The sequence below is a fragment of the Epinephelus lanceolatus genome, chromosome 14 (genome assembly GCF_041903045.1).
Source record: "Epinephelus lanceolatus isolate andai-2023 chromosome 14, ASM4190304v1, whole genome shotgun sequence".
Lineage (NCBI taxonomy): Eukaryota > Metazoa > Chordata > Actinopteri > Perciformes > Serranidae > Epinephelus > Epinephelus lanceolatus.
In genome coordinates, this window is record NC_135747.1 from 43533834 (window position 1) to 43640763 (window position 106930).

At 41.2% G+C, this 106930-nt stretch overlaps 10 protein-coding genes and 1 pseudogene across 10 annotated transcripts; all 11 read left to right on the plus strand.

Annotated features, from left to right (window-relative positions):
- The first annotated feature begins 1049 nt into the window (after positions 1 to 1049).
- On the plus strand, positions 1050 to 2241 carry LOC117247883 (trace amine-associated receptor 4-like). The gene is made up of 2 exons (XM_033612493.2): positions 1050 to 1222; positions 1431 to 2241. The coding sequence occupies exons 1-2, from the start codon at positions 1050 to 1052 to the stop codon at positions 2239 to 2241; spliced, it is 984 nt and encodes a 327-aa protein (XP_033468384.2).
- Positions 2242 to 9282: 7041 nt separating this feature from the next.
- LOC117251757 (trace amine-associated receptor 8a-like) lies at positions 9283 to 10242 on the plus strand. Its single transcript, XM_033618284.2, has one exon. The coding sequence runs from the start codon at positions 9430 to 9432 to the stop codon at positions 10189 to 10191; it is 762 nt and encodes a 253-aa protein (XP_033474175.2). The 5' UTR covers positions 9283 to 9429; the 3' UTR covers positions 10192 to 10242.
- Positions 10243 to 18744: 8502 nt separating this feature from the next.
- On the plus strand, positions 18745 to 20142 carry LOC117249605 (trace amine-associated receptor 9-like). Its single transcript, XM_033615349.2, has 2 exons — positions 18745 to 18905; positions 19323 to 20142. The coding sequence occupies exons 1-2, from the start codon at positions 18745 to 18747 to the stop codon at positions 20140 to 20142; spliced, it is 981 nt and encodes a 326-aa protein (XP_033471240.2).
- A 7129-nt stretch (positions 20143 to 27271) lies between these two features.
- LOC117249588 (trace amine-associated receptor 9-like) lies at positions 27272 to 28669 on the plus strand. Its single transcript, XM_033615328.2, has 2 exons — positions 27272 to 27432; positions 27850 to 28669. Exons 1-2 carry the CDS (start codon positions 27272 to 27274, stop codon positions 28667 to 28669), a joined length of 981 nt encoding a protein of 326 aa, XP_033471219.2.
- Positions 28670 to 39243: 10574 nt separating this feature from the next.
- On the plus strand, positions 39244 to 40649 carry LOC144466831 (trace amine-associated receptor 8a-like). Its single transcript, XM_078174240.1, has 2 exons — positions 39244 to 39404; positions 39830 to 40649. The coding sequence occupies exons 1-2, from the start codon at positions 39244 to 39246 to the stop codon at positions 40647 to 40649; spliced, it is 981 nt and encodes a 326-aa protein (XP_078030366.1).
- Positions 40650 to 50789: 10140 nt separating this feature from the next.
- On the plus strand, positions 50790 to 51973 carry LOC144466832 (trace amine-associated receptor 8a-like; annotated as a pseudogene).
- An 8905-nt stretch (positions 51974 to 60878) lies between these two features.
- Positions 60879 to 62283, plus strand: LOC144466833 (trace amine-associated receptor 8a-like). The gene is made up of 2 exons (XM_078174241.1): positions 60879 to 61039; positions 61464 to 62283. Exons 1-2 carry the CDS (start codon positions 60879 to 60881, stop codon positions 62281 to 62283), a joined length of 981 nt encoding a protein of 326 aa, XP_078030367.1.
- Positions 62284 to 70329: 8046 nt separating this feature from the next.
- LOC144466834 (trace amine-associated receptor 8a-like) lies at positions 70330 to 71735 on the plus strand. The gene is made up of 2 exons (XM_078174242.1): positions 70330 to 70490; positions 70916 to 71735. The coding sequence occupies exons 1-2, from the start codon at positions 70330 to 70332 to the stop codon at positions 71733 to 71735; spliced, it is 981 nt and encodes a 326-aa protein (XP_078030368.1).
- A 6596-nt stretch (positions 71736 to 78331) lies between these two features.
- On the plus strand, positions 78332 to 79410 carry LOC117249577 (trace amine-associated receptor 8a-like). The gene is made up of 2 exons (XM_033615317.2): positions 78332 to 78532; positions 78601 to 79410. Exons 1-2 carry the CDS (start codon positions 78332 to 78334, stop codon positions 79408 to 79410), a joined length of 1011 nt encoding a protein of 336 aa, XP_033471208.2.
- A 6614-nt stretch (positions 79411 to 86024) lies between these two features.
- Positions 86025 to 87430, plus strand: LOC117249561 (trace amine-associated receptor 13c-like). The gene is made up of 2 exons (XM_033615293.2): positions 86025 to 86185; positions 86611 to 87430. Exons 1-2 carry the CDS (start codon positions 86025 to 86027, stop codon positions 87428 to 87430), a joined length of 981 nt encoding a protein of 326 aa, XP_033471184.2.
- Positions 87431 to 99852: 12422 nt separating this feature from the next.
- LOC117249554 (trace amine-associated receptor 9-like) lies at positions 99853 to 101257 on the plus strand. The gene is made up of 2 exons (XM_033615282.2): positions 99853 to 100013; positions 100438 to 101257. The coding sequence occupies exons 1-2, from the start codon at positions 99853 to 99855 to the stop codon at positions 101255 to 101257; spliced, it is 981 nt and encodes a 326-aa protein (XP_033471173.2).
- Positions 101258 to 106930: the final 5673 nt, after the last annotated feature.

The following is a 106930-nucleotide window of genomic DNA, read 5'->3' on the forward strand; positions in this document are numbered from 1 at the left end:
CAAAATGGCAGATTGACAGGAGGAAAAGAGGACGCTAGTTAAAGTTTGCACCCTTGGTGAGCAGAGCGAGGTGCGTTCATGATTTTAACTCTTGATAAATGTATTATTAAAATCATTAAATAATGTTTGTAAAGTGACCAATTTGTTTAGCTGCTATGTGGAGCATGTGTTTTATATTGTGTATTGATGCATGATGAACAGGATTTAATTGACTGTATTCGTCTTTTTAGTTTCACGGTGTAAATGGTGAGGATGGAGAATAAAAATCCACTGTTGCACCCGTAAAGGAGACTCTCTGCGTGTTTCATAAAGCCAAGGGCAGCTACATAGGATAACAGTGACCCTCTGCACTCATATCTGCCTGACTAAGGCATCTGAAACGGCAGCAGTGTACACTGGATTTGTCCAACTGTTCACATCATCGTTTCACAGACTAAAGTTCATCAGATTATCTAATAATTGAAGAATAAACCTGAGGAGTTCTTTTAAAATAAAGCTATCTGCTTGTATTTAATCTCCTAACTCGTGTTTTTTTATGTGTGCACACCAGGGACTATCAGTCAAAGACATGTTTGTTCCTTTATTCATGTTTATCCATTTTTGCAAGTGCACTCTTCATATATGAAACGTGAGCGGTCATGTCTGTCTTCATTTTACACACTGATGTCAAATTCACAACATTTCTTCCTTTTCATCTTTCTACCATGGGGGTCGCAGTTTCTCATGTCTACAGTTTTTGTGCAGACCGCACATTTTCCTGTCAAGTTTGTTTTTTAAAAATCCCAAAGTTTGTGTAGAAAGTGGCGTGCACCGCCTTCTGTGCGTATGCCACGTTAATTGATTAGGCCCCAGATCAAGATCAGGGCGAGTTGTTCAAGGAGAAAGTGATGAAATGCAGATGAAGAGTATGATGCAAGATTACCTCAATTCATCATCATCATCATCATCATCATCATCATCATCCATCAGGAGTAGAGATAAGTAAGCTATCTGACATTTGGTCAGAGCGCTGCCCAAGCTAAGCAGCTTCTGTCCTTTTCCTCTCTTTGATGATGCAGTTGGAAAGAGTTGAGCTCTGCTTTCCACAACTCCTCAACTCCTCCTGCAGGAAGCCAGAGCCTCCTAACTCTGACGTTGTGCTTTTTTACAGTCTACTGTCCTCCATCTCTCTGCTTGGAGCAGCTCTCAACCTGCTGGTCGTCTTCTCCATCTCACACTTCAGGCACATAACCCTTTACAGCATACGCTAAAATGTTGTTGCACTGTCTTTACATTTACATGAAGAAGTGGCTTCAGCTTTGCACATGACTTTTTGTACTACAACTAATGTACTATTTTGATGTATTGTGCGTTTTTCCATCTCTGCTTTTTTAACAAGTGCTATTGATAATATTGCTGACAATGCTCACAATGATAATATTCCACTGCAGGAAGCTCCACACCCCCACCAACATCCTCCTTCTCTCTCTGGCTGTCTCAGATTTCCTTGTGGGCTTTGTGGTTATGCCAGTTGAAATCCTCCTGACAGAGACCTGCTGGATCCTGGGCGATCTCATGTGTGCACTGTATTATCTGTTACCCATCATTACAACCGTTGCCTCTGTAGGAAACATGGTTCTCATATCTATTGACCGCTATGTGGCTATTTGTGACCCTCTGCATTACTCCACCAGAGTCACTCAGAAAGTTGTTACGATATGTGTTTTCCTCTGTTGGATTTGTTCTGTTTTTTACAGCATTATACTTTTATATGATAACCTGAAGCAACCAGGCAGGTATAATTCATGCTATGGAGAATGTGTGGTCAACATTACAGGAGTTGTTGATCTTGCTGTTGGTTTTATCATACCCATTACTATCATCATAGTTCTATATGTGAGAGTATTTGTGGTGGCTGTGTCTCAGGCTCGAGCCATGAGGTCTCACATTGCAACTGTATCTCACAAGCATTCAAAGATTGTGCAAGTTAAGAAATCAGAGATAAAAGCAGCCAGGACACTTGGTGTTCTTGTGGTTGTGTTTCTGATGTGTTACTCTCCATATTACTGCGTCTCTCTCATAGGCCACGATATCTTGATCGGTTCTTCAACTGAGGTCTTTATGATTTTTCTGATGTATTTTAACTCCTGTCTAAATCCTGTCATCTATGCCCTTTTCTACCCATGGTTTAGAAAAACTATTAGACTTGTTGTCACATGTCAGATACTGCAGTCTGACTCCCACTTGGCTGTGATACTGTAAAGAGACACTGTGGAATGAGTGAAAACATCACTGTTGTTATGCTGTGTGTACATTTTAATGCATACATGTGTCTACATGAATGTATATTATAGACTAAAGGTTTTATGCTGTAACTCATTTCCTGAGAAAGTGTATGAACAACACACAGAGAACATAATCCTTCAAAAGATTAGAGTTAGTTTGAAGATAATTTTTTCCTTCCAATGTTTTAAAACAATTCTTAAATAAAATCCATCGTACTTGGTTGATGATCAGAGGAACCTTTCCTCATATTCAGTACTTTAACAAGTGTATGATTTTTTCATATTTGTGTGATGATGATGATGATGATAAATATGAATGCATCAGGTATTGATTTAATTGCACTGTAAATGCAAACAATGTCCTGACTAAAGATGAAATAGTGCATTTAACTTAATTTATACTAGTTTTTTTTTTCTGTACTTCTTAACCGATTACTTGTTTCATTTAATTATGTGTACTTGTTTTTTCTGAGTGTGTAGCATGGTTTGTATTGTGGGACTCAAGTTACCGACCTGTGCGCCCCTGTGCGCATGTCCATTTCCGGTTTGCAGCGTAGCGCCAGAGCTCCATCCATGCATGCTCCACTGGAACCAAACGCGAGGCAGCTCATGTAAGCGGTGCGCCAGTGCTTTGAAGAAGAGTGGCTCTAACGTTGATATCAGTAAGTGTAAAGCTTCTGTTCGTAATCTTGTCAGTATACGTAATTTAATTTTTGGTCCGACATGTTAGCCTGTGTGCGCGCGTGCGTGTTCAGAGAGCAGACGTTAAAAAGTTAGCAGCAGCTCAACATGAGTGAACCGGAATAAAAGTTCTTTGGCTCAGTCTAAGCGGTCTGGAGCTAACCCCAGTGTAGTTGTTAATCTGTAACATGTCTCCCCCTGTTCCTGCACCAGCCCCGCCGTCATAGATAGCCGTTAGCTGTTAGCTGCCAGAGTAGCGCGCTGCTAACTTACATTAGCTGTTTTGAAGTTAGCAGTAACTTAACAGACTGTGGAGGGAGGCAGCACCTGCTGTCTCCGTGCTTCATTTCAAGCCAGCAGAAAGTTACAGTGCATTCACACCAGGGCCGGCAGCCATTCATTTTCAATGTACGCTTGCTACGAAGGGCGTCTGGAGCATCGGTGACAACGAGCAGCGCAATGCCAGCGACCGGAGCGTCAAGTAAAAGTTGAGAGAAGCTCAACTTTATGCAAATGAGCAGCGACGCCGCCGGAGCAGCAGCGAGCAGCAGCCAATTGCAGACCGTTAATATTCTAGGCGGGACAGTGAAAGAAAAAGAAAGAGAAGACGAAAATGGAGGAGAAGTTGATTGTGGCGGTCTCCGGTTTCTCGGAGCTATATGATGTGTCTCTGTTTATTTACAGAGACATCCAGAAGAAGTCAGATGCCTGGAAAATGTTATCTTAAATTGTGGTTTGTCTGGTAAGTAATATAGGCTCGTGTTGAAATGCAAAGCATATAAAATGTAAGCTGGGTGAACAGGTGGGTTAACTAGAATGCACACAACACATCTGCAGTGCAGCTTGAAAGCCCCGCCCCTTGGCAGCTTTCTGCAAGCCCTGCCAGAGCTGCCAGGCACTGCGATGCCAGCGACCTGAGCGACCGCTGGCGCTCATGACGCTTTTGGTGTGAATGCACAGTTACAGTGAATGAAACGTTTTTCTTCCTCTAAGCGAACCTTATTGCAAGCTTAAAACTGTTAGTCCAACACTGTAAGATATGATTGCCATGGTAACTTCCTTGTAATTGAATTATGTACAAAAAATATGTTTTATTTTATCTTAAATTGGTGTAAGGACAGGTTGTACTGAGTTCCATTATTATGTTAAAGCACTACTTGAAAAAATGAGTATAACACAAAGATAATTCATTTCATACTTGTGAGGCAAGTATGTGCGGATAATTGGTATGTAAGCGAGTTAGACTTAAAAACTCAAGCAGGTTAATAACGAACATTGCCGTGATTATAAAAGCAACCGATCTTCTACAGCTGATGTGAAGAAAATGATGGACACACAACGCAACACAAAGAAATTGTGGAAAAACAGCCTCCAGTCAAAAGGACGATGGAACGCTGGCCTGCACTGTTCACAGAAAGTCACGTATGGCCCACTTATGCTGCAGCATACTGAACCACACAACAAGTAATCATTATTTTCATTTTAGAATACTCTGTTGTTTTATTAGATTAATTTAATGATTAATTGATTAATCATTTAGTCTGTAGAGTGTCCAAAGTTATGGCAAATGATCATGGGAAGTTAGCATAGCCTGAAGTACATTTAAAACATTACTAAATAGACCAGTCTTTGAATTCATGACGTTGTGAGGTGGTTTAAATTATCTGATTTATAAGTTCCATTCACATTCGTGAACATTTTAAACCTAATATCTTCACCATGTTACACCATATGCACCTACCTACAAGAGGATTTGATCAAAACTCAATCTTAACTTTTGGAGAAAATAGTGTTACAATATGAGGCTTCCACATACTGCCATTCTCCACGTCTGCAGTTTTGTCGTTGCAGTTTGGTTGTAGACCTAACACATCATCAATTTCAGCAATCTGGTCATTACTTTTTGAGAAATGTAGGCTACTGTATAACAGTCAAATAGTGCTGCACGATTAATGTAATCGCAATCGTGATGTCAGGCTGTGCGATTACATAACCGCATAAAAGGCTGCGATTTGCGATTTAATGTAAACAAATGTTAAGGTGCGTGCCTGTGAACGTGACTGCCTCTCCTGTAGTGTGTGAAGTTTGTTGACATCACGTCCACAAGCTATCCTGGTGTGTGCAGCACGTATGGTCATGTGACTATCTGGCGTGCAGCAGTGACCAATACAGACGCTGAAGAAGAGCATGAACACGACAATGAACAGGCTGAGTTGGTGGCAAATAAACACGTCTGTTACATGGCGATACTTTGGATTCAGGTACAGCGACGTTGAACAGAAAGACGAGCTGTCTAAAACTTTAAAAGTTAAAGTCACCCGTCCCGCGGCAACACGACCAATCTATGTCAACACTTGAGATAGCACAGAGGAAAGTAGGAAGAGAAAGCCGAGCCGTGTGATGTTAAAGACAAAGAGACAACTGAAAGACGCCAGAGCCTCATAATCATGGACTCCATAACAAACTATATAATAACAAATTAAAAATTGAGCAACTTTGCTCGGGTTCGGCCCACTTGACACGCTGCTGTGTTGTGCTATGGCGTGCTGGAATTTGTCATTTACGTGACAACGCCTAAACGCAACACAGGTTGTGTGCTATATATATATATACAGTACAGGCCAAAAGTTTGGACACACCTTCTCATTCAATGCGTTTTCTTTATTTTCATGACTATTTACATTGTAGATTCTCACTGAAGGCATCAAAACTATGAATGAACACATGTGGAGTTATGTACTTAACAAAAAAAGGTGAAATAACTGAAAACATGTTTTATATTCTAGTTTCTTCAAAATAGCCACCCTTTGCTCTGATTACTGCTTTGCACACTCTTGGCATTCTCTCCATGAGCTTCAAGAGGTAGTCACCTGAAATGGTTTCCACTTCACAGGTGTGCCTTATCAGGGTTAATTAGTGGAATTTCTTGCTTTATCAATGGGGTTGGGACCATCAGTTGTGTTGTGCAGAAGTCAGGTTAATACACAGCCGACAGCCCTATTGGACAACTGTTAAAATTCATATTATGGCAAGAACCAATCAGCTAACTAAAGAAAAACCAGTGGCCATCATTACTTTAAGAAATGAAGGTCAGTCAGTCCGGAAAATTGCAAAAACTTTAAATGTGTCCCCAAGTGGAGTCGCAAAAACCATCAAGCGCTACAACCAAACTGGCACACATGAGGACCGACCCAGGAAAGGAAGACCAAGAGTCACCTCTGCTTCTGAGGATAAGTTCATCCGAGTCACCAGCCTCAGAAATGGCAAGTTAACAGCAGCTCAGATCAGAGACCAGATGAATGCCACACAGAGTTCTAGCAGCAGACCCATCTCTAGAACAACTGTTAAGAGGAGACTGCGCCAATCAGGCCTTCATGGTCAAATAGCTGCTAGGAAACCACTGCTAAGGAGAGGCAACAAGCAGAAGAGATTTGTTTGGGCCAAGAAACACAAGGAATGGACATTAGACCAGTGGAAATCTGTGCTTTGGTCTGATGAGTCCAAATTTGAGATCTTTGGTTCCAACCGCCGTGTCTTTGTGAGACGCAGAAAAGGTGAACGGATGGATTCCACATGCCTGGTTCCCACTGTGAAGCATGGAGGAGGAGGTGTGATGGTGTGGGGGTGTTTTGCTGGTGACACTGTTGGGGATTTATTCAAAATTGAAGGCACACTGAACCAGCATGGCTACCACAGCATCCTGCAGCGACATGCCATCCCATCCGGTTTGCGTTTAGTTGGACGATCATTTATTTTTCAACAGGACAATGACCCCAAACACACCTCCAGGCTGTGTAAGGGCTATTTGACCAAGAAGGAGAGTGATGGAGTGCTGCGGCAGATGACCTGGCCTCCACAGTCACCGGACCTGAACCCAATCCAGATGGTTTGGGGTGAGCTGGACCGCAGAGTGAAGGCAAAGGGGCCAACAAGTGCTAAACACCTCTGGGAACTCCTTCAAGACTGTTGGAAAACCATTTCAGGTGACTACCTCTTGAAGCTCATGGAGAGAATGCCAAGAGTGTGCAAAGCAGTAATCAGAGCAAAGGGTGGCTATTTTGAAGAAACTAGAATATAAAACATGTTTTCAGTTATTTCACCTTTTTTTGTTAAGTACATAACTCCACATGTGTTCATTCATAGTTTTGATGCCTTCAGAGAGAATCTACAATGTAAATAGTCATGAAAATAAAGAAAACGCATTGAATGAGAAGGTGTGTCCAAACTTTTGGCCTGTACTGTATATATACACATACATATATACATACATACACATATATATATATATATATATATATATATACACACACACACAAGGGTGAAGCAGCGGCTGCACGAACGCGAATCTCTGAGGACTGGTAGTGCTCCTGTGGTTGCTGTGACTCCATGCCCACAGAGGAAGAATGTCTGTGTTGCAACGAGTGGGACCTGCTGCCCAGTATTCATGGTCTCGATGTGTCCTGGGATGATACAGAAACTACCAAACGCTGTGTAACTATGCTCCCCCCTCTGATCAACAGGGCAGTGCTGGATACCTTTTTTCATGTGCCCAAAATAAATTGGAGGAGGCGGCCAAAACCACAGGGATCAAATGGTCAACTATCCATCGAGTAAGTATAACTAATATGTCTTTATGCATGTAATACTGATACCTAGAATTGTCGGGAACTGCCCATTGGTTCGACAGCCCTTTGGTTCGACATCCCATTGTTCTGACCATATTAAACTCATTGTTCCGAAATCCGTTCCGAAATCATCATGATGCCCTGTGGTTAAGGTCTGGTTAGGTTTAGGCACAAAAACCACTTGGTTAGGGTCAGGAGAAGATCATGGTGTGGGTTAAAATGAAAAAGAAAGTGACAAACACATAAGCCGTGAGCCTGCTCCGCCTCAAGCTGGTTGCGGCGCACCATACGCCCGCCGCGAGCCGTTCAGCACCGCGGACAGTCGGACTAATGGGATGTCGAACCAATGGGCTGTCGGACCAATGACATGGACCCGAATTGTCTCCGAGACGCACATTTACTGTTGCATACTTTGCCCTCGTATATATCGTACCCTGTTTTCTTCCGGCAACAAGCAAAGCTCTCGCGAGATGACGTCACGGCCGGCAGGAGGTGAAGGGTCAGGGAAACGCTTAGTATGCTATTTACAGAGATAGCACTGCCAATCTGAACCGGTCAGTGGCGAAAAAAAGCACTTTTAATGCGCAAACTTATACGGGACGCATTTGCCCCCATATCTACCTCGCGGCTGCTGGCTCCCTCAATACTGAACCAATTTTAGAACGAGTTGTACCTATGAATCATACGCACACATACAGATGGGGAAATAGGGCCCAGGTTGAAAAATACCAAAGTTGTCTTTTAACTTTCGTCCTTGTCCCAACACGTTTCCCCCTGATGCCCCCAGGTGCCTTTAAACTATGACGGCAACCAACTGCATATCACGCTGACGTTAAAGGACACCTTTTTTCGTTGGTTTCTGACGCTGCAAGTCACTGCCCAATCACCAGATTTTGATGACATCAGAGTGAGACCGGGCTTTTCAGAGGCATTTCATACATTATGACCTGACGCTACCCTTCTGTGTATCATACTGCCGCAACAGGTGCCGTATGGCTGACCAGCAGATATCATAACACCGCTAAAGGTTACAACCGGCTGCGTTACACACTGACGCTGCCCAGCCGGGTATCATACCCCTGCAAAAGTTGGATTTTGGTGCTAAAATCAGTGACAAAGTGGCAGTTTTTGATGACTTTAAGAATTAACTGCTGACGATGTTGAGATAGAGACAAAGAGAAGACAAAAAAGGAGAATAGGCATACAATATGAAAAAAAAAGGTTTGGTGTAAAGGTTGAGGGAGGAGGGAGAGAAACCATAAGAAGTAGTGTAGAGGAGGCAAGGGGAGGAGAGTTATAAAAGAGCTGCGCGACAGAGTTCTGTCCAGAAAGCTGCTGCAGTCCAGCAGCTCCTCCTCTCTGATGATGGAGACGCTGGAGGGAGCTGAACTCTGCTTTCCTCTGCTGAACTCCTCCTGCAAGAAGCCTACAAAACCACACATGGAGGCCATGCTGATTTATGTTCTGCTTTCATCCATTTCTGTGATCACTGTGGCTCTTAACCTGCTGGTCATCATCTCCATCTCCCACTTCAGGCAGATATAATAATCTAAAATGTTATAATGTGTATAAATAACTGAGACGACATTGTTTTGATCTGCTTTCTAAAAGTTATCACAAACACAAGTTATATTGTAGCTGTTGGACAGTGATTTACAGTTCTTGATAACATTTCCTGCTTGCATTTAGACACATTGTTGCATTACTCAATTTAAAGTTGCTGTAGTGAAGAAACCCTTATGTCATTTTTTGATATGAATTTATGACTACCATGTGAAGTGATAATATTCTCCCTTTCCAGGCAGCTCCACACTCCCACCAACCTCCTCCTCCTCTCTCTGGCTGTCTCAGACCTCCTCATGGGTCTCCTGCTGATGCCGGTTGAAATCATCTACATAGAGGCCTGCTGGTTTCTTGGTGACATCCTGTGCACTCTCTATTATGTGGTAGACTACATTATTGCCTCTGCTTCTGTAGCCAATATGGTGCTCATATCAGTTGACCGCTATATAGCTATTTGTGACCCTCTGCATTACCCCACCAAAGTCACCAAGAGAAGAGCAGAAGTTTGTGTCTGTTTGTGTTGGTTTTGTTCAGTTTTATATGGGTTTTTCCTTCTACATGACCACCTGGTGCAGCCAGGCAGGTCTAATTCCTGCCTTGGAGAGTGTGTGGTTGTCATCAGTAACATGGCGGGTGTTGTTGACCTTGTTCTGACTTTTATTTTACCAATTTTAGTCATCGTAGTTCTGTACACCAGAGTGTTCGTGGTGGCGGTGTCACAGGCTCGAGCCATGCGCTCTCATATTGCAGCTGTAGCAGCTCAGCGATCAGGGACTGTAACTGCAAAGAAAACAGAGATGAAAGCAGCCAGAACTCTTGGCATTGTTGTTGTTGTGTTTCTGTTCTGTTTCTGTCCCTACTATTACCCGACTCTGGCAGGTGAAGACACCTCAGTTGATGCTTCCTCTGCAGCCTTTGAGATCTGGCTGGCCCATTTTAACTCCTGTTTGAACCCTGTCATTTATGCCTTTTTCTACACCTGGTTCAGAAAATCTATTAAACTAATCCTGACACTTCAGATACTGAAGCCTGGCTCCTGCGATGCTAAAATCTTGTAGAGACATGCAGGGGTGTTTGGACTTTGTCTTTTAACTGAGATGTTCCTTATGACTGGGGAAATTTGATAGTTTGTTTTGTCCTTGAGCAGAAACATACACCATACAACAGAACACCTGTTCTTTTCCTCATAATGTAATCGTGAATAACCTTGTTATCTATTAAACATTCTGCTCTCAGTTTTCATCCCTGACGTATGAATGTATATACACACTGACACTGATGTGAAACCTTGTGACTTGTGGTTCATATGTTTTGGTAATAATCACTGAAACATTAACATAATCACAGATTCATTGAAACAGATCTTCAATGTAAAATCAAAAAGGATAATATTTGTATATCAGATGTATGACTAAGTGTAACAGCTGAAGATACTGTAAGAGTGTTCATAAAATATAAAATCAATTTTAAATACAAGAACTAAGACTGGGCGAGTGATTACACTGTCTCCAGATTACCTGTTTTTCAGTAAATGTCATTGCATGTGTGTTTTTTTTCTCACAGTTCCAGTTGATGCCTTTCTTTGAAAATCTGGACTAGTACAGCAAAAAAAAGAGGCCATGCATGCAACAGCATGTGTTTTTCATGTTCAGTGTATATGGTATTTCCATGATTAGCTCAAGGCAGACAGACATCAACTAAAACTTTTTCAATATCTGATTACTTTTATATGTTCGGTGTACAAATAGTACATTTTCATATGTATTTTCTGTTCAAAAACCAAAGCTTTTGTTTCATATTCTTCTGTCCAAATCATATTATTCAACAGAGCAGGAGCATATTTTTCAAATAATAAAAATATGTATAAAATGATATATGGTCAGGCCTGGAATTTTGTCATTTTAGGGGCAAGGCCACTTGGCCTTTCGTGTTGTCAATTTTTTGAGGGCACAAAGGCCAAAAGCTGCCCTGCAGCAAGGCCATAAAATAAAACAATGATTTTAAGTCCACATCCATAATGAATTTAAGGACTAACGATGTATAACTATCTGTGAAATGAATAAATAAAACAAGCTCAAGTAATAATAATGAGTATAATGAGTAATAATGTGATTATCATGTGATCACTAATAAACCCAATGTGTTTTAAATATAGAACAACCAGGTTAATGTATTTATAAGCAAACAATCTTAAATATAAGGCCTAAATATTTTTTGAGTGTACATGATAAACTGATTCACTGAACAAGACTGGCTTACAATTATTTTTGATGTTTTGTTAGATAGCTAACAAACAAACTGCAAACTGCTGTTCAATTACCATTTCAACTGGGCCACATTTCAAAACCAGATCATGTTGACAGGCCACATTGTTAGCAGCGAGCAACTGATCCACTTTTTTTTTTTGCATACATACAGTACAGGCCAAAAGTTTGGACACACCTTCTCATTCAATGCGTTTTCTTTATTTTCATGACTATTTACATTGTAGATTCTCACTGAAGGCATCAAAACTATGAATGAACACATGTGGAGTTATGTACTTAACAAAAAAAGGTGAAATAACTGAAAACATGTTTTATATTCTAGTTTCTTCAAAATAGCCACCCTTTGCTCTGATTACTGCTTTGCACACTCTTGGCATTCTCTCCATGAGCTTCAAGAGGTAGTCACCTGAAATGGTTTTCCAACAGTCTTGAAGGAGTTCCCAGAGGTGTTTAGCACTTGTTGGCCCCTTTGCCTTCACTCTGCGGTCCAGCTCACCCCAAACCATCTGGATTGGGTTCAGGTCCGGTGACTGTGGAGGCCAGGTCATCTGCCGCAGCACTCCATCACTCTCCTTCTTGGTCAAATAGCCCTTACACAGCCTGGAGGTGTGTTTGGGGTCATTGTCCTGTTGAAAAATAAATGATCGTCCAACTAAACGCAAACCGGATGGGATGGCATGTCGCTGCAGGATGCTGTGGTAGCCATGCTGGTTCAGTGTGCCTTCAATTTTGAATAAATCCCCAACAGTGTCACCAGCAAAACACCCCCACACCATCACACCTCCTCCTCCATGCTTCACAGTGGGAACCAGGCATGTGGAATCCATCCGTTCACCTTTTCTGCGTCTCACAAAGACACGGCGGTTGGAACCAAAGATCTCAAATTTGGACTCATCAGACCAAAGCACAGATTTCCACTGGTCTAATGTCCATTCCTTGTGTTTCTTGGCCCAAACAAATCTCTTCTGCTTGTTGCCTCTCCTTAGCAGTGGTTTCCTAGCAGCTATTTGACCATGAAGGCCTGATTGGCGCAGTCTCCTCTTAACAGTTGTTCTAGAGATGGGTCTGCTGCTAGAACTCTGTGTGGCATTCATCTGGTCTCTGATCTGAGCTGCTGTTAACTTGCCATTTCTGAGGCTGGTGACTCGGATGAACTTATCCTCAGAAGCAGAGGTGACTCTTGGTCTTCCTTTCCTGGGTCGGTCCTCATGTGTGCCCGTTTCGTTGTAGCGCTTGATGGTTTTTGCGACTCCACTTGGGGACACATTTAAAGTTTTTGCAATTTTCCAGACTGACTGACCTTCATTTCTTAAAGTAATGATGGCCACTGGTTTTTCTTTAGTTAGCTGATTGGTTCTTGCCATAATATGAATTTTAACAGTTGTCCAATAGGGCTGTCGGCTGTGTATTAACCTGACTTCTGCACAACACAACTGATGGTCCCAACCCCATTGATAAAGCAAGAAATTCCACTAATTAACCCTGATAAGGCACACCTGTGAAGTGGAAACCATTTCAGGTGACTACCTCTTGAAGCTCATGGAGAGAATGCCAAGAGTGTGCAAAGCAGTAATCAGAGCAAAGGGTGGCTATTTTGAAGAAACTAGAATATAAAACATGTTTTCAGTTATTTCACCTTTTTTTGTTAAGTACAGTACAGGCCAAAAGTTTGGACACACCTTCTCATTCAATGCGTTTTCTTTATTTTCATGACTATTTACATTGTAGATTCTCACTGAAGGCATCAAAACTATGAATGAACACATGTGGAGTTATGTACTTAACAAAAAAAGGTGAAATAACTGAAAACATGTTTTATATTCTAGTTTCTTCAAAATAGCCACCCTTTGCTCTGATTACTGCTTTGCACACTCTTGGCATTCTCTCCATGAGCTTCAAGAGGTAGTCACCTGAAATGGTTTTCCAACAGTCTTGAAGGAGTTCCCAGAGGTGTTTAGCACTTGTTGGCCCCTTTGCCTTCACTCTGCGGTCCAGCTCACCCCAAACCATCTCGATTGGGTTCAGGTCCGGTGACTGTGGAGGCCAGGTCATCTGCCGCAGCACTCCATCACTCTCCTTCTTGGTCAAATAGCCCTTACACAGCCTGGAGGTGTGTTTGGGGTCATTGTCCTGTTGAAAAATAAATGATCGTCCAACTAAACGCAAACCGGATGGGATGGCATGTCGCTGCAGGATGCTGTGGTAGCCATGCTGGTTCAGTGTTCCTTCAATTTTGAATAAATCCCCAACAGTGTCACCAGCAAAACACCCCCACACCATCACACCTCCTCCTCCATGCTTCACAGTGGAAACCAGGCATGTGGAATCCATCCGTTCACCTTTTCTGCGTCTCACAAAGACACAGCGGTTGGAACCAAAGAGCTCAAATTTGGACTCATCAGACCAAAGCACAGATTTCCACTGGTCTAATGTCCATTCCTTGTGTTTCTTGGCCCAAACAAATCTCTTCTGCTTGTTGCCTCTCCTTAGCAGTGGTTTCCTAGCAGCTATTTGACCATGAAGGCCTGATTGGCGCAGTCTCCTCTTAACAGTTGTTCTAGAGATGGGTCTGCTGCTAGAACTCTGTGTGGCATTCATCTGGTCTCTGATCTGAGCTGCTGTTAACTTGCCATTTCTGAGGCTGGTGACTCGGATGAACTTATCCTCAGAAGCAGAGGTGACTCTTGGTCTTCCTTTCCTGGGTCGGTCCTCATGTGTGCCCGTTTCGTTGTAGCGCTTGATGGTTTTTGCGACTCCACTTGGGGACACATTTAAAGTTTTTGCAATTTTCCAGACTGACTGACCTTCATTTCTTAAAGTAATGATGGCCACTGGTTTTTCTTTAGTTAGCTGATTGGTTCTTGCCATAATATGAATTTTAACAGTTGTCCAATAGGGCTGTCGGCTGTGTATTAACCTGACTTCTGCACAACACAACTGATGGTCCCAACCCCATTGATAAAGCAAGAAATTCCACTAATTAACCCTGATAAGGCACACCTGTGAAGTGGAAACCATTTCAGGTGACTACCTCTTGAAGCTCATGGAGAGAATGCCAAGAGTGTGCAAAGCAGTAATCAGAGCAAAGGGTGGCTATTTTGAAGAAACTAGAATATAAAACATGTTTTCAGTTATTTCACCTTTTTTGTTAAGTACATAACTCCACATGTGTTCATTCATAGTTTTGATGCCTTCAGTGAGAATCTACAATGTAAATAGTCATGAAAATAAAGAAAACGCATTGAATGAGAAGGTGTGTCCAAACTTTTGGCCTGTACTGTACATAACTCCACATGTGTTCATTCATAGTTTTGATGCCTTCAGTGAGAATCTACAATGTAAATAGTCATGAAAATAAAGAAAACGCATTGAATGAGAAGGTGTGTCCAAACTTTTGGCCTGTACTGTATATATATTTCTATATACAGGCATGGCCCTCCTCAACATGATGCATAAACAGAATAAAAAGAGCTATCACAAGCATAATAAGTGACATTAACAGTATCTAACAACACACACTATCTCTCTACCAGCATCTCCCTCTCTCCTCTCCTCCACACACACACACACACACACACACACACACACACACCTCACCTCCTGATGCTTTCCTTATAGGTCAGTTACACAGGATATGGTTTTATACAGGCCATGGCAGCAACAGTCATGTTTACAAGAACAGAGTCACTATTTAAAACCCAATAATATCTCACTGGAATATAAATATTCCTCCTGACATTACAATACTGAGTGAAGAAAATCACGTTATCTCAGCATGTCCTCTACTGAGGACACTCACTGTCTGCAGGTCGGCTGCCTCAGTTACATGTTCAGATAAAGTGTTAGCCTACACACAGACAGCTTTCATTTTAGTTTGTCTTTAACACGTTGCTGTTAGCACCGCAAGCGCGATGTGCTTATGTCGACTACGATCATAAATCATAATAGCGGTGAATGAGAGACTGTGGACAGAGCCGAATGAAATATGGCTGTCTGCATGCTGATCACATGTATTGATAAAGTATTGGCTTGGCTGGCAGAGGTTTTATCGCACTTACTCACAGTAACAAGTGTAGCTGTCGTCAACTAGAGTCATGTTGAAGTTATATTCCCTTCATCTGCACCGCGGCCCCACCGCTGCAGAATGATGATACATGAAAGTGAAACTTTCATAAAAAGGTAACGCTGGTAATGGTCGGAGCTTACTGTTATTACGGTGTTGATTAAACTTGCCTTGGGTTGTACCGGGTCTCAGTACCGATCCCTGCCCAGGCATTTGACACCAGTCTATCACCGGCCAACCAGGAGACTTCATCAAACTGTCGTTACAGCCCGTCCAAGCGGTTCATGCCAGGCTCGAACAAACCCCCCACTGGTGATGTACGCATCGTCTCATTTGATGTTTCTCAATAAGACTCCAGAATGTCATCGCATTTTTTTTCTCAATAGACACAGGTGTCAAAGCCGTGTTGACAGGAAAGAGGCAGAGGAGAAAACCACAAAATCACCTGGGGCAGTGCGGGTGGGGCATCAAGGCCACTGTGGCCTTAGGGCAGATATTTTTTTCAAGGGCACAGGGCCAAATGAGGAGGGCACGAGAGCCATGGCCCTCGTGGCCCTTGTGAAATTCCTGCCCTGTATATGGTTATGTTTTATTCACTATATTGACACACGTGTTTCGCCTACTTAATAATCAGAACACAGTAAGTGAAGAAGCAAGTTGCCAGTAGTCTGTTGTTTGGAATTTGTTTTTAATTTGGTTCGATCCCAGGAGGGAGCCATTCTGTGAGGAGTCTACATGTTCTCCCTGTGTCAGCGTGGGTTTCCTCCAGGTGCTCCAGCTTCCTCCCACAGTCCAAAGACATGCAGGTTAATTGGTGACTCTAAATTGTCTGTAGGTGTGAATGTGAGTGTGAATGGTTGTCTGTCTCTATGTGTCAGCCCTGTGATAGTTATTAATTAATTATTTATGAATTGAGGATGGATTTTCTGGGAAATTGCACAAGTAGAGAAGGACAAAAGGTACAAACATTAACCAAACAATGTCTGGTTAGAAATGAAGGACAGACACAAACACTGAAAGCAAATTCACAAATGGATTGTGCAGCTTTTGCTGCCGCTAAATTTGAATAAATGAGACTAATACTGTGCAATCTGAAAGCAAGCGTTGAACTGTTAACCCATTCTCCTTCCCGTTTCGTCAGATACCAGCCGCATGTGACGCCCGTCAGCGTGCAATATCAATGTGAAAGGGCACCTTAGCATCTTAATTGAGGTTTTAAATTATTCAAGAACAAATCCACAGCAATAGTTGACGCTGAAAGCAGCTGACAGGTTAGAGTTCCCAACTGGTGGGTCATGGTCCAAAAGTGGGTCATGGGTCCATTCTGAATGGACTGCAAGTGACTCGCAAATGTGTTGTTTGGAAAAAAAATACAATAAAAACACTTAATTTTTAAGTGAAGTGAATTTCTGACACAAAGCATTTATTTTGAAGTACTATTTTCTGCTGTAGAGTGAGTGACAAATGGACAGCTTCTTAACAGAGACAGCAAACTAGCCCAAAGATGTAGCCAAATGCAAGTATGATGCTGAATGTATTAAAGCAACACATTCTGACTCTGACCTCGTCACATGTCCACGTACCATCATGGACTTTCAGCGTCCACGTATGACGTCCAAGGTACCCTGGGTGTGTTGGTTGTTGACATTCTGGGACGCCGTGTCAACTTCAGCCTGTTACATGCATTGTCTGTTTTCAAAATACACTTCTGTTTTCACAGGAAATGTACAGTTTGCATACAGTCTCTTTCAAAATAAAAGCACTACGTCGGTACAAAACTGCAAATTGACCATTTTCTTTTCTTTAACAACAAAAATATGTGGCTGGGTTTAGGAAAAATGAACAGGATTAGGCTTTAGAATCTTACTGGACACGAAAGCCGCTTTCTCAGGTGAAAGTGGGTGCTTGTTGGACCCAAGCACCACCCCTCACTGCCCACCCTCGTCAGACTTTCCCTACCTTAACTTTTGTCCCGCCGCGTTTCCCCCTGATGCCGTCGGGTGCAGTTAAACTATAATGGCAACCAGCCGCGTATCATGCCAACATTAAGGATGCCTTTTTTTATTAGTTTCTGACACCACAAGTCACTGCCAAAGCGCTGGATATGAACAACTTCGGCATGAGACCTGGCTCCTTTAATGTACCCTCACTTGTAGCCATGCTGTAGAGGCTTCCTGCTACCACAGTGAAAAATAAGACACCATTGCACTTCTGAATACCTCATTTCACTTTTAAAAAAAAGTCCCAGGCGGTTCAGTTGACAAGTCAAAAATAATCTGCACCTTGTGTCAAATGGAATTAAAATATCACTGAAGAATGTTAAGTTTGAGCTACCACCTACGAGCTTATCACACAGGTGCAGCTGATCAAACTCATGTCACCATATTGCCGAAGCCAGCAAAGCACCATTTTGGATTGAGTGCATTGCCACAGACCTATGGATGAAACTACTTCAAAGGCGTTAACTACAACGCTGCTAAATGGGTGGCAACTGAATGCAGAACTGCATTTCAAGTCCTGTGTGTGATTTATCCTGGCTCCATGTGAGTACAGAAAAAGTCTGCTAGCAGCTAGGTTAATATATGCAATGTAAATTGTCATAGGCTTATGCTAATAATGTTAGCATGTTGTATTTGTGGATAAAATGTGTCTGTTACAAGACAATTAATTTTCAGAATGTTCTATTTTACTCTTCCTGACTGCTGGCTTGTGGTACCTTAGCACTGGATATCTTTTTATCGCGTATGTGCAGGTAAAGTTGTCGTGCCAACAAAGTCACCTTTGACCATGAAGTGAAGTAGGGTGCATGCCCAAGTACAAAACCCCAATGTCATCACCCAATCTGCTCCTCCAATGTTATCGCAGTTGAAGACACTGAAAGTAAGAGAATTTGGTTTGTTGACAGCGCCGTGCTTCGCACTTTCGGCACCCTAGGCAGGCTTACTTTGTTGAAAGCTAACCATGTGTTATCTTTAGTCTATTTTTGCTTTTTTATTGTTAAGTTGAAAACTTGAGTGTGAGTTGCCACACAACATTGCATCCAAAATTTGGTGTAAAAACATACCAAATCATTGCATCATGCGACCCACAAAGCAGCATGTGGTCACTCTGCTTGACTTCTACTGGGAACCATGAGTATTAGGTAATTACCTTTGGCGTACTGAATAGATAGAATTTGCATATGGGAGGAGTGGACAGCGACGAATCAGCTGCACATCAGAGAGACAGGAGGACCTGCTGAGCTCTGGCAGCTTTCTGATCAAAGCCATTTGTCAGTGGCCATGGAGGAGGCTGAACTCTGCTTTCCACAAGTCAACACCTCCTGCAGGAAGACAAGTCGCCCTCACTTGGAGGCCACAGTCACTCTCAGTGTGCTGTCCTGCATCACTATGCTCACTATGGTTCTTAACCTGCTGGTCATCACCTCTATCTCCCACTTCAGGCAGAGATACACTTTTCTGCATGGCTTACAAAGTGTTTATTCTTTGGTTACAGTTACATAAAGAAATGGCTTTGAGCTCTGCAGCATGATGTCACATTTAAGCTGATGATAACTTTGATTATGGTGCTGTTGAGATGTGTCACTGAAACAATTAGTGATGATTTCACACATTTCAGGCTGCTGCACATCCACTAACCTTCTCCTCATGTTCATAAGTAGTGCATAAGAGTAATGTTCTCTTGTTTCATTACTGCATACTGGTTATTTGCAAATGCTTTTACATCTGCAATACTGTGTTATATTTAGGCCTCATTGTTATATGACAATTCATAGTCCTCGTATCATAACTGCTAATAACTCTTATTTCTACACATACATATAACAAGTGTATTCAGTGTTGTTGTTTTCCCGTTCCAGGCAGCTTCACACCACCACCAACTTCATCCTCCTGTCTCTGGCTGTTGCAGACTTCATTGTGGGTTTCTTGCAGATGCCAGCTGAAATCCTCCTCTATCGAGGTTGTTGGACTCTGGGTGACTTAATATGTGCTGCAAATTACTTTTTAGGTGTCCTTACTGTGAGTGTTTCAGTAGGAAACATGGTTCTCATATCAGCTGACCGCTACATTGCTATTTGTGACCCCATGTTTTACTCCACCAAAGTCACTGTGAAAAGAGTTCGACTCTGCATTTGTCTGTGTTGGATATTTTCTGCTGTTCACAGCAGTTGGATGCTGAGGGATTTATTGAAACAGCCAGGCAGGTATAACTCCTGTTATGGAGAGTGTGTAATTGTAGTTAATTATATTGAAGGAGCTATTGACCTTGTTGTGACCTTTTTTGCTCCCATTCTTGTCATCATAGTTTTGTATATGAGAGTGTTTGTAGTAGCTGTGAGTCAGGCTCGTGCCATGCGCTCCCACATTACAGCTGTCAAAGCACAACGTTCAAAGAAAATAACTGCCAAGAAATCTGAGATGAAAGCAGTCAGAACTCTTGGTATTGTTGTAGTTGTGTTTCTTGTGTGCTTCTCTCCTTATTATTGTTTAAGTGTTGCAGCTGAGAACAACTTGGTAGGGGTGTCAACTGCAGTAATTCAAATTTGGCTGATGTATTTTAACTCCTGTCTAAACCCTGTGATCTATGCCTTTTTCTACCCCTGGTTCAGGAAAGCTATTAAACACATTGTAACACTTCAGATACTAAAGCCTGGCTCCTCTGAGGCTAACATAGTGTAGAGACAGACTGTGACAGAGACTAAAACTATTCAAAAGGACTGAATATCAAAGGAGAAAAAGACCTGGGTCTATAAGCAGAATCAATTAAATCATTGTTATCAATCCCTAATCTTCACACATTATAGAATTACAGCACTAGTCTTCTCTCATAAATTGACAAGTATTAGTTTATGGGGGATACTTTTGAAACAGCATTTGTACCACAACATATTTGTGCATGTTTTAAATACAATTTTGTTTTCACAAACACACAAATACAAAGGTCATTGTGACCATAAAAATGACACAGCAGTGTTTGATGTAAGAGTGTGACACAAAATCACTTGCTAAGTAACATATTATGTTGGACATCATGTGAAAGTTAGTCTTAATAAAAACAAACTGAAATAAAAACAATAGCAAACAATGCTTTAGTTGGAGATTTCTCTACGTTAATGATAGGATTGAAGCTTGTGGTGTTTTGTACAAATTACTCACTCAAATAATCAGTCAAATTTATTGATCATGTTTAACAACCAGGCAGGTAACTTCAACAGCATGAAGAGAAAACAGTTCATTTTTCATGTGGGTTGGTTCACATACTCAGAATAAATGAGCCATGATAATGCTCATACATGTTCAGATTATTTTAGCTAATAAAAGATTGTTGAATTCAGTAACCCAAATTCATGAACAATATTTCCACTGTCATAGAAAACTGTCTCTTGTGTAAAACAACTTGGTGATGATGTGTTTAAAACATCTGCTCTTAAAACCCTGACAAATGCTCTGGTAAAACCACAATTTAATAAAGAGACTATTTAGACTGTTATATTTCATTCTTCCTGACCTCATGATGGTGGTGCCTTAGGACAGGATATTTATGTTGCATATGTGCAAGTCAAGTTGTTTTTCTAACAAAGTCATCTGCTTCAGTACAAAACCCCAGTGTCACCACCCAATCAGCTACTTCTATGTTTTTGCAATGAAAGAATCTGAGAGTAGGTCAACTTGGCTGGATTAAAGAGAGTTCCTCCCTCACAAATTAAACCAAGCGACTGAGTTGGCATCATTCAGGTTCATCTAAGGAGGCCATCAGAGCTGCTGTGCCCTGTTTGGGCGCTCAAAGCATTTCAGTCAGGAGAGACTCGTTTTTATGGTAAAAGAATATTTATTAACATGTGAACGAATGAATAAGAATGTGAAAAGTCTTGGGCGATTAGACCCCGTAGAGATAGTTTGATTTAAGGAGGGTGATGAATCCATATCCAACTGTAAAACTGACTAAAACAGACTGTCCTACAAAAACTATGTTTCTCAGGTTTTTGATTTATCAAAAATTGAGCGTACAGTGCATCAAAATGTTTGACTATAAATGGTATTATATACATGCAAATTCTTCCTAAATACTTTTTCAATGTTCATGAAAAAATGACAAAATTCTAGAGTCATGGTAGATGATGTGTGGCAAATTTCAGAATTTTATCTCAAAAACTGAATTTTTGACAGCATTTTGAATTTTGCTCTAATGTGAACAATTGGAGTCAATGTAAAAATGGCAATTTTAAACATCAGTTTTTCACTTATGGAGCCAATAAATCATTGTTAAAAACAAATTACCAACATCTCCATGCTGTCTAGACGCAATATGTGTATTTTAGGATTTTTGTCTTAATAACTGAATTTTTGACAGCCGTTTGAAATCTGCCTTTACACACTAACAGCTGCTGTCTTGCACACAAGTGAATGGCTTAGTCAATTTGTGAAGCTACATGTGACATTTCTGTTTGCCAATTAGCTCAGTGAGATAGAGGATGGTTCTTGGTGTTGAAGATTGTGAGTTCAAGCCTCAGCTCGTCCAACATTTCCATATGAGAAGTCTACCCAAACTTTTCATGAAGGTCCAGTCCCATGCCAGATGTCCTCAACTGGAAACACAAGACAATAGTCCTGATGGTGGCGCTACAGCAAGCCTCTAGATTTCAAACCTTTGAAAATTCATAACAAATCAACCATATGTGCTACAGCTTTGGAACTTTCACTTTGAAATTTGCTTTTTCATGGCATGGATGGCTACTGTCTGGCACCCTGATGCTTGGCTTAGTCAATCTGTAAAGCCACACATGAACTGTCATTTGCCAGTTAGCTCAGTGAGATAGAAGACAGACCTCAGTGTCAGAAGTTGTGAGTTCAAGCCTCAGCTAAGGCAGAACGGACATTCTAATGTGAAAGTCCTATGTTCAGGCATCATGCTATGTGGATTAGAGACTACAAAGGTTAAAATAATTATGATCCAGGCAGTTTCGCGGAGAGACAAATACTCTATATCAACACTTTTCCCTGTTATCCCTTGTCTCTTTTCCCTGTTTTTTCTGCTTAGTCTAATTTTATTTTATTTGTGCAGTTTTGCTGCTGAAAGGTAATGTTGATTTCCTTTTAAAATGAAGCTGTAATGGTGCATTTACAATTTTACAAATAGGCCCATCTCTGCTATGAATCATTTCATTATTGACTAGCATTCCAGTTATTTTCTATATCAAATGTTTGTCTATAAAATTATGTAAAATTCATATTACCTTTCCCCCAATTCCAATCTGGCATCCACAAACATCTCACTTTGTCTGACTAAAGGTCCAACACCATGATAAAGCAAGATTTGAGGAGGATATCCTCATATCTGCGAAGGTAACTCCAACACTGATGCCTGAAACAATCAATCCATCATGAAATAGTTGTGGATTAATTATGTGTTTGACTTAATGATTTATTGACTAATCGTTGCAGCTGTAGAATTCCTATAATGAGCTAGAAGAAGTTTTAAACATATATACCGCAGAGTTGTCTCTTGCTAATTAGCTCAGTGAGATAGAGCATAGTCTCTTATGCTTAGAATGCCACCTTTTTCTCATCTTCCTACACTCTGCTTGTTGCTCAGAATTGCCTAATTTTGCCTAAAATTGCCCGGCTCTGACCATTGCTGCGCAGCAGCTATAATTTACATTTATTTCTTTGTGCAACAAAAGCATATGATGAGGTTTAGAAAAATACTTCATAGTTGTGCTCAACATTTACATGCAGAGCAAACAGCAGGCCCCTTGGTGAAAGTCCGGCATCTGTTGGATCCGTCCAACTCCCCTCCAATCCATCCTAGAGGGACATTCTGCTTCCTTATATTATGCTTTTACTGACAGCGTTACAAACAGCCACTGGGAAGTGTGTTTCATAGCTCCGTAAAAGGTGCCTTTGTGCAGCCTATCTTACTATATAATGACGAAAACTCTATCTGTGGGTGTGTCTGTCTGTGTATCTGTTCCACATTTTTCTCTTCACTGACTTGGTCAATCCATGTGAAATTTGGCACAGTGGTAGAGGGTCATGGGAGGATGCCAATGAAGCAATATTACATCAATTGGCCAAAGGGGGGCGCTATAGCAACCCATTGAAATGTCAAACTTTGAATGGGCATATCTCATGCCCCGTATGTCGTAGAGACATGAAACTTTGCACAGAGATGCCTCTCCTCATGAGGAACACATTTGCCTCAAGAACCCATAACTTCCGCTTATGTAGATTTTCCACCATTTTGAATTTTTTGAAAACCACTTCAAATGGATCTCTTCCTAGGAAGTTTGAACGATCTGCATGGAACTGGGTGAACATAATCTAGGGACCAATATCTAAAGTTCGCTCTTGGCAAAAGTTGGAAAACTTACTAAAACTGAGCTTCTATAAGGCAATGAATATTGCGGAGGGCGTGGCTCATCACATAAAGGTGTATAACATCTCAAGGGTTTCACCCATCACCACGCAACTTTGTAGGCATATGACCACACATAATCTGAGGGGACCCCTCCATTATTGACCCCATCAAACAAAATGGGGGCGCTAGAGAGCTCATTTCTTATCTAGGCCTAACCGCCATATGGATTTTTACTAAACTTGGTAGATATGTAGAACAGGATGTCTCAAGCTTATATTTGACAGGACAGTGAAGCATGACAGGAAGGATGGGAGAGAGAGAGAGCAAGAAAGACATGCAGCAAAGAACAAAGGCTGGATTCCAACCCCCACCGCTGCAACAAGGGCTAGCCGCCCCTTTCAGATTCAGATTCAGAATACTTTATTAATCCCCGGGGGGAAATAGTTTTTGTTCCAATACTCCGTGCAAAGTAGAAATAGAAATACAGCATGAATGGAAACAAGAGATAAAGATGAAGATATTAATAAAATGCTCAAATATACAATGAAATAAATAAATAAAATATTATAGTAGACAATAAAATAAAATAAAAATTAAAGTATACAATAAAATAAAAATAGATAATAAAATAGTAAAGTAGACAATCTGAAATATATACAATATACAATCAAATGGTTGTAGCGTTTTAAATGAAATGAGAATGAATAGTTATATTGTTTGTTTTGTTTTATAAATAGCCAAATGAGTCCGATCATCAGAGGGAGGAGTTGTACAGTTTAATGGCCACAGGTAAGAATGACTTCCTGTGGCGCTCAGTGGTGCATTTAGGAGCAATCAGTCTCTGGCTGAAGGTGCTCCTCTGTTCGACCAGAGCGTTGTGGAGAGGGTGAGAGCCATGCTCAAGTATCGCCCGCACCTTCGACAGCATCCTCCTGTCTGACACTGCTGTGAAAGAGTCCAGCTCCACCCCCACAACGTCACTGGCCTTTCTGATCAGCTTATTGAGTCTGGTGGCATTGGCTTCTCTCAGTCTGCTGCCCCAGCACACCACAGCAAACAGAATAGCACTGGCCACCACAGACTCATGAAACCTCCTCAGCATAGTCCGGCAGATGTTAAAGGAGCGGAGCCTCCTCAGAAAATAGAGGCGGCTCTGTCCCTTCTTGTAAAGGACTTCAGTGTTCTTAGTCCAGTCCAGTTTATTGTCGATGAACACACCCAGATACTTGTAGTGTTCTACAATGTCCAAGTTATGCCCCAGGATGGAAACTGGGGTCACTGGTGTCCTCGTTCTCCTCAGATCCACCACCAGCTCTTTGGTCTTTGTTGTGTTGAGCTGCAGGTGGTTCAGCTCACACCATGAGACAAAGTTATTCACCACAGCCGTGTATTCAGTCTCCTCACCCTTGCTGATACATCCAATGACAGCAGAGTCATCAGAAAACTTGAAGATGGCAAGACTCTGTCTGGTAGCTGAAGTCCGTGGTGTAAAGGGTGAAGAGGAAAGGAGAGAAGACAGTCCCTTGTGGGGCCCCGGTGTTGCTGACCACTGTATCTGACACACAGTGCCGCAAGCGCACATACTGTGGTCGGCCAGTGAGGTAATCCACAATCCCGGACACAAGGGGGGGATCCACCAGCATCGCCGTCAGCTTGTCACCCAGTAGAGCAGGCCTGATGGTATTGAAAGCACTGGAGAAGTCAAAGAACATGACCCTCACAGTGCTTCCTGGCTTGTCCAGGTGGGCGTAGACGTGGTTCAGCAGGTAAATGAGGGCATCCTCAACTCCAATCCGGGGCTGGTAGGCGAACTGGAGGGGATCCAGGTGCAGCCTGACCATAGGCCTGAGCTGCTCCAGGACGAGTCTCTCCAGGGTCTTCATGATATGTGACGTCAGTGCCACCGGTCGGTAGTCCGAGAGACCGCTGGGCTGCGGCGTTTTTGGCACTGGAACGAGGCAGGACGTCTTCCATATCACAGGGACTCTCTGGAGGCTCAGGCTCATGTTGAAGACACGATGAAGCACTCCACAGAGCTGTTCGGCACAGGCTCTGAGAACCCGTGGGCTGACACCATCAGGGCCTGCAGCCTTACCGACGGGGAGTTTGCTCAGCTGTCTTCTAACATGTAGAGGTGTAAAGAGTGCAGGTTGAGGAGGGGGAGAGTTGAAGTCCAAATTGAGAGGAGGGCAGGTAGCATGGGAGCTGGAGGAGGTGTGAGGAGTGGGGGATGGGTGTGAGGGGCTCATCAAGTTGGATGAGGTGCTATCAGGAGGAGGGGGGGGGGGTCAGAAGTGGTGGTGGCTGGAGACAGTCAGCAGGAGAGCCAACAGGGGTCGGGGCTGCAGGGTTAAAATCTATTGAAAAACAGATTTAACTCATTGGACCTAGCCACACCACCATCAGCTCCACTGCTAGTTGGTCTGTAACCGGTGATGGTCCTCATACCACTCCAGACCTCCCTCATGTTATTCTGCTGGAGTTTCCTCTCCAGCTTCCTTCTGTAGGCGTCCTTAGCCTCTTTGATCTTTGCACTCAGCTCCCTCTGAATGTCCGTCAGCTCCTCCCTGTTGCCACCTCTGCAAGCCCTCTTCTTCTGATTGAGTACGGCTTTGATGTCCTTTGTCCTTTCCCATGTGAACTACCAGTGCGCCCCACTTTAAGTCAATACAACATATAAACACTTTAACTATCTGCCTTTCATCGTGCTACCTCAACTACTAATGTACAGTTTTAGCCCACTAACTATCCCACTATTGGCAATGGTACTACTGTATTTTCAATAAAGCAGTCGTACTATCAAATTCACAAACACTCTGTCGGAATACATTGCTCTTCTTAATGGGTTCAGTTGACTATTTAATCTGCAATTTCCTATGACCTGTATCCCAAACACACACCATGTGAAACTGCACGTGGGCAGCTGTGCACTCAGTGGGTATGGACTAGTCAAATCACTGACAAAGCAGAGGCAACATGACGAGCTCGATTGAGAACAAGCTGAAAAAAAATGAATTGTATCACTAAATAAAACTATTTGAAAGAAATTACAAAAACTCTGAGCACACTGGTGTGTGTTGTCTGCTTTATTCTATGTGTTTTAAACAATCGACTGATGACTCACTATGCGTATTAACAGCTCTAGTTGTGCTGGGGTGCATTCATGTACTGTGGGGACATCTGAAGATAAGATAGCTAGACAAACATTGGCTGTTGGGACATAAAAAGCTGGTAATTTCACTTAATTGTTTGAAACCTGACCATGTGTTATGTGTGGTTTGTTTCACTGTTTTTATTTTTTGATAACATAGTTTTGAATGCAAGGTTGTGTGGCAACTCAAACTCAGGTTTTTGACACATCAGCAAAAATAGATGGAATTAGCATATGGGATGTGAGACAAGAGATAAATCAGCTGCACATCAGAGAGACAGGAGAACCTGTCAGTGGCCATGGAGGAGGCTGAACTCTGCTTTCCCCAAGTCAACACCTCCTGCAGGAAGACAAGTCGCCCTCACTTGGAGGCCACAGTCACTCTCAGTGTGCTGTCCTGCATCACTATGCTCACTATGGTTCTTAACCTGCTGGTCATCACCTCTATCTCCCACTTCAGGCAGAGATACACTTTTCTGCTTGGCTTACAAAGTGTTTATTCTTTGGTTACAGTTACATAAAGAAATGGCTTTGAGCTCTGCAGCATGATGTCACATTTAAGCTCATGATAACATTGATTATGGTGCTGTTGAGATGTGTTACTGAAACAATTAATGATGATTTCACACATTTCAGGCTGCTGCACATCCACTAACCTCCTCCTCTTGTTCATAAGTAGTGCATAAGAGTAATGTTCTCTTGTTTCATTACTGCATACTGGTTATTTGCAAATGTGTTTACATCTACACTACTGTGTTATATTTAGGCCTTATTGTTATAGGACAATTCATAGTCCTCGTATCATAACTGCTAATAACTGTTATTTCTACACATACATATAACAAGTGTATTCAGTGTTGTTGTTTTCCCGTTTCAGGCAGCTTCACACCACCACCAACTTCGTCCTCCTGTCTCTGGCTGTTGCAGACTTCATTGTCGGTTTGGTGCCAATGCCAGCTGAAATCATCGTCTACAGAGGTTGTTGGATTCTAGGTGACATAATGTGTGTTGTGTATGACTTTTCATCTTTCTTAGCTGTCAGTGCATCAGTAGGAAACATGGTTCTCATATCGGTTGACCGCTACATTGCTATTTGCGACCCCATGTTTTACTCCACCAAAGTCACTGTGAAAAGAGTTCAACTCTGCATTTGTCTGTGTTGGATATTTTCTGCTGTTCATAGCAGTTGGATGCTGAGGGATTCGTTGAAACAGCCAGGCAGGTATATCTCCTGTTATGGAGAGTGTGCAAGTGTAGTTAATTATATTGATGGAGCTGTTGACCTTGTTGTGACCTTTTTGGGCCCCTTTCTTGTCATCATAGTTTTGTATATGAGAGTGTTTGTGGTAGCTGTGACTCAGGCTCGTGCCATGCGCTCCCAAACTGCAGCTGATACACTTCAGCGTTCAAAGCCAATAACTGCTAAGAAATCTGAGATGAAAGCAGCCAGAACTCTTGGTATTGTTGTAGTTGCGTTTATTGTGTGCTCCTGTCCATATTATTGTTTCACTGTTGCAGCTGAGAACAACTTGGTTGGGGCGTCATCTGGAACGATCGAACTTTGGCTGATGTATTTTAATTCCTGTCTAAACCCTGTGATATATGTCTTTTTCTATCCCTGGTTCAGGAAAGCTATTAAACACATTGTAACACTTCAGATACTGAAGCCTGGCTCCTCTGAGGCTAACATAGTGTAGAGACAGACTGTGACAGAGAGACTAAAACTATTCTCTCCCTCTGATGTGGAAATTATTTAAGTTGTCACTACACTGAATGTACACAACCTAAAGTCAGAGAAAACAACTGAATATTAAAAAAGTAATGGATGGAAAAGCAGTATCTTCAAATCTGCATTAACAATCACTAATCTGTACAAATTACAGAATTGCAGTATTAATCTTCCTTCATTAATTCACAAATACAAATTTAAAGGGTAAACCTGTGAAACCACATTTGCACTAGTTCTTCCACGATACATTTGTGCATAGATTTTACATTTTGTCTTGTTTTGTTTATACAAATGCACAATTACATAAATACACTGTGACCATAATAAGAACACAACAGGGTTTGATATATGTTTGACACAAAATCAGTTCTTTACTATGAAACACCCTCAGCATTAATTCTTTCACAAGCCAAAGTAGTAACTAAAATAATCAGTCAAATTTATTGATCATGTTCAACAACCAGGCAGGCAACTTCAACAGCATGAAGGGAAAACAATTCATTTTTCATGTGGGTTGATCCACATACTCAGAATAAATGAGTCATGATAATGCTCATACATGTTCAGATTATTTTAGCTAATATAAGATTGTTGAATTCAGTAACCCAAATTCATGAACAACATTTCCACTGTCATAAAATAACTGTCTGTTGTATAAAATAACTTGGTGACAATATGCCATACAAATCTGCTCTAAAAGCCCTGACAGAGGCTGTGTACTAAAACAGTTTAATAAAGAGACTATACAGAATATATTATTACATTCTTCCTGACCTCCTGACAGTGATGCTTTAGCACTGGGTGTTTCTATGTCACATATATGCAGGTCAAGTTGTCATACCTACAAAGTCACCTGCCTCAGTACAAAACCCCAACGCCATCACCCAAATTTGCTACCTCTATGTTTTTGCAATAAAGAAGCTGAGAGTAAGTCAATTTAGTTTGTCAACAGTGCCGTACCTAGCACTTTTGGGGCCGTGGGCAAGAGAGGACTGCTACTGCAAGATAGCCTTTTTTTGTGTATTTGTGTGAGTGTTTGAGGCACCTAGCCTCAGCCTAGGTTGTGTGTAGGACATTAGCACAGTGTTTCCATGGATTCTGACTTGCAATGTATATAGCACATGCATGCTTTTAACTCCTGTATGGCCCCCCTCCACACGGAGGATGGCCATGACCAGTGCCTTGCCTGTCTGGGGCCTGAACGCCTGAGGACAGGTGACTTTGACAACCCTTGTATGAACAGTAGGTTTATGCCACTGACAGTAGGAATGGGATTTGCAGAAACTGAAGATAATATTAATAATAATAGCTTTATTTATGTAGCACTTTTCATACAGAGATACAGCCCAAAGAGTTTAGCAAGAAATTTCAGATGGAAATGAACAGTAACAATAAAAGAAGAATAAGTGGAAAATATAACCATAGCAATACATAAGAAAAAACAAAAACAATTTGGTTTCCAAAAAAACAAAACTTTTACAATGATAATGGTAAAATTAGCCCGAATTGAGGGCCAAATTCAAAAGGTAGGTCTTTTATTTATTTTTTAAAATTTCAAGGGAGTTTGCCTTTTTAAGATCGAAGGAGAGCGAGAAAGCAACCTTACCAGATTTCTTGTAGGAAACTTTAGGGAGTTATAAAACAAGGGTTCTTGTTGGGACATAAAATGAAAGGCAGTTGCTGATGCATGAAAGTGCTAGATTATGCAAGGTTTCTTAGATAAGTAAAAAGGAATCAGAAATCACTTCTAAAAGATACAGGTAGCCAGTGCATTGATGCGAGGAGAGCTGTTGTGTGATCGAGTTTTGTTATATATATTGGTAAAAATTCTGGCTGCAGCATTCTGAATTAACTGTAATCTTGTCAAAGACTTTTTAGGGAGATCAGTAAAAAGAGAGTTGCAATAATCTAAACGGCTTGTGATGAAAGCATGTATCTGCATTTCAGCATCGTTGTGAATTAAAAATGGCTGAAATGTGGCAGTGTTCTTCAGATGATGGTGACAAATTATGTTGCCAAGAGGGTGCATTAAATAAGAAAAAGAATAGGACCTAAAATGCTTCCTTGAGGAACACTGTATTCAATAGCAAATTTCTGAGACACATAATCACCAAAACTAACAAAAAAATAAATAAAATGTCTGACTGGTATTAACAAAACTAGTCCAGCAGTGTGCCTCCTGAGAGACCAACCTATTTCTCAAGTCGATTGATTAGAATGCTATGATCAATACTATCAAAAGCAGAATTTAAATCTAACAAAAAGAGGACAGCTCCATTGTTTGAATCATTTGAAAATCTCAGGTTATTTTCTGCCTTTAATAAAGTGGTTTCAGTGCTATGGTTGGGCCAATAGCCAGACTGAAATTTATCTTATTCAGTATTAATATTCAGATGATTACGTAGTTGGTCAAATATAATATGACAAAGCCATACAATTGTGACAAAGCTTTCTGGCCGACAAACAAAACTCTGACACATGCGCATCATAGACTGTAATGACTCAATGTACAACCAAAGGGGTGGATCAGATTCAAGATGATTCTGCACTGCTGCCTGCAAGGATGGCTATGGACCCAACAGTATGGAAGAGATGCAACACACTCTTACACGGTCCACCTAAAAAAGTAAGAAGGTGGACACTTTGGCTCTCTGGGTTGGTAGTCGTTCTTCTGAGTTTGCCCAGGTTAAGAAGTTCCTGCTCAGTCTCCAGCCTGATAATAAGGTGCCAGCTCCTGGAGGTGACGCTGGCACAATGAACTCATTGTGCCAAACAGATGCTTTGCTATTAACTGCAGCCTTCAGCAGTGTGTTTATAGAAAAAGATGGAAGTATGTAGAGACATGGATGGGGACACAGCTTCATGTACCTCATGCTTTTTCTCAGGGTTACTTTAGTGGGTCATGACATGGATCAGAAGCTGTCCATACCACAATCAAGGGAAGAATTTGGATGGCTTTAGCATGCCTGGGGTTGGATGACACTGCTGTTGCAGCAGCTCCATCAAATGCTTTATTCACGCTACAGCTGGTTGCCCTTTCGATCCTTCCTTTTAAGCCCTACACTGAATGTGTCAGAGGTGTTGATCAGGCACTAAATTGTTCTGCCATTACAACAATGCCATGCAGGAGGCAGGTAGCTATGGCTTAGACCCTATGGCCCCAGATGAACCTGCAATTGCCTCTTTGTTATTGTCACTAATTTAGACTCTCAGACCTGATGCCTGCTGCCCCCATCCTCTGTCTGGGCTGACTGATGATCCCCTTGTTGAGAGTTATAACATACTGGAAATTCCTTTTTCACCTTATCCTGGCTCGGTCTCAGACCCTGCAGAAATCGGTTGCAGACTCCTCCGCCCAGACCCTCAGTGATGCATCCCTTCAGGCTTTCATCTTCGGGAAGTTTGGAAGGTTGCTATCAATAATGACACTGGCACACCACCAGGTCTGGCTAGTGCAGTCCTCTCTGTTAGAGGGATGTCCACACACCCTCTGTCCCCTTTCAGTCATTCCAGGTCAAATGTTAGGGACAGGTGTTTAGTAGGCATCCATGTTATGGATGGCATATGTTTTCCAGTCAGTGGTGCAGGGGGACTGGTTTGTGTCAGTAGAACTCAAGGATGCCTGTTTTCATATGCCTATTACACCAAACTACAGATGCTTAATAAGGTTTACCTTTCAAGGATTCAAAGTGATGTCATTCAGTCTCTCACTGGCCCCTCACATATTTATGAGGTTCATGGCAGTCGTCTGACAGTCCTACCACACCTGGAATTTGGCCTATTATTTCTCTAACCACAGGGCAGTCAGAGACACAGCTACATCACAGTTACTCTCGTTTGCACAGGAAATGTACAGTTTCTACCAGTCCACCACCATCCACCTCTCCTCCAATCCACCCTATAGGGACATTCCACTTCCTTACATTACGTTTATATTGACAATGTTACAACTGCCACCGGGCAGTGCATTTCATACCTTTGCAAAAGGTGCCTTTGCGCAGCAGTATCTTGCCAACATCCACTGATATAGCACTGGTCTTGACACTTCTGGTTGGTGGCCACTGCATCAATAACTGCCACCACCTGCTGAGAAAGGTGCCTTTGTGCGTCAGTATTTAACACCCAAATCACTGACAAAGCAGCAGCACCTGATGAGCTCGATTGAGAACGAGTTGAAAAAATGAACTGTATCACTTAATAAAACTCTTTGAAATAAATTACAAGAAATCCATGCACACTGCTGTGTGTTATCTGCTGTATTCTATGCATTTTAAACAGTCAACTGATGACTCACTATGTGTACTAACAGCTCTAGTTGTGCTGTGGTGAATTCATGTACTGTTGGGACATTTGAAGATCAGGTAGCTAGACAAACATTAGCTGCTGAGAAGTAAAAAGCTGGCAATTTCACTTTATTGTTTGAAACCTGTCTATGTGTTATGTGTGGTTTGTTTCACTGTTTTTATTTATTGATAACATAGTTTTGAAAGGTTGTTGCAAGGTTGTGTGGCAACTCACACTCAGGTTTTTGACACAATAGCAAATCAGATGGATCTAAGATGGCGCAGCGGATGGCCACCTCGGAACTTCGGTCTCTCGTACTTCTCCTATTTTTGATGGGTTTTTTTAGCTTCCTGCTCCCCCTCTCTGGTCACCTTCATCACAGAGGAACTCTTACACACTGGTCAGTCCTCCACTGGAATTTTTTGCCAGTTTTCAATGACCCAGCAAGTTTTACAGATATTTTGGTTTGGAGGCGCAGCGGCTGTCCTTGGGATTCACCGGAGACGGAGATGGGGCAAGCATGGGGGAGCGCTGGTGAGGCTATAGCAGCAGGGATTATGTGCTCCACTCACGTCTTTACACCTGGAAAATGTCCGCTCTCTGGCAAATGACATGGACGAGTTGCTGCTCCTAACTCATAAAAACTCTGACTTAAACAGATCTGCCGCCCTGTGTTTCACTGAAACCTGGCTCAGTGAACACATCCCGGACAGTGTATTACGACTTGTTGATTCCAACTTTTCCAAGCAGACCGACGGAGCTCAAAAAGAAAACAAAGGGAGGCGGACCGTGCTTCAACATAAACTAAGGTTGATGTACAGATGTCAGTGTTGAAGTAGTCATGCAGCCCTGACTTTGAGACTCTCGTCATTAACTGTAAACCGTTTGATTCACTGTTGGAGTTTTCCTCATTTCGTCTGGTCGATGTTTACATTCCACCTCACTGGCTCTGAGATCCTGAAAAAAGACTTTTCCTTGCTCCAGGAGAAACTGAGTGACCATCAATCACAAAATGTGTTCATTTCTGGCCCCATTCCAACCCTGGGGAAAGGAATCGAGTCTTTTACCAGACTCCTTGCCCTGAATATATGGCTGACATCGGCATGCTTCACTCACAGGATAAGGTTTATTGACAATTTCAACATCTTTTGGAACTGTAAGGATCGCTTTCAGTGTGATGGGATTCATCCGAACATCACTGGATGCAGACTACTCGGGGCCAACCTACGTCATGTTCTTGGAATGCCATACCAAAACAATAATGGACAGATAAGAGCCAAGGACAAATGCGGGGCACAGAGACAGCCTGCAGCTCTCCCCCTTCACCTGACCCTTTGCTCCACATCACCCAAGGCATTCAGAGGATGTCTCTGTCCCAGTCAGGGATCCAACAACCCCCCTCCTGCCCTTCACCCCCCCCCCCCAAATCAAGGAGTTAGTTAAAGCTGCCACACTAAAGCTCAGTCAAATTGATGAACTCTTAAATAGTAGCCGTACACGTCATCACTCAGGTGCCTGTCAGAGATGAGACAGACCCCATGCCACTTCCTTAAACATACCGGCGATCTTAAATAGCTGGTGGCATGGTCAAACACATCTTGAAATTGAAAAGCATCAGCCAGAGTCATCTCCAAGGTCTGTCATTCCTGTTTTGACTAGCATCAGGAAAAACAATGTGTACTCGAAGCGCACAGCTACTCTATCTAATCTGACTCCAGTTATGTGTCAGCCACAGACTGTGTCAGACAATGTTAGTACACTAAATTTGGCTTTATTAAATATCAGATCTCTGGCTGGCAAGTCACTATTAATTAATGATTTTATTATCAAGAGAAACCTTGATTTTATGTTTTTAACTGAAACTTGGTTAAATGAAAACAACAATGCAGCAGTACTTATTGAATCAGCCCCCCCAAACTTCCATTTTATCAGCTCAGTTAGAGAACTTAGGAAAGGAGGTGGAGTAGCCACTTTATTTAAGGATGTTTACCAGTGCAAACAGTTGTCATATGGGAAGTTTGAGTCTTTTGAATATGTTGCACTGCAGTTGAGATCCTCCTGTCAAGCAGTATTAGTAACCATTTACAGGCCTCCAAAATATAGTGCACACTTTGTTGATGACTTTTCTAAACTATTGTCTGTTGTTTGCATTGATTTTGACTGTGTTGTTATAGTGGGTGATTTTAATATTCATATTGATAATCCCAAAGATGGCAGTGCGAAAGAACTTTTCTACATCCTGGACAACTTTGAACTTTCCCAGCATGTAACAGAGCCAACACACAATGAGGGACATATCTTAGATCTAATTATCTCCAAAGGGCTCAACATTTCTGAGGTTGTGGTGACTGATGTTGCCTTTTCTGATCATTACTGTTTTCTTTAAAACGGCCATCTCCGCTGACAGCACTAAAATTACAACAGAGGTAATCAGAAAACGCTATATCAACGAAAACACCTGTACACTATTCACCCAGGATTTTATACTCACACCAGCTGTGCCCTCAGTCTCTGACAATGATCTGGTTCTTAGCTTCAGCTCTAAAGCTATGAATATTATGGACAATATTGCCCCCATGAAGGTCAAAGTTGTCTCTGGTAAGAAAAAAACACCATGGAGGAACGCCACACGGGTAAAAGCTCAAAAAAGAGAATGCAGAAAAGCAGAACGCAGGTGGCGAAAAACCAAACTCCAGGTTCATTATGACATCTATAAGGAAAGTCTGCACATCTATAACTTGGAGCTAAAAAGGGCGCGGCAGTCCTTTTTCTCTGAGATTATCAACAAAAATAACAACAATGCATGGACTTTATTTAGTGTTGTTGACAGACTGAAACCTATCAGCATCAGTCCCTCCTGAACTGCTATCCACCAAGGCATGCAATGGCTTTGCTTGTTTTTTCACATACAAGATTTTAAAGATAAGACAGACAGTCTGTAACTCCAACACAGTGGCTATTTCACCTGTGCCTCATAAGACTACTCCAGTTAATTTGACACTTTTTCACCCATTAAATTATGCTACTTTGACAGACATAGTTAGAAACCTTAAGCCCACTACCTGCTGCCTTGACACTCTGCCTACAAGCTTTTTTAAAGATGTTTTTAACTGCATAGCATCAGATATACTACAAATAGTCAACTGTTCTCTTCAGTCAGGCCTTTTTCCAACGGCCCTGAAGACTGCAGTCATTAAACCTCTTAAAAAAGCCTAATCTGGATGCCTCAGTAATAAATAACTACAGGTCCATATCAAACCTACCATTTTTAGGAAAGATCATTGAAAAGGTTGTTTTTCAGCAACTTAACACCTTCTTGGAGCAAAACAATTCCTTTGATGCCTTTCAGTCTGGATTTCGAGCACATCACAGCACTGAGACTGCACTTGTAAAAGTTTAAAATGACATTCATCTGAGCAGTCATGCATCAAAGATTTCGGTTCTGGTATTACTGGACCTCAGTGCTGCATTCGACACAGTTGACCATAACATACTGCTCGACAGACTAGAAAAGTTTGTGGGACTTTCTGGCACTGTGCTAAATTGGTTTAAATCTCATTTACAAGACAGGGATTTCTTTGTGTCACTTGGCAATTATGAATCTGTGCGAGCAAAAATTACATGTGGAGTTCCTCAAGGGTCCATTCTTGGGCCTCTTCTGTTCAACATCTATATGCTCCCTCTTGCTCAGATTATGGAATATCATAACATCTCCTACCATACTTATGCAGATGACACAACTTTACATAACAGTGTCACCAGATGACTACAGTCCCCTACATCTGCTAAATAAGTGCATTGACGAAATCAATATGTGGATGTGCCAGAATTACAACTAAACACAGACAAAACTGAGATAGTTGTTTTTGGCCCCAAAGAACAAAGATCAGTAGTCAGTGCTCACCTTGACGCCATGACACTTAAACCTACAAATCAAGCCAGAAATCTTGGTGTAGTTCTGGACTCAGACCTAAATTTCAATAGTCACATTAAGACAATTACTAAATCAGCCTACTACCACCTTAAAAACATAGCAAGAATAAAAGAATTTCTGTCTAAACCAGATACAGAAAAAACTTGTTCATGCTTTCATTTTCAGCAGGCTGGACTATTGTAACGGTGTCTTCACAGGCCTGAGTAAAAAATCAATCAGACAACTGCAGCTCGTCCAGAACACTGCTGCCAGAGTCCTCACCAACACCAAGAGAGTGGAGCACATTACACCAGTGCTTAAATCACTGCACTGGCTTCCTGTGTGTCAAAGGATAGACTTTAAAATCTTGTTACTTGTCTATAAAGCACTAAATGGTCTCAGGCCTAAATACATCTCTGATATACTTGTACGTTATGAAGCATCCAGACCCCTCAGATCATCTGGAACAGGTTTACTCAGTGTTCCTAGGATCAAAACCAAACAAGGTGAAGCAGCCTTTAGTTTCTATGCTCCCCACCTGTGGAACAAACTTACAGAATATCTGCGGTCGGCTGAAACTGTCAGCTCATTTAAATCAGGGCTTAAAACATTATTATTTACTGCAGCTTACCAGTGAACTAGATATGTAACTTGCTAGGATAATCTGTAGCTATTGTTTTTATATCTGTCTGCTGTTGCTTTTGCTTTATGTTTGCTTTTTAAATGCATTTTCTGCACTGTTTTTAACTCTTTATTGTCTTGCTTTTAGCTTTTCTTTTTAATGATCTATTGTTCCTTTAATGTTTTATTTTAATGTATTTCTCTTGTAAAGCACATTGAATTGCCTTGTATATGAATGGTGCTATATAAATAAAATTGCCTTGCCTTGCCTTGCCTTGCCTCGCCTCAGACATGTGTAACGGAGACGTCACAACAGCTGGCTGACCAGGTGACAGATGTGGAGAAAAAACATCCAGACTCCCTGCTCATCATCCTAGGAGATTTTAACAGAGCAAATCTTTCTCACAAACTTCCCAGATACAAACAGCATAAAAAATTCCCCACCAAGGACTTTAACACACTGGACCACTGCTACACAGTTTTAAAGGACGCTTATCGCTCTGTCCCCCGTGCAGCTTTGGGGCTCTCTGATCGCCGTCTGTTCCATCTCATCCTGACCTACAGGCAGAAATTAAAAACTTCTAAGCCTGTAGTAAGGATTGTAATGAAGTGGACTGTGGAGTCAAAGCTGGAGCTACAGGCCTGCTTTGAATGCACAGATTGGAGTGTTTTTGAAGCTGCAGCCACAGACCTCAACAAACTCACTGACACTGACATCTTACATCAGTTTTTGTGAGGATATGTGTGTGCAGACCAAGACCTTCTGCACATATAACAACAAACCCTGGTTCACACCCAAACTCAGGCAGCTGCGCCAGGTCAAGGAGGAGGCCTACAGGAGCAAGGATCAGGCCCTGTACAAGCAGGCCAGAAACAAACTGACAAAAGAGATCAGGGTAGCCAAGAGGCGTTACACTGAGAAGCTAAAAAACAACTTCTCTGCCAACGACCCTGTGTCAGTTTGGAGAGGCCTGCAGGACATTACCAACTACAGGAGGCCATCTCCCCACCCTGTGGAAAACCTCCAACGAGCAGACAACCTGAACAGGTCCACACAAAGGGATTATCTGCACCCCCAGCTTCTCCCTCCCTCCCTCACCTCTCCCTCAGTGGACTTCAGGAGAAGCCCCTTGACCCCTCACACCCCGGACACATTCTGTTTAAACTCATCCCCTCCGGCAGCATCATCATCATCTGGTGCTACAGAGCACTGTTCGCCAAAACTACCCATCACAAAGACAGTTTCGTTCCCCAGGCTGATGAACTCCTAACAGCCAGAGTGGCAGGAAAAACAACACTTGCATTCTTGTATATTGTATATTTTTTTTATATTTGATGTATATTTGTATACTTTTTGTATATTGTATATTACTGTGTACTCCACCTCTTGGCTAAATTTTGAGTATTTATGTCAATTCTGGTACATTGAGAGCAAGTCTACCGGAGTTAAAATCCTTGTATGTACACACGTACTTGGCAAATAAAAAAGCTGATTCTGAAATCATTGCATCACGTGGCTCACAATGCAGAATGGTCACTGTGCTTGACAACATTCAGGTGTACTGGGAGCCAGACTCAGAGTATGACGTACTCACCTTTGGCCTACTGAATAGATGGAATTAGCATATGGGAGGTGAGAAAAGAGATAAATCAGCTGCACATCAGAGAGACAGGAGGACCTGCTGAGCTCTGGCAGCTTTCTGATCAAAGCCCTGTCAGTGGCCATGGAGGAGGCTGAACTCTGCTTTCCCCAAGTCAACACCTCCTGCAGGAAGACAAGTCGCCCTCACTTGGAGGCCACAGTCACTCTCAGTGTGCTGTCCTGCATCACTATGCTCACTATGGTTCTTAACCTGCTGGTCATCACCTCTATCTCCCACTTCAGGCAGAGATACACTTTTCTGCATGGCTTACAAAGTGTTTATTCTTTGGTTACAGTTACATAAAGAAATGGCTTTGAGCTCTGCAGCATGATGTCACATTTAAGCTGATGATAACTTTGATTATGGTGCTGTTGAGATGTGTTACTGAAACAATTAGTGATGATTTCACACATTTCAGGCTGCTGCACATCCACTAACCTTCTCCTCATGTTCATAAGTAGTGCATAAGAGTAATGTTCTCTTGTTTAGGCCTTTCATTACTGCATACTGTTTATTTGCAAATGCTTTTACATCTGCAATACTGTGTTGTATTTAGGCCTCATTGTTATAGGACAATTCATACTCCTAGTATCATATATGCTAATAACTCTTATTTCTACACATACATATAACAAGTGTATTCAGTGTTGTTGTTTTCCCATTTCAGGCAGCTTCACACCACCACCAACTTCATCCTCCTCTCTCTGGCTGTTGCTGACTTCCTTGTCGGTTTGGTGCTAATACCAGCTGAAATCATCATCTATAGAGGTTGTTGGATTCTGGGTGACATAATGTGTGTTGTGTATTACTTTTCAGCTTTCTTTGCTGTCAGTGCATCAGTAGGAAACATGGTTCTCATATCAGCTGACCGCTACATTGCTATTTGTGACCCCATGTTTTACTCCACCAAAGTCACTGTGAAAAAAGTTCAACTCTGCATTTGTCTATGTTGGATATTTTCTGCTGTTCACAGTAGTTGGATGCTGAGGGATTTCTTGAAACAGCCAGGCAGGTATAACTCCTGTTATGGAGAGTGTGTAATTGTAGTTAATTATATTGAAGGAGCTGTTGACCTTGTTGTGACCTTTTTGGGCCCCTTTCTTGTCATCATAATTTTGTATATGAGAGTGTTTGTAGTGGCTGTGTCTCAGGCTCGTGTCATGCGCTCTCGCATTACAGCTGATACACTTCAGCGTTCAAATACAGTAACTGCTAAGAAATCTGAGATGAAAGCAGCCAGGACTCTTGGTATTGTTGTAGTTGTGTTTATTGTGTGCAACTGTCCATATTATTGTTTCACTGTTGCAGCTGAGAACAACTTGGCTGGGGCGTCATCTGGAAACATTGAACTTTGGCTGGTGTATTTTAATTCCTGTCTCAACCCTGTGATATATGTATTTTTCTATACCTGGTTCAGGAAAGCTATTAAACACATTGTAACACTTCAGATACTGAAGCCTGGCTCCTCTGAGGCTAATATAGTGTAGAGACAGACTGTGACAGAGACGAAAACTATTCTCTCCCTCTGAAGTGGAAATTATTTGTTGTCACTACACTGAATGTACACAACCTAAAGTCAGAGAAAACAACTGAATATCAAAAAGTACTGGATGCAGAAGAAATATCTTCAAATCTTCATTAACAATCATTAATCTGTACAAATTACAGACTTATAGTATTTCCCCCATGAATTGACAAATACAAGTTTAAACTGTAAACCTGTGAAACAACATTTGTACTAGTTGTTCCACAATGCATTTGTGCATTGTTTGTTTTGTTTTGTTTACACAAATGCACAATTACATAAAGACAGTAGAGTGTATGGTTGACACAGAATCAGTTCTTTGGCTTGTGAATGGATTAAAGCTGGTGGTGTTAAGCAAATTCACTCAAATAATCAGTCAAATTTATTGATTATGTTTAAAAACCAGGCAAGCAACTTCAACAGCATGAAGGGAAAACAACAAATTCTTCATGGAGGTTAGTTCCCAGAGGGAAATTCGTTTCCACTAACTGTACATTTACAGAAATCAAACACGGATATCACAGGCACAGACATATCACAGACATCACAAAACATCACAAAACATTACATCTTCATGTACAGGGGTGGACACTTTGAGTCAACGGGATCTCTTGTTCAGTGCAGCTATGGCTGCTGGGATCAGGCTCTTCCCGAGTCGAGCTTTCCTAAATTTGAGTGTAACAATATGCTGAAACAATATGTTCCTTATTCACCAGATAAAATCAATCCTAAAACACACAGGTTGTTTTGTTTGTCTTTGCTTGTTTCTTTTTTTAATTTTTTTTTAGGTTTTAAATGGTCAAGCACCACGTTATCTAACAAAACTCTTGTATCTTAAGACTCCAGTTAGAGCATTGAATCCAGATGCTGCTTGATGTTCCAAGAAGTCCAAACATGAACAATGCTGACCGAGCCTTCGCAATGGTTGCCCCCTTTAAAACAGCCCCAACTATAGAAAACTTAAAGTCACTACTGAAGACCCATCTCTTTTCATTGGCTTATGATTGATTTGACCTCAACACCTTGACTTTATTTTCTGTTGTGCTGCAATGTGTTCTTTATTATGTTTACTGTTCTCTTCTGTTTTTACTGCTGTTTGCTTCTGTGTTGATCTGTTTTGGTCTTTTATGCCTGTTAAGTATTTTGGTTGACCGCAATTCTTTTTAAATGTCCTCCACAAATAAAGTATGACTTGACTTGACAAAGGTTCTGTGCTGAAACCCAATTTAATAGACTATTCAGAATGTTCTGTTTCATTCTTCCTGACCTGATGGTGGTGCCTTCATGTTGGTATACCAACAAATTCACTTGTGACCATGCAATGACAAAGGGCACACATCCCAGTACAAAATCCCAATGCCTTCTGCAAATCAGCTTCCTCTATGTTCTTGCAATGGAAGAAGCTAAAAGAAGATCAATTTTGTTCGCTGACATTGCTGGATCAGCACATTTGGTGGCCAGGCTTCCTCTGGTCCAGCCTCTCACTCCCACCCCAATAAAAAATAGTTATTATTATTATTATTATTATTATTATTATTAGCATTAGCATTAGCATTAGTTTTAGCACTATTAGCATTAGCAATATGGTTCTCATATCAATTGACCGCTACATGGCCATTTGTGACCTCATGTTTTCCTCCACCAGAGTCACTCTGAAAAGAGCTCAACTCTGCATTTGTCTATCTTGGATATCTTCTCTCATTAACAGCATTTGGATGCAGAAGGATTTCTTGAAACAGCCAAGTAACTCCTGTTATGGAGAGTGTGTACTTGTAGTTAATTATATTGAAGGAGCTGTTGACCTTGTTGTGACCTTTGTGAGCCCTGTTCTTGTCATCGTAGTTTTGTATATGAGTGTTTGTGGTAGTCCTGTCTGAGGCTCGTACCATGCGCTCCAAAACTGCAGCTGATACACTTCAGCGTTCAAAACCAATAACTGCTAAGAAATCTGAGATGAAAACAGCCAGGACTCTTGGTATTGTTGTTGTTGCGTTTATTGTGTGCAACTGTCCATATTATTGTTTCACTGTTGCAGCTGAAAACAACTTTTTAGGGGTGTCATCTGAAAACATTGAACTTGATCTATGTCTTTTTCTATCCCTGGTTCAGGAAAGCTATTAAACACATTGTAACACTTCAGATACTGAAGCCTGGCTCCTCTGAGGCTAACATAGTGTAGAGACAGACAGTGACAGAGAGACTAAAATCATTCTCTTCCTCTGAATTATTTATATTTAAGTTGTTACTATACTGAATGTACAAAACATAAAGTCAGGACAAATATATTATATCTAGAGAAAAAACAAGTGAATATCAAAAGAGTCTTGGATGGATAAGCAGTGTTAATAAAATCTTCATTACCAATCGCTAATCTGTACACATTACAGAGTTATTGTATTAATGTTTTCTCAGTAATGACAGAAACAAGCTTTAAAGGGAACCTGTGAAACAACATTTGCACTAGTTGTACCACAATACATTTTTGCATTGTTTGTTTTGTTTACACAATTTTGCAATTACATAAATACACCATGACCATTTAAACACACACACACACACACACACACACACACACAACAGGGTTTGACATTAGAGTGAATGGTGGACATAAAATCAATTCTTTGGCTTATGGCAGGATTAAAGCTGGTGGTGTTCGAAGCAAATTAGTCACTCAAATAATGAGTAAAAATGATTGATCATGTTTCAGAACCAGGCAGGCAACTTCAACAGCATAAAGGGAAAACAACTTATTTTCAGCAAATTTTCAGCTAATATAAGATGACTGATTTCAGTGACCGAAAGACAATAATATTTCCACTGTCATAAAAAACTGCTCTTCTGTAAAACAACTTAATGACAATATGCTGAAAAAATCTGTTCTTCATTTGCCAGATAAAAAAACAACATGTCCATCTTAGAATTGATTTTAAGATTTTATTGCTTGTTTTTAAGGTTTAAAATATTCTGGTACCACCTTATGTAGCAGAAGGCTTGTAGCTTCACACTCCAGTTAGTGCACTGAGGTCAACCGATAAGATGCTCCTGGATGTTCCCAGAAGTACACACATTCACAGTGGTTGCCCCTAAACTCTGCAATAGTCTACCTATTGAATTAAAAACTGCCCCAACTGTAGAAACCTCAAGTCACTACTGAAGACTCATCTCTTCTCATTGGCTTATGATTGATTTGTGCTTGACACTTTGACTTTATTTTCTGTTGTGCTGCACAGTGTTCTCTATTATCTTTATTGTTCTCTTCTGTTATTACTGCTGTTTGCTCTGATCTGTTTTGGTCTTTTATGCATGTTAAGCACTTTGGTCAACTGCAGTTGTTTTTAAATGTGCTGTACAAATAAAGTTTGACTTGACAAAAGTTCTGTGATAAAACACCGTTTAGTAAAGAGACTTTTAAGAATTTTCCATTTCATTCCTCCTGACAGTTTTTGCCTTAGCACTAGATATTTTTATGTCGCATATGTGCAGGTCAAGTGATTATGTGACAAATCTGAAATAATACTCATCGGCCCAAAATCCTTCTCTACAGCAACACAAAACTTCACCTTCAGCATTGACAACACCACCCTCTCTCCCTCCCCATTCATCCGCAACCTTGGTATCATCTTCAACAATAACCTCTCATTTGAACATCACATTAGCTGCCTCGCCCAAACTGCCTTCTTTCACCTTAGAAACATTGCCGTCTCCGCCCATTGCTCTCCTTCTCTGCCGCTGAAACTCTCATCCATGCTTTCATCATCTCAAGACTGGACTACTGCAACAGCATCCTCTACGGCTCATCATCAAAAGTCCTCAAAAAACTTCAGTACATCCAAAACTCTGCCACCCACCTCCTCACCCACACCACCTCCCGTGAACATATAACCCCTGTCCTGCAAAACCTTCACTGGCTCCCTGTCCTGTACAGAATCAATTTCAAGATCCTCCTCCTCACCTACAAAGCCCTCCACAGCCAGGCCCCCTCCTACCTCACAGACATGCTCCACCACCACACTCCCTCCCGCAACCTTCGATCATCCGACAAAAACCTCCTCTCACCCCCACACAGGACCAAGCACAGAACCTGGGGCAACAGAGCCTTCTCCATAGCCGCCCCCTCCCTCTGGAACACCCTCCCTATACAAATCCGTGACTGTCCAAATCCATCCACCTTCAAATCACTCCTCAAAACCCACCTTTTCAAATCCGCCTTTAACCTTTAACATTAGCTTTTCGTTCTCGGTTCCTCATGTGCCCCCCTTTTCTTTGTTTTGCACTATGCTTTTGCACCTTGTTGTTTTATATTGTCCTTGTCTTCTGTTTATGTCTTTGCACTTACATGTATATACTTCTTTTCTTTGGTTTTAAATGTAAAGCATCTTTGAGAGCTGTAAAAGCGCTGTATAAATAAAATGTATTATTATTATTATTATTATTATTATTATTATTATTATACCAAAAAAGTCACTTCTGACTATGCAATGACATGGGGCACATGCCCCACCACATCCCTAATGTGATCTGGTTTTTCTATGCTCTTGCAATTGAAGAAGTTGGAAGTAGCTCAATTTGATTCATTGACACTGCTGGACATAGCTCATTTGGTGCCCTAAGCAGGCTTCCCCTGGCCCAGTCCCACATCCCAACATCCCCACAAAGACTATGCCATTAGGGCCCGAGCACCACGCAGTGCTCAGGTAGTTTGATTCCTTACCCCAGTCCCACAATTTGACAAAAACTAAGCTTTGAGTAACTTTTGATGTCAAGGGTGTTGGATGGTGCAGACATCACCCTTGGAAGTGGCCACACACAAAAAAATGACACATTCAAGTAAAAATAACTGACTTCTATTAAGTTTAGGATATGGTTTCAAAAGACTTTTTTTGCACATTTTGGGATGTTACATGTGCCTACCAAGTTTCATACAAGTAGGTGAAACCAGCTTTTGGGGCTGCTTTGTAAAAAAAAAAAATGTGGGGAGTGCTACTGAGCCATTTTTTTGCACCTGAGCATGAGACTCCTAAAATATCAAATTATTTAAGAGTGATGGCGTGTGTGCAAATTTTTATGACTTTTCAAGCACCTTTAGCCCCTTGAAAATGAGATTCATTTGGAAGAAGAAGAAGAACAACAAGATGACGTGAAGCTTAAAGCAGTGATAAATGGGCCGTTGCACACATTGGGGTCCTGTGTGTAAATCTGAAGCTTAAGCTAACTTATAAAGCGTATTATATTTTTAAGTTTGTTGACACTATGCACGTAAGACAAGCATTGCAATATTTAAAGTAGACAAATAAGTATTATAAAGATGCAGAGTTTAATGAAGCTTGGCTAAATTAATTTTGGAGTGAACAAGATGAGGTTTTAGGAAAACAGGATGATACTAACGTAGAAAGTGGTGAAGCATCTATACATGTAGCTGAAGATGAGTTTTTGCATGATAGACAGCAATATTGTATGTTCCAGGATATGTGTATCATAGCTGCTGAGATTGGTCAGGAATCACTGGATTATTATTTTGATAATGTATAGAATGTGGCACCAGCTGAAGGGAATAATCCTGTTAAATTGCTTTCTGATCATACAAACAAAGCCAAATGCTCTCCAGTGTTGTTTCCACAGGGGTGTTATACATACCATGATAGTAGACCATACTGATTGATATTGTTGCATTATTTCAATAGGATTCTGCATGCTGGTGGCAGGTTTGCATAAAATGTAGAGTATATCCCTTTTGCTCAGTACATGTCTGAGATTGAACAGGTTGTGTGGAATGTATCCATAGCACTATGAAAATGAAAAGGGCGTTGTACATGCAAAAAGGGAAGTGATGATCTGCTGAAGAATGAGGGATCTTTCCTAAACCCATTAGAAGAACACCCTCTTTTTGGCAGGGTGCAAAGCAGGACCTGTTAGCTTGTCTTCGTCAGCTTGGTGTCCCTACATGATTTTGTTTGTTTTCTTCCACTACTATTTGTTGGAAAAAGGTTCTTTATTGTATTTTAAAACAGGAAGATAGAGCACAGACAATTGAAGACTTAGAGTGGGCAGACAGATGTGACCTGCTGCATCAAAATCCTGTCACTGTGGTGAGTGAGTGATTTTCAGTGACATTGGTTTTGCGCTGATGTCCCCATTGTATCCAATTGGTAAAATAAAAGACTACTTTCATGGAGAGGAATTTCAGCAACGCGGTTCACCTCAAGTCTGTTACTGTTTTGGATCAAGAATGCCCCACTTATTGATAAAAAGATGAAGATGAAGAGATAGTTCAATTTATTGATAAATATGTCATGCGGATTACCATCAGATGAGGACATTGTCATTTGTGCAGAAGCATTCAAAGTAACATTTAAAAACATGTAAAAAGAAAAAGCTGTTTGTCATTTTCATTTTCCCAGGCCAGCTTTGACATTAATACGTTGTGGTAGATAAGACAGATAATTCATCACAATGTGCATGTGCAAATCAGGGTCAGAAAGATTATACAAGGGCAGCAGAGATTATTATTGAGGTGGTAGTGGGTGTTGTTGTGAGGAGCATCAAATTGAGGTGAAATTTTGTCAACCCCACTCACATACATCAGACGGTCAACATATTCTGAACACCTCTCAATATACTGCTCTCCACAACAACAGCAACATCCACTATCATCTCGGTAAACATAAATAAGTATCTCTGACAGTGTCAACATTTAGGAAATAATACATTCATTGCAGTAGAATTCATGATCGGGCTGTTATTGGTGTGCATTACATTGCAAGTGTCTAATGAAGTCATCAGTGAATGTATTTAACGAATTATTATTATCTGTAGGTAATAGGTAGGTGGATTAACAGCGTCATAAAAGTCTCTGGTAAAACATGATTTGAAATGTGCCTCGCTGATGTACTCTATGTGCGTTCACATTTTCTTTCCTCTGTGAAATTATAATTTTGATCAGAAACGCCTTTTCCTGTTCAGCGTCATAAGTTAAAAACAGAGTCGGTGCGCTGCTGTAAATAAATACAGCCGCAACCGGAGTGACAACATTTTTTGCAGGTGACAATGTGTTATCCTAATTTGCTCCAGTCTTATCTGGTAGCTGCAGCTGCCTGAGTGAGCATAATATTACTCTGAGGTACTTACCGTTACGTTCATCGTGCCTTTACTGACTCGGTTAAAGTGTTGAAGTTACTGTTAAAGCAAGCTAATATTTAAGCTAGGTTATCCTAACGTTAGCTGGCTAACATATCAGCAAAGAGGATGGAGAAAGTAGCAACGTTAATTCAGTATGTATGATATCAGTTAAGCGTGACCGACACAACGAGGCACGTCATGACTCATGGACAAGTGGTTTGAAATGGGAAACTTATTGAGATATTGTTTATTTCACAAACTAGTTATAAACTTACCACTGTGGCAAACCGCTTGATTCAGTAAATGTGCTGTCGGCTCTTCAGTCTTTACTACTTCACTCTGCTGTTGGGTCACTGGGGTGACTGTATAGCGTGACATGAAAAGCGTTGGAGCACACTCTACTGGATTAGTAACACAAGGACATCACTTCTAAGTAAAACACCTTATTCCCTGCATTTTATTAGTGATGAAGTGTTAACATCGGCGCCAATCGGCCAACTTTTGGATTATTCTCTAATGGCTATAATCAGCAGATTAAAATCAGTCGGCCAATAAATCGGTCAGGCCCTATATTGTAGGAATGACATCAAGGATGCAACTCAGACAATGGCCCCCATGCTTGAGATGACAACAATAAGATACAACAGGGCACAAATTTAATACACACACTTTTACTGTGTTTGATAACTGCAAAATTTGACACGATACGTATCTGATTTGGCATTGTGTACGCTGCATTTGCAGCTTGACTGTATTGCTGTCACAGAAACCTGATTACGTGCTGCTTCCTCATTTAAGAACAGTAAACACTGATGTTTATAGTATTCATAGTTCTCTATACAGATCATCATAGAGCAGCAACTACCCCACATTTGTTGTTTTGCAAGCCCAACAACATTGTGGTGTTGGTATATACAGCGCAGACAGTCTGATGTACAACATTTTTAGGGTACAAGACGTCAATTTAGAATGTTTAGTCTACAACTGTGTAGCCTACAAAATAGTGATAGCAGTGATTTACAGACCTCCATCTTATCTCATCTCTTCCTATAAAGAACATTTAGGCAAGTTACTTGATTGGCTAGATCCACTAAGTAACACAATTGCTGTCATGGGAGATTTCAATAATGACATTATAAAAAGGGTATAGTCTGGTTGTGAAACAACCCACTACAGAAATGAAGGTAAAATAATTGATTACGCGTACGTTAAATCAGTACATTATGATGTAGAATGGGTGGTGTTGCCGACATATTTCAGTGATCATAAGGGGATTGTTTGCTCTTTTTCTTGCAGATCTATTAATAGTGATGAGGGAGATTAACTTTAGGCTTGTAACAGCTATAATGTAACTCATGTTTAGCTTTGGTTGGCAACAGAGGCAAAAAGATGTTTTACATGCCAAAGCATGAAATTTTTGGCCATTACAAGGTGTCATACTTTAACCATTCTCGAAACCCATCGGCTGTATTCGGCACCTGACGATACAGCCTCTGGGGGCAGACCCCCAATTTTTTGGCATTCCGGTTTGATTTGGGCAGAAGAGGTGAATTTCCGTTTCTGACATCCATTTATATACAAGTAAATATACTGAACCATTACGATGGATTCAGAGTTTGCGGTAATGCCAATTATGTTCCGCCTCGTTAGTTCACCGCACGGACCGTTTATCCTGGCAACAACTGCAGCCGGCTCAAACGTGATTGGTCAGTATCACAAGGACTACAAACAGCCTACAACCGGAAACCAGGGCTCTTCCACTCTTCTGCCGGAGGCAAGATCTCCAGGGTTTGCCTACAGACTCTACATTCACTGAATGTAGAGTCTGTCTATAGAAACTATACTTTAACAAAATCCTCCAAGAGATTTGATCTGTGTAATGGGTGAGTGTTGGACCCAAAAGCAGCACTGAAGACAGGCAGAATAGTTTATAATGAGCTTTAATACATGGCTTTGATAAGTACAAAGAGAGCAAACTGGAGAGTCAACATCCAGGTTCAGATCTTTCTGAGAAGCTGTTTCAGTCCGAGGCTCTTGGTGCAGAACGCCAAAGCAAAAGCAACACCAGAGCTACTGTGTGTGGTTTTGGAACTCAAAGCATATGTGGCCACATGTGAGGCCACAGCCAGTTTACATCAGTCTGACAAATTTAATTTGCTATGAGGGTTCTATGAATCAACCTCAACCAAAACAGACTTACTAATTAGATTGTGGATGTAATTCTTCATGCTTCTGGGTCTCAAGGCCTAGTGGTGTGAGATGTAACAATGCAGGAAAAAAAGAGTGTTTAACGCATAATACTTCCTGGGGAAGGACCTTAAACTCCATGTTTAATATGTTGTCCCCCAGTGTTGAAATAAAACCAACACCCTTGCCTCATGACTTTGCTAAGGCAGCGCTGCATGACTTTTGCCTGGTACTGTACATCTGTTAATTGATAGTTACTGCAAATATTTATAGAGTTAGAAAAAAAAAATAACTGACTAAACAAAACTCTTAAAAAGAAATCCCAAGAAATATAAATATATGGTGTGTGTTGTATGCTGTATTCTATGTGTTTTAAACAGTCAACTGATGACTCACTGTACGTACTGACACCTCTACTGCTGTGGTGTATTTATGTGCTGTGGGAAATTCCAACCACAAAGATGCTGTGAGATAAACAGTAGCCTTTGGGAGGTAAAAAGCTGGCAATTTTACTTTATTATTTTAAAGCTAACTATGTGTTGTGTTTAGTCTGTTTTACTTTGTTTTTTTAACACCATAGTTTGGAATTCAGTGTTGTGTGGCACCTCACACTAAAGTTTTTGAAAGGGGCCTACAAAGCAGCATGTGATCACTTGACTACTTTCAGATGTACTAAGATACAGAGTATGACGTAGTCACCTATGGCCGACTGAATAGATGGAATTAGCATATGGGAGGAGAGAAGAGAGATAAATCAGCTGCACATCAGAGAGACAGGAGAACCTGCTGAGGTCTGGCCATGGAGGAGGCTGAACTCTGCTTTCCACAAGTCAACACCTCCTGCAGGAAGACAAATCGTCCTCACTGGGAGGCCACACTCAGTTACAGTGTGCTGTCTTTCATCACTCTGCTCACCGTGGTTCTTAACCTGCTGGTCATCATCTCTATCTCCCACTTCAGGCAGAGATACACTTTTCTGCATGGCTTACAAAGTGTTTATTCTTTGGTTACAATTACATGAAGAAATGGCTTTGAGCTCTGCAGCATGATGTCACATTTAAGCTGATGATAACTTTGATTATGGTGCTGTTGAGATGTGTTACTGAAACAATTAGTGATGATTTCACACATTTCAGGCTGCTGCACATCCACTAACCTTCTCCTCATGTTCATAAGTAGTGCATAAGAGTAATGTTCTCTTGTTTCATTACTGCATACTGTTTATTTGCAAATGCTCTTACATTTGCAATACTGTGCTGTATTTAGGCCTCATTGTTATAGGACAATTCATACTCCTAGTATCATAACTGCTAATAACTCCTATTGACTGTATTTAGTGTTCTTATCTTCTCGTTTCAGGCAGCTCTACACCACCACCAACCTTCTCCTACTCTCTCTGGCTGTCGCAGACTTCCTTGTGGGTTTCTTGCAGATGCCAGCTGAAATCCTCCTCTATAGAGGTTGTTGGGATCTGGGTGACTCATTATGTGCTGTAAATTACTTTTTAGGTTATATCTCTGTCAGTGTTTCAGTAGGAAACATGGTTCTCATTTCAGTTGACCGCTACATTGCTATTTGTGACCCCATGTTTTACTCCACCAAAGTCACTGTGAAAAGAGTTCAACTCTGCATTTGTCTGTGTTGGATATTTTCTGCTGTTCACAGCAGTTGGATGCTGAGGGATTTCTTGAAACAGCCAGGCAGGTATAACTCCTGTTATGGAGAGTGTGTAATTGTAGTTAATTATATTGAAGGAGCTGTTGACCTTGTTGTGACCTTTTTTGCTCCCATTCTTGTCATCATAGTTCTGTATATGAGAGTGTTTGTAGTGGCTGTGACTCAGGCTCGTGCCATGCGCTCCCATATTACAGCTGTCAAAGCACAACGTTCAAAGAAATAACTGCCAGGAAATCTAAGATGAAAGCAGCCAGAACTCTTGGTATTGTTGTAGTTGTGTTTCTTGTGTGCTTCTCTCCTTATTAGGGGCCAGGCAGCCTAAGCTACCAGGATCTCTTCTTCCTCTTCTTCTCCTCCTCCTCCTTCTTCTCCTTCTGAGAGGAGTGAGAAGGAAGAGCAGAGCGCATTTATTAGCGTTTTTTTCCATATCATTATACCTTTTTGACTTAGTTTTTGTGTATGAATTGTTTAATAAAGTTATTTAGTGTTTGTAGGGTTAAATAGTTCTTTTTTGTTGTTGTTGTTGTTTGTGGCCGGTCGGCGTCTCAGGTGCCATGGCGAGCCGTGATGGCTTCACCAGGAGCAGAGCTCCGCCGCTGCGGAGTCCGGGACCAAAAAGCGGTGGTGGGACCATGGAAAAATACAAATCAGACAGTTATGTCAGCAGCACACGCTCAATGTCCCACGAGACATCACCAGATCTATTAGTGATCTGGAGACTGATATCATGGAACTGCAACATTTGAGTGAGTCCACGGGAAATCGAGGATATATTGAAATCCTCAAAACCAAAAAGATGGCGTTAGCCAACCTGCTGGACAAAAAGGTACAAGGTGCGCTGGTCCAGTCCCGTATCCAGACCATCACAGAGATGGACGCTCCCTCTGGCTTCTTCTTCGGCTTAGAGAGGAAACACGGGCAGAGGAAACAAATCCACTTGCTGCTCCGGAGCAGAGCTGTGGAGTTCTACTCACAACTGTACACAAGTGAGTACAATGGCAATAAACAGTTGTTTGAGGAGTTCTGTGGTGAACTGCCACAGATCCAGCAAGACATGAAACCACAGCTAGAGCGCCCCCTATCAAGGGAAGAACTGTTTGCCGCCCTCCAGGGCATGCAAGGCGGGAAGGCTCCGGGCATCGACGGTCTCACTGTAGAGTTCTACAAGGCCTTCTGGGACATTTTTGCTCACGATATGCTCCAGGTTTTCAATGAGAGCCTGGCCTATGGTTCCCTCCCAGTCTCCTGCAGAAGAGCTATCATCACCCTTCTGCCAAAGAAAGCAAACCTACAGGAGATCAAGAACTGGTGCCCTGTGTCCCTCCTCTGCACAGACTATAAAATTCTCTCCAAAGCCCTCGCTAACCGCCTGAGAGAAGCCATGGAGCAGGTCATCCACCCGGACCAGACGTACTGCGTGCCCGGCAGGTCCATGGTAGACAATGTCTACCTCATTCGGGACGTTTTGGAGGTCTCCAGCTCATTGGGTGTAAGTACAGGCTTGGTCAGATTAGATCAAGAAAAGGCATTTGACCGCGTTGAGCACAGCTTCCTCTGGGAAACCATGGAGAAGTTTGGGTTCAGCGCTGGTTTCATTGCCAAGATCAAGGTGCTGTACAGTGACATTGAGAGTGTGCTGAAGGTCAATGGTAGCTTGTGTGCTCCTTTTGGGGTGCATAGGTGTCCGATAGGGCTGTGCTCTGTCAGCGATGCTCTATGCACTCTCCCTGGAGCCCCTCCTCCAGAAACTAAGAGAAAATCTTCAAGGTCTGTTTTTACCCGGTTTTAATAAGAATTTGGTTTTGTCTGCCTCCGCTGATGATGTTGTTGTTTTTGTAAAAAAATCAAAAAGATGTGACCATACTAGAGACCCTCACAAAAAAGTTCTCCTTGTCTCGGCAGCGAGGGTGAACTGGGGGAAAAGTGAAGGCCTCGCTGTTGGAAAGTGGTGTGAAGGCCTCCCAGTTCTCCCTCAAAATTTAGTATGGAAAAGAGATGGTCTCAAATATCTCGGCATTTATGTGGGCAATGAAAAAAAAGAAAAGAAAAACTGGGAAGACATAATGGAAAAAATAGATTCAGAACTACTAAAATGGAAATGGCTCCACCCCCAAATGTCTTATAGAGGTAGAGTCTTGATTTTAAATAACCTTGTCGCTTCACTGCTGTGGCACCGACTGGCCTGCTTGGACCCACCCCCAGGCCTGTTGGCTCAAATACAAGTCAAGATGGTGAAATTCTTCTGGGACCAGCTGCATTGGGTGCCACAGTCGGTGTTGTTTTTATCCAGAGAGGAGGGGGGCCAGGGCCTTGTCCACCTGGCCAGTAGAACAGCCACCTTTAGAATACAATTTGTCCAGAGGTACTTAACAGGACCTCCAAACTTAGTGTGCAGGGACATGGCCAGTTGTATTTTCAGACACGTTAACAGCCTGGGACTGGATGCTGCTCTGTTTTTAACCGATTTTAGATTTTTAAGGTTAAATGGGTTACCTAAATTTTATCAGGGTGTTTTTAAATCCTGTTTGCTTTTTAACTGGGAAAGATCCCACAGGTTTAACTCTCTGCACTGGTTGTTAGAAGAGCAGCTAACAAATGGAGCCAGACTGGATGTGTGCAGAGACACCACGCCTGGGCTGAGGGGGGCGCTGTGCCAAAAAAACCTGATAACCCTGAAACAGCTGATAGTTTCAGTGGGGCCATCGCTCGCCAATGCCCAGGCCGTGGCCTCAGCTCTGGAAGTAAGCTCCATCCGACTGGCGCAGAGGATCCTAGAACTGTGGAGGCAAAAGCTCTCTGCCAAAGAGAAGAGCCTCCTACAGCGGTACAGTGAAGGCAGAGTGGAACCCGCCCCCACGGATGACTTCCCTGAAATCCACCTGACCCCCAACCTCACCGAGCTGAGTGGCCCCCTCCTAACAAACTGTACCAGCAACAAGGTCAGTCTGAACAACATGGACAGAAAAAAACTATATATGAACTTTGTGAAGATAATCCATAAGAAAAAACTGTACAATAGACACCCCACTGTGTGGACAGAGAGACTGGATGGACAGCACCCCCAGTGGACAACGCTCTATAAGCCCCCTATCAGGAAGCGGACCGGTGATCTCCAGTGGAGGATTCTCCATGGGGCCATCGCCACAAACAGTTTTTTATCCACTTTTAATCACAGTGTTTTAAACAAGTGTCCTTTCTGTGGTCAACCTGAAAATGTCTTCCATGTTTTCACTGAGTGCAGCAAACTCACTAGGTTTTTTCGTTTTTTAATGAGTGTTTTTAACCTTTTTAACATTGTGTTCTCTGGCCCTGTTTTTATCTGCAGTGTCAAACAAAATAAAGCAGAAAAACAAAAGTGCCAACTGATAAATTATCTCTTAGCAGAAGCAAAACTGGCAATATATTTGACCCACAGAGACAAAATTCAGACAGGCTCCACACAAGATCCTGTGACTGTGTGGAAGATGAGTGTTAAAGCCCGTCTCAGCTTAGAGTTCTGCTTCCACAGGGCCACAGGGAACCTTGTACATTTTGAAAACGTGGTGCTATGAGAACATCTTGTGCTGTGTAACGGATGGAGAGAAAATAATATATAACAAGTGCCTTATTTAAACATGATCTATGAATTTGTTTGATTTGTTTTATGTTTTTGGCTGAAAATGTTTTCTCTTGCAAATAGTTGTTAATAAATGAGTTTTTAAAAATCAAAAAAATCTTCTTCTTCTTCTACTTCTTCTCCTTCTTCTTCTTCTTCCGAGGAAATCATACTTCCCATGCACGACAAATCACCGAACTTTGCACAAAGGTCCAGTCCCATGCCAGATTGCCTCAGCTGCAAAAACAGGCCAATAGTCCTGATGGTGGCGCTACAGCAAGCCTCTAAAGTTCAAAATTTTGAAAATTCACAACAAATCAACCATATGTGCTACAGGTTTACAACTTTCACCAAAATGTAGCCCCAATACGGACAAAACTTTTGGACACTGAAACCTGTTGCAAATTATGAAGTCCATCACTCTGTTTTTTTCAAAAACTGTAAAACATATTAAACCTATCTTCTCCCACAATTGTTGCTCAAGTGGCACCAAACTTGCTACAGAGCATCTTCAGACAGTCCTACACAAACAACCCACACAGATTTTTCATTTATCAAAAATTGAGCCTACAGTGCATCAAAATGTTTGACTGTAAACGGTTCTGTAAACATATACTTGCAAATTCTTGCCAAATACATTTTCAATGTTCATTAAAAAAAAATGACAAAATTTCTGAGTCATGGTAGATGATGTGTGGCAAATTTCAGAATTTTATCTCAAAAACTGAATTTTTTACGGCATTTTGAATTTCGCTCTCATGGAGTCAATGTAAAAATGACATTTTAAACATCAGTTTTTCATATATCATTCTTATGGAGTCAATAAATCATTGTTAAAAACAAATTACCAACATCTCCATGCTGTCCAGATGCAATTTGTGTATTTTCGGATTTTTGTCTTAATAACTGAATTTTTGACAGCCGTTTGAAATCTGCCTTTACACACTAACAGATGCTGTCTTGCACACAAGTGAATGGCTTAGTCAATTTGTGAAGCTACATGTGACATTTCTGTTTGCCAGTTAGCTCAGTGAGACAGAGGATGGTTCTTGGTGTTGAAGATCGTGAGTTCAAGCATCATCTCATGCAACATTTCCAGAAATCTACCCAAACTTTTCATGAAGGTCCAGTCCCATGCCAGATGTCCTCAACTGGAAACACAAGACAATAGTCCTGATGGTGGCGCTACAGCAAGCCTCTAAATTTCAAACCTTTGAAAATTCATAACAAATCAACCATATGTGCTACAGTTTTGGAGCTTTCACTTTGAAATTTGCTTTTCCATGGCACGGATGGCTACTGTCTGGCACCCTGATGCTTGGCTTAGTCAGTTTGTGAAGCCACACTTGCCAATTAGCTCAGTGAGATAGAAGACAGACCTCAGTGTCAGAAGTTGTGAGTTCAAGCCTCAGCTAAGGCAGAATGGACATTCTAATGTGAAAGTCCTATGTTCAGGCATCATGCTATGTGGATTAGAGACTACTAAGGTTAATATAATTATGATCCAGGCAGTTTTGCGGAGAGACAAATACTCTTTATCAACACTTTTCCCTGTTATCCCTTGTCTCTTTTCCCTGTTTTTTCTGCTTAGCCTAATTTTATTTTATTTGTGCAGTTTTGCTGCTGAAAGGTAATGTTGATTTCCATTTAAAATGAAGCTGTAATGGTGCATTTACAATTTTACAAATAGGCCCATCTCTGCTATGAATCATTTCATTATTGATTAGCATTCCAGTTATTTTCTATATTAAATGTTCGTCTATAAAATTATGTAAAATTCATATTACCTTTCCCCCAATTCCAATCTGGCATCCACAAACATCTCACATTGTCTGACTAAAGGTCCAAAACCATGATAAAGCAAGATTTGAGGAGGATATCCTCATATCTGCGAAGGTAACTCCAACACTGATGCCTGAAACAATCAATCCATCATGAAATAGTTGTGGATTAATTATGTGTTTGACTTATTGATTTATTGACTAATCACTGTAACTGCAGAATTCCTATAATGAGCTAGAAGAAGTTTTAAACATATATATACCGCAGAGTTGTCTCTTGCTAATTAGCTCAGTGAGATAGAGCATAGTCTCTTATGCTTAGAATGCCACCTTTTTCTCATCTTCCTACACTCTGCTTGTTGCTCAGAATTGCCTAATTTTGCCTAAAATTGCCCGGTTCTGACCACTGCTGCGCAGCATCTATAATTTACATTTATTTCCTTGTGTAACAAAAGCATATGCTGAGGTTTATAAAAATACTTTATTTATTTATTTATTAACCTTTATTTAACCAGGAAGATCCCATTGAGATTAACAACCTCTTTTTCAAGGGAGACCTGGCCAAGATAGGCAACAGCAAGTACGAAGCACAATTACAAATTACACAGATAAAACACAAACAAATAGGATCGCATTTACAAGCAGATTATGAAAAACAAGTACATGTAGTGGAGTCGGCCTCAAATATTCTTAGTTTGGATTTAAAGGCGCTCAAAGAAATTAACCCTGTTAGTTTCCAGTCATTTTGCAACATATTCCATACTGAAGGTGCAGAGTAGACAAAAGCCTTTTTGCCCAATTCAGTACGGGCATATGGAACAGAAAGCAACAAGTAGTCTTGTGAACGAAAGGAGTAAGGACCAGCACTTCTCTGTGCAATTAAGGAACAAATGTAGGAAGGCAGTAGACCAAGTAATGCCTTATATATAAAAGTATACCAATGACTGAGCCTTCGGGTGGCCAGAGCAGCCCATCCAACCCGAGAGTATAACTCACAGTGGTGTGTCAATGGTTTACAATTCGTAATGAACCTCAGAGAAGCGTGATAGACAGTGTCAACCATATGAAGACATTTAGCAGACGCATTCATATATAAAAGAGCACCATAATCCAACACTGGTAAAAAGGTAGCAGCAACAACTTGCTTTTTTGTATTAAAAGAAAAACATAGCTTATTTCGAAAGTAAAAACCCAGTTTTATCCTCAGCTTCTTCACTAGTTTCTCTATATGCGGCTTGAAAGTGAGGGAGGCATCGATCAAAACACCCAGGTATTTATACTCGTGAACCACCTCTATTTCATTTCCCTCGAGAGTGGTCACTGAGGGGATAATTTGTGGCCTCTTCCTAGAATTAGAGAACAGGATAAGCTTAGTCTTGTCTGCGTTGAGAACAAGTTTCAGCTGAAGTAATGAGTGCTGGACAGCAACAAAGGCTTTCTGCAGGGATTCAATGGCCTGAACAAGAGTTGATCCACAGCAGTAAATAATTGTGTCATCAGCATAGAAATGCAAATTAGCATTTGTCACATTTATACCCAAATCACTGATATAAATAATGAATAAAAGGGGACCTAATACAAAACCCTGCGGCATCCTCTCGTGGACAGTAACAATATCAGAACACAGGCCATCATATTTAATGCACTGAGTCCTATTACTGAGATAGATGGTGAACCAAGTAACTGCTTGCTCCAAGAGTCCTGATTGCAAGAGTCTAAGTTTTAAAATATCGTGGTCAACTGTGTCAAACACTTTCGACAAATCAATGAAAAGAGATGCACAGTGTTGTTTCTTGTCAAGTGCAACAGAAATGTCATTTACCACATAGTAAACAACATTTACATGCAGAGCACACAGCAGGCCCCTTGGTGAAAGTCTGGCATCAGTTGGATCCGTCCAACTCCCCTCCAATCCATCCTTGGGGGGCATTCCACTTCCTTATATTATTCTTTTACTGACGGCGTTACAAACGGCCACTGGGAAGTGTGTTTCATAGCTCCATAAAAGGTGCCTTTGTGCAGCAGTATCTTGTGCAGACATCCACTGATATAGTACCAGTATTTGACAATTTCGGTTGGTGACCACTGCGTCAACAACTGCCACCACCTGCAGCATATTATACTGCTGAGAAAGTGTCTTTGTGCATCTTATCTTACTATATAATGACGAAAACTCTAACTGTGGGTGTGGGTGTGTCTGTCTGTGTGTCTGTTCCACGTTTTTCTCCTCACTGACTTGGTCAATCCATGTGAAATTTGGCACAGTGGTAGAGGGTCATGGGAGGATGCCAATAAAGCAATATTGCATCAATTGGCCAAAGGGGGGCACTATAGCAACTGATTGAAATTGCAAACTTTGAATGGGCATATCTCATGCCCCGTATGTCGTAGAGACATGAAACTTTGCACAGAGATGTCTCTCCTCATGATGAACACATTTGCCTCAAGAACCCATAACTTCCGCTGATATAGATTTTCCGCCATTTTGAATTTTTTGATAAACACTTCAAATGGATCTCTTCCAAGGAAGTTTGAGCGATCTGCATGAAACTGGGTGAACATAATCTAGGGACCAATATCTAAAGTTCCCTCTTGGCAAAAGTTGGAAAACTAATTAAAACTGAGCTTCTATAAAGCAATGAATATTGCGGAGGGCGTGGCTCATCACATAAAGGTGTATAACATCTCAAGGGTTTCACCCATCACCACGCAACTTTGTAGGCATATGACCACACATAATCTGAGGGGACCCCTCCATTATTGACCCCATCAAACAAAATGGGGGCGCTAGAGAGCTCATTTCTTATCTAGGCCTAACCGCCATATGGATTTTTACTAAACTTGGTAGATATGTAGAACAGGATGCCTCAAACTTATATTTGACAGGACAGTGAAGCATGACAGGAAGGATGGGAGAGAGAGAGCAAGAAAGACATGCAGCAAAGAACAAAGGCCGGATTCCAACCCCCACCGCTGCAACAAGGGCTAGCCGCACGTTTCCCATGTGAATTACCAGTGCGCCCCACTTTTAAGTCAATACAACATATAAACACTTTAACTATCTGCCTTTCAACGTGCTACCTCAACTACTAATGTACAGTTTTAGCCCACTAACCATCCCACTAATGCCAATGGTACTACTGTACTTTCAATAAAGCAATCGTACTATCAAATTCACAAACACTCTGTCTGAATACATTGCTCTTCTTAATGGGTTCACTTGACTATTTAATCTGCAATTTCCTATGACCTGTATCCCAAACACACACCATGTGAAACTGTACATGGGCAGCTGTGCACTCAATGGGTATGGACTAGTCAGTATTTAACACCCAAATCACTGACAAAGCAGAGGCAACATGATGAGCTCGACTGAGAATAAGCTGAAAAAAAAAAAGAATTGTATCACTAAATAAAACTATTTGAAAGAAATTACAAAAACTCTGAGCACACTGGTGTGTGTTGTCTGCTTTATTCTATGTGTTTTAAACAATCGACTGATGACTCACTATGCGTATTAACAACTCTACTTGTGCTGGGGTGCATTTATGTACTGTGGGGACATCTGAAGATAAGATAGCTAGACAAACATTGGCTGTTGGGACATAAAAAGCTGGTAATTTCACTTAATTGTTTGAAACCTGACCATGTGTTATGTGTGGTTTGTTTCACTGTTTTTATTTTTTGATAACATAGTTTTGAATGCAAGGTTGTGTGGCAACTCACACTCAGGTTTTTGACACATCAGCAAAAATAGATGGAATTAGCATATGGGATGTGAGAAAAGAGATAAATCAGCTGCACATCAGAGAGACAGGAAAACCTGTCAGTGGCCATGGAGGAGGATGAACTCTGCTTTCCCCAAGTCAACACCTCCTGCAGGAAGACAAGTCGCCCTCACTTGGAGGCCACAGTCACTCTCAGTGTGCTGTCCTGCATCACTATGCTCACTATGGTTCTTAACCTGCTGGTCATCACCTCTATCTCCCACTTCAGGCAGAGATACACTTTTCTGCTTGGCTTACAAAGTGTTTATTCTTTGGTTACAGTTACATAAAGAAATGGCTTTGAGCTCTGCAGCATGATGTCACATTTAAGCTCATGATAACTTTGATTATGGTGCTGTTGAGATGTGTGACTGAAACAATTAGTGATGATTTCACACATTTCAGGCTGCTGCACATCCACTAACCTTCTCCTCATGTTCATAAGTAGTGCATAAGAGTAATGTTCTCTTGTTTAGGCCTTTCATTACTGCATACTGGTTATTTGCAAATGTGTTTACATCTAAACCACTGTGTTATATTTAGGCCTCATTGTAATAGGACAATTCATGCTCCTAGTATCATAACTGCTAATAACACTTATTTCTACACATACATATTAAAGTATATTCACTGTTGTTGTTTTCCCGTTTCAGGCAGCTTCACACCACCACCAACTTCATCCTCCTCTCTCTGGCTGTTGCAGACTTCATTGTCGGTTTGGTGCTAATGCCAGCTGAAATCATCATCTATAGAGGTTGTTGGATTCTGGGTGACATAATGTGTGTTGTGTATGATTTTTCGTCTTTCTTTGCTGTCAGTGCATCAGTAGGAAACATGGTTCTCATATCAGTTGACCGCTACATTGCTATTTGTGACCCCATGTTTTACTCCATCAAACTCACTGTGAAAAGAGTTCAACTCTGCATTTGTCTGTGTTGGATATTTTCTGCTGTTCACAGTAGTTGGATGCTGAGGGATTTATTGAAACAGCCAGGCAAGTATAACTCCTGTTATGGAGAGTGTGTAATTGTAGTTAATTATATTGAAGGAGCTGTTGACCTTGTTGTGACCTTTTTGGGTCCCTTTCTTGTCATCATAGTTTTGTATATGAGAGTTTTTGTGGTAGCTGTGACTCAGGCTCGTGCCATGCGCTCCCAAACTGCAGCTGATACACTTCAGCGTTCAAAGCCAATAACTGCTAAGAAATCTGAGATGAAAGCAGCCAGAACTCTTGGTATTGTTGTAGTTGCATTTATTGTGTGCAACTGTCCATATTATTGTTTCACTGTTGCAGCTGAGAACAACTTGGCTGGGGCGTCATCTGGAATGATTGAACTTTGGCTGGTGTATTTTAATTCCTGTCTAAACCCTGTGATATATGTCTTTTTCTATCCCTGGTTCAGAAAAGCTATTAAACACATTTTAACCCTTCAGATACTGAAGCCTGGCTCCTCTGAGGCTAACATAATGTAGAGGCAGACTGTGACAGAGAGACTAAAAGTATTCTCTCCCTCTGATGTGGAAATTATTTAAGTTGTCACTACACTGAATGTACACAACCTAAAGTCAGAGAAAACAACTGAATTTTAAAAAAGTAATGGATGGAAAAGCAGTATCTTCAAATCTGCATTACCAATCACTAAACCTGTGAAACCACATTTGCACTAGTTCTTCCACGATACATTTGTGCATAGATTTTACATTTTGTCTTGTTTTGTTTATACAAATGCACAATTACATAAATACACTGTGACCATAATAAGAACACAACAGGGTTTGATATATGTTTGACACAAAATCAGTTCTTTACTATGAAACACCCTCAGCATTAATTCTTTCACAAGCCAAAGTAGTAACTAAAATAATCAGTCAAATTTATTGATCATGTTCAACAACCAGGCAGGCAATTTCAACAGCATGAAGGGAAAACAATTCATCCTCTCCGTTAAAGGGATGTCCACACACCCTCTGCCCCTTTCAGTCATTCCAGGTCAAATGTTAGGGACAGGTGTTTAGTAGGCATCCATGTTATGGATGGCAGATGTTTTCCAGTCAGTGGTGCAGGGGGGCTCGATTGTGTCAGTAGAACTCAAGGATGCCTGTTTTCATATGCCTATTACACCAAACTAGAGATGCTTAATAAGGTTTACCTTTCAAGGATTCAAAGTGATGTCATTCAGTCTCTCACTGGCCCCTCACATATTTATGAGGTTCATGGCAGCCGTTTGACAGTCCTACCACACCTGGAATTTGGCCTATTATTTCTCTAACCACAGGGCAGTCAGAGACACAGCTACATCACAGTTACTCTCGTTTGCACAGGAAATGTACAGTTTCTACCAGTCCACCACCATCCACCTCTCCTCCAATCCACCCTATAGGGACATTCCACTTCCTTACATTACGTTTATATTGACAATGTTACAACTGCCACCGGGCAGTGCATTTCATACCTTTGCAAAAGGTGCCTTTGCGCAGCAGTATCTTGCCAACATCCACTGATATAGCACTGGTCTTGACACTTCTGGTTGGTGGCCACTGCATCAATAACTGCCACCACCTGCTGAGAAAGGTGCCTTTGTGCGTCAGTATTTAACACCCAAATCACTGACAAAGCAGCAGCACCTGATGAGCTCGATTGAGAACGAGTTGAAAAAATGAACTGTATCACTTAATAAAACTCTTTGAAATAAATTACAAGAAATCCATGCACACTGCTGTGTGTTATCTGCTGTATTCTATGCATTTTAAACAGTCAACTGATGACTCACTATGTGTACTAACAGCTCTAGTTGTGCTGTGGTGAATTCATGTACTGTTGGGACATTTGAAGATCAGGTAGCTAGACAAACATTAGCTGCTGAGAAGTAAAAAGCTGGCAATTTCACTTTATTGTTTGAAACCTGTCTATGTGTTATGTGTGGTTTGTTTCACTGTTTTTATTTATTGATAACATAGTTTTGAAAGGTTGTTGCAAGGTTGTGTGGCAACTCACACTCAGGTTTTTGACACAATAGCAAATCAGATGGATCTAAGATGGCGCAGCGGATGGCCACCTCGGAACTTCGGTCTCTCGTACTTCTCCTATTTTTGATGGGTTTTTTTAGCTTCCTGCTCCCCCTCTCTGGTCACCTTCATCACAGAGGAACTCTTACACACTGGTCAGTCCTCCACTGGAATTTTTTGCCGGTTTTCAATGACCCAGCAAGTTTTACAGATATTTTGGTTTGGAGGCGCAGCGGCTGTCCTTGGGATTCACCGGAGACGGAGATGGGGCAAGCATGGGGGAGCGCTGGTGAGGCTATAGCAGCAGGGATTATGTGCTCCACTCACGTCTTTACACCTGGAAAATGTCCGCTCTCTGGCAAATGACATGGATGAGTTGCTGCTCCTAACTCAAAAAAACTCTGACTTAAACAGATCTGCCGCCCTGTGTTTCACTGAAACCTGGCTCAGTGAACACATCCCGGACAGTGTATTACGACTTGTTGATTCCAACTTTTCCAAGCAGACCGACGGAGCTCAAAAAGAAAACAAAGGGAGGCGGACCGTGCTTCAACATAAACTAAGGTTGATGTACAGATGTCAGTGTTGAAGTAGTCATGCAGCCCTGACTTTGAGACTCTCGTCATTAACTGTAAACCGTTTGATTCACTGTTGGAGTTTTCCTCATTTCGTCTGGTCGATGTTTACATTCCACCTCACTGGCTCTGAGATCCTGAAAAAAGACTTTTCCCTGCTTTTTTTTCCCAGGAGAAACTGAGTGACCGTCAGTCACAAAATGTGTTCATTTCTGGCCCCATTCCAACCCTGGGGAAAGGAATCGAGTCTTTTACCAGACTCCTTGCCCTGAATACATGGCTTCACTCACAGGATAAAGTTTATTGACAATTTTAACATCTTTTGGAACTGTAAGGATCGCTTTCAGCGTGATGGGATTCATCCGAACATCACTGGATGCAGACTACTCGGGGCCAACCTACGTCATGTTCTTGGAATGCCATAACAAAACAATAATGGACAGATAAGAGCCAAGGACAAATGCGGGGCACAGAGACAGCCTGCAGCTCTCCCCCTTCACCTGACCCTTTGCTCCACATCACCCAAGGCATTCAGAGGATGTCTCTGTCCCAGTCAGGGATCCAACAACCCCCCTCCTGCCCTTCACCACAACCCCCCCCCCCCCCCCCCCCCAAATCAAGGAGTTAGTTAAAGCTGCCACACTAAAGCTCAGTCAAATTGATGAACTCTTAAATAGTAGCCGTACACGTCATCACTCAGGTGCCTGTCAGAGATGAGACAGACCCCATGCCACTTCCTTAAACATACCGGCGATCTTAAATAGCTGGTGGCATGGTCAAACACATCTTGAAATTGAAAAGCATCAGCCAGAGTCATCTCCAAGGTCTGTCATTCCTGTTTTGACTAGCATCAGGAAAAACAATGTGTACTCGAAGCGCACAGCTACTCTATCTAATCTGACTCCAGTTATGTGTCAGCCACAGACTGTGTCAGACAATGTTAGTACACTAAATTTGGCTTTATTAAATATCAGATCTCTGGCTGGCAAGTCACTATTAATTAATGATTTTATTATCAAGAGAAACCTTGATTTTATGTTTTTAACTGAAACTTGGTTAAATGAAAACAACAATGCAGCAGTACTTATTGAATCAGCCCCCCCAAACTTCCATTTTATCAGCTCAGTTAGAGAACTTAGGAAAGGAGGTGGAGTAGCCACTTTATTTAAGGATGTTTACCAGTGCAAACAGTTGTCATATGGGAAGTTTGAGTCTTTTGAATATGTTGCACTGCAGTTGAGATCCTCCTGTCAAGCAGTATTAGTAACCATTTACAGGCCTCCAAAATATAGTGCACACTTTGTTGATGACTTTTCTAAACTATTGTCTGTTGTTTGCATTGATTTTGACTGTGTTGTTATAGTGGGTGATTTTAATATTCATATTGATAATCCCAAAGATGGCAGTGCGAAAGAACTTTTCTACATCCTGGACAACTTTGAACTTTCCCAGCATGTAACAGAGCCAACACACAATGAGGGACATATCTTAGATCTAATTATCTCCAAAGGGCTCAACATTTCTGAGGTTGTGGTGACTGATGTTGCCTTTTCTGATCATTACTGTTTTCTTTAAAACGGCCATCTCCGCTGACAGCACTAAAATTACAACAGAGGTAATCAGAAAACGCTATATCAACGAAAACACCTGTACACTATTCACCCAGGATTTTATACTCACACCAGCTCTGCCCTCAGTCTCTGACAATGATCTGGTTCTTAGCTTCAGCTCTAAAGCTATGAATATTATGGACAATATTGCCCCCATGAAGGTCAAAGTTGTCTCTGGTAAGAAAAAAACACCATGGAGGAACGCCACACGGGTAAAAGCTCAAAAAAGAGAATGCAGAAAAGCAGAACGCAGGTGGCGAAAAACCAAACTCCAGGTTCATTATGACATCTATAAGGAAAGTCTGCACATCTATAACTTGGAGTTAAAAAGGGCGCGGCAGTCCTTTTTCTCTGAGATTATCAACAAAAATAACAACAATGCATGGACTTTATTTAGTGTTGTTGACAGACTGAAACCTATCAGCATCAGTCCCTCCTGAACTGCTATCCACCAAGGCATGCAATGGCTTTGCTTGTTTTTTCACATACAAGATTTTAAAGATAAGACAGACAGTCTGTAACTCCAACACAGTGGCTATTTCACCTGTGCCTCATAAGACTACTCCAGTTAATTTGACACTTTTTCACCCATTAAATTATGCTACTTTGACAGACATAGTTAGAAACCTTAGGTCCACTACCTGCTGCCTTGACACTCTGCCCACAAGCTTTTTTAAAGATGTTTTTAACTGCATAGCATCAGATATACTACAAATAGTCAACTGTTCTCTTCAGTCAGGCCTTTTCCCAACGGCCCTGAAGACTGCAGTCATTAAACCTCTCTTAAAAAAGCCTAATCTGGATGCCTCAGTAATAAATAACTACAGGCCCATATCAAACCTACCATTTTTAGGAAAGATCATTGAAAAGGTTGTTTTTCAGCAACTTAACACCTTCTTGGAGCAAAACAATTCCTTTGATGCCTTTCAGTCTGGATTTCGAGCACATCACAGCACTGAGACTGCACTTGTAAAAGTTTAAAATGACATTCATCTGAGCAGTCATGCATCAAAGATTTCGGTTCTGGTATTACTGGACCTCAGTGCTGCATTCGACACAGTTGACCATAACATACTGCTCGACAGACTAGAAAAGTTTGTGGGACTTTCTGGCACTGTGCTAAATTGGTTTAAATCTCATTTACAAGACAGGGATTTCTTTGTGTCACTTGGCAATTATGAATCTGTGCGAGCAAAAATTACATGTGGAGTTCCTCAAGGGTCCATTCTTGGGCCTCTTCTGTTCAACATCTATATGCTCCCTCTTGCTCAGATTATGGAATATCATAACATCTCCTACCATACTTATGCAGATGACACAACTTTACATAACAGTGTCACCAGATGACTACAGTCCCCTACATCTGCTAAATAAGTGCATTGACGAAATCAATACGTGGATGTGCCAGAATTACAACTAAACACAGACAAAACTGAGATAGTTGTTTTTGGCCCCAAAGAACAAAGATCAGTAGTCAGTGCTCACCTTGACGCCATGACACTTAAACCTACAAATCAAGCCAGAAATCTTGGTGTAGTTCTGGACTCAGACCTAAATTTCAATAGTCACATTAAGACAATTACTAAATCAGCCTACTACCACCTTAAAAACATAGCAAGAATAAAAGAATTTTTGTCTAAATCAGATACAGAAAAACTTGTTCATGCTTTCATTTTCAGCAGGCTGGACTGTTGTAACAGTGTCTTCACAGGCCTGAGTAAAAAATCAATCAGACAACTGCAGCTCGTCCAGAACACTGCTGCCAGAGTCCTCACCAACACCAAGAGAGTGGAGCACATTACACCAGTGCTTAAATCACTGCACTGGCTTCCTGTGTGTCAAAGGATAGACTTTAAAATCTTGTTACTTGTCTATAAAGCACTAAATGGTCTCAGGCCTAAATACATCTCTGATATACTTGTACGTTATGAAGCATCCAGACCCCTCAGATCATCTGGAACAGGTTTACTCAGTGGTCCTAGGATCAAAACCAAACAAGGTGAAGCAGCCTTTAGTTTCTATGCTCCCCGCCTGTGGAACAAACTTACAGAATATCTGAGGTCGGCTGAAACTGTCAACTCATTTAAATCAGGGCTTAAAACATTATTATTTACTGCAGCTTACCAGTGAACTAGATATGTAACTTGCTAGGATAATCTGTAGCTATTGTTTTTATATCTGTCTGCTGTTGCTTTTGCTTTATGTTTGCTTTGTAAATGCATTTTCTGCACTGTTTTTAACTCTTTAATGTCTTGCTTTTAGCTTTTCTTTTTAATGATCTATTGTTCCTTTAATGTTTTATTTTAATGTATTTCTCTTGTAAAGCACATTGAATTGCCTTGTGTATGAATGGTGCTATATAAATAAAATTGCCTTGCCTTGCCTTGCCTTGCCTCGCCTCAGACATGTGTAACGAAGACGTCACAACAGCTGGCTGACCAGGTGACAGATGTGGAGAAAAAACATCCAGACTCCCTGCTCATCATCCTAGGAGATTTTAACAGAGCAAATCTTTCTCACAAACTTCCCAGATACAAACAGCATAAAAAATTCCCCACCAAGGACTTTAACACACTGGACCACTGCTACACAGTTTTAAAGGACGCTTATCGCTCTGTCCCCCGTGCAGCTTTGGGGCTCTCTGATCGCCGTCTGTTCCATCTCATCCTGACCTACAGGCAGAAATTAAAAACTTCTAAGCCTGTAGTAAGGATTGTAATGAAGTGGACTGTGGAGTCAAAGCTGGAGCTACAGGCCTGCTTTGAATGCACAGATAGGAGTGTTTTTGAAGCTGCAGCCACAGACCTCAACAAACTCACTGACACTGACATCTTACATCAGTTTTTGTGAGGATATGTGTGTGCAGACCAAGACCTTCTGCACATATAACAACAAACCCTGGTTCACACCCAAACTCAGGCAGCTGCGCCAGGTCAAGGAGGAGGCCTACAGGAGCAAGGATCAGGCCCTGTACAAGCAGGCCAGAAACAAGCTGACAAAAGAGATCAGGGTAGCCAAGAGGCGTTACATTGAGAAGCTAAAAAACAACTTCTCTGCCAACGACCCTGTGTCAGTTTGGAGAGGCCTACAGGACATTACCAACTACAGGAGACCATCTCCCCACCCTGTGGAAAACCTCCAACGAGCAGACAACCTGAACAGGTCCACACAAAGGGATTATCTGCACCCCCAGCTTCTCCCTCCCTCCCTCACCTCTGACCCCCGAGCTGCAATAAAGGTCTGTAAAGAGGATGTGTGTCGGCTCTTCCAGAGACAGAAGACCAGGAAGACTCCGGGCCCTGGCGGTGTGTCTCCCTCCTGCCTGAGAGTCTGCTCTGACCAGCTGGCCCCTATCTTCACTCAGATCTGATCTGATCTGATCTGGAGCTGTGTGAAGTACCCTCCTGCTTTAAACGCTTCACCCTCATCCCGGTTCCCAAGAAACCCTCCATCACAGGATTAAATGACTACAGGCCCGTCTCCCTGACATCTGTGGTCATGAAATCCTTTGAAAGACTGGCACCGACGGCTGCACCTCAGGGGACCCTTCTGTGAAACTCCTGAAGTTTGCGGATGACACTATGGTCATCAGTCTAATCCAGGACTGTGATGAGTCTGCATACAGACAGGAGGTGGAGCAGCTGGTCCTCTGGTGCGGTCAGAACCACCTGGAGCTGAACTCGCTCAAGACTGTGGAGATGACAGTGGACTTCAGGAGAAGCCCCTTGACCCCTCACACCCCGGACACATTCTGTTTAAACTCATCCCCTCCGGCAGCATCATCATCATCATCTGGTGCTACAGAGCACTGTTCGCCAAAACTACCCATCACAAAGACAGTTTCGTTCCCCAGGCTGATGAACTCCTAACAGCCAGAGTGGCAGGAAAAACAACACTTGCATTCTTGTATATTGTATATTTTTTTATATTTGATGTATATTTGTATAATTTTTGTATATTTTATATTGTATATTACTGTGTACTCCACCTCTTGGCTAAATTTTGAGTATTTATGTCAATTCTGGTACATTGAGAGCAAGTCTACCGGAGTTAAAATCCTTGTATGTACACACGTACTTGGCAAATAAAAAAGCTGATTCTGAAATCATTGCATCATGTGGCTCACAATGCAGAATGGTCACTGTGCTTGACAACATTCAGGTGTACTGGGAGCCAGACTCAGAGTATGACGTACTCACCTTTGGCCTACTGAATAGATGGAATTAGCATATGGGAGGTGAGAAAAGAGATAAATCAGCTGCACATCAGAGAGACAGGAGGACCTGCTGAGCTCTGGCAGCTTTCTGATCAAAGCCCTGTCAGTGGCCATGGAGGAGGCTGAACTCTGCTTTCCCCAAGTCAACACCTCCTGCAGGAAGACAAGTCGCCCTCACTTGGAGGCCACAGTCACTCTCAGTGTGCTGTCCTGCATCACTATGCTCACCGTGGTTCTTAACCTGCTGGTCATCACCTCTATCTCCCACTTCAGGCAGAGATACACTTTTCTGCTTGGCTTACAAAGTGTTAATTCTTTGGTTACAGTTACATGAAGAAATGGCTTTGAGCTCTGCAGCATGATGTCACATTTAAGCTGATGATAACTTCGATTATGGTGCTGTTAAGATGTGTCACTGAAACAATTAGTGATGATTTCACACATTTCAGGCTGCTGCACATCCACTAACCTTCTCCTCATGTTCATAAGTAGTGCATAAGAGTAATGTTCTCTTGTTTAGGCCTTTCATTACTGCATACTGTTTATTTGCAAATGCTTTTACATCTGCAATACTGTGTTGTATTTAGGCCTCATTGTTATAGGACAATTCATACTCCTAGTATCATATATGCTAATAACTCTTATTTCTACACATACATATAACAAGTGTATTCAGTGTTGTTGTTTTCCCGTTTCAGGCAGCTTCACACCACCACCAACTTCATCCTCCTCTCTCTGGCTGTTGCTGACTTCCTTGTCGGTTTGGTGCTAATGCCAGCTGAAATCATCATCTATAGAGGTTGTTGGATTCTGGGTGACATAATGTGTGTTGTGTATTGCTTTTCAGCTTTCTTTGCTGTCAGTGCATCAGTAGGAAACATGGTTCTCATATCAGCTGACCGCTACATTGCTATTTGTGACCCCATGTTTTACTCCACCAAAGTCACTGTGAAAAAAGTTCAACTCTGCATTTGTCTGTGTTGGATATTTTCTGTTGTTCACAGCAGTTGGATGCTGAGGGATTTCTTGAAACAGCCAGGCAGGTATAACTCCTGTTATGGAGAGTGTGTAATTGTAGTTAATTATATTGATGGAGCTGTTGACCTTGTTGTGACCTTTTTGGGCCCCTTTCTTGTCATCATAATTTTGTATATGAGAGTGTTTGTGGTGGCTGTGACTCAGGCTCGTGCCATGCGCTCTCGCATTACAGCTGATACACTTCAGCGTTCAAATACAGTAACTGCTAAGAAATCTGAGATGAAAGCAGCCAGGACTCTTGGTATTGTTGTAGTTGTGTTTATTGTGTGCAACTGTCCATATTATTGTTTCACTGTTGCAGCTGAGAACAACTTGGTTGGGGCGTCATCTGGAAACATTGAACTTTGGCTGGTGTATTTTAATTCCTGTCTCAACCCTGTGATATATGTATTTTTCTATACCTGGTTCAGGAAAGCTATTAAACACATTGTAACACTTCAGATACTGAAGCCTGGCTCCTCTGAGGCTAATATAGTGTAGAGACAGACTGTGACAGAGACGAAAACTATTCTCTCCCTCTGAAGTGGAAATTATTTGTTGTCACTACACTGAATGTACACAACCTAAAGTCAGAGAAAACAACTGAATATCAAAAAGTACTGGATGCAGAAGAAATATCTTCAAATCTTCATTAACAATCATTAATCTGTACAAATTACAGACTTATAGTATTTCCCCCATGAATTGACAAATACAAGTTTAAACTGTAAACCTGTGAAACAACATTTGTACTAGTTGTTCCACAATGCATTTGTGCATTGTTTGTTTGTTTTGTTTTGTTTACACAAATGCACAATTACATAAAGACAGTAGAGTGTATGGTTGACACAGAATCAGTTCTTTGGCTTGTGAATGGATTAAAGCTGGTGGTGTTAAGCAAATTCACTCAAATAATCAGTCAAATTTATTGATCATGTTTAAAAACCAGGCAAGCAACTTCAACAGCATGAAGGGAAAACAACAAATTCTTCATGGAGGTTAGTTCCCAGAGGGAAATTCGTTTCCACTAACTGTACATTTACAGAAATCAAACACGGATATCACAGGCACAGACATATCACAGACATCACAAAACATCACAAAACATTACATCTTCATGTACAGGGGTGGACACTTTGAGTCAACGGGATCTCTTGTTCAGTGCAGCTATGGCTGCTGGGATCAGGCTCTTCCCGAGTCGAGCTTTCCTAAGTTTGAGTGTAACAATATGCTGAAACAATATGTTCCTTATTCACCAGATAAAATCAATCCTAAAACACACAGGTTGTTTTGTTTGTCTTTGCTTGTTTCTTTTTTTAATTTTTTTTTAGGTTTTAAATGGTCAAGCACCACGTTATCTAACAAAACTCTTGTATCTTAAGACTCCAGTTAGAGCATTGAATCCAGATGCTGCTCGATGTTCCGAGAAGTCCAAACATGAACAATGCTGACCGAGCCTTCGCAATGGTTGCCCCCTTTAAAACAGCCTCAACTATAGAAAACTTAAAGTCACTACTGAAGACCCATCTCTTTTCACTGGCTTATGATTGATTTGAGCTCAACACCTTGACTTTATTTTCTGTTGTGCTGCAATATGTTCTTTATTATGTTTACTGTTCTGTTCTGTTTTTACTGCTGTTTGCTTCTGTGTTGATCTGTTTTGGTCTTTTATGCCTGTTAAGTATTTTGGTCGACTGCAATTCTTTTTAAATGTGCTCTACAAATAAAGTTTGACTTGACTTGACAAAGGTTCTGTGCTGAAACCCAATTTAATAGACTATTCAGAATGTTCTATTTTATTCTTCCTGACCTCCTGATGGTGGTGCCTTCATGTTGGTATACCAACAAATTCACTTGTGACCATGCAATGACAAAGGGCACACATCCCAGTACAAAATCCCAATGTCTTCTGCAAATCAGCTTCCTCTATGTTCTTGTAATGGAAGAAGCTGAAAAGAGATCAGTTTTGTGTGCTGACATTGCTGGATCAGCACATTTGGTGTCCTAGCCAGGCTTCCTCTGGTCCAGCCTCTCACTCCCACCCCCAGTAAAAACTATTTATTATTATTATTATTAGCATTAGTATTAGCACTATTAGCATTAGCAATATGGTTCTCATATCAATTGACCGCTACATGGCCATTTGTGACCCCATGTTTTCCTCCACCAGAGTCACTCTGAAAAGAGTTCAACTCTGCATTTGTCTATCTTGGATATCTTCTCTCATTAACAGTTTTTGGATGCTGAGGGATTTCTTGAAACAGCCAGGCAGGTATAACTCCTGTTATGGAGAGTGTGTAATTGTACTTAATTATATTGAAGTAGCTGTTGACCTTGTTGTGGCCTTTGTGAGCCCTGTCCTTGTCATCGTAGTTTTGTATATGAGAGTGTTTGTGGTAGTCCTGTCTCAGGCTCGTACCATGCGCTCCCAAACTGCAGCTGATACACTTCAGCGTTCAAAGCCAATAACTGTGAAGAAATCTGAGATGAAAGCAGCCAGGACTCTTGGTATTGTTGTAGTTGTGTTTATTGTGTTCAACTGTCCATATTATTGTTTCACTGTTGCAGCTGAAAACAACTTTTTAGGGGTGTCATCTGAAAACATTGAACTTTGGCTGTTGTATTTTAATTCCTGTCTAAACCCTGTGATCTATGTATTTTTCTATCCCTGGTTCAGGAAAGCTATTAAACACATTGTAACACTTCAGATACTGAAGCCTGGCTCCTCTGAGGCTAACATAATGTAGAGACAGACTGTGACAGAGAGACTAAAACCATTGTCTTCCTCTGAATTATTTATATTTAATTTGTTACTACACTGAATGTACAAAACATAAAGTCAGGGCAAATATATTATATCTAGAGAAAAAACAAGTGAATATCAAAAGAGTCTTGGAAGAATAAGCAGTGTTAATAAAATCTTCATTACCAATCACCAATCTGTACACATTACAGAGTTATTGTATTAATGTTTTCTCAATAATGACAGATACAAGCATAAAATGGAACCTGTGAAACAACATTTGCACTAGTTGTACCACAATACATTTTTGCATTGTTTGTTTTGTTTACACAATTTTGCAATTACATAAATACACCATGACCATTTAAACACACACACACACACACATACACACACACACACAAACAGGGTTTGACATTAGAATGAATGGTGGACATAAAATCAATTCTTTGGCTTATGACAGGATTAAAGCTGGTGGTGTTCGAAGCAAATTAGTCACTCAAATAATAAGTAAAAATTATTGATCATGTTTCAGAACGAGGCAGGCAACTTCAACAGTATAAAGGGAAAACAATTTATTTTCAGCAAATTTTCAGCTAATATAAGATGACTGATTTCAGTGACCGAAAGACAAGAATAATATTTCCACTGTCATAAAAAACTGCTCTTCTGTAAAACAACTTGGTGACAATATGCTAAAAAATCCGTTCTTCATTTACCAGATAAAAACAACATGTCCATCTTAGAACTGATTTTAAGATTTTATTGCTTGTTTTTAAGGTTTAAAATATTCTGGTACCACCTTATGTAGCAGAACTCTTTTAGCTTCACACTCCAGTTAGAGCACTGAGGTCAACCGATAAGATGCTCCTGGATGTTCCCAGAAGTAGACACATTCACAGTGGTTGCCCCTAAACTCTGCAATAGTCTACCTATTGAATTAAAAACTGCCCCAACTGTAGAAACCTCAAGTCACTACTGAAGACTCATCTCTTCTCAGTGGCTTATGATTGATTTGTGCTTGACACTTTGACTTTATTTTCTGTTGTGCTGCAGTGTTCTCTATTATCTTTATTGTTCTCTTCTGTTAATACTGCTGTTTACTCTGATCTGTTTTGGTCTTTTATGCCTGTTAAGCACTTTGGTCAACTGCAGTTGTTTTTAAATGTGATCTACAAATAAAGTTTGACTTGACAAAAGTTCTGTGATAAAACACTGTTTAGTAAAGAGACTTTTCAGAATTTTCCATTTCATTGCTCCTGATGGTTTTTGCCTTAGCACTAGATATTTTTATGTTGCATATGTGCAGGTCAAGTGATTATACCAAAAAAGTCACTTCTGACTATGCAATGACATGGGGCGCATGCCCCACCACATCCCTAATGTGATCTGGTTTTTCTATGTTCTTGCGATTGAAGAAGGTGAAAGTAGCTCAATTTGATTTGTTGACACTGCTGGACATAGCTCATTTGGTGCCCTAAGCAGGCTTCCCCTGGCCCAGTCCCACATCCCAACATCCCCACAAAGACTATGCCATTAGGGCCCGAGCACCAGGCAGTGCTCAGGTAGTTTGATTCCTTACCCCAGTCCCACAGTTTGACAAAAACTAAGCTTTGAGTAACTTCTGATGTCAAGGGTGTTGGATGGTGCAGATATCACCCTTGGAAGTGGCCAAAAATGCACACACAAAAAAATGACACATTCAAGTAAAAATAACTGACTTCTATTAAGTTTAGGATATGGTTTCAAAAGACTTTTTTTGCACATTTTGGGATGTCACATGTGCCTACCAAGTTTCATACAAGTAGGTGAAACCAGCTTTCAGGGCTGCTTTGTAAGAAAAATTGTGGGGAGTGCTACTGAGCCATTTTTTTGCACCTGAGCATGAGATTCCTAAAATATCAAATTATTTAAAAGTGATGGTGTGTGTGCAAATTTTTATGACTTTTCAAGCACCTTTAGCCCCTTGAAAATGAGATTCATTTGGAAGAAGAAGAAGAACAACAACAACAACAACAACAAGATGACGTGAAGCTTAAAGCAGTGATAAATGGGCTGTTGCACACATTGGCGTCCTGTGTGTAAATCTGAAGCTTAAGCTAACTTATAAAGTGTATTATATTTTTAAGTTTGTTGACACTATGCACATAAGACAAGCATTGCAATATTTAAAGTAGACAAATAAGTATTATAAAGATGCAGAGTTTAATGAAGCTTGGCTAAATTAATTTTGGAGTGAACAAGATGAGGTTTTAGGAAATCAGGATGATACTAATGTAGAAAGTGGTGAAGCATCTATACATGTAGCTGAAGATGAGCTTTTGCATGATAGACAGCAATATTGTATGTTCCAGGATATGTGTATCTGCTGAGATTGGTCAGGAATCACTGGATATTATTTTGATAATGTATAGAATGTGGCACCAGCTGAAGGGAATAATCCTGTTAAATTGCTTTCTGATCATACAAACAAAGCCAAATGCTCTCCAGTGTTGTTTCCACAGGGGTGTTATACATACCATGATAGTAGACCATATTGATTGATATTGTTGCATTATTTCAATAATAGGATTCTGCATGCTGGTGGCAGGTTTGCACAAAATCAATCAATCAATCAATCAATCAATCAATTAATTCAATCAATGTAGAGTATATCCCTTTTGCTCAGTACATGTCTGAGATTGAACAGGTTGTGTGGAATGTATCCATAGCACTATGAAAATGAAAAGGGCGTTGTACATGCAAAAAGGGAAGTGATGATCTGCTGAAGAATGAGGGATCTTTCCTAAACCCATTAGAAGAACACCCTCTTTTTGGCAGGGTGCAAAGCCAAACCTATTAGCTTGTCTTCGTCAGCTTGGTGTCCCTACATGATTTTGTTTGTTTTCTTCCACTAGTACTTGTTGGAAAAAGGTTCTTTATTGTATTTTAAAACAGGAAGATAGAGCACAGACAATTGAAGACTTAGAGTGGGCAGACAGATGTGACTGTCATGGGAGATTTCAATAATGACATTATAAAAAGGGTATAGTCTGGTTGTGAAACAACCCACTACAGAAATGAAGGTAAAATAATTGATCACGTGTACGTTAAATCAGTACATTATGATGTAGAATGGGTGGTGTTGCCGACATATTTCAGTGATCATAAGGGGATTGTTTGCTCTTTTTCTTGCAGATCTATTAATAGTGATGAGGGAGATTAACTTTAGGCTTGTAACAGCTATAATGTAACTCATGTTTAGCTTTGGTTGGCAACAGAGGCAAAAAGATGTTTTACATGCTAAAGCATGAAATTTCTGGCCATTACAAGGTGTCATACTTTAACCATTCTCGAAACCCATCGGCTGTATTCGGCGCCTGACGATACAGCCTCTGGGGGCAGACCCCCAATTTTTTGGCATTCCGGTTTGATTTGGGCGGAGGAGGCGAATTTCCGTTTCCGACATCCATTTATATATAAGTAAATATACTGAACCATTGCGATGGATTCAGAGTTTGCGGTAATGCCAATTATGTTCCGCCTCGTCAGTTCACCGCACGGACCGTTTATCCTGGCAACAACTGCACCCGGCTCAAACGTGATTGGTCAGTATCACAAGGACTACAAACAGCCTACAACCGGAAACCAGGGCTCTTCCACTCTTCTGCCGGAGGCAAGATCTCCAGGGTTTGCCTACAGACTCTACATTCACTGAATGTAGAGTCTGTCTATAGAAACTATACTTTAACAAACTCCTCCAAGAGATTTGATCTGTGTAATGGGTGAGTGTTGGACCCAAAAGCAGCACTGAAGACAGGCAGAATAGTTTATAATGAGCTTTAATGCATGGCTTTGATAAGTACAAAGAGAGCAAACTGGAGAGTCAACATCCAGATTCAGATCTTTCTGAGAAGCTGTTTCAGTCCGAGGCTCTTGGTGCAGAACGCCAAAGCCAAAGCAACACCAGAGCTACTGTGCGTGGTTTTGGAACTCAAAGCATACGTGGAGGCCACAGCCATTTTACATCAGTCTTACAAATTTAATTTGCTATGAAGGTTCTATGAATCAACCTCAATCAAAACGGACTTACTAATTGGATTGTGGATGTAATTCTTCATGCTTATGGGTCTCAAGGCCTAGTGGTGTGAGATGTCACAATGCAGGAAAAAAAGAGTGTTTAACGCATAATACTTCCTGGGGAAGGACCTTAAACTCCATGTTTAATATGTTGTCCCCCAGTGTTGAAATAAAACCTACATCCTTGCCTCATGACTTTGCTAAGGCAGCGCTGCATCACTTTTGCCTGGTACTGTACATCTGTTAATTGATAGTTACTGAGCTCTGGCAGCTTTCTGATCAAAGCCTTTTGTTGATGGCCATGGAGGAGGCTGAACTCTGCTTTCCACAAGTCAACACCTCCTGCAGGAAGACAAATCGTCCTCACTGGGAGGCCACACACAGTTACAGTGTGCTGTCTTTCATCACTATGCTCACCGTGGTTCTTAACCTGCTGGTCATCATCTCTATCTCCCACTTCAGGCAGAGATACACTTTTCTGCTTGGCTTACAAAGTGTTTATTCTTTGGTTACAGTTACATGAAGAAATGGCTTTGAGTTCTGCAGCATGATGTCACATTTAAGTTGACCAACCTCCTCTTCCTCCTCTCTCTGGCTGTTGCGGACTTCATTGTGGGTTTCCTGCAGATGCCAGGTGAAATCCTCCTCTATCGAGGTTGTTGGGATCTAGGTGACTCATTATGTAATGTAAATTACTTTTTAGGTTTCCTCTCTGTCAGTGCATCAGTAGGAAACATGGTGCTCTTATCAGCTGACCGCTACATTGCTATTTGTGACCCCATGTTTTACTCCATCAAAGTCACTGTGAAAAGAGTTCGACTCTGCATTTGTCTCTGTTTGTTATTGTCTGCTGTTCACAGCAGTTGGATGCTGAGGGATTTCTTGAAACAGCCAGGCAGGTATAACTCCTGTTATGGAGAGTGTGTAATTGTAGTTAATTATATTGAAGGAGCTGTTGACCTTGTTGTGACCTTTTTTGCTCCCATTCTTGTCATCATAGTTTTGTATATGAGAGTGTTTGTGGTGGCTGTGACTCAGGCTCGTGCCATGCACTCCTACATTACAGCGGTCAAAGCACAACGTTCAAAGAAAATAACTGCCAAGAAATCTGAGATGAAAGCAGCCAGAACTCTTGGTATTGTTGTAGTTGTGTTTCTTGTGTGCTTCTCTCCTTATTATTGTTTAAGTGTTGCAGCTGAGAACAACTTGGTAGGGGTGTCAACTGCAGTAATTCAAATTTGGCTGATGTATTTTAATTCCTGTCTAAACCCTGTGATCTATGCCTTTTTCTACCCCTGGTTCAGGAAAGCTATTAAACACATTGTTACATTTTGGATACTAAAGCCTGGCTCCTCTGAGGCTAACATAGTGTAGAGACAGACTGTGACAGAAAGACTAAAACTATTCAAAAGGACTGAATATCAAAGGAGAAAAAGAACTGGATCTATAAGCAGAATCAATTAAATCATTGTTATCAATCCCTAATCTTAACACATTATAGAATTACAGCACTAGTCTTCTCTCATAAATTGACAAGTATTAGTTTATGAGGGATACTTTTGAAACAGCATTTGTACCACAACATATTTGTGCATGTTTTAAATACAATTTTGTTTTCACAAACACACAAATACAAAGGTCATTGTGACCATAAAAATGACACAGCAGTGTTTGATGTAAGAGTGTGACACAAAATCACTTGCTAAGTAACATATTATGTTGGACATCATGTGAAAGTTAGTCTTAATAAAAACAAACTGAAATAAAAACAATAGCAAACAATGCTTTAGTTGGAGATTTCTCTACGTTAATGATAGGATTGAAGCTTGTGGTGTTTTGTACAAATTACTCACTCAAATAATCAGTCAAATTTATTGATCATGTTTAACAACCAGGCAGGTAACTTCAACAGCATGAAGAGAAAACAGTTCATTTTTCATGTGGGTTGGTTCACATACTCAGAATAAATGAGCCATGATAATGCTCATACATGTTCAGATTATTTTAACTAATAAAAGATTGTTGAATTCAGTAACCCAAATTCATGAACAATATTTCCACTGTCGTAGAAAACTGTCTACGTATGTCTAAATCACCAAACTTTGCACAAAGGTCCAGTCCCATGCCAGATTGCCTCAGCTGCAAAAACAGGCCAATAGTGCTGATGGTGGCGCTACAGCAAGCCTCTAAAGTTCAAAATTTTGAAAATTCACAACAAATCAATCACATGTGCTACAGATTTGCGACTTTCACCAAAATGCATACATTTAAACCTATTAAAATTATGAAGATTTTTTTTTTTTCAAAAACTGTAAAGCTTATTAAACCTATCTCCTCCCACAATTTTTGCTCAATTGACACCAAACTTGCTACAGAGCATCTTTAGGCTGTCCTACAAAAACTTTGTTTCTCAGGTTTTAATAAAATGAATAAACTTAAACTTAAACTGAATAAACTTAAACTTTTTTGATTTATCAAAAATTGAGCCTAGAGTGCATCAAAATGTTTGACTGTAAACGATATTGTAAACATATACATGCAAATTCTTGCTAAATACTTTTTCAATGTTCATGAAAAAATGACAAAATTCTAGAGTCATGGTAGATGATGTGTGGCAAATTTCAGAATTTTATCTCTAAAACTGAATTTTTGACAGCATTTTGAATTTTGCTCTAATGTGAACAATTGGAGTCAATGCAAAAATGACATTTCTAAACATCAGTTTTTCACTTATGGAGCCAATAAATCATTGTTAAAAACAAATTACCAACATCTCCATGCTGTCTAGATGCAATATGTGTATTTTAGGATTTTTGTCTTAATAACTGAATTTTTGACAGCCATTTGAAATCTGCCTTTACACACTAACAGCTGCTGTCTTGCACACAGGTGACTGGCTCAATCAATTTGTGAAGCTACATGTGACATTTCTGTTTGCCAATTAGCTCAGTGAGATAGAGGATGGTTCTTGGTGTTGAAGATTGTGAGTTCAAGCCTCAGCTCATGCAACATTTCCATATGAGAAATTTACCCAAACTTTTCATGAAGGTCCAGTCCCATGCCAGATGTCCTCAACTGGAAACACAAGACAATAGTCCTGATGGTGGCGCTACAGCAGCCTCTAAATTTCAAACCTTTGAAAATTCATAACAAATCAACCATATGTGCTACAGCTTTGGAACTTTCACTTTGAAATTTGCTTTTCCATGGCATGGATGGCTACTGTCTGGCACCCTGATGCTTGGCTTAGTCAATTTGTGAAGACACACATGAACTGTCACTTGCCAATTAGCTCAGTGAGATAGAAGATGGACATCAGTCTTAGAAGTTGTGAGTTCAAGCCTCAGCTAAGGCAGAATGGACATTCTAATGTGAAAGTCCTATGTTCAGACATCATGTAAGCTGTAATGGTGCATTTACAATTTTACAAATAGGCCCATCTCTGCTATGAATCATTTCATTATTGATTAGCATTCCAGTTATTTTCTATATCAAATGTTTGTCTATAAAATTATGTAAAATTCATATTACCTTTCCCCAGTTCCAATCTGGCATCCACAAACATCTCACTTTGTCTGACTAAAGGTCCAACACCATGATAAAGCAAGATTTGATGAGGATATCCTCATATCTGCGAAGGTAACTCCAACACTTATGCCTGAAACAATCAATCCATCATGAAATAGTTGTGGGTTAATTATGTGTTTGACTTATTGATTTATTGACTAATCACTGCAACTGCAGAATTCTTATAATGAGCTAGAAGAAGTTTTAAACACATATATACCGCAGAGTTGTCTCTTGCTAATTAGCTCAGTGAGATAGAGCATAGTCTCTTATGCTTAGAATGCCACCTTTTTCTCATCTTCCTACACTCTGCTTGTTGCTCAGAATTGCCTAATTTTGCCTAAAATTGCCCGGCTCTGACCATTGCTGCGCAGCATCTATAATTTACATTTATTTCCTTGTGCAACAAAAGCATATGATGAGGTTTATAAAAATACTTTATTTATTAACCTTTATTTAACCAGGAAGATCCCATTGAGATTAACAACCTCTTTTTCAAGGGAGACCTGGCCAAGAAAGGCAGCAGCAAGTACGAAGCACAATTACAAATTACACAGATAAAACACAAACAAATAGGATCGCATTTACAAGCAGATTATGAAAAACAAATACATGTAGTGGAGTTGGCCTCAAATATTCTTAGTTTGGATTTAAAGGCGCTCAAAGAAATTAACCCTGTTAGTTTCCAGTCATTTTGCAACATATTCCATGCTGAAGGTGCAGAGTAGACAAAAGCCTTTTTGCCCAATTCAGTGCGGGCATATGGAACAGAAAGCAACAAGTAGTCTTGTGAACGAAAGGAGTAAGGACCAGCACTTCTCTGTGCAATTAAGGAACAAATGTAGGAAGGCAGTAGACCAAGTAATGCCTTATATATAAAAGTATACCAATGACTGAGCCTTCGGGTGGCCAGAGCAGCCCATCCAACCCGAGAGTATAACTCACAGTGGTGTGTCAATGGTTTACAATTCGTAATGAACCTCAGAGAAGCGTGATAGACAGTGTCAACCATATGAAGACATTTAGCAGACGCATTCATATATAAAACATCACCATAATCCAACACTGGTAAAAAGGTAGCAGCAACAACAAGTCGCATTAAAAGAAAAACATAGCTTATTTCGAAAGTAAAAACCCAGTTTTATCCTCAGCTTCTTCATTAGTTTCTCTATATGTGGCTTGAAAGTGAGGGAGGCATCGATCAAAACACCCAGGCATTTATACTCGTGAACCACCTCTATTTCATTTTCCTCAAGAGTGGTCACTGAGGGGATAATTTGTGGCCTCTTCCTAGAATTAGAGAACAGGATAAGCTTAGTCTTGTCTGCGTTGAGAACAAGTTTCAGCTGAAGTAATGAGTGCTGGACAGCAACAAAGGCTTTCTGCAGGGATTCAATAGCCTGAACAAGAGTTGATCCACAGCAGTAAATAATTGTGTCATCAGCATAGAAATGCAAATTAGCATTTGTCACATTTATACCCAAATCATTGATATAAATAATGAATAAAAGGGGACCTAATACAAAACCCTGCGGCATCCTCTCGTGGACAGTAACAATATCAGAACACAGGCCATCATATTTAATGCACTGAGTCCTATTACTGAGATAGATGGTGAACCAAGTAACTGCTTGCTCCAAGAGTCCTGATTGCAAGAGTCTAAGTTTTAAAATATCGTGGTCAACTGTGTCAAACACTTTCGACAAATCAATGAAAAGAGATGCACAGTGTTGTTTCTTGTCAAGTGCAACAGAAATGTCATTTACCACATAGTAAACAACATTTACATGCAGAGCACACAGCAGGCCCCTTGGTGAAAGTCTGGCATCAGTTGGATCCGTCCAACTCCCCTCCAATCCATCCTTGGGGGGCATTCCACTTCCTTATACTATTCTTTTACTGACGGCGTTACAAACGGCCACTGGGAAGTGTGTTTCATAGCTCCATAAAAGGTGCCTTTGTGCAGCAGTATCTTGTGCAGACATCCACTGATATAGTACCAGTATTTGACAATTTCGGTTGGTGACCACTGCGTCAACAACTGCCACCACCTGCAGCATATTATACTGCTGAGAAAGTGTCTTTGTGCATCTTATCTTACTATATAATGACAAAAACTCTATCTGTGGGTGTGCGTGTGTCTGTCTGTGTGTCTGTTCCACATTTTTCCCCTCACTGACTTGGTCAATCCATGTGAAATTTGGCACAGTGGTAGAGGGTCATGGGAGGATGCAAATGAAGCACTATTGCATCAATTGGCCAAAGGGGAGCACTATAGCAACTGATTGGAATTGCAAATTTTGAATGGACATACCTCATGCCCCGTATGTCGTTGTTACAAACAATGGTGGAGATCCAAGTGCAGGACACGGAGAGGGGTGTTGTTGATATAAGGTCTTTTATTGTAGGGGGGGGGGGGGGTATTGGATGGAGGGCTGATGGCAAGGGCAAGGAGATCCATAGTAGATGAAGGCAGCAGTGATGTGGAGAGGCGGACATGCAGGTAAGTGGCTGGCAGCTGGATGAGCAGGTGATGGATCTGCAGCAGAGGAGTAAATTAAGTTAAGCACTGAAAAGTCACAGAGAAGCAAAGCTTTAGAACACTACAGATTTGGCCTGAAGCGTACTACCGCATGATATGCTGATGGTTTGCAGGTGACTGGCTTGGAACAGGTGTGTCAGATCAGCAGTGACCAGGGAGCCGGAAGCAGAGGAGCGCCACGCCCACCACACAGACACAGACACAGAGAAACAGACAGAGGAGCACAGGGGACACAAGGGTAGGGGAAACACGAGGAAAAAACTTCAGGCTAGGCTGTGGCTGCAACAGTCGTAGAGACATGAAACTTTGCACAGAGATGCCTCTCCTCACGAGGAACACATTTGCCTCAAGAACCCATAACTTCCGCTTATATAGATTTTCCGCCATTTTGAATTTTTTGAAAAACACTTCAAATGGATCTCTTCCAAGGAAGTCTGAGCAATCTGCATGAAACTGGGTGAACATAATCTAGGGACCAATATCTAAAGTTCCCTCTTGGCAAAAGTTGGAAAACTTACTAAAACTGAGCTTCTATAAGGCAATGAATATTGCGGAGGGCGTGGCTCATCACATAAAGGTGTATAACATCTCAAGGGTTTCACCCATCACCACGCAACTTTGTAGGCATATGACCACACATAATCTGAGGGGACCCCTCCATTATTGACCCCATCAAACAAAATGGGGGCGCTAGAGAGCTCATTTCTTATCTAGGCCTAATCGCCATATGGATTTTTACTAAATTTGGTAGATATGTAGAACAGGATGCCTCAAGCTTATATTTGACAGGACAGTGAAACATGACAGGAAGGATGGGAGAGAGAGCAAGAAAGACATGCAGCAAAGAACAAAGGCCGGATTCCAACCCCCACTGCTGCAACAAGAGCTAGCCACACCTTTCCCATGTGAATTACCAGTGCGCCCCACTTTTAAGTCAATACAACATATAAACACTTTAACTATCTGCCTAACTATCAACTATAACTATCAACGTGCTACCTCAACTACTAATGTACAGTTTTAGCCCACTAACTATCCCACTAATGCCAATGGTACTACTGTACTTTCAATAAAGCAATCGCACTATCAAATTCACAAAGACTCTGTCTGAATACATTGCTCTTCTAAATGGCTTCACTTGACTATTTAATCTGCAATTTCCTATGACCTGTATCCCAAACACACACCATGTGAAACTGTACATGGGCAGCTGTGCACTCAATGGGTATGGACTAGTCAGTATTTAACACCCAAATCACTGACAAAGCAGAGGCAACATGATGAGCTTGATTGAGAACAAGCTGAAAAAAAATGAATTCTATCACTAAATAAAACTATTTGAAATAAATTACAAAAAGCTCTGAGCACACTGGTGTGTGTTGTCTGCTTTATTCTATGTGTTTTAAACAATTGACTGATGACTCACTATGCGTATTAACAGCTCTAGTTGTGCTGGGGTGCATTCATGTACTGTGGGGACATCTGAAGATAAGATAGCTAGACAAACATTGGCTGTTGGGACATAAAAAGCTGGTGATTTCACTTAATTGGTTGAAACCTGACCATGTGTTATGTATCACTGTTTTTATTTTTTGATAGTTTTGAATACAAGGTTGTGTGGCAACTCACGCTCAGGTTTTTGACACATCAGCAAATCATTGCATCATGTGGCCCACAACGCACAATGGTCACTGTGCATGACAACATTCAGGTGTACTGGGAGCCAGACTCAGAGTATGACATAGTCACCTTTGACCTACTGAATAGATGGAATTAGCATATGGGAGGTGAGAAAAGAGATAAAATTAGCTGCACATCAGAGAAACAGGAGGACCTGCTGAGCTCTGGCAGCTTTCTAATCAAAGCCCTGTCAGTGGCCATGGAGGAGGCTGAACTCTGCTTTCCCCAAGTCAACACCTCCTGCAGGAAGACAAGTCGCCCTCACTTGGAGGCCACAGTCACTCTCAGTGTGCTGTCCTGTATCACTATGCTCACTATGGTTCTTAACCTGCTGGTCATCACCTCTATCTCCCACTTCAGGCAGAGATACACTTTTTTGCTTGGCTTACAAAGTGTTTATTCTTTGATTACAGTTGCATGAAGAAATGGCTTTGAGTTCTGCAGCATGATGTCACATTTAAGCTGATGATAACATTGATTATGGTGCTGTTGAGATGTGTTACTGAAACAATTAGTGATGATTTCACACATTTCAGGCTGCTGCACATCCACTAACCTTCTCCTCATGTTCATAAGTAGTGCATAAGAGTAATGTTCTCTTGTTTAGGCCTTTCATTACTGCATACTGGTTATTTGCAAATGTGTTTACATCTACACTACTGTGTTATATTTAGGCCTTATTGTTATAGGACAATTCATAGTCCTCGTATCATAACTGCTAATAACTCTTATTTCAACACATACATATAACAAGTGTATTCAGTGTTGTTGTTTTCCCGTTTCAGGCAGCTTCACACCACCACCAACTTCGTCCTCCTGTCTCTGGCTGTTGCTGACTTCATTGTCGGTTTGGTGCTAATGCCAGCTGAAATCATCGTCTACAGAGGTTGTTGGATTCTGGGTGACATAATGTGTGTTGTGTATTACTTTTCAGCTTTCTTTGCTGTCAGTGCATCAGTAGGAAACATGGTTCTCATATCAGCTGACCGCTACATTGCTATTTGTGACCCCATGTTTTACTCCATCAAAGTCACTGTGAAAAGAGTTCAACTCTGCATTTGTCTGTGTTGGATATTTTCTGCTGTTCACAGCAGTTGGATGCCGAGGGATTTATTGAAACAGCCAGGCAGGTATAACTCCTGTTATGGAGAGTGTGTAATTGTAGTTAATTATATTGATGGAGCTGTTGACCTTGTTGTGACCTTTTTGGGCCCCTTTCTTGTCATCATAATTTTGTATATCAGAGTGTTTGTGGTGGCTGTGTCTCAGGCTCGTGCCATGCGCTCCCAAACTGCAGCTGATACACTTCAGCGTTCAAATACAGTAACTGCTAAGAAATCTGAGATGAAAGCAGCCAGAACTCTTGGTATTGTTGTAGTTGTGTTTATTGTGTGCAACTGTCCATATTATTGTTTCACTGTTGCAGCTGAGAACAACTTGGTTGGGGCGCCATCTGGAAAAATTGAACTTTGGCTGATGTGTTTTAATTCTTGTCTCAACCCTGTGATATATGTCTTTTTCTATCCCTGGTTCAGGAAAGCTATTAAACACATTGTATCACTTCAGATACTGAAGCCTAGCTCCTCTGAGGCTAACATAGTGTAGAGACAGACTGTGACAGAGAGACTAAAACTATTCTCTCCCTCTGATGTGGAAATTATTTAAGTTGTCACTACACTGAATGTACACAACCTAAAGTCAGAGAAAACAACTGAATATTAAAAAAGTAATGGATGGAATAAGCAGTATCTTCAAATCTGCATTACTAATCATTAATCTGTACAAATTACAGAATTATAATATTAATCTTCCTTCATTAATTCACAAATACAAATTTAAAAGGGTAAACCTGTGAAACCACATTTGCACTAGTTCTTCCACGATACATTTGTGCATAGATTTTACATTTTGTCTTGTTTTGTTTTAGTTTTGTTTATACAAATGCACAGTTACATAAATACACTGTGACCATAATAGGAACACAACAGGGTTTGATATTAGAGTATATGTTTGACACAAAATCAGTTCTTTACTATGAAACATCACTAGCATCAATCCTATCGCAAGCCAAAGTAATAACTAAAATAATCAGTCAGATTTATTGATCATGTTCAACAACCAGGCAGGCAACTTCAACAGCATGAAGGGAAAACAGTTCATTTTTCATGTGGGTTGATCCACATACTCAGAATAAATGAGTCATGATAATGCTCATACATGTTCAGATTATTTTAGCTAATATAAGATTGTTGAATTCAGTAACCCAAATTCATGAACAACATTTCCACTGTCATAAAATAACTGTTTGTTGTATAAAATAACTTGGTGACAATATGCCATACAAATCTGCTCTAAAAACCCTGACAAAGGCTGTGTACTAAAACAGTTTAATAAAGAGACTTTACAGAATATATTGCACTGGGTGTTTCTATGTCACATATATGCAGGTCAAGTTGTTATACCCACAAAGTCACCTGCCTCAGTACAAAACCCCAACGCCATCACCCAAATTTGCTACCTCTGTTGTTGCAATAAAGAAGCTGAGAGTAAGTCAATTTGGCTTGTCAACAGTGCCGTACCTTGCACTTTTGGTGCTGTGGGCAAGAGAGGACTGCTACTGTAAGATAGCCCTTTTTGTGTATTTGTGAGTGTTTGAGGCACCTAGCCTCAGCCTAGGTTGTGTGTAGGACATTAGCACAGTGTTTCCATTCTGACTTTCAGTGTTTATAGCACATGCATGCCTTTAACTCTTGTATAACCTTACCAGATTTCTTGTGGAAAACTTTAGGAAGTTATAAAACAATGGCACTGGTAGATCTGAGGGTTCTTGTTGGGATATAAAATAAAAGGCAGTTGCTGATGCATGAAAGTGTTATCTAAGAAACCTTGCACAATCTAAGTAAAAAGGACTCAGAAATCACTTCTAAAAGATACAGGTAGCCAGTGCATTGATGCAAGGACAGCTGTTGTGTGATCAGGGGCGAAAATCCCATTTCATAGTTGGGGGGGACAATAAACAGTAAAATTTTAGAGAATAATTCCAGGGGGGGACAAGGAAAAAAAAATTGTAGCCTGTCTTTTATATAGCATCTTTTACTGCAATTTGACACTTTAATCTTCTCTCTATCTCTCCAACAGGCAGAGTGAATATCTATACTTATGAGAAATGACTTAACAACTAAACATTTCCTGCAATTAAACTGGTAAACTGGTTTATAAACAGTGTGCTGTGAGATCTGCCGCTGTGCACCTCACAGCTGTGCGTAATAGTCGCGCGTAATGACCGCTCCTCGTCTGCACGTCTTTCATGTTTCTTACTGACAGGTGGAGAGCCTACAGACAGGTACCCCTTAGTTATGCTCCATCACAAACGTGTATAATAATCGCGCGTAACGACCGCTCCTCGGCGGTTAGACTGCACGTCTTTCATGTTTGTCTCACTGACAGGTGGAGAGCCTACAGACAGGTACCCATTAGCTACGAGCCGCTCCACCACTGACTGCTCTTGTCCGGTCCTCTCCCTCTTCTTTCTCTCCTGTCCTCTCTGACTATCACTAAACTCTGAACTTAATCATTAGCTTTTAGCTTAGCAGGACTCGTAATTGAGTAGGCTTTTGAACAATGCAGGAGAAATGTTGCAGTCAGTCTATATTATCAGCCTGGGCCTGGGGCTTGTTGTAACAGTAAATGGGATGTGTTGTAACTTGTGTAAGTTAAACTGTGTCTGTGTGAGTGAACATCTTACCCACCCTGAGATGCACGATGTGGGCAGCGGGTCCAGCCACACGCTGCTGCTGCCAAGCAGCCCCGCCCGTTGGAAAGAGTGTGGGATATACCACTACTAGGAATGGAAGGGGGGGGGGGGGGGACGACTAAATCTTTTAAGATTTAAATAGCACATTATTGCGCGATTATAATGAGCACCGCTTACATTGTGCTGTCAATAAATACTACTGCATTGTTCAAAAATTATTAATTGTGTCTCAAATTATTATCTTTTCTGAAGGGGGAGTCATGTCCCCCCTGTCCCCCCCAGGATTTTCGCCCCTGTGTGTGATCGAGTTTTGTTTTATATTGGTAAAAATTCTGGCTGCAGCATTCTGAATTAACTGTAATTTTCTCAAATACTTTTTAGGGAGATCAGTAAAAAGAGAGTTGCAATAATCTACATGGCTTGTGATGTAAGCATGTATCTGCATTTCAGCATCGTTGTGAATTAAAAATGGCTGAAATGTGGCAGTGTTCTTCAGATGATGGTGACAAATTATGTTGCCAAGATGGGGGCATTAAATAAGAAAAAAGAATAGGACCTAAAATGCTTCCTTGAGGAACACTGTATTCAATAGCAAATTTCTGAGACACATAATCACCAAAACTAACAAAAAACTAAATAAAATGTCTGACTGGTATTAACAAAACTAGTCCAGCACTGTGCCTCCTGAGAGACCAACCTATTTCTCAAGTCGATTGATTAGAATGCTATGATCAATACTATCAAAAGCAGAATTTAAATCTAACAAAAAGAGGACAGCTCCATTGTTTGAATCATTTGAAAATCTCAGGTTATTTGCTGCCTTTAATAAAGTGGTTTCAGTGCTATGGTTGGGCCACTAGCCAGACTGAAATTTATCTTATTCAGTATTAATATTCAGATGATCACGTAGTTGGTCAAATATAATATGACAAAGCCATACAATTGTGACAAAGCTTTCTGGCCGACAAACAAAACTCTGACACATGCACATCATAGACTGTAATGACTCAATGTACAACCAGAGGGGTGGATCAGATTCAAGAGGATTCTGCACTGCTGCCTGCAAGGATGGCTATGGACCCAACAATATGGAAGAGATGCAACACACTCTTACACGGTCCACCTAAAAAAGTAAGAAGGTGGACAATTTGGCTCTCTGGGTTGGCAGTCATTCTTCTGAGTTTGCCCAGGTTAAGAAGTTCCTGCTCAGTCTCCAGCCTGATAATAGGGTGCCAGCTCCTGGAGGTGATGCTGGCACAATGAACTCACTGTGCCAAATAGATGTTTTGCTATTAACTGCAGCCTTCAGCAGTGTGTTTATAGAAAAAGATGGAAGTATGCAGAGACATGGATGGGGACACAGCTTCCTGTACCTCATGCTTTTTCTCAGGGTTTCTTTGGTGGGTCATGACATGGATCAGAAGTTGGCCATGCCACAATCAAGGGAAGAATTTGGATGGCTTTAGCATGTCTGGGGTTGGATGACACTGCTGTTGCAGCAGCTCCATCAAATGCTTTATTCATGCTACAGCTGGTTGCCCTTTCAATCCTTCCTTTTAAGCCCTACATTGCGTCAGAGGTTTATTGTTTATTGTTTATTTAGATCCCCATTAGTCTTCATGGAAATGAAGACTATTCTTCCTGGGGTCCACATTAGATCAAACAAAGACAACTACAACATTATAGCATTTACACAAAGAATTACATCATTCATCCTAAATATATTAACATGATTATAGAAATTTACATAAAGTAATACAATATAAATGTTTTAACATGATCAAAAGGAATAACATACAGTCACTGCAGGTAAATATTTAACATGATTATAGAAGAGTTATAACATGATTATAGAAGAGTCACATGATTATAGAAGAGTTCTAACATGATTTTAAAAGAGTCATATGATTTTAGAAGTGTTATAACATGATTATAGAAGAGTCACATGATTATAGAAGAGTATCATGAAGCAACATGAAGTAATATGAAGTGTAATATGACGTTCAACACAGATGTATTAACATGATAAGAGAGTTAAACATAATTTCATAATTTCATAGTACTATTCAACATAATTTCATGACAAAACACAGCTTCCTTCAGTTTCATTTTAAAAGTCGACATTCCAGCAATTGTGATCAAGTGTGGGGGGAGACTGTTCCAGTGAGCTACAGCTCTATACATAACTGACTTTTTAAGTGCATTGGTTCTAGGTAAAGGCAAAGTGAAGTTGTTACCTGAGGCATGCCTAGTGCAATAACTATGTTTTTCAATTATTGGTTGAAGTTGTAAGAACAAAGAAACAGGTTTATGTGAGGTATAAGTCTTTCTCAAGAATATTATAAGACTATAAGCCAGTCTCTCCTCCACCAGCATCCATGCGAGTCTCGCATGCATACTCATAACACTGTCTCTGATAGAGCACCGCAGAGCAAGGCGTGCTGCTCTGTTTTGAGTAAGCTGGAGTTTAAAAAGATCTTTCTCTGAGGCACTGGACCAAACTGTTGGGCAGTAGTTCAGATGAGACAGAACTAGAGTTAATTAATAGTTTGACAGTTGATTCATTCAGCAGATATGTGCACCTTCTAATGTTCGAGATGTTTCTACTCATTTTGGACACTATATTATTAATATGACTAGACCAAGATAAAGTTTCATCCACTGTTACTCCCAATAGTTTGGCTTCTTTAACCTGTTCTATAGCAATGCCTTGCATAGAAAGACACAGTTTGGGTTCAGACCTCAGTACATGATTAGAGCCAATAAACATACACTTAGTTTCCACGACATTCAGTTTTAGCTTATTCTCCAAAACCCACTCTGAAACCAGCATCAATTCATGTTGAAGTAACTTATTAACAGATGTAATGTTTCCTGTGGAGACATGCAATGTCATGTCATCCGCATAAATCACTGAACCTGCAAGCTTTAATGCGTATGGCATGTCATTAACAAAGATGGAGTATAGTAGCGGCCCAAGGCTACTCCCCTGTGGAACCCCACTATTCAGCGTTGCAGTGCTTGAGAGGGTGCCATTAAACATCACACACTGTTGTCGGTTAGACAGGTAACTTTTTAATAATTTAAGAGCCGAATCATTGAATTTATAAGCTGACAGCTTTCTGAGTAATAGCTTATGATCTATGATGTCAGAAGCTGCACTAAAGTCTAACAGTACTGCACCAACAATCAATTTCTCATCAATAATTTTCAGCCAATCATCAGTAAGAGATGTTAAGGCTGAGCAGGTCGAATAGCCAGTTTTGTAGGCATGTTGGTGCTCAGAATTAATGCTATTATCTTCGAAATATTTCTGAATTTGGTTAAAAAGGATTTTCTCCATAATTTTGCTTAAGACAGGCAAAATACTAATTGGTCTGCTGTTTGGTCCTGATAAAGGCTCTCTATTACTTTTGGACAGTGGAGTTACCTTTGCACCCTTCCACAACTGAGGAAAGACACATACGTCGAAACACAAATTGAAAATATGAAAAATTGGCCTCACCACTATTCTAGCCAACAACTACAATAATCTGGCATCTAAATTATCAGTGCCACAGGGATTGTCACATTTAATTGATAAAAGAAGTTTCTCAAGCTCCTCTTCATTGATCATACTGAAACTCAAGCTACATTCCTTGCCCCACATAATTTCTTTTTTTATAATGGAATCTGAAAGCTTACCATGCCCAGGCCACATATGAGATCTGATTGTGTCAACTTTTTTAATGAAATAATCATTGAAATAATTTGCAATATCCTTTGGTTTTGTTAGAAATACACCATCACATTCAATAAATGTAGATGCATTATTTACTTTACACTTACCTACAACATCATTAAGTATTCTCCACATTTTTTTGCTATCATTCTTACACTCTGCAAATTTAGATCTATAACATTGTTTTTTCTTCTGTTTGTTCATTTTAGTGATTTTGTTCCTCAGTAAACGGTAAGCTTGCCATTCCGCTGGGCTTCCATTTTCAATAGCAGACTTTTTTAGTAAGTTTCTTTCTTTAATATGGCTTTTTAGTTCATTGTCAATCCAGGGCGCTTTAACTGATCTAACTGATAGCTTCCTAATGGGAGCATGTTTATCACAAACAGCTGAAAATAATTTCATAAAAGTGACTAATGCGGCCTCTGGGTGCAAACAATCCAGAACAGTGTGCCAGTTCACATTTTGTAGTTCATCTATAAACTTTTTTCCGAGAATGTTCTATAACTTCTTCTTAGTATTACTTTTGGTCCAGCTTTGGGTACCTTTGTTTTTATAGTTAGTGCAATCATGTTGTGGTGACTGAATCCTACAGGTACGGACACTGCTTTTGAACATTCCTCCAGGTTATTAGTAAAGAGATGATCTATGCAAGTTGACGAGAGTGAGCCTTGCCTGTTAATATTAATTCTTGTTGGCATATTTACGATCTGTGACAGGTTACATACAGCAGCCGCATCACTCAGCTTTTTCCTCAATGCATAATTACTATTAAACCAGTTGATATTCATATCTCCCACAAAAAAGACTTCAAAGTTCTTGTCAATTACATTCTGTAGCATATTACATATATTATCTAAATGATCAGCATTCGAACATGGTGGCCTATAACAACAACATATTAATATTGGTTTGCAATAAGGAATGTGAATTTGAAGCCATAAGGCCTCCCCACCATTCCTGCTTAAATCATGTCTGATTTTAGCTGGAATGTGCTCTTTCAGAAAAAATGCTGTGCCACCTCCAAATCTATTCCTATCCAGTCTAAATAAGTTGTACCCTTGTATAGAAATTACTGAGTCCTCTATTGTGTTATCCAAATGGGTTTCTGAAATGGCCATTATGTGGATATCATTGTCATGCAATATTGAGCTTAACTCATTGACCTTGTTTTTCAAACTGCAGATGTTTAAGTGAGCAAATTTTAAACCTTTTTTTGGTATTTTAATAGACATGTATGTCAAAACAAATCAAACAAAACAAAAAAATAAAAAATAAAATGAAATAAATAAAATAAGTAAAATAAAATTTAAACTGACATTTATCACTTAGTCCAGTACCTTCATTTTGGGGTGGAGGCCACAGGGGAGGGATCAGCACTGGTGTTGCGGTTGAGACCAACCCCCCTTACCCTTGGTTAGTGGACAACTAAGCGGTCAAATTTCAGGTATGCAATGTCCCCTCTGTCCCAAGCTTCTCTCAGTTTGGGCAGCAGCTCCCGTCTTTTCTGTCTCACTGCCTCAGAGAAGTCCTCGTTCATGTAGACACCTGGGGCAGTTCTCTTCAGCTCTTTTTTCCTAGACCAGATCAGCTCTCTGTCTTTGAAATTTAAAAACTTAGCCACTATGGGCCTCTGACGGTCACCTGTGGGGTCCCGCTTCCCCATGCGGTGGGCTCTCTTGATGACCATGGCTCCAGCGTTCAGCTTTAACTTCTCAGAGATCAGGCTGCGGACTTTCCTCTCTGCATCAGCTGGTTTCTCTCTCATTCCCTGATTCCGTCAAAAATGAGATTATTCCTTCTTGACTGATTTTCAAGGTAGTCAGCCTTATTTTCCAGTGCTAACAAAGTGTCACAGATGGTGCGCATTCCACCTTCAAGGGTGTTATGATCACACAAAACCTTGGAGATTTTGACTTGCATCTCATCCACTTCCTGCTGTGTAGTGGATGCTGTCTTTTAGCTCCTGAATGTTTCTATTCATGGAGTCCAGACGCTCATTAGTAAAGTCCATGAGTATGCGAACAAACTTATTAAATGTGTCCGCTTGTCTATCCAGCATCTCTGTGTAATGTGCCTTCTGCTGTGCCAGCACCTGGTTGACGTGTTTCCTGACAGCGTCCATAGTAACCAGCTCCGTCTCTACGTCTGCGGCCATAGTAGAGCCTTCACAGTTGGTCTCACCTTTGTTTTTCCTCCCCTTGGACATTTCTGCCCACCAACGGCTGGGGGGTCCCAGTGAGTTGTGACCGTTGTAGCTGTACAGGAGTACCGGTGGGATCCAGCTGAGATGGTTTGCTTCTTTCCAGCTGATTGACAAGAGCTGTCAGCTGACAGACGCTGCAGTAAAGCCTAGCCGCTTGGCTAAACAAACCATGCTCGTCATGGCACTGGTCATTCAAAGCACAAAAATATAGGAACGCACTTTCTGATGCTTGAATTACATCAATCGGGTAAGAGATATGTTGTGTAGCGAACTGAATCTGCCGCTCACATCTGCCACCAATGTTTCCCTCTGGTAACGTTAGAAAGGCATTCTGGCGCCCGCATTCTCGAGGTGTTGGTCAGGCACTAAATTGTTCTCCCATTACAATAATGCCATGCAGGAGGCAAGTAGCTATGGCTTAGACCCTATGGCCCCAGATGAACCTGCCATTGCCTCTTTGTTATTGTCACTAATTTAGGTTCTCAGACCTGATGCCTGCTGCCCCCATCCTCTGTCTGGGCTGACTGATGATCCCCTTGTTGAGAGTTATAACATACTGGAAATTCCTTTTTCACCTTATCCTGGCTCGGTCTCAGACCCTGCAGAAATCGGTTGCAGACTCCTCCGCCCAGACCCTCAGTGATGCATCCCTTCAGGCTTTTGCTTTCATCTTCGGGAAGTTTGGAAGGTTGATATCAACAATGGCACTGGCACACCAGCAGGTCTGGCTAGTGCAGTCCTCTCTGTTAAAGGGATGTCCACACACCCTCTGTCCCTTTTAAGTCATTCCAGGTCAAATGTAAGGGACAGGTGCTTAGTAGGCATCCATGTTATGGATGGCAGATGTTTTCCAGTCAGTGGCGTAGGGGGGCTCGTTTGTATCAGTAGAACTCAAGGATGCCTGTTTTCATATGCCTATTACACCAAACTACAGACACTTACTAAGGTTTACCTTTCAAGGATTCAAAGTGATGTCATTCAGACGGAGATGGGGCAAGCACGTGGGAGCACTGGTGAGGCTACAGCAGCAGGGATTATGTGCTCCACTCCCGTCTTTACACCTGGAGAATGTCCGCTCTCTGGCAAATAAGATGGACGAGTTGCTGCTCCTAACTCATAAAAACTCTGACTTAAGCAGATCTGCCACCCTGTGTTTCACTGAAACCTGGCTCAGTGAACACGTGTTGTGCAAGTGCGGCCGGGTGCGGCCGGGAGTGGGGATTTCAGCACTACGGACAGTACGTAAGAAGACTTGACAAGCGTCTCCTTTTAAATGTGTTTGCTGCTAGTGATATTATACATAATAAATGAAGACAGTGACATATTTTCAATAAAAAACAATGAGTTGAACGTTCATTTCAAGCTTTTGTAGTACAACAAATTTTAGAATTGTGTGAGTGCGGCCGGAGAGCGGGCAGCAGTGCTTGATGCAGGAAACTCGATATGGACTTGAAAATCAGTTTTGGAGTGGGGGGGTTTCAGAGTGGGGGTGGTTCGGAACAGCGGTGTTTCGGAATGGAGGGCTGTCCCCGGCTGGGCAGCACGTCTGCGCTCATCTAGAGCATCATACCTTGATGAAGTGAAAGCAATAAAGATAAAGATAAAATGATAACCCTTTTACTTTTATTATTATTATTATTATTATCTTATTATGCCAACTGAAGAATTAAATTTGTTTTAACTATTTTCTCTAGAGCGCAAACTGACGTAAATGAGCTCATTAATCAATGAGGGGGAAAACAACATGATTCAACGATTAGTCAGCTAAAGGAAAAATCTGTCAAATCAGATTTGACTATGAAAATTCTTAGTTGGGGACACCCCTAGAAGTCAGTGTTGAAGAAGTCATGCAGGCCTCACTTGGAGACTCTCATCATTAACTGTAAACCATTTTATTCACTGCGGGAGTTTTCCTCATTTGTTCTGGTCTGTGTTTACATTCCACCTGGCTGACCAGGTGACAGACGTGGAGAAAAAACATCCAGACTCCCTGCTCATCATCCTAGGAGATTTTAACAGAGCAAACCTCTCTCACGAACTTCCCAGATACAAACAGCATAAAAAATGCCCCACCAAGGACTTTAACACACTGGACCACTGCTACACAGTTTTAAAGGACGCTTATCGCTCTGTCCCCCGTGCAGCTTTGGGGCTCTCTGATCGCCGTCTGTTCCATCTCATCCTGACTTACAGGCAGAAATTAAAAACTTCTAAGCCTGTAGTAAGGATTGTAATGAAGTGGACTGTGGAGTCAAAGCTGGAGCTACAGGCCTGCTTTGAATGCACATATAACAACAACAACAAACCCTGGTTCACACCCAAACTCAGGCGGCTGTGCCAGGCCAAGGGGGAGGCCTACAGGAGCAAGGATCGGGCCCTGTACAAGCAGGCCAGAAACAAGCTGACAAAAGAGATCAGGGTAGCCAAGAGGTGCTACACTAAGAAGCTAAAAAACAACTTCTCCGCCAACGACCCTGCGTCAGTTTGGAGAGGCCTACAGGACATCACCAACTACAGGAGACCATCTCCCCACCCTGTGGAAAACCTCCAACTAGCAGACGACCTGAACAGGTCCACACAAAGGGATTATCTGCACCCCCAGCTTCTCCCTCCCCCCTCTCCACTGACCCCCAAGCTGCAATAAAGGTCTGTGAAGAGGATGTGTTACAGCTCTTCCAGGGACGGAAGAACAGGAAGGCTCCGGGACCTGACGGTGTGTTTCCCTCCTGCCTGAGAGTCTGCTCTGACCAGCTGGCCCCTATCTTCACTTAGATCTGATCGCTGGAGCTGTGTGAAGTACCCTCCTGCTTTAAACGCTTCACCATCATCCTGGTTCCCAAGAAACCCTCCATCACAGGATTAAATGACTACAGGCCCGTCGCCCTGACATCTGTGGTCATGAAATCCTTTGAAAGACTGGCACCAACGACTGCACCTCAGGGGACCCTTCTGTGAAACTCCTGAAGTTTGCAGACGACACTATGGTCGTCGGTCTAATCCAGGACTGTGAGGAGTCTGCATACAGACAGGAGGTGGAGCAGCTGGTCCTCTGGTGCGGTCAGAACCACCTGGAGCTGAACCCGCTCAAGACTGTGGAGATGACAGTGGACTTCAGGAGAAGCCCCCCGACACTGCCTCGTCTCACCATCTTCAACAGCACAGTGTCTACTGTAGACACCTTCAGGTTTCTGGGCACCACAATCTCTTGGGACCTGAAGTGGACCTCCCACATAGATACTGTGTGGAAAAAGGCCCAGCAGAGGCTGTACTTTCTGCGACAGCTCAGGAAGCTCAACCTGCCTCAAGAGCTGCTGATCATGTTCTACATAACCATAATCCAGTCTGTTTTCTGCACATCCATCACCGTCTGGTTTGGATCTGCCACCAAACTGGACAGGAACAGGCTCAAAGGGACATTCAGGTCTGCAGAGAGGATTATTGGGATTGATCTTCCCTCCAGCCAGGACCTGTACCGGTCAAGGGTCAGAAAAGGGGCAGGAAACATCACTGTAGACCCCTCACACCCCGGACACATTCTGTTTAAACTCCCTCCCTCCAGCAGCATCATCATCCGGTGCTACAGAGCACTGTTCGCCAAAACTATCCATCACAAAGACTTCTTTCTTTCTTTCTTTCTTTCTTTCTTTCTTTCTTTCTTTCTTTCTTTCTTTCTTTCTTTCTTTCTTTCTTTCTTTCTTTCTTTCTTTCTTTCTTTCTTTCTTTCTTTCTTTCTTTCTTTCTTTCTTTCTTTCTTTCTTTCTTTCTTTCTTTCTTTCTTTCTTTCTTTCTTTCTTTCTTTCTTTCTTTCTTTCTTTCTTTCTTTCTTTCTTTCTTTCTTTCTTTCTTTCTTTCTTTCTTTCTTTCTTTCTTTCTTTCTTTCTTTCCCTCCCCAGGCTGATGAACTCCTAACAGTCAGAGTGGCAGGAAAAACAGCACTTGCATCCTTGTATATTTTTTATATTTGATGTATATTTGTATACTTTTTGTATATTGTACATTACTGTGTACTCCACCTCTTGGCTAAATTTTGAGTATTCATGTCAATTCTGGTACATTGAGAGCAAGTCTACCGGAGTTAAAATCCTTGTATGTACACATGTAATTGGCAAATAATAAAGCTGATTCTGAAATCATTGCATCATGTGGCCCACAACGCAGAATGGTCATTGTGCTTGACAACGTTGAAGTGTACTGGGACTCAGAGTATGACATAGTCACCTTTGACCTACTGAATAGCTGGAATTAGCATATGGGAGGTGAGAAGAGAGATAAATCAGCTGCACATCAGAGAGACAGGAGGACCTGCTGAGCTCTGGCAGCTTTCTGATCAAAGCCATTTGTCAGTGGCCATGGAGGAGGCTGAACTCTGCTTTCCCCAAGTCAACACCTCCTGCAGGAAGACAAGTCGCCCTCACTTGGAGGCCACAGTCACTCTCAGTGTGCTGTCCTGCATCACTATGCTCACCGTGGTTCTTAACCTGCTGGTCATCACCTCTATCTCCCACTTCAGGCAGAGATACACTTTTTTGCTTGGCTTACAAAGTGTTAATTCTTTGGTTACAGTTACATGAAGAAATGGCTTTGAGCTCTGCAGCATGATGTCACATTTAAGCTGATGATAACTTCGATTATGGTGCTGTTGAGATGTGTTACTGAAACAATTAGTGATGATTTCACACATTTCAGGCTGCTGCACATCCACTAACCTTCTCCTCATGTTCATAAGTAGTGCATAAGAGTAATGTTCTCTTGTTTAGGCCTTTCATTACTGCATACTTGTTATATGCAAATGTGTTTACATCTACAATACTGTGTTATATTTAGGCCTTATTGTTATAGGACAATTCATAGTCTGCTATCATAACTGCTAATAACACTTATTTCTACACATACATATAACAAGTGTATTCAGTGTTGTTGTTTTCCCATTTCAGGCAGCTCCACACCACCACCAACTTCATCCTCCTGTCTCTGGCTGTTGCAGACTTCATTGTGGGTTTCTTGCAGATGCCAGCTGAAATCCTCCTCTATCGAGGTTGTTGGACTCTGGGTGACATAATGTGTGTTGTGTATTACTTTTCAGGTTTCTTTGCTGTCAGTGCATCAGTAGGAAACATGGTTCTCATATCAGTTGACCGCTACATTGCTATTTGTGACCCCATGTTTTACTCCACCAAAGTCACTGTGAAAAGAGTTCAACTCTGCATTTGTCTGTGTTGGATATTTTCTGCTGTTCACAGCAGTTGGATGCCGAGGGATTCGTTGAAACAGCCAGGCAGGTATAACTCCTGTTATGGAGAGTGTGTAATTGTAGTTAATTATATTGAAGGAGCTGTTGACCTAGTTGTGACCTTTTTGAGCCCCTTTCTTGTCATCATAGTTTTGTATATCAGAGTGTTTGTGGTGGCTGTGTCTCAGGCTCGTGCCATGCGCTCCCAAACTGCAGCTGATACACTTCAGCGTTCAAAGCCAATAACTGCTAAGAAATCTGAGATGAAAGCAGCCAGGACTCTTGGTATTGTTGTAGTTGTGTTTATTGTGTGCAACTGTCCATATTATTGTTTCACTGTTGCAGCTGAGAACAACTTGGTTGGGGCATCATCTGGAAAAATTGAAATTTGGCTGATTTGTTTTAATTCCTGTCTAAACCCTGTGATATATGTCTTTTTCTATCCCTGGTTCAGGAAAGCTATTAAACACATTGTATCACTTCAGATACTGAAGCCTAGCTCCTCTGAGGCTAACATAATGTAGAGGCAGACTGTGACAGAGAGACTAAAACTATTTTCTCCCTCTGAAGTGGAAATTATTTAAGTTGTCACTACACTGAATGTACACAACCTAAAGTCAGAGAAAACAACTGAATATGAAAAAAGTAATGGATGGAAAAGCAGTATCTTCAAATCTGCATTACCAATCACTAATCTGTACAAATTACAGAACTATTAGTATTAATCTTCCCTCATTAATTCACAAATACAAATTTAAAGGGTAAACCTGTGAAACCACATTTGCACTAGTTCTTCCACGATACATTTGTGCATAGATTTTACATTTTGTCTTGTTTTGTTTTAGTTTTGTTTATACAAAAGCACAATTACATAAATACACTGTGACCATAATAAGAACACAACAGGATTTGATATTAGAGTATATGTTTGACACAAAATCAGTTCTTTACTATGAAAAATCCTATCGCAAGCCAAAGTAATAACTAAAATAATCAGTCAGATTTATTGATCATGTTTAACAATCAGGCAGGCAACTTCAACAGCATGAAGGGAAAACAATTCATTTTTCATGTGGGTTGATCCACATACTCAGAATAAATGAGTCATGATAATGCTCATACATGTTCAGATTATTTTAGCAAATATAGGATTGTTGAATTCAGTAACCCAAATTCATGAACAACATTTCCACTGTCATAAAATAACTCTGTTGTATAAAATAACTTGGTGACAGTATGCCATACAAATCTGCTCTAAAAGCCCTGACAGAGGCTGTGTACTAAAACAGTTTAATAAAGAGACTATACAGAATATATTATTACATTCTTCCTGACCTCCTGACAGTGATGCTTTAGCACTGGGTGTTTCTATGTCACATATATGCAGGTCAAGTTGTCATACCTACAAAGTCACCTGCCTCAGTACAAAACCCCAACATCATCACCCAAATTTGCTACCTCTATGTTTTTGCAATAAAGAAGCTGAGAGTAGGTCAGTTTGGTTTGTCAACAGTGCTGTACCTAGCACTTTTGGTGTCGTGGGCAAGAGAGGACTGCTACTGCAAGATAGCCTTTTTTTGTATATTTGTGTGAGTGTTTGAGGCACCTAGCCTCAGCCTAGGTTGTGTGTAGGACATTAGCACAGTGTTTCCATGGATTCTGACTTGCAGTGTACATAGCACATGCATGCTTTTAACTCCTGTATGGCCCCCCTCCACACGGAGGATGGCAATGACCAGTTCCTTGCCTGTCTGGGCCTGAACGCCTGAGGACAGGTGACTTTGACAACCCTTGTATGAACAGTAGGTTTATGCCACTGACAGTAGGAATGGGATTTGCAGAAATTGAAGATAATATTAATAATAATAGCTTTATTTATGTAGCACTTTTCATATAGAGATACAGCCCGAAGTGCTTAGCAAGAAATTTCAGATGAAAATGAACAGTAACAATAAAAGAAGAATAAGTGGAAAATATAACCATAGCAATACATAAGAAAAAAAACAAAAACAATTTGGTTTCCAAAAAAACAAAACTTTTACAATGATGACTGTAAAATTAGCCCGAATTGAGGGCCAAATTCAGAAGGTAGGTCTTTTATGTATTTTTTAAAATTTCAAGGGAGTTTGCCTTTTTAAGATCGAAGGAGAGCGAGAAAGCAACTTTACCAGATTTCTTGTGGGAAACATTAGGAAGTTATAAAACAATAGCACTGGTAGATCTGAGGGTTCTTGGTGGGACATAAAATGAAAGGCAGCTGCTGATGCATGAAAGTGCTAGATTATGCAAGGTTTCTTAGATAAGTAAAAAGGACTCAGAAATCACTTCTAAAAGATACAGGTAGCCAGTGCATTGATGCGAGGAGAGCTGTTGTGTGATCGAGTTTTATTTTATATTGGTAAAAATTCTGGCTGCAGCTGCATAAAGAGAGTTGCAATAATCTAAATGGCTTGTGATGAAAGCATGTATCTGCATTAAAAATGGCTGAAATGTGGCAGTGTTCTTCAGATGATGGTGACAAATTATGTTGCCAAGAGGGTGCATTAAATAAGAAAAAGAATAGGACCTAAAATGCTTCCTTGAGGAACACCGTATTCAATAGCAAATTTCTGAGACACATAATCACCAAAACTAACAAAAAAATAAATAAAATGTCTGACTGGTATTAACAAAACTAGTCCAGCACTGTGCCTCCTGAGAGACCAACCTATTTCTCAAGTCGATTGATTAGAATGCTATGATCAATACTATCAAAAGCAGAATTTAAATCTAAAAAAAAGGGGACAGCTCCATTGTTTGAATCATTTGAAAATCTCAGGTTATTTGCTGCCTTTAATAAAGTGGTTTCAGTGCTATGGTTGGGCCAATAGCCAGACTGAAATTTATCTTATTCAGTATTAATATTCAGATGATCACGTAGTTGGTCAAATATAATATGACAAAGCCATACAATTGTGACAAAGCTTTCTGGCCGACTATGGCGTTATATTTGTGTCATGTGGCGCGAGCGGATAATACATCTGCACGCGCGCAAATCTCTCTCTCGTGTAAATTATTTCGTGTCACGCGCACAGATTTCAACTGCCGCGCGCACTTGTTTGATCTTCGCGCACATATTCAGCAACAGAGTGAAGCAGAGGCAGGTGCGTGCGAGTGAAAAACAGCAGCGACACACACAACAACACTGTGCAGCTGCTTTGCGCGTGCTGGCTCGCTCCTGCTCTCGCGCTCTCTCTCTCCCCTGTGCTCGCTCGTGGTGGAGTTCTGCTCGCTTGAAGCAAGGACTTTTGACACTTTGGGGGTGGAGACCAAGGCTGACCCTGGCCCTCTTATGATTGGTCATTTTCCAGCCACCCACATGGGTGCCTTTTTGGTTTTCTGCTGATGACAGCTTCCGTCACAGACAGGAAGCTCAGTGGGTTTTTGTTTTTTTTTTAATTGAAAATAGAACAATTTACAACAATATATGGCAGTTGTTACATTCTTCATAATATGCTCTTACACAGACGGAGCACAGGAAACAGAATAAAACAAAAAAGACATATGAAAAAATATATAAATTAAAATCGCTAAGGGGCCTCTTCTAATAGTCTAATGTTATTAATAGTGTACGGAAGACTTTTTGCTGTTTTCTTTTTCATGTGCTTCAAAGCTTTACAGTACATAGTCAGTTCTTTTTTAAATATCAAAAAAAGGGGTTGTGTTTTAATGGTTGGTTAGCTTGCAGTGGCTAATTTAGCTAGCTAACTAGCCCGGTAAGAAGCTACACGCTGACTATGAGGGAGAAAAACACACATGGAACTTGCTATGGGTTGGGGAACTGCAATAGGCTACATACTTCCATGGGAAATATGGGCTAGAGTGATGCACCATCAAAGTGATTTAATAGTTCTCATCTATTAAAGGTAGAGTCTGGAGTTTTGTTTGTTGCAGTTTGTAAACAAAACATTCAAACTGGGCCCCTCTTCTCTGGCTCAACTGTGTAGCATCCTGCCCCAGACAGCAGCAACAGCAGTTGTCAGGACCATAAAGGAAAGGAATTATAGTCCAAGTGAAGCGCTGGAGCCATGGGCCGATACCCGGCCGATACCCGGCCGTCACCGCCAACGGGAGCCTCCAGAGTTTTGTTGCAATGGGCAGGAGGGCCGTTGTGGTGAGCTGGGAAGCAGGTGTTAGCGGCGGATGCTAACCGCTACCGCTAGCCGAAGTTAGCATCAAGCTAGCTCACTACAACGGCCCTCATACTTATTACCAGTCGAGGCTTTAATTGTCGGTGACGGCCGGGTATCCGCCCGCGGCTCAAGTGCTTCACTCGGACTGTATTTCTTTTACTTTGCGGTTCTGCTGCTGTGAGAGAGACATGCTAGCATTTGCTAACATCCGGGACAGCTAGTGGGGCTAGTAGCCCTCCTACTCTGCCGACAAACAAAACTCTGACACATGCGCATCATAGACTGTAATGGCTCAATGTACAACCAAAGGGGTGGATCAGATTCAAGAGGATTCTGCACTGCTGCCTGCAAGGATGGCTATGGACCCAACAGTATGGAAGAGATGCAACACACTCTTACACGGTCCACCTAAAAAAATAAGAAGGTGGACACTTTGGCTCTCTGGGTTGGCAGTCATTCTTCTGAGTTTGCCCAGGTTAAGAAGTTCCTGCTCAGTCTCCAGCCTGATAATAGGGTGCCAGGTCCTGGAGATGAAATAGATGTTTTGCTATTAACTGCAGCCTTCAGCAGTGTGTTTACAGAAAAAGATGGAACTATGCAGAGACATGGATGGGGACACAGCTTCATGTACCTCATGCTTTTTCTCAGGGTTACTTTGGTGGGTCATGACATGGATCAGAAGTTGGCCATGCCACAATCAAGGAAAAAATTTGGATGTCTTTAGCATGCCTGGGGTTGGATGACACTGCTGTTGCAGCAGCTCCATCAAATGCTTTATTCACGCTACAGCTGGTTGCCCTTTCGATCCTTCCTTTTAAGCCCTACATTGAATGTGTCAGAGGTGTTGATCAGGCACTAAATTGTTCTCCCATTACAATAATGCCATGCAGGAGGCAGGTAGCTATGGCTTAGACCCTATGGCCCCAGATGAACCTGCAATTGCCTCTTTGATATTGTCACTAATTTAGGCTCTCAGACCTGATGCCTGCTGCCCCCATCCTCTGTCTGGGCTGACTGATGATCCCCTTGTTGAGAGTTATAACATACTGGAAATTCCTTTTTCACCTTATCCTGGCTCGGTCTCAAACCCTGCAGCAATCTGGTGCAGACTCCTCCACCCAGACCCTCAGTGATGCATCCCTTCAGGCTTTTGCTTTCATCTTCGGGAAGTTTGGAAGGCTGATATCAACAATGACACTGGCACACCAGCAGGTCTGGCTAGTGCAGTCCTCTCTGTTAAAGGGATGTCCACACACCCTTTGTCCCTTTTAAGTCATTCCAGGTCAAATGTTAGGGACAGGTGCTTAGTAGGCATCCATGTTATGGATGGCAGATGTTTTCCAGTCAGTGGCGCAAGGGGACTGGTTTGTGTCAGCAGAACTCAAGGATGCCTGTTTTCATATGCCTATTACACCAAACTACAGACACTTACTAAGGTTTACCTTTCAAGGATTCAAAGTGATGTCATTCAGACGGAGATGGGGCAAGCACGTGGAAGCACTGGTGAGGCTACAGCAGCAGGGATTATGTGCTCCACTCCCGTCTTTACACCTGGAGAATGTCCGCTCTCTGGCAAATAAGATGGACGAGTTGCTGCTCCTAACTCATAAAAACTCTGACTTAAGCAGATCTGCCACCCTGTGTTTCACTGAAACCTGGCTCAGTGAACACGTCCCGGACAGTGCATTACGACTTGTTGATTCCAACTTTTCCGAGCAGACCGACAGAGCTCAAAAAGAAAACAAAGGGAGGCGGAACGTGCTTCTACATAAATGAAAGTTGGTGTACAGATGTCACTAGGGGTGACCCCGAATAGTCGATGATTCGGTGATTCGATTTGGAGAAGTCTGATTCGACTGCCAGTCTTGTCGATTCGTCGCAAAATGTGGTTATGAAACAAGACCGTACCATTCTGACTATATGGGGGTGCTCACTGCTGCTGAACATCTTCATTTGACATAGAATGTATTTGTTTTCCAGTAATTCATGATATAAAGCCTATTTTGATACAAACATCAGCCTAAT

Excerpts from the sequence above, each read along its gene's own strand:
- LOC117247883 (XM_033612493.2), top strand. The coding sequence starts at position 1,050 with ATGATGCAGTTGGAAAGAGTTGAGCTCTGCTTTCCACAACTCCTCAAC. Across the intron at positions 1,223-1,430 it reads TTCTCCATCTCACACTTCAG|GAAGCTCCACACCCCCACCA; the intron begins GCACATAACCCT and ends ATTCCACTGCAG.
- LOC117251757 (XM_033618284.2), top strand. The coding sequence starts at position 9,430 with ATGGGTCTCCTGCTGATGCCGGTTGAAATCATCTACATAGAGGCCTGC.
- LOC117249605 (XM_033615349.2), top strand. The coding sequence starts at position 18,745 with ATGGAGGAGGCTGAACTCTGCTTTCCACAAGTCAACACCTCCTGCAGG. Across the intron at positions 18,906-19,322 it reads ACCTCTATCTCCCACTTCAG|GCAGCTTCACACCACCACCA; the intron begins GCAGAGATACAC and ends TTCCCGTTCCAG.
- LOC117249588 (XM_033615328.2), top strand. The coding sequence starts at position 27,272 with ATGGAGGAGGCTGAACTCTGCTTTCCCCAAGTCAACACCTCCTGCAGG. Across the intron at positions 27,433-27,849 it reads ACCTCTATCTCCCACTTCAG|GCAGCTTCACACCACCACCA; the intron begins GCAGAGATACAC and ends TTCCCGTTTCAG.
- LOC144466831 (XM_078174240.1), top strand. The coding sequence starts at position 39,244 with ATGGAGGAGGCTGAACTCTGCTTTCCCCAAGTCAACACCTCCTGCAGG. Across the intron at positions 39,405-39,829 it reads ACCTCTATCTCCCACTTCAG|GCAGCTTCACACCACCACCA; the intron begins GCAGAGATACAC and ends TTCCCATTTCAG.
- LOC144466833 (XM_078174241.1), top strand. The coding sequence starts at position 60,879 with ATGGAGGAGGATGAACTCTGCTTTCCCCAAGTCAACACCTCCTGCAGG. Across the intron at positions 61,040-61,463 it reads ACCTCTATCTCCCACTTCAG|GCAGCTTCACACCACCACCA; the intron begins GCAGAGATACAC and ends TTCCCGTTTCAG.
- LOC144466834 (XM_078174242.1), top strand. The coding sequence starts at position 70,330 with ATGGAGGAGGCTGAACTCTGCTTTCCCCAAGTCAACACCTCCTGCAGG. Across the intron at positions 70,491-70,915 it reads ACCTCTATCTCCCACTTCAG|GCAGCTTCACACCACCACCA; the intron begins GCAGAGATACAC and ends TTCCCGTTTCAG.
- LOC117249577 (XM_033615317.2), top strand. The coding sequence starts at position 78,332 with ATGGCCATGGAGGAGGCTGAACTCTGCTTTCCACAAGTCAACACCTCC. Across the intron at positions 78,533-78,600 it reads TTCTGCTTGGCTTACAAAGT|TTGACCAACCTCCTCTTCCT; the intron begins GTTTATTCTTTG and ends GTCACATTTAAG.
- LOC117249561 (XM_033615293.2), top strand. The coding sequence starts at position 86,025 with ATGGAGGAGGCTGAACTCTGCTTTCCCCAAGTCAACACCTCCTGCAGG. Across the intron at positions 86,186-86,610 it reads ACCTCTATCTCCCACTTCAG|GCAGCTTCACACCACCACCA; the intron begins GCAGAGATACAC and ends TTCCCGTTTCAG.
- LOC117249554 (XM_033615282.2), top strand. The coding sequence starts at position 99,853 with ATGGAGGAGGCTGAACTCTGCTTTCCCCAAGTCAACACCTCCTGCAGG. Across the intron at positions 100,014-100,437 it reads ACCTCTATCTCCCACTTCAG|GCAGCTCCACACCACCACCA; the intron begins GCAGAGATACAC and ends TTCCCATTTCAG.